The sequence below is a fragment of the Mirounga angustirostris genome, unplaced genomic scaffold (assembly GCF_029215605.1).
Source record: "Mirounga angustirostris isolate CCGP_5_RB_7025 unplaced genomic scaffold, mMirAng1.0.hap1 SCAF_6, whole genome shotgun sequence".
Lineage (NCBI taxonomy): Eukaryota > Metazoa > Chordata > Mammalia > Carnivora > Phocidae > Mirounga > Mirounga angustirostris.
The window spans coordinates 47,350,151-47,457,123 of record NW_026991714.1 but is presented as its reverse complement, the minus strand read 5'-3'; the positions used below and the strand labels follow the sequence as shown (position 1 = coordinate 47,457,123).

Here is a 106,973-nt window from a genome sequence, read left to right as displayed (position 1 = left end):
GTTTTTCTTCTATCTTATTTAAAAAACAAATGTATAAAGTAATAATTATAAATCTGTGTTGATGGATACAAAATGTATAAGGATGTAATTTATATGAAAAATGTAATACAAAGAGAGGGGGAATGGAAATATATAGGAGCAGAGTTTTTGTATACTGTTTGTATTAGGGTTCTCCAGAGAAACAGAATAAATAGGATATATATATATATATATATATATATATATATATATATATATATATGGATTTATTATATAGGATATATATATATATCCTATATAATATAGGATTTATTATAAGGAATTGACCTGTGTGATTATGGAGTCTGACAAATCCCCAAATCTGCAGGGTAAGTCAACAAGCTGGAGACCCAGGAGGAGAGCCAGTGGTCCAGTTTCTGTCTAAAGGCTAGTAGGCTCAAGACCCGGGAAGAACCAATGTTTTGGCTTGAGTCTGAAAGCAAGAAAGAGCTGATGTCTCACTTTGAAGGCAGTCAGGCAGAAGGAATTCTCTATTATTTGGGGAAGGGTCACTTCTTTTTTTCTAATCATGCCTTCAGCTGATTGAATGAGGCTGGGGAGTGTGGGGAGGATGGTGGACAATCTTTATTCAGTCTATCAACGTAAATGTTAATCTCATCAAAAAAATCCTTGCAGAATCATCCAGAATAATGTTTGACCAAATATCTGGGCACACGTGCCCTAGTCAAGTTGATACATAAAATTAACCATCACATATTGAAATCAACTTGAAAGTTGGTATTAGTCTGAAGTAAATTGTTGTAAGTTAAGATGCTAATTGTAATCCCTATGGCAACCGCTAAGATAATAACTCAATAATATATAAAGAAACCACATGATCATCTCAGTAGATTCAGAAAAACATTTGATGAAATGCAACACACTTTTATTATGGAAACACTTAATAAACTAGCAATAGAAGAGAACTTTCTCAACTGATACAGGGCTCTGATGAAAAACCCACTGGTAACATTGTACTTAATGGTGAAGGACTGAAAGCTTTTTCCATAAGATCAGGAACAAGACATGGATGTGCACTCATGCAAATTCTATTCAACATTATACCTGAGGTTCAAGTCAAGACATCCAACAACTAAAAGAAATAAAAGGCGGGATGCCTGGGTGGCTCAGTTGGTTAAGCCTCTGCCTTCAGCTCAGGTCATGATCCCAGGGTCCTGGGATTGAGTCCCACATCAGGCTCCTTGCTCAGCAAGGAGCCTGCTTCTCCCTCTGCCTGCCTCTGTCTCTCTCTCTGATAAATAAAATCTTTAAAAAATTAAAAAAAAAAGAAATAAAAGGCATTTAGTTTGGAAAAGAGGAAGAAAATCTATCTCTATTGGTAAATAACAATCTTGTGTAAATGAAAATCCTAATACATGCACACATAATCCATTAAAGCTAAGAAATTCAGAAGGTTTCATGTTATAAGACCCATATAGAAAAATCAATTGTAATTCTAAATACTAGCAATGAATAATCTGAAAATGAAATTAAGAAGATAATTCCAGGAAATAAACTGAGGGTTACAGAAGGGAGGGGGATGGGGGGATGGAGTAGCCAGGTGATGGGTATTAAGGAGGGCACGTGTTGTGAATGAGCACTGGGTGTTATATGCAACTAATGAACCCGTGAACACTACATCAAAAACTAATGATGTACTCTATGTTAGCTAACTGAACATAATAAAAAAAAAGATAATTCCATTTATAATAGCATCAAAAAGAGTAAAATACTTAGGAACAAATTTAACAGAAAAAGTCCAGGACCTGTACACTAAAAACTACAAAATATTGCTGAAAAAATTAAAGACCTAAATAAATAGGTTGATGGATTGGAGGACTTAATATTATTAAGATGTCAATATTCCTGAATTGATCAATGCAATTCTTATCAAAGGATAAAGTTTTTTTTTTTATAGAAATTGATAAGCTGATTCTAAAATTCATATGTAAATACAAGGGATTTAGAATGGCCAAAACAACCTCGGGGGAAAAAAAGTTGGAGGAATCACACTTTCAGATTTCAAAACTTACTATAAAGCTACAGTAATAAAAACTGTGTGGTACTTACACAAGGATAGCCATATAAATCAATAGAATAGAGAATAGAATTGATAGTCAAGACATAAATCCATACACTTGTGGTCAATTGATTTTTGACAAGGGTACCAAGATGGTACATCGAGAAAGGATCATCTTTTCAACAAATAGTGCCAAGACAAATGGATAGCCACATGAAAAAGAATGAAGTTAGACCCTACCTTGCCTCATATAAAAAATTAAGTCAAGATGGATCAAAAACCTAATTTAAGAGCTGAAACTATAAAACTGTTAAGAGAAAATATAGGCATAAATCTTAATGATCTTGGATTTAGCAATGATTTCTAGGATATAACACCAAAAACATAAGCAACAACAAAAAAATAAATTTAATTTCATCAAAATTATTAATTTTTGTGCCTCAGAAGATATACCAGCAAAGTGAAAAGACAGCCCAAAGAATGAGAAGGAATGTTTACAAATGTATATATGATAAGGGACTTGTACTTAAAATATATAAGGAACTCTCACAACTCCCAGTTGAAATGGGCAAGGATCTTAACAGATATTTCCCCAAGGAAGATAAACAAATGGCCAATAAGCACATTAAAAGGTGCTAAACATCATTAGCAATCAGGGAAATGCAAAGCAAGACCACAATATAATACTTCACTCTTACTACCATGGCTATAATAAAAAGGACAGATGATAACAAGTTTTGGTAAAGGTGTGGAGAAATTGGAACCCTCATATATTTCTGGTGAGAATATAAAATGATGCAACTGCTTTGAAAAACAGTCTGGCTAAATACATAATTACCTTATGACCTAGAAATTTACCTCTTAGCTATTTACTCAAGAGAAATAAAAAGTTATGGATATGACTTGACATGAATGTTCATAGAAGCATTATTCATAGTAGCCAATAAAAGTGGAAACAACTCAATGACTCATGACAATTGATGAGTGAATAAACAAAATGTGGTCTATCTGTAAAATGCAATATTACTCAGTCACAAAAGGGAATGGAGTAGTGATGCATGCTACAACATAGATGAACCTCGAAAACATGCTAAGTGAAAGAAGCCAGACCCAAAAGGCTACATATTGTGTGATTCCATTTATATGAAATTTCTAGAATAGATAAATTCGTGGAGATAGAAAGTAGATTACTGACTGCCAGTGGTTAGGGGGGAGGGGGAACCAGGAGTAAATGCTAATGGGTATGGAGTTTCTTTTTGGGGTGATGGAAATATTCTGGACTAAATAATGACAATGGTTTCACAGTTTTATGAATAAACTAAAAACCATTGAATGGTACATTTTAAATGGGTGAATTTTATAGCATATGAATTAAATCTCAGTAAAGAAACAATGCTAATAAAAAACAGCCTTTTCATAGGAGCAAAAGCCTGTATCTGTTCAAGCAAGGAGATGTTGGCTTCACAGACTCCAGAGGAGGCTTATGACAAAGTGCTGTATGGTGATGGGTCTTAAGTAGACATGAGTAAGAATCACCTGTGGAACTTTCAGAATATACTGACAGCTGGCCCACTTTGAAGTTTTCTGATTTAGCGGGTCTCTAGTAAATCTTGTGTTTCCATGCCCATCCCACCCTGTCCCTAAAGCGTGGGTAAGGTCAAAACTAGGATTTTAGATATTCCTGGTTTAGATGTTGAGGACTTCCCAATTATTAGAGGACAACATTAGAACTCAGAATTAGGAAATCCAGATGCTTCTAATTAGAACTCAGAATCAAGAAATCCAGATGCTTCTCACTGGAAGTCATTTGGGTTCTATACCAAGGTTTCTGTTCTATAGTCTAAGAGCAATTGCTATCTACCACTCATGTTTCATGAGGAATGTCTACACAGTATCTCAGTCACTGACACTTCTTTTCTCGAATTCATGCCAACATCTCAACTATGTCAGGCATGTAGGAGGTGCTCAATAAATGTAATTTATATTTTCTCCTTTATATCAACTTATGTCTGAGACCCCCAAATCTTTAGGAATGAATAGCTTTCCCTAATAAGTAGCTTTGGAATTTCGAATACTAGCTTTTGTAATAATACTTGGGGGGTATTTTTGGAATAAAAAGCATTTAGATAAGGATTAGTATTGGTTAATCTACAAGTAAATATATATTCTCTTGGAAGTGGGAAATCTCCTTCATTACCAAATGGCATTATGTATGTAATTCTGTTGCTCACAATCTGTCTTGGCAGGTATTAGAACACGAACTCTCTAGGGTTGTCCCAAACGCAGTGGGCCCCTGAAAAAGAAGAATGATTTGTGACACGAACCCCGCGGAGTCCCTCAATCTGTTTCTGTGATTTACGATTCCCTTACTTCAGTGTTGACTCCCACCATTTGGTCCAGACCTACAGAGGCCATGTCTGACATTTTGGCAAAGAGAGGGGCAAATACCACCTTGAATCTATCTTGGGCTCACGAATCACCTTTCTTCCCTGCAAAGTTATCAGCTGCTTAATTCTGGATGAGAAGTTGGCATCTGTGGCCAGAAACCAGGGCCAGGTTTAATAAAACCTGAGCTGGCTCCCAGTTTCCAAGGACAGTCAACATCAAGGAATCCTACTGCATGCTTTCCCAGGACGAGGGTGGATGAAAAATGCCAGTCTTCCCAAGGATAATGTTTTCTCAGAGCCATACATGGCTACTGACAGCGTTAGCAAAGCAAGTGCTAATACATCTGGATTTGAATGAGATGGCAAGAAAACCAATATGGACTATCAAGGTGACCTACAAAAATTACTTGTCGTCTGTCTCCACTCCTCTTCCTCTAAAACAATATCTAGGGCAGTTTGGTGGGGCCCTGTAAAAGGTAGGGGAGAGGATGAATGACTTCTCCAGATTAACTTCCTCTACTGTAAATTCCAGTGCTTGGGAAATTTTGTGCAATTATTATTTTTATAGCCAATAACATATGCATTGTACAAAACTTAAAAGGATTAAAAGGCCCTATAGAAAAATCTTCCCCCCCATCCGCTTACCTTAATCCATTTTGTATCCCAGGGCCAATGGCACCAGGCACTGTTCTAGATCCTGGGGATAGAGCAGTGAATGAAACAGAGCCCTTGTCCCTATTGAGCTATATTCTAGTGGGGAGAGACACAAAGCAGCTTTGGGTACTGATAAATCCCATAAGAAAAATAAAATAACCGGTGGGAAAAAACCCCCAGCCTTTGAGGCTCTCAAGGAAAGTCTGGTCAGCTCTGTCCAATGTTGCCAAAAGGTAAAGTATGGAGTAGGATGTAGTGATGTGTCTATTCCTCGTCTTCCCAACAGGAAGATGGCTAGTGACCTTGACAGTGGACAAAAGGAAGAGTGGGAAGTGAGACAGTGGGGACAATGTGAGCTCACTCTGGAGGCTTGCTGTGAGGACACAGAAAATGGGACAGTGGCTGGAATGTTGTCACACAGTTTAAATCAAGCCGCGCGTGTGCCGCGCCGAGCCCAGTGTTTGGCACAGAATGAGCGTGTAGCTATTCTTAGTGTTATATTTCCTACTCCCAGTCTTTCCCATGTCTGTTCAAAGTTCACTTTCTCCTAAAAATGTTTGCAACCTGTGATTGTCTTATATGAGTCCTGAGAATGCACAGTCACTCAGAGTATTATCCACAGTTGTGAATGATTATATCTCTGGCCTCTCTGGATAAAAGTTACGTTTCCAGGAATTGTAAATGGAGAGACTTTGTGTTTTAAGTGGCCTGTCAGGGTGCATTTGGTGCCGGCAGGATGAGGCTGCATGACTGCTCATTTCAGCCTGAAAGAGGGCTTTGGAGGGGCTGCGAAGCACCAGATTTCAGCCAGTAAGTGATCTTTCTCCTTCTCTCTGTGGCTCTGTCCCACCTTTATCGGAATCAGCACAGATGCAAGAGCACCCAGGGAATTCTATGGTCTCTAGACAGGTTTTCTGGTATTTCCATATTTTCCTGGGACAATTTGGGAGAAGTGGCGTTGGCGTGTTTGTGGTTGGTTTGCTTTTGGTCTTTTGTTTGCTAACTGTCTGCCAAACAGACGCATGTCCCCAGTTGTCACTATTTATGAGCACTCATATGGCCAAAGATTAGCCACAGGGATAAAAAGACAAAGCAATTTGGATAGCCTACAATCAACACAAACTACCCTAGCAGAAGGGAGAGAGGGCTGATGATGTTCCTCCCTAAGTCACTGGGATCCTGTCCCTCAAGGCACCGGCTCCTGTTCTAAGCACTTGGTCCATACTGGTTCCCATGCACATGTCAGTCCTGTTAAAGAATTAGTTAATCCCGAGGCGCCTGGGTGGCTCAGTCGTTGGGTGTCTGCCTTCGGCTCAAGTCATGATCCCAGGGTCCTGGGATCGAGCCCCACATTGGGCTCCCCACTCTGTGGGAAGTCTGCTTCTCCCTCTCCACTCCCCCGGCTTGTGTTCCCTCTCTCGCTGTGTCTCTCTCTGTCAAGTAAATAAATAAAATCTTAAAAAAAAAAGAATTAGTTAATCCCAGATTTTCAGTAAATGCATCTATTTTGTACCCAGCTGGGTAGCTCTCGTTCTTGGAGGAGAAGAACATTCCTTCTCATCTTCAAGGTGACAGAGTCAGACTGGACCCTTCTGTTTCTCCTCCTGCCAGGTGAAAGGCAGCATCCTGAAGCTACTCTTCTTGGAGCTGTTCCTTCTTCATGCCCTCCCCTGTCATCTCCCTAGCACAATCTCCTTTCCCGAGGAAATCTGGCATACATTCATCGTATAACACCACGTATTTATGACCTCACTCAATTGCTGCCTTGCATTGACATATAGTTGCTTTGTGTGTGTCTTATTTTTGTGAGCTCCTCAAATGTCTTCGAATTCCCTTCAGCTGAGTATAAAGTATAGACAATCTGTAAATATATATATATTTTTAAAGATTTTATTTATTTATTTGAGACAGAGAGAATGAGAGAGAGAGAGCACATGAGAGGGGGGAGGGTCAGAGGGAGAAGCAGACTCCCTGCTGAGCAGGGAGCCCGATGCGGGACTCGATCCAGGGACTCCAGGATCATGACCTGAGCCGAAGGCAGTCGCTTAACCAACTGAGCCACCCAGGCGCCCAATCTGTAAATATTTTTGAATTAATTTCAATGCACTGCTTGACCCTCAAGGATCTTAGAGTTTCACCAACTGAGTGAGGCAACAATTCAGTGCCGAAGTGGAAATGTAACCCCAGGAGGTCGTGTGCTGAGAAGTGGAGGTGCGGGGGGGGCAGAGTTGAGGCTGGGGAGGCTCTTGCTTGCTCGTAACAGTTGTCACCTGCACTGAGAAAGTAAGTCAGTAGTTGCTTTCCAAGTTGGCCTGGTTTTACAAACGAGCCTAGCTAGCAGAACAGTATTACCATGACCGACATGATGTCCTTTGCTTACTGATCTCTGCTTCCTCAAAGGAATTTGTTCTGCAGACAAACCTAGCTCCTGGCCCCTAGAAATCTCACAACAAAGGTTACGTCTGCCCTCTTTTCCCACTCACCAAAGCCCTTTTATCAGCGTGCTTTTATTCTTAAGCCTCTGTTTCTCTCTTATGGTTCAGCTCTCTAAAAAAAATAAGGAGCCGAGAGCAGGAGAAACGGACAGGGAGAGGATGCAGATGCTGTCCTGCACTGCTTTCTGGATGCTGCATTTGGGCTTTTAATCCAGCTGCTGTCAAGCTCCATTAGGAGATTTGAACATCAGCCTCCTACCTTTGGGGCCTGGCCTCCTGTCAGCCCTGGCTGGAAGGAAGACGGTGTTTGAGGCCGGTAGCCAAGACGAAGGACAGGTTGGGTGTTGCAAAGAGCCCTCACTCACCATCCATACAGCCCAGTCGCCTTTCATTCCATGGGGAGTGGGGGAGCATTGACCTCCCCACGTGCAAGTGCTGACTGCCACCAGGGTCACGTGCTGGCGTCCGTAAGCCCTTTGCAAACAGTACAATAGGAAACAAGGCTAAGCCTCCATAACCTTTGTATACTTTGAAAAGAGACGGATTTCCTCTTTCTGGGAACGTGCTGGAGAAGGATAGAACCTCCACTCCCACCAAAGTAGTAGAAGTCATTCAAAACGCTCCTGGGATCACAGGGCGACAGATGTGGTAGACAGACAGCCTTCACATCTGGCCTCCGATGTGGCTCTGGGGGGTCAGAGCACCATATGGACTCTTGTCTCAGGGGCTGGGCAGCAAGTTTCTGGGAAGGAAAAGCCCCCTGGTGACATTCTCTTTCTTTGCCTTTGGTAGAAAGTAGAAACCAGTACCCCAGGAAGAATCTATGGGGGTGTATTTCTTTTCTTTTTTTTAAAAGATTTTATTTATTTATTTGACAGACAGATAGAGAGCACAAGTAGGCAGAGAGGCAGGCAGAGGGAGAGGGAGAAGCAGGCTCTCTGCCGAGCAAGGAGCCTGACACGGGGCTCGATCCCAGGACCCTGGGATCATGAACCGAGCCGAAGACAGCCCTTTAACTGACTGAGCCACCCAGGCGCCCTGGGGGTGTTTGTTTTTCAAGCTGAAATGAACACGTTTGTGGTCATCAGCAGAAAATATTAAGCGCCCAACTCTGCAAGTTATTATGCTGGATCTAAAACCAGAGTCTGTGTGTGTGTGTGTGTGTCTTTAGTGTAAAAGAGTACTGATTTGCATTCAGCAACTCTTGAAAATTATATGATTAAAAAAATAGATGGAATATAAAGCTCAAATCATTGTTGGTAGGGAGAACAAACGGAAAGATTATGTGTTTATCCCTGTGTTGTCCCCACAGTTATTTATTACAGTAAATGCTTCTTCTCTGAGGAAAGTTCCAAGTTTACAAAGAAGTTTATTTGCCGAATCGGGCATTTAAATTGGAATTTTAATTTTTTTTGGTTTAATTGGAAATTTTGATTTATTTTTTATGGAATTTGGCATTACAATGAATTTGCCAAAGAATGTGTGTCTTAATGCCCACGATTCATTTTAGTGAGACAAACCCAACACACTCATTTTTTGAAATGGGTAGTTGTGCTTCCTTCATTAAGTTGAAGCAAAACTTCTCCCAGTACCGTGTGTAGAGTCAGTGGACAAATCCATGGAGTGTTGAAAGAAGAGCAGACAGAATGGCCTGGGAAGAGAGAGGGGATGTAGTCTTAGGGGGTCATCTGCCATGAAAAGCTACACATGTAAGCTTGGATGTGGAATAGCGAAGGAGGGACTGAAGCAGCAGTCAATGTCCAGATGACAACGAGCAAACCACTGGTGATGTGAGAGCCTCAGAGAGCGAGACTGAGCCAAGTGCAGAGATCGAGGGCTCCTCCCCACACAGCAATGATACCAGTGGGAGAGCAATCTCAGATTTCCGGAGGAACGAAGGCAGTTTGCTCTACAAGACAAGAAATAGGAGATGGCAGTAAATTTATATGGTAGATTTTAGACTATAACTTCAGGTATAAGAAGAAAACATTGACTAGTGGTGCCCACCTTGGGCCAGATAAACAAAGCTCTGGACTTGGGCTGCTGCAGAAGGACCGAGCATTGACCCCCACGGCGGCATTTAGCACAGCCATCATGATTCCCTGTGTCTTCCTGCAGTTTGCCGGTTCTAGAACACGATCTCTTCCCTTGTGCCCATCTACCTGCTTACAGATATGCTGTCGAAAGTCTCTTTAGGGGGCAAATACCACATCCTGTTTTTGTTGTTGTGAAGTTGCTGTCTTTTATTTCTTCTTTTTTTCCAGCTTCACTGAGGTATAAAAGACAAATACACATGTATATATTTTTATATGTACAAGGTGATGGTTTAATATACTTTGTGAAATGATTACCACGATCAGGTTAATGAACATATCAACTATCTCAGAGTTACCTGTGTGCCCGTTGTGTGGGCGTGTGCGTGTGTGCGTGTAGTGAGAATGTTGACGGTCTACTTTCTTAGCAAATTCCAAGTATACAATACAGTATTATTCACCAAAGTGATCATGCTGTACCTTAGATTCCTCCAAACTTATTCTTCTTATAACTGAAGACTTGTACTCTTTGACCAGCATCTCCCCATTTCCCCTGCCCCTCAGCCACTGGTAACCACCATTCCACCATCCTATTCTGTTTATGAGTTTAGCTTTTTTAGATTTCACTATAAGTGATATCATGCAGTATTTGTCTTTCTTTGTCTGGCTTATTTCACCTAGCATAATGTCCTCAAGGCCCATCTATGTTTTTACAAATGGCAGGATTTCCTTCTTTCTCATGGCTGAATAATATTCATATATATGTATATATATGTATATATCACATTTTTTTCAAGATTTTATTTTATTTACTTGACAGAGAGAGAGAGAGAGAACACAGGCAGGGGGAGCGGAAGAGGGAGAATCAGCCTCCCTGCTGAGCAGGGAGGCCAGTGCGGGACTCGATCCTAGAACCCTGGGGTCACGCCCTGAGCCAGAGGCAGACACTCAACCAACTGAGCCACCCAGGCACCCCTATATCACATCTTTTTTATCCACTCATCTGTTGACAGACACTTGGTTGTTTCCATATCTTGGATATTGTGGATAGTACCGCTGTGAACATGGGAGTGTAGAAACTTCTGAGACAATGATTTTGTTTCCTTTGGATACATACTCAGAAGTGGGATTGCTCACTGTATGGTAGTCCTATCTTTAGTTTTTTGCAGAACCTCCATACTCCTTTGCATTGGTGGCTGCACCAGTTTACATGCACAAGGGTTCCCTTTTTTCCACACCAACACTTGTTATCTCCTGTCTTTTTGATAAAAGCCATCCTAACAGGTACGAGATGATACCTCAATGTGGTTTTGATTTCTGTTTCCTTGATGACTAGTGATGTTGAGCACCTTTTCATGTACCTGCTGTCCATTTCTATGTCTTCTTTGAAAAAGCATTTATTCAAGTCTTTTACCCATTTTTAATGGAATTTTGTTTTATTTTGTTCGTTCGTTTTTTGCTATTGAGTTGTAGAAGTTCCTTATGTATTTTGGATATTAACCCCTTATCAGATATAAGGTTTGTAAATATATTCTGCCATTCTGTAGGCTGCCTTTTCATTTTGTTCACGGTTTCCCTGGCAGTGCAGAAGTTTTAATTCCATGTAGTTCCACTTATTTTTTGCTTTTGTTGCTTGTGCTTTTGGTGACATATCCAATAAACCACTGCCAAGACCAATGTCAGGAAGATTTTTCCTTAAGTGTTTCTTCTAGAAGTTTCACAATTTCAGGTCCTACCTTTTAGTTTTTAATCCACTTCTGGTTAATTTTTGTGAGTAAGATAGGGTTCAGTGTCATTCTTTTGCATGTGGATTTACAGTTTTCCCAATACCAGTTATTAAAGAGACTGTCTTTTCCCCCTATTGCATTCTTGGTTCTTGGAGACCTTTCAAAGATTATATATGCATGGGTTTATCTCTGGGCTCTAAAATTTGTTATTTTGGTCTAGGTCTTTGTTTTTATGCCAGTACCATACTGTTTTGATTATTATAGTTTGTGTGATACATCCAGGTTTGTTCTTTTCCAGATTGCTTTAGCTTTATTGGGGTTTCTTGTGGTTCCATATGAATTTTGGAATTTAATATTTTTTTCTATTTCTGTAGAAAATGCCATTGGAATTTTTATAGAGATTGCATTGAATCTGTAGATCACTTTGGGTGGTATAGACATTTTAATAATATTAATTCTTCCAATCAGTAAACATGGGATATCTTTCCATTTGTTTGCATCCTCTTCAATTTCTTTCTTTAGTGTCTTGTTGATTTCATTGTACAGATCTTTTGCCTCCTTGTTAAATTTAGTTCTAAGTATTTTTTGTTTGTTTTTGATGCTGTTGTAACTGGGACTGTTTTCTTGACTTCTCTTTCTGATGGTTTGTTGTTGATATATAGAAATGCAACTGATTTTTGCATGTTGATTTTGTATCTTGCGACTTTACTAAATTTATTAGTTCTATCAATTTTCTGATGGAGCCTTTATGTCTTTCTAATACAATATCATGTCATCTGCAAATGGAAACAGTTTTACTTCTTCCTTCCCAATTTGGATGCCTTTATCTCTTTTTGTAGTCTAATTACTCTGGCTAGGACTTCCAGGACTGTGCTGAATAGGAAGGGGGAGAGTGGGCATCCTTTTCTTGTTCCTGAGACCAGCATTATTCTGATATCAAAGCCAGATAAGGACACTACAAGAAAAGAAAACTACAGGCCAATATCCCTGATGAACATACTTGCAGAAATCTTCAAGAAAATACTAGAAGCAGAATTCAACAGCACATTAAAGGCATCATATACCATGATTAATTTGGACAGGTCCGTGGGATGTAAGGATGGTTCAACATACACAAGGCAATAAATGCGAACATCACATTAACAAATGCAAGACAAAAATCATGTGATCATTGTAATAGAAATCATTTGACAAAATCAACATCCTTTCATGATCGAAACTCTCAACAAATTAGTTATAGAAGAAATGTACCTCATCATAATAAAGCAATATATGACAAGCTCATAGCTAACATCATACTCAATGTGAAAAACTCTTAAGTTCCTCTAAGATCAGGAACAAGACCAATATCACATCTTTGATGGCAAAGAGAGACTTAGTGCCAACGATCAGTTCCTAGGTCTGTTGAGATCTTTTGTATAACTTGAGTAAGTCACTTATATACTCTCTCCCCATGTGTAAAATGGACTAAAAAATCCCAGTTCTCATGGGCCATGGAGAAGCTCCCAGAGATGTGAATTAATTGCTAAATGTATAATTGTGTTGGGAAAGATAAACAAGCTAGTATCTTGTCTTTGTTTTAGGTGGCTAAAAATAGACCAAAGGCCAACTAATTCCATTTCTTTAAATGATTCTCCTATAGTTTAATATTTTACAGAAGTTGCAGGAAACAATTATAGAGGTTATAAATCTGAATAAGAAATTGCCCCTTGTTCATTTACTGAATTATCTCATAGCTCTTTTGTGAATTTCTTTTTTTTTTTTTAAGATTTTATTTATTCACTTGAGACACAGAGATACAGAGAGAGAGAGAGAGCACGAGCAGGGGAGAGGCATAGGGAGAGGGAGAAGCAGGCTCCCCGCTGAGCCAGGAGCCTGATGTGGGGCTTGATCCCAGGACCCCGGGATCATGACCTGAGACGAAGGCAGCCATTTAACCACCTGAACCACCCAGGTACCCCTCTTTTGTGAATTTCTAGTAAAGAACTGATTCACCCTTAAATATCTTCTGGTGGCCCATGCCAACATGGAAATTAGATGTCAACTTTGCTTTCTATGGAAACACAGATGCCCCACAGCTCTCTGGGGCTGGTGGAACTTTTAGGGTGTGCGTACTGGAACTCTGTCCCCATACAGCCAAACACACTTTTTTAATTCCCATTTTTCTGTAACCAATTATTTTAATTCAATCATGAGAAAGTACCTCGCTATGCTTATAGTGCTCTTCAGCACGTTGTTTTAATGAGTAATATTTGTATCCTCCTAAAAGGAGAGGTTGACCGCGGTCAACCTTGAAAGCAGCTGTAAAGTGGTTATGGAATCTCATGCATCAGCCAGGTCGCCGGAACAGGTGAGAGGAATTCAGTAATTCCCAATTCCCATGAAACAACTAGAAAATAAAAGACTTTGTCTCAAGAGAGGATAGATGTTTCACTTGTATAAGGGAGACCAGGAACCAGAGACAGGAGAAAATGCGATTTTGAGTAAATTTAAATGCAAGATGAAATTCAGACCTTCACAGGGGTAGCAGGCCCCCCTTTTTTCCCCCTTAGATAATTAATTATACCTTTACCACAATCCCAATTCCAAGGCCTTGTGAGAGAAGACCCCTGCCCCACCCTCACCATTTCTGGGAGTCCTCAGAACTTCCTCACATTCCTCTCGTGTCTGTGCTCATATGTCCACATGTGCGGCCTCTTTTCTGACCTACATTGAAACAGGCACAAAGCCAACCACCTTCACCTCTTTCCCCACACCTACAAATTCACTCATGGAAAAATGTATTGTTAGTGTAGAAATTTTGCTGAGGATTAGGGGGAAGAAGGTCACAGAAAGGGGTGCCGTGGTAAAACTCAGTCTTCGGCTATACACACGTGTCCAATTTCCTCTTCTCTTCTTCCTTGTTCCTTACATCCCAGGAGCAACAAAATCTTCCTCTTGCCTCATGGATAACAGTTTTTTTGAAAATCAGTCCCTCCGGCGCCCAAAATTTAGAAAGGTAATTTGGTGCATTACCTGTCTATTAGCATAACACACCCCAAATAGAGACTGGAGCAACAAACATCAATGTTTTTGCAGCAAAATGAATAACTATTGGCATGAAAATGAGATAAAGACTTTAAATAACCTCACTGGAGTTTAAGTTTTGCCCCCAAATCAGATCAGGTCAGATCTGGTTTTGTTCTCAAATGAGATCTTTTCTAAACTGACTTTCAGAGATTTGTGAATTTCAAATTGTTGGTAAGGGATTGTAGATCTATACAAGAGAAAACTACTGAGCTGGGCTTTATAATGCTGCCCTCTTTAGAGAAAACTGTGATCTTAATTACTGATTAAACAATAGTTGACATCTCTAAAAAGAAAAACTTGAATCCTAGCTCTGATTTACTACGTGGTTTGAAGGTCAGATGGCAGAGTTGGTCATAAAGAAAAAATTAAGGTAATATCCCTTTTTGATATCTCAGGAAGCTTCCACCAGAAGAACCTGGGTTTAGATAAAAAGCAGTTTTTTTCCCAGTTACACTGACAACACTAAAACTGCTTAGGAAAGAGAGGCATAAGGCAGGAGGAGATGTTTCCAGTGGCCTGGGAGACTAGGAGGAGGACAGGGTTTTATCTCACTCCAATTAAGTGATGTGGCCCCTGTTTGAGTGGTCCTTTGATTTTATAATGAAAGTCAGTAGAAAAATATTACTTTACTAGAATGCATCTAAGAGTGCAAAAGGTATGGGTAATTACTTTTTTCTTTGATATAGTCCTATTGATGTTTAGCAAAAAGGCAGTATTTTTTTACCCAAAATAAGTCCTTCCAGATTAAAACAACAACACATTCACATAGGCAACTGGAGCACTTCAAATTCTGACAAAGGCAGGGTAAGCTGAGGATAACTAAAGGTTTTGAGAAAATGTTTAAAATCATATTAAAAGCATCAAAGATCCAACAAGTTCATAAGGAAAATTACTAGCTTTAAGTCTCAAGAGAGGATAGAAATTCAAACTGATGAGCCTTACATTTAGAGCAACTGGGGGGCATTTGGTAATCAAATGTTGGAGCCCATGGTTCACCCGAAGTATGGATGCTGGGAAACCACCTCCTGCCTCAGGTTGGGAGCCTAAAGGACTTACACTCCAGGGTCGAGTGAATAGCAAGTGGAGGAGCACTTGTACTTGAATGTGGGTTGGATTTGGTAACTCACTTCCAATGTGTAGTGTGTGGCCAAAGTGATGCTCTTTTGCTACACGATCTTTCATCCTGGGTTTCATTACACCATGATGATCTCAAAGACTCCATACCATACTTAGTGGTGAAAATTCAAAAGTTTTGCTTACACATTCATATGTGAAAAATGTCACTATAGCTCAAAAATACATGAAGCAAAAAGTGATAGAATTGAAGGGAAAATAGACAATTTAACAACAAAAGTTGGAGACTTTAATTTCTTTTAAAAATTTTTTAAGTAAGCTCTACGCCCAACGTGGGGCTTGAACTCACAACCCTGAGATCAAGAGTCACATGCTTTACCGACTGAGCCAGCCAGGCACCCCAAAAGGTGGAGACTTCAATATACCACTTCTGATAATGAGTAGAACAACTAGACAGAAGATCTACAAGGATATAGCAGACTTGAAAAGCACTATAAAACAACTAGATATAACACACGTCTATAGAGACTCCACCAGCAACAGCATTTTTCTCTAGTGCACATGAAATATTCTCTAGGATAGACCATATATTAGGCCATAAAGTAAGCCTCAACAACAGGTTTGATATCATAGAGAACATGTTCTCTTATCAGAATGGAATAAAATTAGATAATAATAGAAATTTGAGAAATTTATTCACAAATATGAAGAAATTAAACATCAAATAGCCACTCCCACATAACCAGTGGTTCCAGGAAGAAATCGCATGGAAAACTAGAAAATGTGAGACGAGTGAAAATGAAAACAGAATGCACCCCAAATTCATGGAATGCAGTGAAAGCAATGATTAGGGAGAAATTGATACCTGGAAACATCTATATTAAAAAAGAAAAAGGTTCTCAAATCAATTGCCTGAACTTCCACCTTAGGAAACTAGAGAAAAACATGCTAAACCCAAAGCAAGAGGAAAAAAGAACTAATAAAGATTAGGGTGGAAATAAATACAATAGAAAACAGACAATAGGGTGCCAATGGAACTAAAACTGCATCTTGGAAAAGGGCAACAAAATTAACAGCCCTGTAAGGAGACTGATCAAGAAAAAGGGACAGAAGAAAGCTCAAGAATGACAGGTAGTCACTACCAACCTTACAGAAGTAACAGGGTGATAAAGGAATACCATGAACAGTTGTACGCCAACAAATTAGATGACCTAAATGAAATGGAGACATTTCCAGAAAGACATAAACTACTGAAACTAATTCAAGGAGAAATAGAAAAATCTGAATACACCGATAGCAAGTAAAGAGATTGAATTAGTAATTAAAACACTACTCACAAAGTAAGGCCCAGATCCAGAGAGCTGATGAATTATACCATTGGAAGATGAATTCATACCAACCTCCACAAACTCCTCCAAACAACAGTAGGAGGAATACTTCCCAATTTATTCTCTGAGGCTAGTATTACCCTGACACCAAAACCCGATAGACATACGAGAAGAAAAAACTATAAACAAATATCCCTTATGAATATAGATGCCAAACTTCTCAATAAAATATTAACTAATCAGCAACATTTAGAAAGGATTATACACCAGGACCATGTGAGATTTAACTTAGGAATTCAAGGTTGTTTTAACAACCAAAAATCATTGAATATAATACACTATTTGAACAGAATAAAGGCCAAAACCACTTGATGACAGTAACAGATGCAGAAAGCATTTGGCAAAATCCTACACCCTGTTATTATGAAACACTCAACAAAGTAGGAACAGAAGGGATCTTCCTCAACCTAATACAGGACATCTATGGAAAACCTCACAGCTAAGCTTATACTTAATGGTGAAAGACTGAATGCTTTCCCCCTAAGATCAAGAACAAGATAAGATGTCTGCTCTTTCCACTGCAATTCAGAATTTCACTTGAAGTTCTAGACAGGACAGGAAAAGTGGAGAGAAGGAGGCCAACCACAATGGAATCAGAGTAGAAATCAATAACAGAAAGATAACAGGAAATCTCCAAACACTTGGAAATCAAACAACACACTTGTAAATGACCCATTGATCAAAAAGGAGGTTTTAAGGGAAATAAAAAATACATTGAGCTGAATGAAAATGAAAATACAAATGTCAGAACTTGTGGGACTCTGCTAAAGCAGTCCCGAGAGGGAAATTTATAGCACTAAATGCATATATTAGAAAAGAAGAAAGTCTTTAATCAATAATCTAAGCTTCCACCTCAAGAATCTAAGGAAAAAGGAGCAAAATAAACTTAAAACAAGAAGAAGAAAGGATGTAATTAAGACAAGAAGAAATCGATAAAATTGACAATAGATTGTTTCTTTTAAAAGATTGATAAAATTAATGAGCCTTTGGCAAGACTGGCAAAGGACAAAAAGGAGGGGGACAACACAAATGACCAATGTTTCAGGAACGAAATGGGATCATTACACACTCTGCAGATATCAAAGAGAAAGAAAGGGAATCCAATAAATAACTCTACACACACAAATCTGACAACTTAGGGGAAATGTCAGTTTTTTGAAAAATACAAAGTACCACCTCTCATCCAGTCTGAAATAGACAATTTTAATCACCCCGTAACTGTTAAGAAAATTAAACTTACAATTTCAAATCTTCTAAAAGGCCCAGGCCCAGACAGATTTACCAGAGAAGTCTACCAAACATTTAAACAAGACTTAACATCAAATCTACATAATCTCTTCCAGAAAGTAGTAGAGGAGGGAACACGTTCAAGTTTATTTTATGAAGCTAGTATTATCCCGATACCAAAACCAGGCAAAGATAGTACAAATAACCAAAACCACTGACCAATATCTCTCATGAATATAGATGCAAGAAATGCTCAACAAAATATTACCAGATAGAATTTAGCAATACATAAAAAGAATTATGTAACATGACCAAGTAGGCTTTATTCCAGGGATGCAAGGCTGGTTTAATTTTCAAAAAGCAATGGACATAATCCACCATATTAACAAGCTAAAAAAGAAAAATCACATGCTTATATAACCCAATGTAAAAACATTCAACAAAATTCAACACCCATTTATCACAAAAATTTTCACAAAAATAAAAATAGAAGGAAATTTTGTTAGCTTGATACTTACAGATAGAAGGAAAATTTGTTAGCTTGATACCTACTATTTATGCTTAATTTATACTCAGTGATGAAAGGCTGAATATTTCTCCCTAATATCAAAATGCCAGCAAGGGGCGCCTGGGTGGCTCAGTCGTTAAGCGTCTGCCTTCGGCTCAGGTCATGGTCCCAGGGTCCTGGGCTTGAGCCCTGAATCGGGCTCCCTGCTCAGAGGGAAGCCTGCTCCTCACTCTCCTGCTCCCCCTGCTTTTGTTCCCTCTCTCACTGTCTCTCTGTCAAAAAAATAAAATAAAATCTTTAAAAAACAAACAAAACAAAACAAAACAAAACAAAAAACCAAAATGCCAGCAAGGTTCTTGGTAGATATAGAGAAGATTATTCTAAAGCATAAATGGAAAGGCAGAGGAACTAGAAGACCTAAAACAATTTTGGATAAGAAGAATATCATGGGCAGAATCAGCCTGCTCAATTTCAACCTGTGTGGTATTGGTGGAGGAAGAGATCAACGGAACAGAATAGAGAATCCAGAAATAGACCCACACAAATATGCTCAGTAAGTTCCTGACAAAGGTGCAAAAGCAATTCAATGAAGGATAGATAGCTTTTCAACAAACGGTGCTAAAACAATTGGACATGCTTGGGCAAGGAAAAAAAACTCAACCAGAATCTCACATCTTATATAAAAAATTAACGCATAATGGGTCACAGACTTAAAGGTAAAACATGAAAGAGGAAAAAAAATTGGAGAAAATCTTTGGGATGTAAGGCTAGGCAAAGAGTTCTTACACTTGACAGAAACTCCATGACCCATAATAGGAAAAACTGAAAAAATTGGACCTTATCAAAATTTAAAAATTCCTCTGCAAAATCCATGTAAAGAGGATGAAAGATAATCTATAGACTGGGAGAAAATAGTTACAAGCCACGTATCTACAAAAAGACTAGGATCTAGGGGCGCCTGGGTGGCTCAGTTGGTTAAGCATCTGACACTTGATTTTGGGTCAGGTTATGATCTCAGGGTCTTGAGCTCAAGCCCCTCATCAAGCCCTGCCTCCCTGCCTGGGGCTGTGGGCTGAGTGTGGAGCCTGCTTAGGAGTCTCTCTCCCTCTGTCCCTCCTCCTGCTGGGTGCATTTTCTTTCTAAAACAAACAAACAAACAAACGAACAAACAAACAAAAACAAAAAAACCCCTAGGATCTAGAATATGCAAATTATCATAACTCAAAAGAACAATCTGATTAGAAAGTGTCCAAAAGGCATAAACAGATATTTCACCAACAGAGCATATAGATGGAAATACTGATGCTAAATTAGTACATGAAAAGATGTTCAACATTATTTGCCATTAGGGGAATGGAAATTACAAGCACAAGGAGATGGCACTATGCATTTATCAAGATGGGTAAAATTTAAAAAATAGTGACACCAAATGCTGGCAAGGATGTGGAGAAACTGAGTAACTCATACACTGCCAGTGTGAATGTAAAAAAGCACAGCAACTCTGGAAAACAGGTTGGCAATCTCTTTTATAAAGGATGTGTGCAAATACCACACGATCCAGGAATTGCACTTCTGGGCATTTATCCCAGAGATATGAAAACTTATGTTCATACCAAAACCCGCACATGAATGTTTATAGCAGCTTGATTCATAACAGCTCAAAACTGGAAAAACAAAACAAAACCCAGATGTCTTTCAATGAGTGAATGAATGGTTAAACAGGCCATGGTACATCCATATCATCCAATTAATAAACCCAGGTGAATCCCCAAAGAATTATGCTGAGTGGGAAAAAAAGTTTATATATCATAGTATTTCATTTATTTAATATTCTTGATGTCACACAGTTTTAGAAATGGTAAACAGACAAGTGGTTTCTAGGGGTTAGGGATGAGGAGGGGAAGGGGGTGTGGCTATTAAAAGGAAATCTGAGGGATTCTTGTGCTGATAGAAATGTTCTGACTCTGGCAATGTCAATCTACTGGTTGTGATATAGTTTTGCAAGATGGTAGCAATGGGGGGAACTGGGTTAAGGGTACCTGGGACCCCCGCATTATTTCTTGAAACTGTATATGAATTTACAATATCACAAAATGAAAATTCTGCTTTAAAAAGTTATTCCCGATCAAAAGATGAAGATTAATGAGGGGGAGAAGATACTTGCAATCTCTAAGTGACAAAGGCAGATAGCTAGAATATACAAAGAACCTTTATGGATCAACAGAAAAAAAAAATCTGATAACTCAGTAGAAAAATGGGTAAAGATTTAAATAGGCACTTCACAAAACAGAAAATTCAAATAGGCTCTAAACACATGTAAGTGTGCACCATCTTATTGGTAATTAGGAATATGAAATGAAGATCACAATTTTGATATCATTACATATCCACCAGATTGACAAAAATTAAGAAGTCTAACAATATGTCTTGGCAAGGATGTGGAGCAACTGAAACTACTATACATATTTGGTGGGAGTGTAAATTTTATGACCACTTTGGTAAACAACTTGGTATTATCTAATAAAGTTAAATATCGGCATAACCTATGGCCCAGCAATTCCACGGCAAGGTATATACTCTAAAGAAAAGTTTGCATTTGGACGCCAGGAGATATATATAAGAATGTGGTTAGCCGTATTATTTGTAATAGCCCCAACTACAACAATATACAACAAAAATGGATGACCTCACAAACATAACCAAGTGAAAGAGGAGGCCAGATACACACAAAAAATTCGTGATCTATCATTTCATTTACAGAAAGTACAAAACCAAGCAAACCAAACAACAGGGTTTAGGCATGCATACATGAGGAAGTAATTACTGTAAAGTCAGGATGGCTTTTGCTTTAGGGGGTAGGGAAGGGCTTAGGAAAAGGAATGGGTGCAGTTGTAGGGTGATGTCAGTGACCTGGCTGGTTTGGTTTAGGATGATTGGTCAGGCTGCACCAGGCTTCACTTCTCTCTCTGTGTAATTGTGCATAACAAAACAACACAGCTCTTCCTATTGCAGTTTTGCCTTTGAGAAGAAGTGAGACTGAGGAAGGAATGTAGGTGTGAGGTCTGACTGTGTGAGAAAAGGCGGCACATGATGCTCTGAGATCAAAATTTGAGGGGCAACTGGGTGGCTCAGTCGTTAAGCATCTGCCTTTGGTTTTGGGTCATGATCCCAGCGTCCTGGGATGAAGCCCTGGGTCGGGCTCCCTGCTCAGCAGAAAGCCTGCTTCTCCCTCACCCTCTCCCCCTGCTGTGTTCCCTCTCTCGCTGTGTCTTTCTCTGTCAAATAAATTAAATCCTTAAAAAAAAATTGAAACCTGTGAAAAGAAAGGAAAAACGTGGAGTGTTGGAAGCAAGAGTAAACCTGCTGGACCCATTGGGTGGGTAGCTGGCCTTTGGATATATGCATATTTTTTTAAAGAGTGCTTTAGGAATAATAAAGGTTGCTAAATTTCCTACTCCTTTCCTTTCCAAGTTGGACTTGGGCTGAGGGACCCATGTTTTTCTCTCTCTCTCCTCTAGAAATAGATACAATGTTCACGTTTGCTTTGAATCCCCCAGACTGTCCAGAGTATGAAGGAAAACATATTTGATGTAGAGAACACCCCCCCTCCTTGAGCATTAATTTGGGTGACCCTCTCCCCCCCTCCTCCCCTGTCTTCAGTCCAAGCCTGAGAGCAGGGTCAGGACAAAAATGAGCAGACCGGAACAAGCAAAAGTTCCATATTGAGATGCTTTGGAGATGCGAAAAAGTGACGGTTTCCTTCCATCTCGCCCCACCACGTTCTCCAAGCACATTGATGTCACAATTTATTGTTTGGGGGTACAGCACATAAGCAACTTGTAGAGTTTGAAAACACTTTATTTTATTTTTAAGATTTTATTTATTTGACAGAGAGGGAACACAGGCGGAGGAGTGGGAGAGGGAGCAGGAAGCCCGATGTGGGGCTCGATCCTAGGACCCTGAGATCATGACCTGAGCCGAAGGCAGAAGCTTAACGACTGAGCCACCCAGGCACCCCGAGTTTGAAAACATTTTAAAGGAGGGTAATTTCAGGGAAGAAATCGAGGGCACCGTTAACGTTTTCTTCTCGTGTTGGCGGGGTGGGGGGTGGGGGCGGTGGTGGTGGAGAAGACAGCGCGTCTCCTTTGCTGCCTTTTCCTGCTAGATCTCTCCGTCCCAATTCTAATTACACATTTATTTACTCCCTCCCTGCCCCGCTGCAAGGACGCGGTGCCCCTCCACGGCGGGGACATCCAGATGTGACTGGTCTTCCAGGGACCAGTGCTGGCCAGAAATAGGGAAACAGATGAGCCTTTGGGGAGGCTCTCCAGGCAAAGTCCAGGGGACAGCGACCCACCCTGGTCCTTAAAACTATCATTCTCTCAGGACTTTCCGTGCTGGGCTTGAGCTGTGGCTCGCGAAGTTCCTAGGGCGCCCACTCCGAAGCTCACATTTCTTAGGCGAAGGGGCACTGGGGCTAAGGGAAGGCTCTTTGGAAGGCACCAGCCTGCGCCGTTTTGTCCCTTCCCTTCGCTTTCGTGCAAGCAGCCTCTCTGGTGGGGGATTCTCCCAGGACTGGGGCCAGCGCCAATCAGGTGGCTCGGTACCTGCCCCCAGCCCCGGCCACCTGGAGGGGCGATGAGGTTCTCCGCTCGGTGCGGGGCCAGTGCTCGGAGCGCGGGGGAACGCAGAGGAGCCTCACGCGGGCAGCCCCAGGCCCGGGCGCTCGGAAGGACGCGCGCAGACCCGGTGCCAGCCGAACGCGGGAGCGGCCGCCGGAGCGAAGCTGCTCAGCCGCGGTAACGGGTTAGGGCGCTCCTCGAGCCGGCGCTCCCCCAAGCAAGAAAAGGAGAGAGGGAGGGAGCGGAGCAGGGGCGGCCCGGGGACTCCTCGGGCCGCCGGCCTCCGCGCGGGGAAGTGCCGGGCCCGGGCGTACTTCCGAGGGCGCCTTAGCACCGCGGGCGGCGAGCCCCGGGGCCGCCTTCCCCTCACGCCCCTATCTTGACTGTGGCCGAGCCGGGCCGGGTCTGGGTCAGCGCTCGGCTCTCCGGCTCCGTACCAGGAGCCGCGCGCTCCGAGCGGGTGGGGGTGGGCGTCTGCGGCCTCGTGGCCAGGCCGCGGGTCGCGCTGTCCCCGCCTCGGGGCCGGACTTGCAGGGCCCCTGTCCCCGCCTGCGCCGCTGCCGCCCGCTCCTGCTCCGCGAGCGCCTTCCCCTGGCCGGAGCGCACACGGACGCGGCTGCTGCGCCCCGGCGCCCACGACCGCCCGGGAGCATGCGGCGGCCCGGCCCACGACGCTGCACACTCGGCGGGACCGCCCGGCGCGCGTGAGTGAGCGGGGCCCGGGGCTGAGCGCGCGGCGGGTGGGTGCGGGGCGGGCGGGCCGCGCCACCGCCGTCGGTCTGTGCGTCCAGGGGCCTCCGAGCGCGCGGGCGCCTCTGCGCCAGCCTTGCAACCTGGGCGCGGTTTGCTGGGCATTTTGCTGAAGTTTGGCCACAGAAGGAGGGCGGAGGTGCGTTCGCGGCGCGGGTCGCCATCTCCGCCAGGACGTCCGGGTTCGAGGCAGCCGGGGCCGACGTCTGCCTGAGGGACCGAGACACCGGACTCACCCGGGCCGCTGTCCGCTTGCTCCTGAGGCCGGAGCCGGCGTCGCGCACCCCTATCCCCAGGGCCGTGCGCCGCGGGCTTGGCTGGGGGCGCCGGGCCACGTCGAAGCTTCGCTCAGCGGCCCGGAGGAGGGTTTGGCCCCAGTAGAGCAGGGCTGAGCGGAAGGCAGTGTCGGGCTAAGGGCCGCGTGCTGCTGCTCCCGTCCCCTTCACCCCGGCTGGCAGGGGTGGCCCGGGGAGGGTGCCCAGAGCGGCGCCCCGGAGACCTCCTGCCTGGGTGGCTTGCTCCGGTCTCTGCGCTGCCTAAGGCAGCCAGGGAGGGCAGGGGTGGAGATCTGTCTTCTCTGTCGGTGCCCTTGGGCTACATAGACCACCGTGCTTTTCTGGCACACTTGGCCATTCCTTTTCTCTGGGTGGAATTGTGGGGTCCTGGAAGTTTGCTTTTTCTAGCAAGTTTGACGCGGCAAGAGGGGGGTGGGGGGCAGGCAGCCCCCTCCCCCGCAGTCAGTGGAGGCACTTTCTCCCGTTCTTTCCAGTCTGCGCAGCCCCGGACCCTCTTCCAGCCCGGGGCCACACTCGTGGCCTGGCTGGAGGACCCGGGTTGGAGCTGGGGGTTCTCACCCGCAAGGCTGGGGGTCCAGCGTAACTGGCAGGGGTTGACGTCTACGCGGTCGGATCTCTGTGCCCTGTCAGGTCTCCGGTGGCTGAGCCAGACCCACGTTTTATACCGCGTGAGAAACAAACAATGGGCGGGGGGGGGGGGGGGGGGGGCTTCAGGTTTGGCAAGTGCGCTTTGCCGGAGATTCGCTGGGATTTGGAGTCTTTCTGGGGCGGGGTGGGGGGCGGGAGGGTGGAAGGCAGCTTCCTTTCTGTACTTCTGAAGTACTTGGCAGTACATGCAGTTTATACCTCTTTCCTTTAGGCTGACAGAGGTGGATCAAGGGGAAGAAAGAGCAAAGGTATATTCTCCGAGAGCAACGATAATTTCTCAGACCTCTCTCCAGAGGTTCCAGTTGTAGTGCCCGCGAGGATCTAAACCAGCATATAGAGATAGGGGGTCCAGTCAGCACCCAGGGTGGATCACTTGGGGTGTTAGGCAAATCAGCAGCACTCTCCTCAAAGTCCCCCGCCCCGTGAGGAGCATGGCCATAATTTCTGCCACCTGGGGCATGAAATGAGCGAGGACCATGTATGAATGAGAAAAACCTCTGAAGTCCTGTGGGGTGGGGGGCAGGGTGTCTGTGTCACGTGCATAGATAGAAACCCTAGTGGGGGGCATCCCTGGCATTCTTGTCAGAACTAGAAATTTGCATTTAGTGACCTTATCAAAAATTGCTCGGGAAAAGCTGAATGGGCTCCAGTGCTGATGAGAGCAAGTCCCTCATACTTTGCTCAAGGATCTCTGTTTTGTCTCCAGCTGGCCCATCTGTAATTGGAAATGAGCTCTGCTTAGTCCAGAGAGGCTTCGGGCTGAGTGCAGACATCCTCTGGCAAAAAGGGAGCCCATCCTGGCCCAGGAACCGCCCACCCTCACCCAGAGGCCCAGGGTGGGATTGTAGTGATGTCTCCTGATGACTTTGGAAGGAGGCTGGAGTGGATCAGAGCCGAACTTGGGAACCGTCTGGGTGGCCTCTTAACAGAATGGCCCTGGCTGGGCCAGTCCAGGTCTTGTCAATTGTGAAAAGTGCCCCGAGGTTTAGAATCCGGCCTGATGATCATTAACACTAATGAAAACTGCTGCTACTTATTAAATGTCCCTTCTCTGTGCCAGACAAGGCTTTGCAAAATCAATATGATTATCCCTGTATTTCACGTGAGGAGACTGAGTTGGGGAGAGGTTAAATAACTTGCTAAGAGCATCAAGCTAGTCAGTGGCAGAGTTGCTGTGTGAAGCCGGGTCTCCCAGTTCCAAAGGCCGTGCTCCTTCCGCAGTGCTAGTCTCCTCCTGTTAAGAACAGATGCACGTGTGGAAGCTGGACATCCAGAGCCATCGTGAATAAACCCTGGTATTTGTAGGTCCAAGAGATGTTGTGATCCCGTTAGACTTTAGGGAAAGTGCTGGCCTGGTAAAAAACTGCATGCTCTTCATTCCCTCCAGGACTCAGGGGTTTAATTATACACAAAGGATTGATTCTTTAATATGTAAAGTGTAAACTGCAACTTACCTTTCAATGAGCATCCAAAAGATTGCTAAGCTGCTGATGAAGTCCTGGAAAAACAGTCGCTTTCGTATGTTGCTCTTGGAAGAGTAAATGGGTACAACTTCTTTGGAAGATGTTTTAGAAACATCTCCTAAAATTAGAAGTGTCCACACCATCAGACCCAGTGATTCCATTTTTAGGAATTGAGCTTGCCGGTATATTGGCCCATGGACACAAAGACACATGCACAGTATGGCATCATTTGAGCTACGAAAGAATAATTTATGTGCTCATCCAAGACGGACTTGTTAAATATCTTGTGGTACCTCCCAGGTAGTTGAATACGGTCCTATTCATTCATAAAACAAAACAAAACAAAAACCGGAAAAAAAAACCTTAGGAAATTTCTCTATAACTGATAGGGAATGATTTCTAAGATACATGGCTAGGTTGAAAAAATGCATAGAGGATTTATAATATGCTAATGTCTATGTTATGAAAGAGGAGTCAGAGAATTCCAAGATATTTGCTTGAATGTACATAATTATATATAAAAACCCTAGTAAGATCTGTTGCCTTCAGGGAGAGTGGACCAAGAAACCCTTCTGTACCTTTCAATTTTGAACCCTGTGAATACATTAACTATTACAAAAATCCTCTTTCCTTGCCCTGTGCCTGGGGGGTTCCCTTGAGCTCTTCTCTAGCTGAACAGTGGGGTGACAGCCCCGCCCTCAGGTTGCTTGAGGGGTTCCACTGGGCTCTGGGCCGTCCACAATTCTTCTAAGTTTGCAGGTCGTGCTTGGACAGCTGGAGGGGGAGGTGCCTTTAGACACCCTTCTGAGCGGGGTGGGCAAGATATGACCCTCTAGCCTTGAAAACAATATGAAGAAATAGAAACCATCCTTCTCTTTGTTGCCCTAATACTCCCTGGTCCCGGAGACACTGCGGGCACCTGGGCGGCCTTAGGGGAGGGAACAGGAGGAACAGTGTGGCTGCACGTCAGTGAGGGCAGTAGGTCTGTTTCTGGTGTTTCACTTGGGCTTCAGAAAGGAGAGAAGAGAGATACACTTGAAAGAAAAGTTTTGAAAATTATTCTGGGGTCTAGGGCCGGATTGTCCCAGAAGAGGAAGGAAGGTTATTGATTCAGCTGTGGTGGTATCAGTGTGCCCTGGAACACCCCCTTGGGTGCCTCCCATCAACACAGATGGCCAGCTCAGCGCCCCCCCCCCCAAGAATTCCCTCCTGCTGATCATCACCCACCCTGGAAGCTTCTAGATGCATGAAGGGCATGGGAGCAAGGCTTCCAGCACTGTTATGTGGGAAGCCTTCCTTAGGAGCTAAGTTCCAGCTACTCTGCTAAGCACTCTGCCTACATCATCTCATTTAACCTCCCGATCAGGTATGTGTGAGAGCGCAGGATCTTTGCCATCAAGCAGCACCTTTCTGCTCTTCCTCCGATGACCTTCCTCCCGGGCACAGGGACCTGCAGCAGCGGCTTGGGAGCATCACAGGTGCTCAGAGACAGGAGCTTGGGTCTCACAGCGTGTGGCTGAGCGTTACACACTTTGATGGATGAGCTGGACTCTTTGCAGCCTGGGGAGGTTTGTACAAGGCACAGTTCAGGGACAAAGCTGTCAGCGTTCATGGGATGGATTTCCGGCTTTCCTGCTTCTCTCTCTGCAGCGTGTGCATTAGGGCTGGGCCCCCTGGCCCGTGAGTGTGATCTTCTGCGGGGATGGAGCGGGGAAAGGGAGGGATTGTCTCTGCTCGGGTGCAGATGCTAGTGGCATCGAGATGCTCGGGAGACCCTGTGTCTGTACCCAAGGAAGAAGCTGGGCAGGGTGGCCCCCGAGGCCCAGGTCTGTGCTGGGAGGCTGTCTGCTGTTTGTGGCAAAACCAGTCTGAGAGCCAGGGGCCTGGCTCACGGCAAACCTTTCTCCTCCCACGCAACTCACCGGCTAGGGCTCACCTCTGACTCCCATTCCACTTCAAAAGGTAACAGCTTGAATTTTTCCCCAAATGAATTCTAGAGCAAGGGCAGCTGCTTCTTCTGTATCCTGCTATGGCTCACGGGGGTGAGAGCGAGAAGCTGGACGGGGCTCTCAGCTAAGGCTGCTAGAACCTCACCACGAGGGGGAAAGCCAGATGCCCCAACTATTTAGGAAAAAAAATCACCTTATGACACACAAAAGTGGTGTTTACATAGCATAGCGAAATAGTAGTGGATGATCAGTCTAACACACTTCGGTTTGGAAAATGAGTATCATTCAAGGCACCGGGAAGACAGAAAGATGAGCAAGGTGTGGTCCCTGGGCTTGAGTTGCCCACAGGCAGTGTGGGAGGACCATTCACATCAGCAGCTGGGCCCTGCAGAATAAAGAAATAAGTGCTAAGTAGAGCTACAAATGACATGCGGTTGGTCACATGCAGTGGGGCTAAAGTGAACCTGGGCCTGGCCCCCGTAATTCCGGCCGACTGTTAAGGTCTTTCTGGAGGAGGTGATTTTTGAGCTGGGCCTTGAAGGTTAAGTACAATTTTGATAGACAAGCTCAGGAGAAAGGGCAGAAGAGGCCAAGAGAATGGGTTTCGATAGACTATGGACCGCTTAAAGATACATTAATATCAGTAATGCCACTATTTACTCAAATTCTGCCACAGACATAATACATGGCATTTTCAGGTGCTTGCAGAGTAAAACTGTTTAGATCCCCATAAGATAGACAATTACTATGATTTTTTTTTTTTGGTGGTAAAATCAACAGGGCTTGGTGATGGATAGATAGTAGAAGTGATTCCCACAAGCACAAGACTATAAAACTATATTACGTTTACATCAGATTCATTTTACTTATTAAAATAACAACGGATGGTAGCTTACCTATGTGAAATTGACATTTCTGTTGTATCCAACCACTGCATGACCATGAGCTTCCCAGTGGAGAGTCAGCAGAGCACTAGGAATGGGGATTCAAGTTCTGCCCCACCATTTTGTTCGTCTGCTTATTCACTCATGGATTCACTCATTCACTTATTCCTACATGCAAAAAAGATGATCCATGTGCCTGAGCCAAGTGCTGGCCTAGGTGGGGAGAGAGAGAAAAGAGAGAGCCATGGTCCCTGTAGCCTCCAGGAGCTGGCAGGACATGGGAGAGATCACAGGAGAAGGTGATGAATGCCATAGTAAAAATAGCAACGAAGGACTGTGGGAAACCATAATATGTGCTCAGTAAATGCTGGTTGCTAAAATGAATAAGCAATCTGATAAACAGTACCAGATACCATCAAGAGAACAAATTAGAGGGCTAAAAATATTTCTTTGGATTCGGCCAGTGGGTCTCAAACACTTGCTCATGTTGTGAAACCCATGGAAATCGTGGTGTTTTCTGGAGAATACCATAACATTTTGAAATGGCTGAATATATAATTTTGGACTAAATCAGAGAGCATCTTCCGCTAGATTCTACCACAGACATAAAATAGCGGACACCAAGTTTTGAGAAAGAAAACTTTATGAAACAAAAGCTTTAAATTGAGGATAAGTCTGTCAGCTAATTTTTTTTTTCTATGAATCAGGGAAAAACTGCCAAGATTCTATTTTAGTGCAGGAAACCCTCAGTCCAGCTGGTAGAACACCAGGGATCCACAGGCGCACAGTTTTGGCAGTTTGAAGGTTGTTGATGACTTTAGCAAGGGCAATTTCAGGAGAATAATGAGGCCAGAAGCTAGATAGAATTGGGTCGCGTTTTCATGATGTCAAGCAAGTATTTATTGAGTGTCACGGGGGCTACAGTGTGGAGGGGAAACCAGAACTGTCAAAATCCCAGGCTTCATGGAGTTTGAAGTCATTTGGGGGGACAAATTTGTCAGAGTAAGTGTAAAGTGACACTTATAAGAGCAATAAGGTAGAAGCCCATGGCATGATAAGGGCATTTAATAGGAGGTCTGGGCCACTCAGGGAGGACCTGGGAAGTCCTCAGAAATGTCCTTTTTCTCAGAAAATGATGGTTCATCCATCCTTTCATCCTCAGAAAATGATGGTTCAGCTGGGACCTGGAGACTGAGTAGGAGCGGAGGAGGTGAGGAGGGTTTGGGAGCTGAGAAAGGATATTCCAGGAATGGGGGAGGGTCATGGCTAGAGCAGGCATGGCATTTTGAGATTCCCAAGGCCAGTGGACTGGGGTGCAGAGAGGGAGAGGGAGAAACACGTGAGATGAGCAGGAGAAGCAGGAGGGAGTTTTATCAGCTGCAGTAGGGACTCTGATGTTGATTGTAAAGCAACAGGTAATCACTGAAGTACTTAAGCAGGAGGGTGACACAGCCAGATCTCTCATTTCAGAAGGATCACGGTGACCATAGAGTGTGGACAGTAGATTTGAGGTGGCCAAGGGAAGATCCAGGGAGACCTATCGGGAGATGGTTGTTTATGCTGGGACATTTATTGTGGGGTAGAAAGAAGTAGATAGATTGGAGAGGTTTAGAAGGTAAATGGACAGGATGTGACGGTTTGGATGTGAGAGGTGAGAGGGAAGTACTGGGGATGAGCCCTAGGCTGCCAGCTTTGTAGCAGTGGATGGAGGTACCATTCCCCGAGACAGGAAATAGTCAAACGTCGTAAGTGCAATCTCAGCATGTTGTACTTGAGGAGACTTTGAACCATCTGAGTGCAGAGGTCAAGAAGCCAGGGGGATATAGGGACAGGAATTTGGAGGAGAGGTCTGGGCAGGAGATGTGTCCCCGTAATTCATCAACATCCAGGGGTAAATGAAACCATGGCATGGATGAGGCTGCCTAGGGAGGAAGGATAGGTGTAGAAGAGAAGGCCTGGGGTTGACTTTGAGTTAGGATGAGCCTGGAAGGTAAGCAGAGAAGGATGATCTAGAGAGATAGGGAGAAAAGCCAGGAGGGGGAAATGTCATGAAAGCGAAGGGCAGAGTGTTTCCTGAATAAGAGAAGAGGAAGCATAGGGGCTGCTGAAAAGTCCATGAGAATGAGGACCAGTAAATGTGCATTGGCTTCAGAAACGCAGAGATCACAGGTGATTTAAACAAGAGCATCAGGGATGTTATGGGCAAAAGTCAGACTGTAGCTGGTGGAGGACCAAGTGGACACTGAATGTATAACTGAACATTCCAGAGGTTTGGCTGTGATAGTTGAAGAGATGGGTGGTTTTGTTCTGTTTTAATGGGAGGCAGTTGAGCACCTTTAAATGTCAATGGGAAAGACCCATTCAAATGGAAAAGTAATAGGTTCAAGGAAGAATAATCCATAATGTGAGGTTCCTAAGAACATGGGTGGACCCCCTCAAACGTGCAGGTGGAGGGATAGCCCTTAGGATGGAGAGGGGCCATTCTTTGGGACAACTGGACAGAAGGAGGGTAGAATGAGAGCAGATGTGAGTTTGTATGAGGTGGTAGAGGATGAGAATGTTGCTGTCTGATGCAGAGAAGGAAGGGTGGCTAGTGGGGAGAGAGGATGGGGGAAGAAGTTTATTTTAGAAGGGAGTGATGAGGACAGTGAAGAGACAGAGTGAAGAAAATAGTGAGAGATGACACTATTGGGGCATTTATTAGCTGTGTGACTCGAGCCCATTTTCTTACCTGTAAAATGGGAATAACCACCATGATGCAGATTCCATGGAGTTGTGCCTGGCATGTAGAAAGTGATCAACAAATGTATGCTGCTGTTTGAACTTTTATTCTCACCATCAGTGGCTAGTACAGTGCTGAACACATAATTGGTTTTAGTATGAAATTGTCATCAATACTCCCAGGTGTTCAATACCTAAAAATCAGATAGACGTCTCTCCATATGCCACACGTCTCCCTTCCCGTCTGTGGAGCACCAGTCTCTTTCTTCTCTAAGCCGTTGGAAGCTTTTTTGCTACTTAATGCTGAGGGATTTATCTGTATGTGGTGCTTAGCCACGGCAGATTCTATTAGGAGGGTTAAGCATATGGGCAGGGCACTGGGCCAGGGTGAAGAGAGAAGAGGTTCAATTAATTCAAGAGCCCAGTCTCCTCTGACCTCAAGAGGACAGGGCATCTATGGAAGTCACTCTTTCATTTCTTTTATAACATCCAGTGAAGCCAACTTTGAACTAAGCCTGCACCCTGGGCGGAGATACAGACATGAATAGGAATGGTTCCTGCCCTTGTGATATTAATTTGACCAGATAAATGTTGTAATGACAGCATCGCGTGCTGGGGAGCTCAGAAGAAAGAGTCCCTAGATGTGCCCAGACTAGGCAGGGAAGGCTTCCCGGAGGAGGTAGTGTTTGAGCTGGAACGTGAAGGTTAACATCTTTGTAGACCAGAAGGGAAATAGACAGAGAGGGAATATCTTTGCCGACAAGAAGGGAAGTCTTCTGGGCCTTCGAGTCACAGTTAGGCCCAGGAGCCTCTGGAGATGGTGGGGGGAATGGAACCTGCATTTGGTCCAGTAATGTCAGAACAGGAAGTGCCAGGTGACGGGGATGAGGTGAGACCTCCTGGTCTAAGGACCTGGAATTGAACCTGTAGGAGATGTAGAACCACTGTAGATTTTTGGACAGAGGCAGAGTCATTGGTCAAGAGGCGGTGGTCATAGTCTAGGCAAGGCTTGACTCAAGGACAATTTCAGTGATATGGGTCCAAGGTAGAGTCATGCTCGCGGATGAGTGAAATGAAACTAAAAGCCACTGGCATTATGGAAGTTGTGGAAATACGAGGCTGGGGTGTTAGAGAGCCCACCTGTGTATATTGAAACTTTCTAGGATGATGGCAGAACCTCAGATGAAAGGGAAACAATTGCTAGAGTCCTCAATGAGTGAAGGAGAGGCAGTGGTGGAGTAAAGGATAGAGTAAAGAGTAATCAGATATCATGGACCTCAAAGGAATAAGGATATTTGCAAAGTAACAGAAATGAAACACTCTAGACTCTAATTCTGGAAAACAGAGACTCCTGAAAAGATTGAACTGTTGCTTATTTCCAAGGGGAGGTGGCCACCACAAAACAGGTGGGATGTAATTCCAAGCTCTTGGGCCACTGAGTACCATTGGAGGACACCATACAGCATTACAGATGGGTGTCCACAGGTTCAAGATCTCAGAAATCGGCTGAGTCCTCATGATGACTCCACGATCCATGATGTTGTCCTTGGTGGAGTCTTTTTCCCAGACCTCTCAGAGAATCATTTCCAACCTCTTCGCTGAGGTCTCGCTGATCCCAGGCATGTCTCTCACTGAGGCAAAGCAGTTAAGCCAATAGCACCATTCATTTTAGGGGGCTGATAGTTCAGCACCAGGCTTCTCCTGGCAGATGGGTTTCATTGCCAACTCTCTCTCTGTTGGGCAAACTCTGTACCTAGTGATGTGCTGGGCACGTTGGAGGAATCAGAAAAAATACCAGACATGGTCCATGCCCTCAAAGATCTCATAGTCTAAATAGAAAAGCCAGATTGGCACACCGGGAACAGTAAGAGGCAGTAAATGCCTTGTCTGCTTTATTAAGGGGTAGGTGGCTGGGTACAGACAGGCGTATTACACCTGTCTGGTCAAGAGTTGAGAGTGATAGAAAAGAGAGAGTAAGGAATCCAAAATGACCTTCAGATTTTTGACTGAGGGGAGGAGGCCTGGGGAGCGGTGGCGCCATTCTGAGAGACAGGAAGTACAACAGGGGAGAGACTTGGAGGGGTGGTAAAGAGCCCTGACTTGAGAGTGGAGAGTTTGCAGCCTTATTTAGGTGGAGGTAGATGCAGAATTCGGCTGCCCTTGTTGATGTGAGTGTACTGAGTATCAGTGTTTTAACAAAGGGGAAAAAGTTAATGAGGAGGCAAATGAAGACAATGGTAATAGAAAGATGGAGAAGGGATAGATCCTCAAAACATTTAAGGGATGAAGTGGATAAGATTTGGTGGTTGAGTGGATTTGAGGGGAGAGCTGGAGAGAGGAGACTGGAATGACTCACAAGTTACTGGGCTCAGGGACTAGGTGGATGGTGGTACCACTAATCAGGAGGAGGAATGCAGGAGGAAAAGCACTTTGGTGGGGGAAAGAGCATGTAAAATGATGAGGTCTTTGAATTAAAGATTCCTGTGGGAGAGCTAAGGATGCAGTGGCTAGGAGCCACTTGGTGGTGCAAGTCAGAAACCCAGGAGAGTTCAACCTAGTAACATAGCTCTGGGAATCGTCCATGGACAGGTGAGGGCCTAAGGCAGGCATGGTGGGGCAAGGATGGAACCTCGGGAAAGACTCATGTTTATGAAGGGAGTGGTCTAGAGGGGACAGTCTATGAGGGAATAGGGTGGCATGAATTGAATCAGAGAGGCAGTATTACGAGTGGTTGATGATGGTTCTTGTAGCTTCTTGTTCCCTTTCTGTCTCAGAGAACATGCCGATCTGCTCTGGGAGAGAATTCTTATTTGAATTTCAGAGCTTTCCTCAATCAGATCATCTCTCCAAATGCTTCCCTACCGGCAGACACATGCTAACTCCATCTTCTGGATTCTTTAGAATCTAAATCAAGATATTTTACTACAATATTTGAGGAGAAAAAGCTGCAGTTTTTTGGAAACAAGCTTTTAGTGGTTTAAGAGAAGAACAACAGAAAGAGGAAACAAGCTAATGCTCCCCTCCCACCCCGTCAGCCTTTCTTTCTGCACCATCTGCATGTCTGCTCAGGCTCTCCCCCACCTCACACTTTCCCTCGCTTGGTGAGTTTGAGTAAGTGTGAAGGGCATAGAGATTTGGGGTCTCCATAGACACTAGAAATAGTTCCTTCTTGCCTCTTTCCTCTCTTCACCTCATAAGCCACCGCCTTGGAGTTCCTGGCCTTCTGGACATCCATCCCATCCATCCCTCCGCCCAGGACTGACGTTAAGGAGGTATGACTTGCTAGGGCCATGCAGGTTGTCACGGTGTTTATATGCTTTCTTCTCCGATGGCAAATGGCCACTTCATGGGGTTCCTTGAGTCCCCCACCTCTGGGGCTGCTCTAGACCCTCCCTTAGGACACCCAGACTCCCCCAGAGTCCAGCCACCAAAGGGATAATGCCCGGCACGGCAGGGACCGCCTCTTGCCGGCTCCCGGGCTGTGGTGGGCATCAGTTCTGACTAGTCCCCATGTGCCCTGCCAGTTGTTCCAGAGTTTTCGCGACCCCCCTTCACCACGTGTCTGTTTTTCCATCCAGCTCTATCTGGAGGCTCACTGTGTGTCAGACACCGAGCCGGGTGCTGGAGATAAAATGGTGGACAAGGCAGACGAGGTCCCTCCCTGGCTTCGTGGGACCTGCAGTCTTGAGCAGGATCTCTTAGTCGAATCCCTATGGACAGTCCTTTGCTGTGGGAGGCTGTTCTGTGTCTTGTTTGGCCTTCAGTGGCATCCCTGGCTTCTACGCACTAGATGCTAGCGAGCAGCACCCTCCCCCAGCTGCGACAGCCAAAGATATGTGCAGACATTGCCCAGTGTCCCCCTCTGGGGGACAAAACACCCCCACCCCCATGGAGAGAATAAAAAGTATTCTCAAACAACTGATCACAAAAATAAAAATACGATTACTAAATATAAAGATGCTCTTAAAAAAAAAAAAAAGTGAGCATGTACCATCCAGAGAATGAAAGGAGACTTATTTTAGGTTCAGTTCTGAAGCAAGGCTTCCTGGGTGAAGTAGCCCTAAAGCAGAAGCCTGTGGGACGAGAAGGAGCCAGTCACATGAGGAATGATGAACTGAACATTCCTGGCAAGAGAAGATCCCAACACCAGAAAGGGCCTTGGCTATTTGAAGATCAGAAAGAAGTCTCGTTGGCCGGGGCCGAGGGACCAAAGGGAGAAGCGGTACAAGCTGAGACTGGAAAAGTAGGTAGGGGCTAGGTTTATGTAGGGCCTCATGCTGTTTTAAGAGTAATCCAAATATTTGTGCCATGTTGTAAGAAGGAAAGAGATATGCACAGATTGATGTGTGAGGCAGGTCGTCTGTCTGCTAAGTGGCTGCCAGTTGGGAAAGAACTAAATGGGCCAGGAGACTGAGGGTAGCCTAGGGCTTGGCGGTGGGGACAGGGAGATGCAGATGGATTTGAGGTTTGCCCCCCTCATTCATGATGTCTCACATACTACGGTCATCCCAAGGGTTGGCAGTACGGGTACTGGGACTACCTTTACCTTCTTCAGTAACATTTATTGGGTGCCCACTGTCTGCCCAACCTGTAAGACACTGACCCAGGCAGCTCCAAGTCTAGTAGGGACACAGACACAGTGTGCTCAGACTCGAGAAGTGCTGTGGACGGGAGCTAGTCCGGCCTGGGAGAGGGGGAGGGTCAGGGAAAACTGGAGGAAGTGACACCTCAACCGAGTGATCAAAAAATCAGTCCCTCAAGTGACGTGGAGGAGAATGGGCATGCCGGACCTAGCACAACCGAGCAGAGACCCAGAGCGTGCACACAGCACGGCAGGGCAGAGACAGGTGGGAGAGGAGGCTGGAGGGACTGGCAAGGGCTAGACCATGACAGCAAATGCAACCTTTGGGTCTCAAGGGACAACTGACAGTAAGGTGAACACAGGAGCGGATGGAGGTGTGGTCTCGTCTCCTGCAGGGCATCCCCTCCCCTCTTGCTACCAGAGGGTCCTTTCAAAGCCTAGAAGTGCTGAAGACCTCTGTGTGTTCCCCTCCTCTTGTGTGTCCCCCGAGGTTCCACACAATGCTCCCGGGTGTCCTCATCCCACTCCACCTCTGGGCACCAAGGGACGAGCACTTTCCCGGACTGCCACCCTCCACCCTGCCTTACACATGCTGCTCCCTAAATCCTGAACGGAAATCCGAAACAGAGAGAGAACACTGGATGGTTCTCACGGTGAAAGCAATTCATATCAACTGAACTGTTTCATATAAGAAGGATTTCTCCAGCAAACCAGGAGTCACATAAAATGATGTAGAAACATTTTACATGACAAGATAGTCACGATCTATTGCTAAATTATAAAATGGCATGAATCTGAGACCCCAGTGAGCACGTGTGTGTGTGTGTGGGGGGGATGACAAAGTGTTACCAGCGCTTATCTCCCAGTGGATGGAGTCACAGGATTTTAACTTACCTATTTTTAAAAATTTTCTAATACGCATTTAGGACTTTCATGATGAGACACAACGTACAAAGCTGCTCTAGGGGTCTGGTTGGCAGTGTTCCCAAGAGTCATTGACCTCTAGCTGGTGACCCTGACTGCTCTTTGGAGACACTCAGTATCTTTCTCCAGGAGGACTGCAAGCAAGACAAATTCATTAAGTGCTTTCAGTCCCAAAGATGACAGGAGCCAGGAAGGCATAAAGTCTTGTTACTACACAGCCAGCCGACAGCCCAGCCGGTAGCCTTGATGTCTGTGTGTTTATTTATTAACAGGACTTTATGTATCCATCCTCTGCAAGCTCCAGGAGCTTCCCAGCTGACTTTGATACAGATCATATTCTCAAAATGGTGCAGCCCATCAGACAGAATAAAGACAGGACTGGCTCACGAGAGGATTAAAACCAAAAGCACACCGTCCTAGGAAGCAAAATAAACCTGAAAGGATATTGACGGGTGTCGGTGAGGTGTTAGGAGAACAGAGTATGGGAGGAACATGCTCGATTCTTGGGTCACTTTCTTTAACGTAACAGTTATCAAACACATTTTCCCATGCCAAGCACGGAGTCTGTTACTATATACATTCCCCGCCCCCCCCCTTTAAACTTCAGGACAATTCTTCCAACAGTCCCTGTTTGGAACTGTTGAAATAGGCTCAGAGGGAATAAATAACTAGTTAACGACAGCTTAGGTTTTAACATAGCTGTTTTTTTTTTTCCACTGAACCCCACCCCAGCCTACACCTCCCTGCTCGACGGATACTGCTTAAAGGCAGGGAATTTTAAAGCTTGGAAAATGTCCCATTGACTTTGGCTTAGAAGTTACTCAGCATTGAGTAGATGCCAAATGCTCTTGTTGAATGGATGGATGGATGGATGGATGAACAAAAGAGAATGATTTTTGAAAGGCCATATAATCACATAAAGACAGACATAATCACATTAGAAACCTATGGCGTAGATAGTTGCTACAAATGAATGTGGCCAGGATTCAGTAGTACTTTCTGTTGCTTCCTTAAGAGTTACGAGATATGGCTATAATGGGAGTAAACCTCAGGAGAGTCATTTCTCGAGTGCTGGAGAGAACGGGGATCATGCTGGGTATGTGGGACAGGCAGGGCTGTCACGGTTGGGGTGAAGGAGAGGTGCTAGCCTGGTCGAGTTCCCTTGCACGAAGCTAGATGTTTGCACATTGGTTACCAAGGTCCTCCTGTGACCTAGCACTTTGCCGGTGCCTGATCTATTCTCATGGACCGAGGAACAAGGAGGCCCAAACAGTGAGCCTTCCTGGGCCACTTGTGAGAGAAATGCTTTATTTATTTATTTTTTTCAAGGTTGTAGCAAACGGACAGCCTTCCCTGGGCTCACATGAAGAGCTGTTCTTCTCCACGTGTGCTGCTCAGGGATTGGTTATTGGCTCAGCAAGGAGAGATTGAGGAGGAAAGCTGTGATTCACCTCTCTCCTCTCCTTATTCATTTTCATTGCTGTGCAGAGAAAAAGCTCACATATTCCTTGTTCCGGCTCTGCATTCGGCAGCCAGCAAAGGAGTGAAGGCCACGGCGTCCACACTTCTGTCGGGGCCGAGAAGAGAAATGCTTTGGGCAACATGTTGGTCTTTATCTTCCAGGAGCTCAGTTTCCTTGAAAAGAGAATACACAGCGCCTGTGAGATTCCAGAGCAATGCCACTGAATTACGAAAATCTGAGAGCAAAGGGGCTGCAGGACACAGGGCTGGCTAGTTTCTACTTCTGAGAAATGAGGCCATTGGGATGGATTCTTTTTTCCTCTTCTTCTGCTCTAAGAACGTGCGATTCTCCAGTCCAAGACTGATAAGGTTAATCAACGAAGACCCGTAGGCACTGTCTTCTTAGGGAGAGCAGAGAACTTAGAGACCTGCATCTCAGCCCCAGTGGAGATCTCTGGTGGTAGGCTGGGGCAAGTCCCATTTTACAGATGTGGAAACTGAAAGCCAGACCAACCCCTTCCCCCACCCTCCCCCAAAAGGCAGGGGGTCCCAATGCATGGACCTCTGCAAAGGCCGCAAGACAGCTGCCTTCCCTTGACGGAGAAGAGGTGCTTTCCCAGAGGCCTCAGGCAGGTGTGTGGAGTCTGCATTCCTCTCTCTCAGAGCCTCACTCAGACTTTGCCCCTGGTGCTTCCTCGCCAGCCCCACCCACTTTGGGTTGGGGAACCACTTTGAAAAATTATTTCTAAAAGATCACACACACACACACACACACATACACACACGCTGAGTGAGCTCTTTGTATTTTATAATGGAAATCATAAACGGCTCTCAGGCTAAATGAAACCTGAACCAATCAAACAACTTTCCCAGGCGCTCAAAAGAAACAAGATTCACAGAACTGGCTGGCAGTATGGCAGAAAATAGAGCTGATGGAGAGACGCCCATGTGGGTGTGGGGTGACCTTGACAAGGGAGACACAAGGCAGTATTTTTATCTGCCTTTCTTTCCTCAGGACACTGATGCTGTCCCACGCGCCAGCACCAGGCTCTGTTTCATCTCCTGACACCTGGGCAGAAGGGATGGGGAAGGCCGCAAGGCAGATAAGAGTATACCCATTGGAGGAGTAGGGAGACCAAGCGGTAGATGCAGACTGTGCCCTGTGTAGAGTCGTATGGACAGGCTTTGGGGTTCCCCATATAGAAACAGTTTGCCCAGACTCTGATTCAGAGTTTCAGCGCTTGAATTCTAGAATCTCGAGGATTTCCTCAGAGAGAGAGAGCACGCACAAGCAGGGGGAACGGCAGGCAGAGGGAGAAGCAGTCTTCCTGCTGAGCAGGGAGCCTGATGCAGGACTCCAACCCAGGACCCCAGGATCATGAACTGAGCCGAAGGCAGACGCTTAAGCGACTGAATCACTCAGGCGTCCCTCAGTATCCCCAAATTTAAATGCACTTTGCCCGCCGTAGCAACTCCTTCTGTGTCCCCCGTCCCCTCCCTCCTTTCCCCCCCACCATGGGGACGGCTGCAGCTGGTGGAGGCTGTTTCGCTCGGGCCTCGGAGTGGATGCTGCTCTACTTCTCTGCCTGGTGGCAGGGGAGGTGGGGTGTGATGTCTCGTTGCGGTCACCCTCAGACCTGACCGTGCACACCCATCACCAGGGGATCTTGTTAAATCTTGTTCAGTGTGGATTCTGAGTCATCAGGCCCGAGATCCTGCATCTGTCACAAGCTCTGGGGTGAAGCTGCTGGCCCGGGCCCGCGCCGTGAGAGCAAGGCCACGCTGCGTGTCAGCCTAGGTGAACCCGAGCAAAAGCCCGTGGGATTCATGCGCATGAGAAGTTCCTAAGATTAGAGCATTAGGACGCTGCGGGGGGGAGGGGGGGCGGGGGGCGCTTAGATGAGCTCGGTGCATGCACGAGGAGAGCCGCTCACGAGTCGGGGAAGCCAGCAGGGGTGTGCACATCTGTAGGGAGGAGTAGTCGCCGATAGTTAAAGCACTGGTTAAGGAAACGCGCGTTGGGAATCATTTTTTGCTTATTTTAAATACCAGAGCTGGTTCAACACTTAGAGCTTTAATCCTGTTGTTCTCCCTTGTGTCCTGGATTTGCTGTCTGGAACGGTAGACAAAGGGGTGTGGTGCCCCACCCGTGCCCAGAAGTCCCACGTGGAGAGTGTGGCGGGCCGGAGGGTGACTGCGGAAAGTGACTTCAGAACTGCCGGAAGAGCCCCAAGGCCCCGGACGAAGCCAGGCCTCCAGTTCCCCAGCCGACACTTACCCGCAGTGACATTGCTGGGGGGAGGGGGGGGCGGGGGCGCTAATACTTCCTCAGCCACCTAGACCCTGACCTGTACGAGCCACCTGGCCCTTAGGCCTTCCCGTTGCGATGGATGGACCCTACTCTCCCAAATAATCCGAGTACCCCCGAGAGCATGACCGGTGCGCCCTCTCATCCGAGACACGGTTATTCCTTTTTCACAGCCTTGCACGGAGTCCTCTGTGCCGTCCGCTCTCCCGGCAGTCTTCCCTCAGACACTCGGACAACCCGTGGCGGGCACCAAGATGATGTTACGGTCCAGTGCGGGGAATCTGGTCTCTGCTTTCCGGCCTGCACTGATTCCCGGGGAGCCTTCCCAGGAGATGGAGCAGACATGCTGTTGGCCCTCCAGTTCTGCCTCCTGCCGCCTGGATTCCCTTAGGCCAGGCTTGCGCGAATCTGAAAAATAGCTTTATGCTAATGTGCACTAAAAGCACTCTGCAGACCCGGGTGCCCTGGGAAGAGATTTGGGGTCTCGGTATTGCCAGCTCCCTGCCCCCCTCCCGCACCCCCCTCCCCGCGCCTGCTGTCAGCATCCCCGCACTTCTAATCTCCCCCATGCCTGCCCAGTGTACTACACATTTGTATCTGTCACTTCGGATCCCCCCGCATGGCTGCTCCCAGCCAACTGGGCTTTCTCCTTTCTTCCCAGAATGTTCCCGGAGGACAGCCCAGGCCTGGATAAAGGCTTTCGCTTTCCTTTGTTTCTCTGACTTGGCAACCCCCCACCCACCGCTTGCCTGGAACAAGTACCTTACAGAGCCTGCCCAGTCCCCCTCCCCGCCCCCGCCCCCGTCGCCCCTGCCTGCAGCTGTTGGGGTGCAGCCTCCTGTTTCCAGGGTGGGGGGGTGTTAGGCAAAAGTAGGGGAGGTTCCAAACATGGCTTCCCTCCCACCTCACTCTCTGAAGGAGCGTATGGTGTTCTGAGGCGCCTCCCAGCACAGAGCAGAGTGAGGTCTCAGAATTTATGATGTCCCCCCAATTCCTACAGCTACGATGGACCCCAGAATTTTTTTGTGTGTTTTTAATTGTGGTGAAAGACATAACATAACCTTCACTCTCCTAACCATTGTTGAGTACGCAGTTCAGTAGGGTTCAGTGTATTCACATTGGTGTGCAACAGATCTCTAGACTTTTCTCAGCCGGCAGCACTTATATTCTATACCCACTCAACACTAAGTCGTCTCCTCCCTTCCCCCAGCCCTTGGCAACCACCTTTCTACTTTTTATGATTTTTGACTACGTTAGATCCTTACATGAGTGGAATCATGCAGTATCTGCCCTTTTGCAACCGGCTTATTTCACTTCGCATAATGTCCTCGAGGTTCATCCATGTTGTGGTATGTGAAAGATAAAGATAAAAAAAGGATTTTTTAAGGCTGCATAATATTCCAGTGCGTGTGCGTGCGTGCGTGCACACACTGTTCTTTATTCATTCATCTACCCACAGACATTTGGGCTGCTTCCTCCCTTTTTTAAATCCCTTAATTTGCAACTAGTCACCCACATAGAGTGACTTGCCTGAGACCACACAGCTGATCAGATGTGCGTTTGCTCAGGATTTTGCGTTGTCTCCTGGGTCCTGGCATCAGCATGTGGGGGGCTCTGGTCCAACCTGGGTGTACTAGGGCAGGCCCTCTGAGAATCTGACAGGCCACAGAGGCACGTGATGACATGCAGCCAGGTCCTGATGTCTGCATACCTGTGAGAACACCCAGCTTTGGCTTTGGTGTGGTCAGATGCTCTATGTGTATGGACGCTGGATTTTTTTAAACCAAATGATGCAACTATTACTAATTTGTTTAGGTATGCAAATGATACTGTTACACGTTTTAAAAAGAGCTACTCTTAAAAATACATACCACAATGTTTATGAAATTAAACGTATGGGATCTAGGATACGCTTCAAAATAATCAGTGGGAGATTTGGATGAAACAAGGCTGAGGCTCATTATACCACCCTGTCTACTTTTGTAGGTTTCCAGTTTTCTATAATAAAAAGTTTTTCATCTTCAAAATTAAAAAAAAATCTTACATTTGGATAGGGCCACACTTGTCCACTCCCCAGGAACTTAGCAGATTATTCCTGAAGTAGGAGCAGCTGGGGCCATGATAAATGGTATGTGATAGAGAATAAAATACCACCGCCTCTGGGCTGGGTGAAAACAAGCACACAGAAAGCCTCGCAGGCTGTGGGGCAGCATCCACGTGGAGCCCATGGTGGGGCGGCCAGAGGCACGAAGGGCTCAGCTTTCTCTACTGCAGCAGTGCAGGCCCTGGGCTCAGGCCTTCCTGCTTGGACCCGGGGAGCTTCTCGGCCAGACCGTCCTGTGCCCCGTCCCCGGCTTCCTAACTGATATCTGTTTGGCCGCAGTAGGAAGTAAATATGTTTTTTCACTTATGTATGTGTTCAGTCTTCCATCCCTCATTCCTTCCCATAGATCCTGTCACCCAGCCCTGCTCCATAAAAACGCAGAATAGTCTCCCCTCTGCCCACGTCATCAGCTCTCCATTCACCCCCCTCTGCCTAGAGCCTCAGCACCATCCCCACAGCCACCCATGTATACCACCGAGTCCCAGATCCTCAGGAGTCTCCTTGACCTCTGTGCCTCCTGGAGGCTGATCACATCCTCTTCTCTCAGATGCTCTCTTCAGGCTCCCTGGCTCCGCGTCAGCCTTGCCTTCCGTCCTTGTCCACCCTTTCTGACTCATATGCTGGCACGGCCCCACCTTCCCAGCCTCCGAAAGCAAGTTTGCTTGAGACTCTGTCCTCTGCCCACACCATCTATGCAGCTGCTCCCGAAGACCCCTCTCAGTGGCGGAAGGCTCCCGGATCTCCACGCCAACCATCTCTCTTGCTCTTAGTTAGCATTTCAACTTTGCCAAGTGAGGCCAAACTCCACTACTCCCCTCTGAATGGCAACTCCTCCAGAGTTTCTCTTTCTGGTCCCATTACTGCCATTCTCTGCGCCCTCCCACATGCGGCACCTTCCGTGGCTCACCTCTGTCCGTTCGTAAGTCCTATCACTTCCCCTGTCCCTGAGGTTCCCCCATCCCTCTCCTCTGAGTTCCTCTCACCTGTCCTTCGCTTAGCAGAAGCCATTTGTTCTCCTCTCTCCTGCCCTAGATCCTATTTCCAGTCTTTATGCTTCCAGTCCACTGTTCACGCTCGAGGTTCTCAAGGTGCGGTCTGGACTAAACAGCTTCAGTGTCACCTGGGAATGCATACTCTCAAGCTTCATTCTAGACCTGCTGGTTCGGAAACTCTGGCTAGAGCCCAGCAGTCTGTGCGGGGAGGTTCTGATATATGCTAAAGTTGGAAAAGCGCTGCCCTAAAACCCACCAATAAACAAGTTTCTCCTCTGCTTAAAAACCTAAAACACTTCATTTACTTAGGATTGGTTTCAGCTGGAGGTAACAACTGATAAAGTGGCTTGAACAAGATAGAAATCAATTTCTCGTCCAAAAGAAGTCTGGCCATGGGCCGTGCAGAGCTGCTGTAGCAACTCCATGGTGTCATCAAGAACACCCAGCTTCCTAGCTTTCTGTTTCGCTCCTGGAACATGACCCTCTCGTCATCAAGTTTCCTCATGATTCAAGATGGCTGCTAGTGCTCCAGCTATCACATCTTCCCACAGATAGCATCAGATCCCACAGGTTAAGTGCTTAGTCCTACAAGACTGTCCTCCCCACAACTTCAGATGCCAGTTGCAAGTCCATGTTCTCACCTGTGCTTTTGTAGATTGGAGGTTCTGTCAACCTCCTCCTTTTGTTCAATTTGCTAGAGCAGCTCACAGATTTCAGAAAAATATTTTACTCACTAGATGACTAGTTTATTATAAAGGATATTAAAGGATATGAATCGCCAGCCAGATGAAGAGATACAGAGGCAAGATGTGGGGGAAGGGCTCAGAGCTTCCATGGCCCCTCTGCACCCACCACTCTCCCCAACCTCCACAGGCTCATCAGTCTGAAAGCCCTCAGAACCCCTCTCCCAGGAAATTGGAATGAAAGTTCCAGTCCTCTAATCCCAGGGTTAGTTCCCCTGGCAGCCAGCCCCCATCCTTTGGTTACCTAGGGGCTTTCCAGAAGTTACCCTATGAACATAACAAAAGATACCTTTATTGCTTTCAAGATTTAAGAAATCTCAAGAGTTTAGGAGCTCTGTGCCAGGAATTGGATGAAGACCAAATTTACATTTCTTGTCATAAATCACAATATCACACATCCTAATACAGACCAGGAGGAACAGCAGAAGAGCCGAAAGGACTCTTACAGCCCAGTCGGCTTCCAAGCTTTAAGCAACCTTCCCGCGAGACCCAAATAACTCTTCCACTTAAGTCCGGCTGGTCAGAATATGGTCATATAGCCACATGAGATTCGAGGGAAGCTGGGAAATGCAGGTTTTGTTCTGGGTGGCAGAATGTCCAGCTGAACACTGAGGTTCCCTCAAAAGATTATATCCCATATGATTCCATTTTTGTAACATCCTCGAAACGGCAAACTTACAGAAATGGATAACAGATTCACGGTGGCCAGGAGTTGGAGCATGGGGAGAGAGGGAGATGCTGTGGGCTGTCAGAGGGTAGCTCCAGGGATCCTTGTCACGGAACCGTTCTGTATCCTGACTGTGGTGGTGGTCACGCGTATCTGTACACATGATAACATTGCAGAGAAGGAAATATACATAGGCAAACATGCATGGATTCAAATAAAACTGGTGAAATCTGCACATCACTGGATTGTGTGAATGTCAGTTTCCTGGTGTGATGATGCTGTATAGTTTTGCCAGATGTTACCATTGGGGGAACTGGGTAAAGGGTATATGTGATCTGTTATTTCCTTACAAACTAATGGCATGTAAATCTACATCTTTATTTTATTTTTTTTTTTTTAAAGATTTTTAAATTTTTATTTATTTGACAGAGAGAGAGACGGCGAGAGAGGGAACACAAGCAGGGGGAGAGGGAGAGGGAGAAGCAGGCTTCCCGCCGAGCAGGGAGCCCGATGTGGGGCTCGATCCCGGGACTCCAGGATCAGGACCCGAGCCGAAGGCAGACGCTTAACCAACTGAGCCACCCAGGCGCCCCTACATTTTTTTTTAATTAAAGAAACAAAAACAGTACCAGTTTATTAGCAAAATTAAAACCTTTAAGATCCCGCGGTAAGGTACCTCCTGATCAGCCCATACCTTGCCAGTGTAGAGGAAGAAACACTCCTTTTTTTGGTTCGTTTGTTTGTTAGGTCTTTTATTTATTTATTTCTCCAAATTTTTATTCAAATTCTAGTTAACATATAGTGTAATATTGGTTTCAGGTGTAGAATTTAGTGATTCATCACTTACATACAACACCCAGTGCTCATCATAACATGTGCCCTCCTTAATGCTCATCACCCATTTAACCCATCTCCCGCCCACCCCCCTCCATCAATCCTTGGTTTGTTCTCATTACGAGTCTCTTATGGTTTGCTTCCCTCTTTCCTTTTCTTTCTTCCCATATGTTCATCTGTCTTGTTTCCTAAATTCCATGTAAGTGAAATCATATGGTATTTGTCTTTCTCTGACTGACTTATTTCACTTAGCATAAATGTATGCCTCTGGCTCCGTCCATGTCTTTGCAAATGGCAAGATTTCATTCTTTTTGGTGGCCGAATAGTATTCCATTGTGTATATATAGCACATCTTCTTTATCCATTCATCACCTGATGGACGCTTGGGCTCTTTTGATAGTTTGGCTATTGTGGACATTGCTGCTATAAACATCGAGATGTATATACCAGTTCCAATCAGTATTTTTGTATCCCTCAGGTAAATACCTAGTAGTGCAATTGCTGGGTCATAGGGTAGCTCTATTTTTAACTTTTTGAGGACCCTCCATACTGTTTTCTAGAGTGGCCGCACCAGTTTGCATCCACCAACAGTGTAGGAGGGTTCCCTTTCTACAAAACCTCACCAACACCTGTTGTTTCCTGACTTGTTAATTTTGGCTATTTGGACAGGTGTGATGTGGTATCTCATGGATTTGATTTGTGTTTCCCTGATGATGAGTGATGTTGAGCATCAGAAAGACTCTTCTGTAGTCCTTGGTTCAATAACTGGGTCTATGAAGGAAATTGACAACAAGCAGATTAACAAGAGAAAAGGCATACAAATTTATTAATTTTTAATATTATGTGCATGGGGGCATCACAGGGAAAAACAAGTGAATACTCCAAAAGGCAGTGAGATTTAAGAGCTTATATATGGTCTTAATGGGAAAGGGGAAGAGGAATGGGGAACTTAGGGGAGAGTAAATGATTTTGAGGAAAGACGAATGGGCCCTTAGAAGAATAGAAGGTGTGGGAGTTTGTGACAGAGTTCGTCTGCATGTGGTGTGGACTTTTAGTTTTCTGTCCTGTGATGAGTCTGTCTTTCCTGGTTGAGGAAACTCTCTGGAAGAGGATTTACGATCGTTGAGTTCCTGTTGGATGGTCTGTCTTGAGGCAGGTAAGGGGAGTTCAGGGAAATCTCCTCTGTGCGCTTGCTGTTTTCCAAGTGCCTTTGGCTCAAAATAATCAATATACCAGAGTGGCATATTTTGAGATGGTTTATCCTGAACGCCTTCAGCAGGTCAGTGTTTGCCTCTAGAGGGCAGGCCCCACAGGTGTAAACAGTATTCGGGAAGCATTTCCCTCTTCACCTATAGGGTCCTGCATAGAGCCAATGAAACAGATTTTTCTACCCTCCAGAAGTTTCCATTCTGGGAAAGCACCAAGATTCTTAGGTGTGGTGCCACATGAAAATGCAATGAATGTGAAGAAAGAGAGTGAGAATGGCCTTTTCTAAAGGAAAGGGGCCGTGAGCCCGTGAGCAGAGAGGGGCGGTTTCCATCCGTATGTTGCTGTAGGGACCGCAGTGAGGGGAGACGCACTGGGCACATTCTAATGTAACTTTAAAGAATTCTGTCTTGTCATCGTCCTCCATCTTCCGGGGCTCCTTCCTTAAGGCACTGACCAGCACCAGCTGCTTCCTCACCCCTGGGCGTCTCTGCTGAACTTGACTGTGGCCCCATAGGAAGGAATTAAAGTGCCTGCCAGGAGCGTCTGCTCAACCAGAATCTGCCCAGAGGCATTTCCTAGCAGCTTTCTGAGCTGCTCCACAAGGAGCCAAGGGAGGTGCTGAGGTGGGCTGGGGAAGGAGGGTCCAGGGCCCGGAGGGCCGCCCCCCAGGGAGGGGTGCCTCGGTGGCAGAAAGATGGTGAAGAGAGAGAGGGGCGGGCATCTGGAGAAAGAATAAAGGGGTGCAGGCACAGACCTGGGGGAGTGAGGGGGAGAGTCAGGCAGAGCCAGCATAGATGGAGAAGAGGGCAGCCCGCCTGGCACAGCAACAGCCCTGAGGGACAAGCGCGTTGTGGGACAGGGGCTGCCCACTGGGGGCGCTGCTGGCTGCCAGGCCTCCTGGGCCTCTTGAACCCATGGACTCACGGTGGCGGGGCGGGGGGGGGGGGGGGCGCGCGGTTCAGCGGTGGGCCTTGGGGGTTCCATGAATTCCCTGAACTTGTAGGCAGAATTCTGTATGTGCTTTTTTTCTTCAAGGAGAGTGTCCTTGGCTTATGTCAGATTCTCAAAGGGATCCATACACCCCTAAAAGCTGAGACTGATACCCAGTGACATAAAGAAAGGGAGATTTGAAGGAGGCGTGGTAAGGGAGGTGTAGGTAAGGGCCAGGTAGAGCGGAGAAGTAGCCGGACTGGAAAAGCCTGTGAGAAAGCACTTCGCTGTGGCCTGTAGGCTGAGCTGGTAGAAGCAACACTGATTCCCTGCTCCCCACCCCACCCCCCGCCCCCACCAACCAGTACTCCGTGCAGTGAGATGGCCTGACCTGCTCTCAGTCCGGGCAGAAGTCACCGCCAGGGCAGCCTCTTTCCACTCCCAGGTCCTGGAGGAGCCCTTCTCCTTAATGACGCCTGCCCTCAAGCTCAGGGAGATCTTCCCTGAGCCCCTAGACCTGCGTGTTCCTGTGGCCCCCTGTGCTCCCCCATCAGAGCCCCACCACACTTGTAATTGTGCTGATGCCTCTGTTTCCCTGTGCAGGGAGCCCTGCCTGTCCTGTCCACACTGCAGCCCACTGCTCTCCTGGCCCAGTGCCTGGCACCGGAGACATGCTCAATAGCCAATAAATACTAATTCAGTGGATGGACGGATACACATATAAAAGAGTGCGCTGTCTTCTGGGTGAGGGCAGGACGCCCGGGGAATAGTTTGAGGGCCCTCAGAAAAATAGCTGAAGCGGACCTATAATCCAGTGGGAAAGAATAGGATAAAGATGCACCTGACTTTGTGAAGGAACCCTCTGGAGATTAATCCTAATTCTACCCACAACATATACCCCGTGGGGTCCTGGACAGGCAAGATTTATTCTCATAATTCTTTGCTATAAATTCAGAAGCAGATGAGGCTGAATGACTTGATGGGGGTCGAGGGTGGGGGACACTAGGGAAATAGTCACGTACGAGGTTCAGTGAGTGATGGATTCAAAATACAGAGCCGACACTTCACTTGTGGTCTAGTCAACCAGTCCACCTGTTAGGAGCCCTAAGTGTGGGCTGAAGAGATAAAGGCAGTGTAAACCCCAGGTAGGAATCACAGGAAAGAGAAATGACCTACAATGACCCTAATGTTCTTTTATGGCTGCACGCCCCTCAGCTCTGCTATGGGAGGGAGTATATGCGTGTGGGCCCCGACCAAGCTTTCTGCTGCCCCGAGGATGTCAGCCCTACCCTCTGTTCCCTCGATTGCCACATGGTAAAATGGCCTTTCATGGGCACCATTGGTGATCTAACCTCCAAGGGTTTCTGTTTTTTTTATTGAAGTGAAATTCACATAACATAAAATAGCCACTTTAAAGTGTGAAATTCAGTGGCATTTTGTACATTCAGTGTTGTGCAATCACTTCTGGTTAGTTTCCATCACTCCCAAGTAAAGCCACAGGGGCGCCTGGGTGGCTCAGTCAGTTAAGCGTCTGCCTTTGGCTCAGGTCATGGTCCCGGGTTCCTGGGGTCAAACCCCACGTTGGGCTCCCTGCTCAGTGGGGAGTCTGCTTCTCTCTCTCCCTCTCTCTTACTCTGCCCCTCTCCACTGCTCATTCTCCCTCTCTCTCTCTCTCAAATAAATAAATAAAATCTTAAAAAAAAAAAAGTAAAGCCCCAGACCTGTTAAAGAAACTTAAGCAGTTTCTTCCCAATCTGCGTCCTGTGTCTATGGATTTGCCTATTCTGGAAATTTCGTATCAGTGGAGTCATGCAGTATGTGAACTTTTGTGTCTGGCTTTTTTTTCCACTTAATGTAATGTTTTTGAGGTTTATCCCTATTGTAGCATGTATCAGAATGTCATTTCTTTTTATGGCTGAATAGTATTCCATTACATGTATATACCAGAATTTTTTATCCAGTCATCCATTGATGAACATTTGGGCTGCCTTCACCTTTTGGCTACTGTGAATAGTGATGCTGAGAACATGCATGCACATGTATTTGTGTGACTACCTGCTTTTCATTCTTCTGGGTATACACCTAGTAATGGAAACCTCCAAGTTTTTGCCCCAAAATTTAACCATAAATTTAAATTCTGCTGGCAAAAGCCCATCAGAAGCTCAGCAAGGAGAAATATTACTCATGACAGGTTCTTAAACTTCAGGTTTTTTGATGCAAAACCCTTTTGTCAAACAGCTGACCCCAAACTCTAAGACAGTAAACAGAGAAGCAGAAGTGCTTTGGGTGAGGCGGAGGAGGAGGCCAGAAGTGCCGCGAGGTCAGCCTCCACACACCGCACCCCACCCCCATCCGCCCCCGAAGATGTGAGGCGGCTCCCCAGATCTCCCAAGCTCTGGGCAGCAGCTATCAGAACCCCTGTTCTCAACATGCCCTAAGCTCCAGGTCAGGCTCGCCTGGCAGGGCTGAAGATGTGAACGCTACCAACTTCGGGTACGCTTTCTTTCAGAGATTGGTCTTGGGTCTTAGGCCCTCAGACTATCCTGGGAGATTCAGTAAGAAGCTGCTTTTTAAAATATATGTGACGGGGGCGCCTGGGTGGCTCAGTCTTTAAGCGTCTGCCTTCGGCTCAGGTCATGATCCCTGGGGCCTGGGTTCAAGCCCCGCATCGGGCTCCCTGCTTGGCGGAGTGTCTGCTTCTCCCTCCCCCACTCTCCCTGCTTGTGTTTCCTCTCTCACTCTCTCTCTCTCTGTCAAATAAATAAATAAAAATCTTTAAAAAATAAAATAAAATATATGTGACGATGTAGTGACAACTTTCTCCTGTAGCTCTCAGCCTCCCCCTTTAAGAGGATTCCTCTCAAGGCTTAGTGGAATGAAAAACTAAGCTCCTCTTAAACTGGGATTTGTTGTAACTGACCCTATTTCCCTTTTTGCTTTGGTGGCTAAGAAGCTCAGAGTTAACTTTGCAGCCCACATCCCGCAGCTCGGAATACCAGCTTACAACTGGCCACATGTTGCTAAGAGACCCTCCTTGCTGTCCTTATCTGCTTAATTTTTACCCTACTGAATGATCTGCATTTCTGAAGCACCTAAAATTCTTTTTGGGTGGGGGTAAGATATAAAGAACCGTTTTCTCATCTTGGCAGTCTTGAGTATACACGGCCTTCCACTGTGAACTCTGAGTACAGAATCCCAGTCGGCCCAGTTAAGATCACGAGTCGGTCAGAGCAGCCTCCTCACATACTGCTGGCCCGGGTTCCAGAAGGGAGACAGTGCCCAGGACAGATCAGGTGAAGGTGGGTGGTCCCAAGGCCTTATATATTCATTATCAGCTTCACTTCAACCGACCGTCTGCACCTGTGAACAGCATTTATGGAATAAAAGACAACCTGAGGATGATCTCAGGCCACGAGGAATTCCAGAGGGCGAGACACTATGTGCATAAAAGACAGTGGTTAAGGGGAAGAAGAGATTTTTCCGACCATGGAATCTGAAAAAAATGAAGATATGATCTGGGTTTTCTGACAAGTGGTGGGAAGGATAGTAGCATTCCAGGCAGGGGAAATGGCTTGCGCAAAGGCTTATAGACAGATGTAGGGGAAGGTACACAGATCAGTGTAGCTAGACTCACAAGCTGTAAACTCAAAGACCTGCAGGGGTATGCAGTTAACACATGTGTATAAGGCTGCATATGTGTGCCTGTGTGTGTGTAAGGTGCTCGGGGCCAGGCACCACCAACCCCCCCAGCAACACTTTCCTTTCAAACACCGTGGGGCACAACAGACAGGCTAGCCAGGTGCACGCTTGATGGCTGTGCGTCTCAGGCTCTGCGCTAGAGTCCCCGGGCCTGGGAATGAGGTTCAAAAGGAGATGTAAGACTGACCCAGGAGGGCAGCGAATGTTTAGCAGAGGTGGGAAGAGCCTTTAGAAGTTTTAGGCAGGAGAGCAACGTAGTTGTATTTTAGAAAGTAGCTTTCAAAACTGAATGCTATCAACAGCTACTCACATATTGAAGAATGATATAAAATATTAACAGGAATTATCCTAGGTATTAGGAATCTAGGTGTTTTTCATATTTCCTTATACTTTTAAAAAATCTTTACTAATGTTTATATTATTAGAAAAGGAATTAATAAAAGTTATATCAAAATAAACATTTAAAATATTTTGTACTGGCAATAGTCTGCAAGGGGTCACAAAGCTCTGAACCAGGGTATTGTAGCAGGAGTAGAAAAAAGGGGTTGGATTTAAACATTTTGAAGAGGGAAGTAGCCTAGGGACAGAGGGAGATGGGGGGAGAAGGGAGTGAGAGAGAGAGAACGGATGGATGGACGGACAGATGGATGGGTGGGTGGGTGGATGGATGGATGGATGGATGGATGGATGGATGGATGGATGGATAGATGGGCTGGAGCAGTCAGAGTCAGGGTCACACTTTACTTTGTAGTAAAGCAGCCCCTGAAGAGCCCAAGTGCCTCCTCAGCCCATCATTGTTCCTGATCCTCTGGTACTTTAATGGGAACTAATGAGATTGGGGACTGTGAGTGGCTTTTAGCTAAGACAGAGAGTTGCTTCCTCCCAAAGGCCTTAAAAGCCCCAGTGGGACTTGGTTAGTGGGTCTCAGAGATGGAGCCCAGGCAGTGACAAGATGATGTTTCAGCTAAATGAATAGACTGAGATGTTCCAGAGAACATGGTCTTGCATTTGGCTCATTTGAGACTAAAAACTGAATGCTAATATGCAGTCACGTTTTCTGCTTATCTGCACCCATTGGTTTTTGCCATTCTACTATAAATACACATAGATTTATGTTGTTTTCAAGTGGAAGTCCCAAGACCTCCATCTCGACAGATGGGGTTTTAACTCTGGGAATCCACGTGAATGATAACGTGCTGATATGGGGCCATGGCCTTGGTTAGAGGCCTGGCTTCCCCACTGACTGGGGGGATCTTGGGAAAATCACCTCAGTAAACCGAATCTCAGTTTACTTATGGGTTAAATAGAATAATAATGCCATCCCATCTCATGTCATAGGATCTCTTTGAGCTTTATATTAGATGATGTAAAAATACTATATAAACTATATAGAACCATATATAAGTGTGGGTGTGTTTACTGTTATGAGAATTACTATTTCTTTATGGAAGAAGTATGGTTGTTTTTGCAAAGAGTGCATGCCCTGAAGAATGCCTGGCCATAACCCAAAGTCAGGAGCAAAGCACATGGCGAGCTAGGGCCAAGCAGGTTCACGTGGATATTATGATACAAGCCATGACACACATGTTCAAAGGAGAGCCCTAAAAATGATGGGCCCAAAGAGCCCAGAACTATGCAAATGTGTGTTGATGTAATGGGTAAATTATTTATTATTTGCCGATGCCCTTTGCAAGCACATTAAGGATTTCTGATCTGGGCTCCCTAGTGTGTAATGGAAAATTGTGAACATAAAACATACTTATGGTGGGGCGCCTGGGTGGCTCAGTGGGTTAAGCATCTGCCTTCGGCTCGGGTCATGATCCCAGGGTCCTGGGATCGAGCCCCGGGTTGGGCTCCCTGCTCAGCGGGGAGCCTGCTTCTCCCTCTGCCTCAGCCTGCCGTTTCGCTTGCTTGTGCGCTCTCCCTCTTCAAATAAATAAACAAAATCTTAAGAAAAAAAAACCCCACATACTTACGAAAGTACAATGGCTGTGATCAAGACAAGACTTCAGCTTAATCAGTTAGCTTGAAGAAGTGATGTATAGACAAAGCCAAATGGGTGAGATTGTTAAGTCCCTCGGTACCCAGTCATGACAAAATGCAGAGATAGAAAGCAGGGAAAGCAGGTATGCGTGATGAGTCTTAAGCCCAGTGATTTAATCGAGATAGAAAGTAGATTAGTGGTTTTCCAGGGCCCTGGGGGGAGGGGAGGATGGGCAGTGACTGCCTAATGGGTCTAGGGTTTCTTTTGGGGACGATGAAAATGTTCTGGAATCAGGAGTGATGGGTGCACACACTGTGGATATTCTCGAACACCACCGAACTGCGCACTTTACGATGGGTAAATTTTGAATTTTATGTTATATGACTTTTATCTCAAAAAATGTTTTTAAAGGCCAGTGATTTCATGGGGAGAAGTGATTACACTGCTCTTTATTTCCCCTCCTCCCACATGGAGCTGCAGCCCAGCGTGGGGCATGTAATGGATGCTCAAAATCGGTTGCTGGGTGGTTGACAGTTCTGACCCCTGAGGAGGGGGTTCCGTTGAGAAGTCCCCTGGGAACTCTGGAGGCTGGACTGTGGTCCCTCAGGAGGGCTCCCTGAGGCAAGTGTAGCTTTTCTTGGCGTAAATCCTCACCTCCAGTCCGGAGATCCCACTGGGATTGTGGAGGGGCAAAGTGAAGGCGGGCTAGAGAAAATGACTTTTTGCTTTGAGAGCGCCTTGTCTCCAGTTTGCTGTGATGAGCACACAGTTGTTTATGCTGGCAGAGGCGAAGCTGCAGAGGCCCGCTGCTCTCCTCCAAGCAGAGGGGGCTCCTCTCGGGGCTGACTCCTGCCGGCCGCAGACAGCCCCAGGGAACCAGGCGGGATGAGCTCACGGCCTGGGTGGGGCGAGCATCCCAGACAGGGACCAGGCCCCTCTGCTCGCAGATGTAATCAGCTTTGATGGGCAGAGGCTGGGGCTGTTTTTCCAATTAGGGCTGTTAGAAGCTCTGGCAAGGGCAGCAGTGGGCTTAATTCGACAGACCCGGACTCATTGAATTAGCAACCGTGGAAGGGAGAAGGAGGGCCCTAACGTGGGGGATGCAGGGACAGAGGGGTGGTGGGGGTGGTGAAGGGGCCCAGGAGGGGTCCTTGGTCAGCAGGGACACAGTGAGGCCTGTCTCTTCCCCTTTCTAGAACAGGTGGTTCTAGGCCCACCTCGTGGCTGGAGAGTGAAGAACACTAGTGTGGAGCCATCTTGAAGGGTCCCGAGTCTACACCATCCTTTTGCAGGGGAGCCAAATGTTCTCTAGAGAAATTTAGGAACTTGTCAGAGACCAGCCGGCACTTTAGAGGAGGTGACAGAATGGCAATCCACGCCTCCCTCTATCTTTCCTAGCCCCAAACATTCCATTGAAATAGTAGAAGACATAGGAAAAGATAATCCAATTTTAAATATGAGAAAAGCAGGGCATGGAAAGGTTTCAAAATTTGCCTAAGGTCCCGTAGATATTAAGTAGCAAATCTAGAATCTGATCCTAAGTCTCAGCCGCTATGTGGGATCATCACGTGCTTAGCATGTTTTTATACTTTCCATTTCTTCCCCCCTACAATTGAGTATATAAAAAACCTCATTGTACTTCCTGCTGGGCTAGGCTGAGTGGCTGTAAAGACCATTTCCCTGATTATACCTCCTGGCTCCAGAGTTCGCTCAAACACTGGCCATCTTCACTCTTGGAGACATATTTGGTTGGAATCGAAGTCCCAACTTTGCCCAATGGGCAAGTGAGCTTCCTACCTCCTCTGGCCCATCTGCGTCGGAGCCAGAGGCTGGCTCTGGTCTGCGCTGACCAGGCTGGAGGATTGCTGGGAGGGCAGTTCAGTGGTTGGTTCTGTTTGAAGACAAGCCTTCGCTATACCCACCAGAACTGCGGGCCTTCCAGAACCTTCTGTGCTCTCCAAGAATGACCTGGCCACAGCTACACATGTCCCTGTCCCTGCCTTGGGCCAGGAAATCCACCCTGCTTACATTCATATCCCATTTCTGTCACTTCCTGGGGCGGGGGGGGGGGGTGCTGCTGCAGGCAAGTTATCTTCAATCTCTCAGAAACTCTTATTTCATCTGAAAATCAAGACAATTCTGCATTATAGAATTTGTTGTGAGGATGAACTAAATTTGCAGTTAACTCAGTGCCTGGCACATCAAAGATGTCCCTCTGGTGTAACCTTCTAGAATTCCCTTTCTACTCTGTGTCCGGCATTGCTCTAAGTCCCTGGATCCCCAGACCCAGAGAAAACACGACCTGGTATCAGCCTTTGAGGGGCTTATCATCTTGTGAAGGCAAAAAAGCCTGCATATAGAAGCACAAAATTAGAAAAAAAAAATACACTAACATTTGCTGAATTCCTGTTTTGTGGTAGAGAAAGAAAAAAAATCCTGCATCTCATTTCTTGCATGTAGAAGATAGCCCAGAACTGAGACCCATCACGGTGCATAAAAGCTCGATGCTGGGGCTTTAGGGCATTCCTTCCGGGCCCCTGCCTTGTGATGATTTTATGTACTGACTTAACGAGTGATTTGAATCCTCCCCATCCTGTCCCTTCAATTCTGTGAGGTAAGCTGGATTCTTCTGTTGCTTGGCTACCAGGCAGGTGGTCCCAAATGTGGAAAAAAAAAAGCTGCCCATCCTTAGAAACTGGCCACGGACGTCACTGCGGGAGGACAAATAAATATAGAACATCAAGAGATTATTCACTTAGAGCCCAGCTTCTCCAACATCTCCTTGCTGTGATGCACCAGATCAATTAAAGGCACTGTAATTCAGTGTGTCAGGGAGGTTGGGAAGAGAACAGGTCCGACCTCTCCCCCTCACCCCCCCCCCCGCCCCCTCCATACCCCCTCCTCCACCCCCCAACCCCCCCCAGTCCTCACCGTCCTGGCCTCTGATGGGATTTGTTCCTCCCTTGCCAGGGATATAACTTACCGCTGCTTGTTTCAAGAAAACCAATTAAGAAACCATAAATTGTGGTCCACGAGAAAGGTCACTGCACAGGCTATAAATACAGGCGTTCCTAAACTGTGAGTGCAAGTCTGCAGCGCATTCTCTCCACCACACCCACATCTTCCAAGCAGAGGTTTTCCTGGGATAAAATGAGAGAACAGCCAGCCAGGGCTCAAAAAGGAATTCCCTGGGTTTTCATTCTGCAGCCTGCCATATGGAACGGACTAGGGAATTCTAAGCCTCTGGTGGGACTTACGTGCCTTACACATACCCCAACCCGGGCTCTGGGTGGGACTGTGTGCCTTATGTACCCCAACCCAGACTCCGGGTTTTGTTTTGTTTTTCCTCATAACACTGATTGCTTCGCAGTGTCTAAAAGGTGTATGACCTCAAGGTAAAAAACTTGGAAAACACTGAAAAGCACACGGGGGAAATAATAATCTCCAATCCCAAGCCTTAAAAAAAAAAAATCTATTAATATTATAGTAGAGATTATTCCAGGCTTTTCTCTCCTCCCACCCAGGCTGTATGCATACATATTTGTTTTTCTTTACAAAACCATATTTAAAGGGTGTCATTCAGTAATACTGGTTTGTAGCCTGCTAGCTCAGCAGTATTTATGTGAATTTTTTTATAGTATTCTGTGTGTACCATAATGTATGTAACTTTCCCCTGCTGTTCAGCATTCCAATTGCTTCCAGACTGACTCTCATATATAATGCTGCAGTGAACATTATTGACTTAAAGTTTGCACAGAGCCATAATTACTTCTCTGGGGTAAATATGTGAAGCGGAATTTCTGGACCCTTAATTTTTACAAGCAATATGTGTAGCCAGATTGCCTTCTGGAAAGGTTAAACCTACGTACACTTCACTGGTGTCTGCTTGTGGACTTTCCCCACACCCTGGTCAAAAATGGACTCATCGATACACAGTTTTAAATATTGACTGGTTTGTTGGATTAAAAAAAGGACGTCATGTTGTTTTAGTCTAAACGGTCATGTAACACCTCCTAACATGTCACAGAAGGCTCCCAGAACCACCAGGAGCCTACCCTGAAGTGGGCTCACCCCTGCCCGCTTCCGATAGGCCCTTCTCAGATCCTTCCCCTCAGGAAGGTGGCAGTGACAGCTCTGGGGTCCCAGTTTCCCCCAGGGTGGATCCAGAGCCAGGTGCAAGTTGGATGAAGGGTCCCTGTCCTGATTAGCCATGCTCAGCCTCAAGCCCCAGAGGTCATGGGCTCAGGGAAATGCGAATGTGAACAGGAGGCTAAGCTAGAATGTGGGCTCAGGTGCAGGGTTGGGCTCTTCTGCTTCCTCACCAAAGCCTTCGGCTGAGCAGCAAAGCAGGATCTCCGGGGCCCTGTCTCCCCGGCCACCTGCGTGCAGCTCCTCACTGCCTGCTAAGCCCTTTGACATAATTGGGTCATTTAATCCTCAAGACAACCCAGTAAGGAAGATAAGTATTGTTCCCATTTGCAAAGGAAAATATCCAAGTTCAGAGATTGAGTAACATTCTCAAGGTCCCAAGGAGAACCAGGATTTAAATTCAGACTTCACACCTCAAATACGGAGCATTTCCAGTGTGACCTACGACATATCTGGCCCCTGGCATTTCTAAGCCCACCATCTCTGTCCTTGTCCTTATGCATTTGTGTGAGTTTCAGGACCCAGGCGCAGGGCCCTTTCTCAAGGGTCCCGTGGTGGGACGGGCTGGCTGGGACAACAGGGTGCCTAGGCCCTGCCTGCATCCTGCCCACATCAGGCTTGCTGCCAGCGAAAGGGAGCAAGACCTCCCCAAGCATCAGGGATGTGGGACTGTGAATTAGATAAAGTCCATTAGGCGAACCCTGACATCCTTTGACTTACAAAGCAGTATTATTAATAGTGTTTGAAATGAGAGTATTTAAAAAACATTAAGTGGTCAGGAACCAGTGATATCAAACCCAAAGCTGTCTTCTAGCTCCTAAACAATCTCTTTTGCCCAAGGCCCCTCTTAATTTAGAGTAAATACAGTAAGCTGTTTAGCTATGCTGTTAACCCTTTGAGCAAGGAGAGCTCACCCTAAACATGTCTAACACGTCTATTCTTGGGACTTGCTTGATCGAAAGTAAACAATGGGCAGCTCAAGGTACCTGTGTGTGTGCGTGCGTTCACTCACTCACTCGTTCCGTTGTTATTTATAGAGTCCGTACCTTGTGCTGGCCCTTGACCAGGCAGGAGGGATACAGGAATCAACAAGACACAGAGCCTGCCCCGAAGCTCCCTCCCACACAATCTTGTGTGGTTAAATGGGTCTGTAATAAAAAACCCCACATAACCCTGAGAGTGGTGCTAATAGAAGATACACAGCACCTGCTACAGGCTTGGGATGAAACTGGGAACCACTCACCCCACAGAGGAGTTTTGCACAAGGAGTGAGGTGGGGGATGAGAGCAGGGTCTAGACACGCCGTTCCCAGCTACCCCAGAGTGCCAGGCGGCAGCCGGAGGGAGTTAAGGAGGGACCTGGTCAGGTGCGTTTCAGGGAACTGAGTCTGGTGGCAGAGTGGAGAAGGGACCCAGTGGGGAAGGACTGAGGATGGGGGCCCAACAAGGAGCCCCTGGCAGGGCTGAGTCACAGACCGTGGGAGGCAGTGCCCAAATCCAGTGCCCCATGGGGAGCCCTGGGGGAGGGGCATTTAACCATCCGGCTCCCCACCTGCGGAGATTGTGATTCGTTGGTCGGGGTGGGATCTGGGGCCCTGCCTGGGACGAAGCTCCCCAGATGAGTGGCTGCTGGCTTGGGCCCGTGTATCTTCTGGCTCAGAGATTCTGGGAGACGATGAGTTAATAGATAGGCTTTGTAAGCTGTAAAACGCGCTACGGAGGTATGAGTGATGATGTTTCTCAGGACTTTCTCTGCAAAGGTAATTTTGCCAAACACCACGTGACCACTCCTCTCAGTGTGTAGTCAGCAGCAGGTCTGACCTTCAGGCTCCAGCGCTTCTGCCTCTGTTTCCTTGCTCCTCCAGCCTCCGACCAGTCAAAGCAAAAAAGGATTCTTCTCCAGTCAAGGGAAACAAAAAGGGCACCATTTTGAAGGTGAATAATCCTCCTTCTTTCCCACTGCCCACTCACCTGTTCCTGTGTTTGGTAAATCCAAACGATATTCCTCTGGTTTTAAATAAGACCGTGACTGCCAGACTGCACTGGTTCACCATTCAGAGCCCATTTTCCTTCTCCTACAGAGGCTTCCTTGTCACAAGCCTCATAGAGAAAGCCTACACTGGCCCAGACCCACTCATCAAAAACTGGCCCTTTTGCCGTCTTGCACATGCCAAAGCCTGTGAGGAACCTTCCAGAACTCTAATGGGTTGAGCCCAGACGAAATCGATATAGGGTGTGTGGGGCTTTGGTGCCTACAGACTTGGGTGGATATGCTGGCCCTACCCCTGATGGGTTGTATGGGTTTGGACAAGTAATTTAAATTTCTGAGCCTCAGTTTCACCATCCCTGGAAAGGGAAAAATAAGACCTACATCCCAGAGATCTTGCGAGATTGAAAGGAATTGACTCATGCCATGTATTGGGTATGACGCTGTGCAAGAATCCTGAATTGCGGAGTTGCAAGGTTTTGGGAGGAGCAATGTCACCAAAAGTGAAAAGGCTCGGAAAGTCTGCAAACAAGCACTTTTGGAGTCTATGACTATTCTCAAGCAAGGCTTGACCCTCTAGCTCGCTTCACTTATCAGGTGGTTATACACATGGTGCAAGGAACTGCTGCTCTCTGGGCACTATGGTAGGGCACAGCCCTTGCTACCGTCGTCCCCTGTTCCCAAAAACAGCCTCCTCAGTTAGCACACGTCAGCCTCCAGCCTTCAGCCCCACGCTGACACAGAGAGCATGGTCTCCTTGTGGACGTGACTGTCCTAGACCCCCTTCTGTGAGCCCCAAGATGGCTCTGGTTGGTCATCACATCAATTTGAAATAATTGAAAATTTCTGGTTACTTCATCTCAAAATCTTCAAATGCGTTCCCAGGAGAGGAGATCAGGCTCTTCTCTCTTCTCTTCTACGATCCTCTTGTGTCTTTCTCTTCCTTTTTCTCATTTTAGCACATTGTTAAGTCCTGAATCTGATCATCCAACCAGGAGTAAGTTTGCCTTGAGGTGTCCCTTAAAAGAGAATGACAATGACAAAGAGCATCCCGGACGAGACTGTCAGTGACTAAAAACTCAGTATTTGCAGGGTGATTTAAGTTTGTAGAGTGCTGTCACATTATTTTAGTTGGGCCACACAACCACCCTAGGAGAAAGGTAAAGTCATTCAATAATAAAGTCGTGTCGCCAAGCCCATTTTGCAGGATGCAAACACAGACTCAAATGTGGTTAAGGGCCCTGTCCAGGATCATACACCAATAAATGGCACATACTGGATTTGAATCCAGCACATCTGACTGCCAGGGTCCACAAATAGACCAGTCTGCCTTGAAATGAAGACTCATGTTTTGGATGGTAGGGAATAATGGTGGAAAGGTAGGACAGGGACCACATTCTGGAGGGCTGAGCTGACAAGACTGTGTTTTATGTGGTGGGTGATGGTGAACCCCAGGGTGTTTTAGAGGGGAGGAACATGTCCTAAGAATGATGTAGGAAGGTAAATACAGCAGCAGACAGGAAATATGGAAAGGAGAAGAGATTGGCAGGAAAGAGACAAACCATTTGAAATATGACCCTTAACTCAAATGGGAGCAGTAGGCATAGAAAGGAAGAGACAGATGATTAAGAAAATGCAGGAGACAAGGAAAGGGTGTCAGAGAGAGTACCAAGGTTCCAACCCTTCAAGTGGAAGGAATACCATCAATAGGAGTAGGCAGTGTGAAGCATAACAGCTGACAGTTTTCTGAGGAGCTGGTACGTGCTAGCTACTGCAAAATTAAGAGCATTCTGTGAATTTTCTCATTAACTTCTCCCTAATGGCCCTGTAACATAGTTGCTATTATTATCCCCATTTTGGAGATTTTAGAAATGGAAAACTGAGGCCCAAAGTGATATACATGATTTATCCAAGATTATAAAGGTAAGAAGCAGTGGAGCCAGTATTTCAACTGAAGTCTGGCTCTCAGACTCAACCCAGCTCTGAGAGCCCTTCCAACCCACCTGCAGAAGCAACCTGGGATAAAGGAAGAGTTGCTTGGATGAGCAAGGCAGACCTGGCCTCTGCAGCTCCTGCAACCCTTAAGAGACCAAATTCACCCTTCCAGTGATCTGGGTAGGTAGCAGTCAGTCCTCAGTGAGATTGGGATTTCTGGTTTAAGATATTTGCTAGAGAAAAGGCTTACTGTAGGGGTGGGAGAAGGCAACTCCAGTTCAGAATCTGGGCAGACCTGGGAAGATGGTGGCCTTTGGAACACCAGAGAATGAGGAGAGAGATGAGGGGAAGAAAGTTGTGGGATAAAGGACAAAAATTCCCCAAATCCCAGAACATTCTTAAGTAAATGATGTTGTGTGGGCAGCTGGCCAGGAAGATGAGCAGAAAACACAAGGAAATGAGTTAGAGTCCCCATCAGTCATTTTGTTTGGGTTTCTGCAGCAATATTCCTTTTTAGGCCCCTGCACCCAAAGCTAACAGCCCAGCAAAGCTGCCCTGAGCCCAGCTCAGAATCATCCAGCCTAGATGTTTTTGTCCCACATAGAGGATTTTGTTCTTAAACTCAGATAATGTAAACATTCCAAAGAAAGGAAAGACCCAAGGAATTTAACATCATGGGCCTTCCATGTTGGAAGTAGCTCTTAGACCCAGGCAAGAGAGGCCCCTGCCCTGCTCTCCTCGGGCCATGCCGCTCACATGTGAGGACAGGTCTGTGGGGTTAAGAGGATGCATCTGTGCCCACCTTTTTAGACCATACAGCCCCGAGCTGCTCCCAGGGCCTGTATAGGCCTCTTCCTGATCTATTCTTCCAGAGGTATGCATACTCCTGTGTAGCGTGGCCAAGAGGCAGCTCTTTGGAGACAGTGGGTGGAGCCTGGACATTCAGACTGGAGGGTCCACACACACTCATGGGTACAGGACCAATCTGTGGCGGAAAGAGGAGGGGGTGGGCAGCTGGGCCAGCCATCACCATACTGTCACATTTCAACATGGAGTTCCAAGGAGTCTTGGAATTCTAAAATGGAACCTAGTCATCCATCCAGATGTTATAAAGGGTATATTTATCAAGGTAGGAAGATAGAACATTTTTATTTCACAGGTGCTAGCTTGAGTTTTAACTTTTAAATATTTAGACATATGGCCTGCAGCCTCCATTTGTCATCTTGCCCTGGGCCCAACAAATGTTAGGAACAAGACCTTGGATAAATGGAAGTCATCGTCTCCATCCATCCCACCAAATGGTTAAAAACCTCCAATTGTGATTGACGCTGGCCTCACTGTCTCCTCCTGAATCCTCCTCCCCTTTGTCTCTGCAGTTTCTCACAGTTAAAAAATGCCCCTTTATTTTGAGTCAAAGTTGGTCTTCCTGTTCCCAAAACAGTACTTAGTAGTAATAATTGAATATTGAATTGAGCAATAGAATGAAGAGGTTAATGCGCTTTGGCTCCTGAGGACCAGGGTCCAAGTCCTGACTCTCCCACATACTAGATGTGTGACCTTGGGCAAGTTTCTTAATCTCTTTGACCTTCAGTTTCCTCACCTGTAAAATGGAAATAATAAGTTCCACTTCTTTTTTTTTTTAAATTTATTTTATTTAAAAAAAAATTTTTTTTAAAGATTTTATTTATTTATTTGAGAGAGAGAATGAGAGACAGCACGAGAGGGAAGAGGGTCAGAGGGAGAAGCAGACTCCCCGCTGAGCAGGGAGCCTGATGCGGGACTCGATCCTGGGACTCCAGGATCATGACCTGAGCCGAAGGCAGTCGCTTAACCAACTGAGCCACCCAGGCGCCCAATAAGTTCCACTTCTAAGCATTTTTTTTGTGAGTAATAAATAGCTATGGTAGACATTATTCATTCTTTTTTAAATTGAGGCATAATTAACATGCAACATTATATTAGTTTCAGGTGTACAACATAATGATTTGATATTTGTAAATATGAAATGGATATATATACAATCACCACAATAAATCTGGTTAACACCTGTCACTATACATCATTAGAAATTTTTTAAAAATAAATAACAATGGCTTTAATGTTATTGTTTAGGGTTTTTATTCATTTTTTTTAGAGAGAGTGAGAGCATGGTGGAGGGGTTGTGGAGGGAGAAGCAGAGAATCTTAAGCAGGCTCAACGCCCAGCACTGAGCTCAACATGGGGCTCCATCTCACATCCCTGAGCCAAATCAAGAGTTGGATGCTTAACTGACTGAGCCACCCAGGTGCCCCTATGTGGGGTTTTACAAATAGAACTCCATCAAAGCTTGGCCATGATTCCCCTGAAAACATGACTGCATAAAAAGTTCTTTCTTGTGATGAGAACTTAAAATCTATTTTCTTAGCAATTTTCAAATATGCAATACATTTTTAACTACAGTCACCATGCTGTATGTTACACCCCTGGGACTTATTTATTTTATAACTAGAAGTTTGTAGCTTTTGATTCCCTTCACCCATTTCACCCACTTCCTATCACCCTATCAGCCTGCTGGCAACCACCAATCTTTGTATCTCTGAGAAGAAATTGTTCATTACTGATGTCATATATAGAAGGCCCAGTCCCAGTGAGGAGGGACATAATTAGGGCCAATAAATAGTGGCCTGCTTATTGTTTCTTGGGTGTTTTCATACTTTTTCCTCTATGGCAGAAAGACGTTAGCATTTGACACAGCAAAACTTGAGAACCAGTCTGCAACGCCACTTTCAAGTTGTGTGATCTTAGACAAGTCACCTGTTTTCTTGGAGCCTCAGTTACTTCCTCAGTAAAATGGAGGTGATGATCCTCATCACCTCACAGAGCTCTTATATGAAAAAGCTCCTACGGAGACATCATTTGCTCATTTATTCTTGTAATTTATTCATGTAAACATGCATGAAAGGTCTACTCTGTATTAGGTGCTGAAATACAAAAATGTGTTCAGACTCCAGTGGATGAGACAAAGAGATAATATTTTTAAAAAAGACTACAGTGGGATAGGTGCTGGCAGCTTGAAGGATGACTGACTTTGCCTCAGGAAGGTTTTATAGAGGAAGTGGAACTTGAGGGAAGTGGAGGCCCTGGGGAAGGGAATAGCGTGAAAAAGAAAGCATGGAGTCACACACTTTTAAGGACAAGAAATACGAATATAACAAATCCTTCTTTCAAGGTGTGACGGGTCTTCAGATACCAGACAGAAGTGATCATAGCCTCCCCTCCCATTCTTTATTCAACATCTTTAGATAGACTCAACAAAATTGATTGCTCTCCTGATTGGCTGTGAGTCTCCCCAGCCCCTCTCTGGGCAGGGTCCATTCTCTATATGCCCCAATGACAGGAGATAGTCAAAGGTCTACATATATCATGTACTCTACCATAGCCACTTTGTTAGTGATGGCATAATTAAAACCTTTTTTAAAAGCTGTTTATGCTTTATTTGTAAAATTCCAAGAGTCTATAAACTACACTACAAATTGGAAGGCTCATTGTGCATTCACATAGTGATGTATGGGCTTGTCTCATCACACAGAAAAAGTATGTGTGTGAAGAAAGTGTGGGGTATAGAAAAGAGAAAAAGAACGTGTAAATGCTCACACAGAGATTCTGTGGGCTCCTGGCTTAGTTCTATTAGGGGACAATGAAAACGTCGGCTCTAGATGGTGTCCTATTAAATCTTAAGGGATTCTGGTGAGCTAGGTCAGAGACTAGTATTTCAGGTATAATTTCACAGCTCTCTTAGGCTCAAAGTTCTCAGAACTGGCTTTGATGGAACTGGGTACTTTTCCATGATCGTAAATTAAAAGGAAAGGTAAAATGAACATAAGGAAAGCTCCCCTAGAAGGAAACAGCAGCCCAGCCACAGGAGCTGGAGGCCACAATGCCATACTAGACATTTGGCAAATGGCAGAGCCCCACCACACACTAGGTGGCTATTGTTGGCCCTGGGCTTTCTGTCTTAGCACAGGTGTCCTTTCTCACTGTTTTATATGGGGCATAATTTGTGTGACTGCAGTCACCTTAAAGTCCCATCTTTGGATGAAAAGGAGCCTGGTCCCTCAAGGGGACACCAGGACCAGTCCTGACAGCTTTATCTGTGGCGGCCACAGTCAGCATTTCTCAAGGGAGCAGGAGGCCATTGTGGGCCAGGTCATACCTAGGACATCAGCTGTCCTTGCTCTCACACTCATGGCCACCTTCTGCTTCTGCTCAGCCCAATGGCAGCACTGTAGCTGCTGATCCATCCCATCAGCTCAGGGTCTTTTCCTTGTTGTGATCTGTGAGAGAATTAAAGGAGGGAAGACACCTGGTTCCCACCATGAAAGGATTAGAACCCTTGGTCAGGGGTTCTCACACTTCACGGTAAAATAAAATACTTGAAATGAGGATGACTGTCCTGTTTTATGACAACAATTCCAACATAATTATTAATAGTGCCCTCTTTTACTCAAAAATGTCACAGTTTGGGCAATAAATTGTATATTACCCTACTTAAAATTCATATTGCCAGGCCCCATCCACAGAATGTGGTTTACTAGGTTTAGGGGTTCTTAGGAATCTGGATTTTAAACGAGCATAGTAGGCATTTCTGTTGCAGGTGGTGGATGGGCATGCTTTAAGAAGTTCTAACAGTGAGGTAAAACCTAGTAGACCAAAAATCATTAATAATAATTCTAATTAAAAAAAAATAGAGAGAAACTACTAAAACAGCAGAAGGCAATTAACAATATGTCAATAAAAACATACCTATCAATAATTACTTTAAACGTAAATGGACTAAATTCTCCAATCAAAAGACATAGAGAGGCTGAATGTATTTAAAAAATCAAGACCCATCCATATGCTGCCTATAAAAGACTTAGTTTACTTTAAAATAAGGACACACACAATGAAACTGAAGGGATGGAAAAAGACATTCCATGTTACTGGAACCAAAAGAAAGCTGGAGTAGCTATACTTATATCAAACAAACTAGACTTTAAAAGGAAGACTGTAGTAAGAGACAAAGAAGGGCATGACATAATGATAAAGGGTCAATCCAGCAAGAGGATATAACATTTGCAAATGTTTATGCATCCAACATAGGAGCACCTAAATGTGTAAAGCAAATATTAACAGATCTAAAGAGAATTAGGCAGCAATACAATATTAGTAGGGGACTTTAATATTCCACTTACATCAATGGATAGATCACCCAGACAGAAAATCAATAAGGAAACATTGGCCTTAAATAATACATTAAAGTAGATGGACTTAGTACATAAATACAGAACTTTCCATCTAAAAGCAATAGAATACACACTTTTCTCTAGTGCAAATGGAACATCTTCTCAGATTATACATTAGGCCAAAAAACAAGTCTTAATAAATTTAGGAGGATTGAAATATCAAGTATCTTTTCCAATCACAATGGTATGACACTAGAAATTAATTACACAAATAAAACTGGAAAATTCACAAACATTTAGAGATTAAACAACATGTTACTGAACAACCAACAGGTCAAAATAGAAATCAAAGAAAAAGAAAAAATACCTTGATACAAATGAAAATTGAAGTGTAACATGCCAAAATCTTTGGGATGCAGCAAAAGCAGTTGTAAGGGAAAAGTTCATAGTGATAAATGCCTACCTCAAGAAACAAGAAAAGTCTCAAATAAACAACCTAACTTTATACCTCAAGGAATAAGAAAAAGAAGAACAAACGAAGCCCAAAGTTAGGAGAAGGAATAAAGATTACAGCAGAAATAAATGAAACAGAGACTAAAAAGACAATAGAAAAGATCAATGAAACTATAGCTGATTCTTTGAGAAAATAAATGAAACTGACAAACTTTTAGCTAGATTCACCAAGAAAAAAGGGGACTCAAAAAAATCAGAAATGAAAGAGATAATTACAACTGATATCACAGAAATACAAAGGATCATAAGAGACTACTATGAACAATTATATACCAACAAATTGGACAACCAACAAGAAATGGATAAATTCCTAGAAAACTATAATCTGCTAAGACTGAATCATGATGGAATTGAAAATCTAAACAGACTGATTACTAGTAAGGAGATTGAATCAATAAAATTTCCCCAAAAAACAAAAGTCTAGGGCCAGATAACTTCACTGGTAAATTCTACCAAACATTCAAAGAAGACTTAAGACCAATTCCTTTCAAATTTCAAAAAAATAGAAGAGGAGGGAGCTCTTCCCAACTCATTTAATGGGACAGATTACCCTGATACCAAAACTGGACAAGGATGCCTGCAGAAAAAAATTATAGGCTGATATCCCTGGAGAACATAGTTGTAAAAATTCCCAACAAAATATTAGCAACCCAAATTCAATAAAACGTTAAAAGGATCATGGTATATGGTATGAAACTAGAAATTAATTAGAGATTGTGTTCTTGGTATCATATTCAAAAAATCAAGATATGCTCGATATCATTAATTATCAGGGAAATGTGAATCAAAACCACAATGAGATATCACCTCACACCTATTAGAATGGCTATTATAAAAAAGACAAGAAATAACAAGTGCTGGTGAGGATGTGGAGAAGAGAGAACCCTTGTGCACTGTTGGTGGGAATGTAAATTGGTGCAGTCACTGTGGAAAAGTGTAGTGGATCCTCAAAACGTTAAATATAGAAATACCATATGATCCAGCAATTCCACTTCTGGGTGTTTATCTGATGAAAATGAAAACACTAACTTGAAAAGATACCAGCACTCCCATGTTCACTGCAGCATATTTACAATAGCCAAGATATGGAAACAACCTCATTGTCCATTGATGGATGAATGCATGAAAAAATTGTGGTATACATATTTAAGGAAATATTATTTAGATATGTAAATATATAAAGATATTAAAAAAGTGAAATCTTATCATTTGCAACAACATGGACCTTGAAGGTATGATGTTAAGTGAAATAAGACAGAAAGACAAATACTGTATGATCTGTCTTATATGTGATATCTTAACAAACAAATAAACCCTTCAAAACAAGCATGTAGATATGGAAAACAGATTATTAGTTGCCAGAGGTGGGTGATGGGGGGTGGTGGTGGCAGAAATGGGTGAAAAAAAATTTTAATTTAAATAAATTGAATAATTTGTAACAAAAAGCATATTTTGCAAAGAATTTAACTAATTAAAAAACAGTAATTCCTTGCTTTTGTGAAGGGCTTATATGGCTCACAAAGTCTCTATGTGAGACTTTGATTTAACAAATACGAGTACCCATGATGTACAGAGCCCTTTGCTAGATGCTGTGGGAGATACAAGATAAATAAGACAGGTCCCTGCATCAGAGGAGTTTATGTCTGGAAAGGAGTTCAGACAGATATTACATGAAGTTGAACTCAGGATAACAAAGAAATGCCAAAGGGGGACATTTGCAGAACAGTGTAATCATGTAAGTAAGAAAAGCATTGCCATAAGGAAATGGAAAGTGGGAATTCAGAGGGGCTAAGTGACTTGTCTAAAGTTCCACTGACCAGGAACCCGAACCTGGGCCCTCTAGCACCAAGGCCTGGGCTTCTTCCCCACAAACGGAAACATGTAACCATAGACATCATCCTGCAACCTCCAAGAGAAGCATGCACATGAAGTGGTAGGAAAGGGGCATGGAGGAGGGACATCAGAGTAACTAGAATTACTGAAAAGCAAATAAGAATTCATCTAAAGAGGATTTATAGAACAACAAAAAGAATTTATAAGACTTTATTATAAAACAGCATTAGAGAAAGTGATAAAAATAAAGGAAAAATCATGTACAATCCTTATACATCATTTCTACCCCCAGCTCAATGCCATATAGTCTATTCTTTTCTTCATTTATATTCTATGTTTTGCCTGATTGTGATCATATTTTACATGAATTTATGTCCAAGTTTATCCTCTTAAATGCTTTTCCATGTTAGGATAAAGTGTTCAAATTATAACTCAATAACTACACAATGTTTCATTGGCTGTTACGCATAAACAAATAACTTCTTTATCACTAGATACTTAGCTTGTTTCCAGTTTTTTTCTCAATTATAAATAACACTACAAGTTAAATTTTTCTCTGATTCTAGCTTTTTCCTTATTTTGGGTCATTTCCTTCTGGATATATTTCCAGAAACGGGAATATTGGGTCAAACAATATGAACACTTTTAGGTGTTAATCTCATACACCAACTTTTTAAAAGAAGATTTTATTTATTTATTTGAGAGAGAGGGAGTGAGTGAAAGAGAGAGAGAGAGAGTGCACAAGCAGGGAGAGGGGCAGAGGGAGAAGAAGACTCCCTACTGAGCAGGGAGCCTGACTTGGGGCTTGATCCCAGGATGCTGGGATCATGACCTGAGTGGAAGGCAGACGCTTAACCAACTGAGCCACCCAGGTGCCCTCATACACCAACTTTTAATGCAAATAGAATCTTACTCTATCTCATTTTCTTTAACAACTCCATGGGAGAACTTTAATTCATTTAACTTTTGCTCTACTGATGGCTATTTATCAAGTTTTTGCAGTTACAAATAATACTATAAGGAATGTACTTGTACCTGTATTCCGTGCACATGTGTATTTCTATGGATGGGCTCTTTAGAAGTAGAATTGGCTGGGGCAAAGTGTATGTGCCTTTCAAATTTTGGCACATATTATCAAATTGCCCTCAAATTGGCTCTGCTAGTTTATACCCCACCAACCAGTGCATGTAAGGGCCGGTACCCCCCTACCTTCAACAACACTGCATATTATCAAGCCTTTCACATTTTAGTCAATCAGATGGGCAAATAATGCTACTTCATTATTGTTTCAATTTACATTTCCTGATTACTAGGAAGATGAACAATAAGTCATTGACTTTTGGGTTTAGTGGCTGTCCATCTCTCCTGATCACTGGGGTACTCCTTTGTTTATCTAACTTTAGTGTCTGTTCTGGGAGTTTCCTGAGGTGAAATTCCTCCTTTGGAGAGCCTTAAACTTAAGCTTTATCCCACAGGCAAATGCCCAAGTCATCAGCCCAGGCAGTAGGGGGAGAGGTCGGCTCAGCTAGTTTGTCTGAAGGCCCAAGTTTGAGGGCTAAAGCTATCTTCTTTCCCAAGGTCCAATGCCTCTGATATTGGGATTACGCCAGAGCTCTGGTAGGAAAACCACTTGGTTTGGATGTCCTCTTTGCCATCTGTTAGGGGGTCATGGGTTGTTGGGGTTCACCATCAATCTGCTCCCATCAGCTTCATCTCATCCAGAAATTCGCAATTGGAGGCACACCATTCTGGTTTCCCAGTGCTGCTATTAAGGTTAATTTTTCATATGTCTTCTATTATTTCAATGAGACGTTGGGAGGTAGGAACGATACAGACTTTTGCTCAGCCGTTTAGAGCTAGAAGCCTTTGTTATGTACATTTCTAAAAGAAATATTGCCGCATATTTTCCTATGGAGTTTTACAAATTTTCATCCAGCAATATAGAATATTAAATCCCAATCTAATCAGCACTAGGTATTATAATTTCCCCTAATTTAGTAGAAGAAGAAGTATGTCTCACTTTGCATTTCTTTGACTAGTAGTGAAATTGGATATTTCTACATATGGTTATTAATTTACTTTATCCTTTGTAAACTTCCATTTCTGTGCTTTGGTCATTTACCTATTTGATCTTAATATATTCCTTTATCATCAAAATATGCTCTCATATTTACTGTAGTTACTTTCCCAATTTATTATTTATCTTTTCATCAATTTTTATTCTGAGTTCTTTCATACGTAAGTGTGAATTTTGAATGTAGTCAAGTTTTTCTTCTTGCCTATAACTTGGATGACCCACTCTTCACCAGTTTGGGGTACAAGTGAGTTCATAACTCTTATTTCTCTGATTAACTGCTCAACCCTCAAATGTTCTTATTGGCTGAAAGTTCCATATCTCCTTCTTGAGACCTCTCTTGCCTTCCTCCCTCAAGCCTTAAGGGTCTTACTCAACCCAGAGGAGGCTACTCCTGTTTCTAGGTATAAGATCAAGAAAGAAACAAGAAATCCTGGTGAGTCTTCTTGCATTGATTGATGCTACATGATGTAATACTGAATGCTAGCTCTGCGTTGTCCATTGGACATGTATGTCCACGGCTGTGGCAAAGTCCTCCCTGCTGATGTGGTGAACAGGCCATGGTCCCAATTTAAATATCTCTTGGTTCCCATCCAGCCATTGTCTCCCAAAGCCCCATACTATGCTAAGGCAGCTGGATAAGGAGAGGCTTCTGACCTGAGCCAGGTGACATTTCAGGACAAGCAATTTCCCCACAACTGTTAAGCTGTTGTGTTAAGCCTGAATCCTTCACAGATACCCACTGCCCTGCCCCCCTGCCCCCACCCCTGCAGTTCTTTACTTCCAGCAGACCTTGGTCAGGGCCACTCCACAGGATTCCTTAACTTCAAATCTTGGGGAGAAGGAGATAAAGTCTTGGTTTCTTCCCTCTCAGAAGAATCTTGGGATCCTTATGCAAATTCATATCTTAAGTTTTCAGCTGTGGCCTCATGAAAAGAGGTACAGTTTTCATCAAACTGCAAAAGGTTTGGGTTACCTTTCCTGGAGGTCAGTGGATGCCTATTCATTTGGTTGGGTTGCAAAAAACAGAAATCACTCTACCTATTTTATTGAAGATTTTATTTTTATTTTATTTGAGAGAGAGAGTACAGAGGGACAGTGAGAGGGAGAAGCAGATTCCCCGCTAAGTAGAGAGCCTGACATGGAGCTCAATCCCAGAACCCCGGGATCAGGACCTGAGCTGAAGGCAGACACTTAACCGTCTGAGCCACCCAGGCGTCCCACTCTATCTTTTAAAATTATTTTTCTTTTTCTAATTGTCTTTATTTTGGTTTATTTCATTTCAGCTGTCTCCAGAGAGGTGTATTTAATACAGGGGATTAGGTGCTTACAAATCACTGGAAGATCTAAGGGGCAGGATCACCTGTAGGGGACTCCTGGGATGACAGCACCATGTCAGGAAGCTGAGGGATCATGAAGCTGAGACGGTAGCTGCTGGCCATAGCTGTACATGGCCTTAGCTGTAATCCAGAGGTCAGGAAGCTGCCACCACAGCTGTTGGCTTCCGGGCCACACAGATCCTGCTGGATCCACCACTGCAAAAAATAGACACCACTAGCCCTGCCCCTTGAGAGACACTGAGACCTCTGATAACCCTGCTCCAGAAAACTATCTCTAATAAGCCCACTTGCCAGCAAGAGCAGCAGAAAAGCAGCTTCTGCTTTACTTCCACTTCCCAAATCTCATGCGAGTGCATCTGATTGGCTACACTTACATTATGTCCAGAACCCTAGATACGAGAGAGTCTGGAAAATGTCACTTTTAGCATTCCGGCCTTGGCCTTGCAATAGAATGGGCAAGAAGGAGGATAGGATAGATGTTGCACCCCATCTACCACACCAGTCATTTGTATTTATGTGACAAAAAGAGGCTATTTAAGTGATTTCCCCACTAGGAAAGAATATCTGCTGCCAAGTGACCATCCCCATCTATGGACAGATAAGCATCAGGCATAACTTTCAGAGTCTCACATAACCCAGCAATACCTTACACATCTAAACTTAACATCCCTCCTCCAAAATCTTTAAAATATTCTATTAGAATGGATGATTACTGGGTGAAATAGTAGATGTGCGTGGTTAGGGGCAAGTATTCCAAGAGGAAAGAAGGGTCTATGACCATAGCTGAGGCCCGGTCCCCCAGCTGCTGTGGATTTACTGTCAAGCAAAGGGGCAAAGTCAGCCCAGTGAATCAGCACCAATCAGTTCAAACCCAGAGTGCCCTGTTCAGATCCTTGGCTCTGCATCTCCTGAAGGATGTAGACAAATTGGAGCTCATTCTGAAGATGGAGACAAGGATGGTGAAAAACTGGTAGCCATGCCACTTGGGGAAAAGTAGAAGGAAATGAGAACATTTAGCCTGAAGAAAAAAGAAAACAGGGAGAGAGATTCTTTCGTTCATTCAATCAGTGAGTGTTTACTGAATCCTCTTTGTTCTAGGCACTCTGTGAAGCAGATACCGAGGTAAAAACAACATTCCTGCTTGCACTTGGGCTGGCAGTTTAGCAAAGGAGGCAGATTTTTTGACAACTAATAACAATGATAAATTATGAATTATAAATCATGCCAGTGCTGCAAAGGAGGTTTCCATAAGGTAGAGAATAAGAAGGGCTTACAATCTGCCTAGAGGAGTCAAGGAGGGGGTTCTTGAGCCGATTCCTAAAGGAGTAATAGAAATTTGCCAAATAAATCAGGGTGGAGAAGGTGGCCTAGGAGGATGGAACAGTATGTATAAGGATGGAGAGATAGGAGAGAGAATGGCTTACCTAGGGAACGACATACATTTTCGGTATTCTTGGAGCAAAAGTGCAAAGAGGTAATGGTAAGGAAAAAAGATACACCAGAAGTTAGGGACTGGGCTCCTCCTTCCTCTGGGCACGTAGCCCCTTTGTGCCTCCCAGCCTCCCATGTGGTTGGGCATGGCCTGTCAATGGCATGTGAGTGGGAGTGACATGCCCCCCTGCCTTCCCGGTCTGGCCCACCAAACCCTTCCTGCAGTGATCGCCCACTCTTCCTCTGTCTGGATGGCTACAGGCAGTCACTACATGGGAGGACCCTGAGATCCTACATTACCATGTGCAAGGCCCAGATCCCAGATTTGGAGATTTCTCTGTCCCAGCAGCTAGCAGAGCATGAAGGGCCTTGTACACCAAGCTGTCTGTCTTGAGATGTTGAAAAAGCTGCCTTTTGAAGAGAGAGAAATCTGTCATAAATGACCCTTGGGGGTAAACCAGCTGGAACAAGTGACAGTTACAGACAGGCAACTTTCAGCTCATCTTCTTTTATCTGTTACCCAAATGTTGTCTTTCTCCCTCTCCCCTCTCCATCCATCTCCTCCAGAAAATTTAATAAATACAGAAGCTGGCCACATCTGATCACAAGGCCACCACTAGCATCAGCATCTCCTCATGGTACGCTACTGCTCTTCCTCTCCCTGCTATTCTCAGCTGCTCCATTTCAGTGGCTCTTCCCCCCGGACTCTGGGGTCGCTGGCCTTCTCATGCTATGCTGCCTCTGCTACATTAGCCTCCATGCAATAGTGGGGTGGAGAACGAATGCACCCTTCCCGTTCGTGGCTCATCCCTCTGACCACCCCGCCCCCAAGGCTCGAGTGTGTAACACATTTGATAGGCAGGTTGGAAATAATTAGAGGGGAGGCTTCTGCCTGGAGGAGGAAATTTAAATGGATATTGAGCCTGGCCGGTTCAATACTGTAATCTCAAGGGACAGAAAGCAAGTTATTTCTCCATTCTTCCTCTTCTGTCTCTCTTTCTCAGAGGGGACCATTCTTCAGTCTGTGACTCAGAGAGTGTGGTCGTTCCTTCCGGTCTGTTCCCCTTTCCCTCTGTGGCAATGCAAGGACACAGTATGCCAGCAGTTTATTTCACAGAGTCTGAGCGAGTCGGTGTTGAATTCCATCGGGCATTTGGGACAGAGCAATCATAATTGGGCTTTGGCATTCCATATCTCTCTGGCTCTCTCTCTGGCTCTCTCAGGCAACACCATGTGCATAGATGCCTACTGCAGTTCTCCAGAGGGTTAGTGTTGGTTCAAACGTGTGCATGCACACACACACTCTCATACCATATACCTTCCAAGGTCACATCATTCTCAGAGACAGTTCAGTCTATACTCAAATTAAGAAAGAAAAATATTTTCTTAAACACAGCATCACCCATAAAAATTCCCCTGTCTACAAAACAAACCTGTTTTACAATATTACCCAGAGCAGCTCTGATTTGGGGCTGGGTGTCCTCCCCTGGTGGCTTTCTGTAAGGGGGAAGCAAGCAGCCCCCCCGGCCCTCACCCACGGCCCCTCGTTCTCTCAAGGGGACTGTGTCCCACATCCTCCCCATCGCACAGGCCTGGATGGTGGAGTTTGAAAGCGGACTGGACCAGTTCTTCCTGCTGTTGATAAGAAACAGTGAGGGTACAGGCTTCAGGAGCTTTTCCCTTTTGCTCATTTACAGATGACACAGTTCGGTGCTCCTCTGGTGGAAAAGCCCTAGAACAGAGCCCCCATCTCTTTTCTCATCATAGTCCCTCCACGACAATCTTCCCTACCTTGACTTCCTGTTCCGAGGCCCTGAGCCATCATGTAAGAAGCTGTAGCCCAAGAGCCAGCAGCAAAGGAGCTAGTGGCCTTGGGAAAGTCTGAACTCACATGCCATCTGGCAGAGTTCTGCTGGGGTTCAAGCAGACCTATAAGCTTGAGCTCCAGGGGAGGCCTTGAGGGTGCAGCTTACATGGTGTGTTTAATGTGGGAAGATTCATCAAGGTGCTTATTTATGACTTGTGCACTTTCTGTATGTTGCATTTCAATAAAAAGTTAAATTATAGTCTTACCAGCTATTAAAATTTATTATGAGGCAACTTAATAAAGACAGTAGGGTTTATTAATAATTGTAGGTAGATAGGTAAGTAGAACTAAATAGCAGATTCACGTATAGATCTGTATATAAATAAATCTAAAATTAATATGTACGTAATATGTGCGTAAAGATGAACCTAAGAAAATTAGGTTCAACTGGCAGAATTGATTCTCTGTCTAAAAAAAATACTAGAACTGAAACCTTTAGAGTATAAAACCAGACCCAGGCTGGATGAACAATTACATTTAAAAAATGAGAAATCCCTGACATAAACTTGTGTGCAAGAAAACTTCCTAAGCAAAGTAGGAAAGAAAAAGTGATAAAAGATTTAACTCCCTAAAAATTTTAAACTTTTGTATGGAAAAGGAGTCCATAGTAGGACATATCTTTATAGTATTTATGACACCATAAGTATTATGGTTTGCTTAATTGGTAATTTTCAAAGAAATTGATTTTAAAAAGCACAAAATAACAAGTAGGAAAATGTATGAAATTACGAAGTGATCACTCACATAGGAGGAGGTCTTTTTAAAATATCCCCTTTGGGGGTTAAAAAATGTCAGTGACCCGGATATGTGCTGTTGTCTTGGCCACAGGTCAATGGGGACGGTCAGCTCATCCCAGAGGGGTCACCTGCTGGGAACATTTTGAGGAGCTGTTTATCATTCCTGTTTCCTACCAAATCCCTGACTTCTTTGTGTCTTTTTACTTTCTTCCCTCTGTTTGGCTTATTTTTTCTTGTGGAAATGACATCTTGTCTTGACCACGCATAGCTGATTTAAATTTAATGATTCTTCCTTCCTCTAGGCTGGTCTAGGTCCCAAGACAGGAGTCTCCCTCCCTCCCTCCTCCCCTCCCTTCTTCCTTTCCTTCTTTCCTTTCTATTTTTATTTTTATTTTTAGAGAGCTGCCGTCTTCTTAGCCATCCCGTTCCTCTTTTATAGTCTTTCTATACATCATCTCACTCGGTGGTCCTTAACCTCTCTGGTCACAGAGCTCTCTGATATCTGAGGAAAGCTCCATCCTGCTGCTCCAGAAGCAAGCACATACACACGCACGTACACACACACACACACACACACCCATGCTTAACATTTTGGAAGTTTGTAAATGCTTTTCGACTTTACCAAAGTGGCACTGATTTAACTAAATTGCTACTGATCATTTCTCTTTAGACAAATCATCTTCCTTTATGACTATAACCCACAAAAGAAAAGAAAAATTTACCCCATAGTCTCAGTCCCTTCAAGGAGTCTCATCCCAGGAAATTCCAATCCAATATGCAAAAAAAAAAAAAACATATTTGGAAAGCAATTTAAATCTTGATTGCTCATTTTGGGAAGATCCCCATGGGAGAAAGTATATTCATAATATATAAAAAACTTTAAAATATCCTCTATCCCCATCTCCATCTCTCCCAGTATCTCATGCACATGGTGGCCACCTTGAGCCTCCTCTTCTCTCCGTCTTTCCAGAATGCTTTTCAAATGCCTTTCATGCTGGCTCTTGGATTTTCTCCTCCTCTCCTCTCATTGTCCAAGTGTATTCAGGTCGGCACTCTGACCTTTCTAGCTCACATAAATTCAAACAGCATGGGACCTCCCAGCCTCTCTTTTACCCCAAATCTGCCCACTCCAGGAGATGAGCTGGTAGACACAGTTTAGCAGAAAGCAAAGGAGAGAACCTATGAACATTCTACCTTAACATGTTTTCCTATTACACAAAAGAAGTGTAAAGGTGCTCTTCTTAATCTTCCTAACCTGTTTTCCGGCTGATCTGGATCAGCCTGTTATGGAAGCTCCCCCGATGGGTAAGGTGGCCACGTGCAGTCCCCATCCCACCCCTGCCTCAGCCCTTGGGTGCCAGTGGATGAAATTGGGCTCCTGTCCTTAATCTCTATTTCTGGGGGAAGAGTTAAAAGCTGCAGTGTAGAATCTATGAAAGCCTCCTCGACCCCATCTGCAAGGTGCAAAGGGATAAAGATTCAGCTGAAAGAAGCATCACAAGACCACCACTACCAGAGAAATCTGAGTATGTCATTCAGACAGAAATACGATTCATTGAGATACAGATGCTGTTTCCTTAGTTTTACTCCCTCTACAATATTGACTCTGATAGTTAAGCAGGTCGGTTTCTAGAGGAGTTTAACCTGGCCCTTCACAAAGACACCCAAAGAATTAGTTGAGAAGTACTAGACCCAAAACGTGGAGGAGGAACCATATATATTGTGGTGTGCCATGGACTTGAGGATGAGACACGTCTGGACGTGAACTCCCCATTCCTGCTCACTGAGTCGGGGTTAGAGGGGGAAGCTCCAGTCCGTGTGGCCGAGGGGATGGTTTTGTTCTGATCCAGTCGCGTGCCTTCCTTGCAGATTCTGCTGGCCCTCTGGGCTGGGCTTGCCCATGGGGTCCTGCCCGGGGTCCTTGCTGAAGTCCTTGGTTTGGGCTCCCGTGGGTTCCCATGGAATGCCGCATGCCCAGCATACCAGAGAAGGCCTGCTGCCTCCCTCACCTGCTCGCCTTGCTCCTGGACTTCTGAGAATCCTCCTTGGGCCCCTCTTGCCCATTTTAGAATGTTTTCTCTGAAATGATGAAAGATTCTGAATACATTCTGCTGCCTTTTTTAAAGGTCCCTAAACCCAGAAGCCGCCTCGTTCCTCCCCAGATGTCCCACCCTCTTCCTGCCCTCAGTCTGGCCCCGTCAGACTCAGCTGGTATAGGAAGAGGCCCGGTCCCCTGAACCGGAGGGCAGGATAGGCCACCTGCTCTGTAATGCTCCCAAGCCTCCCTGTGGGACAGGAGTCAACAATTCCCCATTTCTGTTACACTTGCTTGTGTCCTGTGAGATTTGTCTTGGATTTGGTCTGAATTTCCCTTGGTATAATCTTATACCTACTTCAACTCCTGGCCCCCTTGGAAAGCCTTGAGCAAGCCTCCCACTTCCTCCTGCCCTGCTTTGATGCCTTGGTCTGTGACCAGCCCTGTATAGGGTAGCTCCCTCCAGCTGCCTTTCCAGTCCCAGTGCCATGCCCTCCTGATCACCGTCTGGCCTCGAAAACCAAGCTCCCCCTCCCTTGCGTGGCCTGTGCTCTTATGGGGATCTCTTCCAGCCCGCTGACATCTTGCTAGAGAGGAGAAACAAACCCTACAGATGCATCTGCCTTCCCTAACAAGCCGGCTTAGCCGGCATCGGGCGGGAGGCCTGCTGCCTGGGGGCCTCAGAACACCTTACCAACAGCAGTAGACGTCGAACACAGAAGGAGAGAAATCCAAGCCCGTGGTGCCGAACAACGCACCTCATGGAAAGGAAAAGCCAGTCCCTTCCCACGACACAGGCCATGGTGCCGCCTTTCCTCCTGCAAGTGGTGAGGCTGGGCAAGAGCATGGAATGTGGGGGGGGGCAGAAGAGGAGGGCACAGCGATGGGCCACTGTGCGTGTTCAGGAGCCACATCGTTCGTGGAAGAACGATGCAGGCAGGGCGCTCCCACTCTCCCTGAATTAGCTGTGTGGATGGCTTTCCTGAACTTCATGTTTTCTAGAAAAGAAATCAAAAAAGGCCATGCCTGGAGATCAGACAAGATGAAACCCGGGAAAATTCTGGAAGCGGTAATGAACGTTGTTTTGAAAGGCAGCAAGGGAAACAAAGCCAAGTCCAGGGTGAACCGCATCCTTAAGAAGTGTACCAGCCTCTGCTCCTGTCTTTCTGAAGCAGGGAGGGGAGATCTATATGGTCAGGGATCCTGATTCCAAAACTGCAGAGAGAAGGATCAGCTGTACAAAATAGCCTCTGCCCATCGAAAATGACTCATAATTAAGTCCCATTGTGTCTATAGACTATGAGTGCAACTGGGGTTTGCAGGAGGCGAGCTCAGGGAATGCTGTGAGCTGGGACAGGTGGGACCCCTTCTGTGCCCACTGCTCTTCCAGGACCAGCGCAGTTTTAACCGAGGGACCATGCAGAGGGGTCCATCTTTGTGCCTCCCTAGACAGGGAAGAGGTGGGCTCAGCCTCACCTCTGAGAGAGGCATCGAGGATGCAGGTGACACCGTTGGGTCGGCCCTGGGCTGAGAGGAGCAGGGCCCCCCACCTTGGCTATTTATCTGTGGCAAATGTTTACTGATAACCCCAAATGCTGAACAAGCAGCTCTGCCTGCTCCAGGGAGTTTTGCAGGCTCTGATAAGGACTGCAGTATGACCGCAAGCCCTCCATCTGAGGGTCCTGGGACCATGTTCCCTACTGTTTACTATTCACCCACTCCCTGTAAGCTTCTTGAGGGTGCTCAGCCTCATCATCTTTGTGCTCCCGAGGTGGAGCTCAATGCCAGGCTCTGTGCTCAATAGTAGGTAAAGAATAAGCAAGGGGAATGACATAGGTTTTCCATGAGTATCATGTTGAGACACAAAGATCCCAGCAGGAATGCTAGTCAAGGTCATGATCAGGGATCTTAGGGATCGTGTGTTCTAAGGATCTAGATAGGACCTGCTCAAACCCCTATCTGCTGAATTAGTCCTTATTGTGTCATCTGCATTCCACCGATGTGCACCCAGGTCTGAGCTCAGCCCCTTCATCTGATTGCCACAAATGAGAAAAAGATCATTCACATTTAGGAGTTACCAACAATTTGAGAGGACAACACAAAAAACATAGAGACCGCCCAGATCTTAAAAGCCGTTTGCACTAACTAACTGCTGGGATTTTTAACTGGCCAAGAGACTCAACAGAGCCTCCCCCACCCCAGTCTCAGCCAATTTTTCTGGATCCCTTTTCTTCCTTATCCCACCCTCTTTGGTCCACCTGCTACCATACACCTCAATAAACTCTTCTCATTCTGTTGTGTTGAGTGGTCCAGCTCTTACCAGATCTACTCCCAAACATTGGCATGGTGAAGTCATCAAGGGACAAGTGAGAATGAAGGGCTATCCCTTCTGTTGGTGGCACAGAGGACCACAGGGACCCTGAGTCCTTGGAACAACACCCATTCTCTCTAGAAGACGGCATAATTTAAAACAACATCCCCCTTCCCATCATCCTCCCCATGCAAGGAAAGGTGTGTCGTTTACCTTCCTTTTGCAGGTGAACCTCAAGGAGGTCATTATTTGTCCAAAGGCACCCAAGGTAGTATAGAAGATAGAACTTAAGCCCAAATCTTGGTACTCCTAGCCTAGTGCTCCTCCCACTATCCACAGCAGATGAGCCCAGAATGCAAGGCTGTGTTGGGATAGCACCCTGCATACAAAATGACTTCCCAATTAGAGCTGGTCATTCCTGTGTCTAGAACGTGCAGAACACCAGGCAGCTGGAGTGGAGCTTTACGAAGACACAGGATTCCAAGTCTGTGCCCTCAGATGGCCTGTAATCGAATGAAGGAGGCAGAGTACACCCAAAGGACAGCAGTGTATGAACAAATACAGTTACCTGGGGACAGAGAGGGAGGCTCAACAAAAATGTGTGGCATTAAGTACATCATGGAAGGCTTCCTAGAGGTGGTAACAGCCCCTTGCTTTCTTTTCTCTTTGTTCAAGTTGGACCTCAGGTGCAGAAGGTGAAGTTAATCATATTCCACACATTATCGCTTATCATGGGTCTGTGCCAGGCCCCTCTCTTGCTTTATATGCTTTTCTCTTTGCTCCTCTCCATGCCATTCTTCTCCTTCCATAGGCACCTATTCTAACATTTAATGTGACCCATTTTTTAGTATGTGTTCTTGAAAATGTGAATTATTGATCTGTACGCTTGCATTTTAAATTTATGTAGGCAGTATGAGGCAGCTCACTCTGTTTTTGGCTTTTTGTTTGTTTGTTTTTTACTTAGCGCTGTGCTAAGATTTACCGCTGTTTCTCTGGTCCAGTGCTTTCGACAGTCGCATTATCTTGTGAGGTGGCATCTACCTGACTTTGCTTCTCCACTCCCCCATGATGATCACTGAGCTTGCTTCCAGTTCCCTGCACCATAAACAACACAGCAATGCACATCTTTCACACATGACCCCTTATGGATGCGTTGAGAAGTTTTGGGGACCTAGATTCGGGAGCAGAATTGCTTCTTGTGGGGGTATGTGTGGACTCAACATGACTATGGACACGGATCTCTCCCTCAGGGCCTGCTCTGGCTTCGCCCACCCCCAGCACTGCCCCTAAATTCCTACGGTGGCTCCGACCCTGGGCATGAGCCAGCTTTCTAATTTTTGCCAGTCCTACCAGCATAAAGTAAGAGCCGACTGTGGTGTCAGTTCATATTCCTCAGATTAGCCGTGAGTTTGGGCGTCTCTTCACTTTCCTGGTAGCCCCATGGCCCCTTACGACATCAAGTGTCCCTTTTTTCCCTTGCCGATTTGCAAGGATTCCTTGAACATCCCCGAAGAGCCCGCTTTTCAACCAGCGTGAGCGTCTCTGCTCCGTAGCGGCCCACAGGGGACAGAGGAACCCATCTGGCTGCCATTCTTCACACCCTCCTCCCAGGGATATGGGCTTGGGGAGGGCCACGGGCACAATCAAAGTCCAAGGCACCCCTTCCTCCCCTCCCCTCTGCCGACCTGGACTGAGGATTGCAGGCTAGGAAGACTGGTAACAGACAAGAAGACCTGTCCCGGGTCTCCCCAGCTGCTAACCGGCTATGTCAATTTCATGAGTTCATAAATGGTTGGAGGAGGCTTACCTGCCTGGGAAGAAATTGAGATCAGTGGTGCTTAGGCCCCACTCAATTAACCTGTGCTCCTCAGGGGGCTGCTCGGGGAGCAAGGGGCCAGCCGGTCGTTAATTCCTCGTTCTGCTGCTGGCCGTGGCTGTCTTGCCTGCCAGCGACCTGCAGGCAGGGAGAAGGTGGCCCCGCCTTAGTGAGCTGAAGTCACAGACCCCTGGCCTCGGGGGCAATGGGACCCTTGCTTCCCAATACATCCTATCTGGGTGGCCTTTAATACCCCCCAGCCTCTTGGGGAAGAATGGCCTTTAAGATTCCCCATCCCTGACCTCTTGGGGCCTCCCTGTGCGGGGTTGCCACGTCCCTGTGGTTCTCCTGCACTCCCCTCTTCCTCCTCCCTTCTGGCCCACTTGCCCCAAGGACACAGAATTCAGAGCCAGCATTCTTGGCAGCAGATGATGCCCCAGGCTCTGAGAGGTCACCTACGTCCCCTGCTGCCTACAGCCTGAGATCCTCTCAAAGACTTTCATTCCTACGTCATTTCCTAAAAGGGGCCAGATGGTGAGACTCAGATTCTCGGGGCCCTCCTCTGGAGATGCTGCCTTGGTCGGTCTGGAATCTCTGTTTTTTAACACCTGACTCGGGTGATCGTTACTGTCAAGATAATTTGGAAGACCCTGCTTCAGGGGACACCTTAGCACCTGGTGAAGTAAGTGTGGGAGAGACCACAGCCTAATGGCAGGGCTGGGACTGGGGCCGGGGGGCCCCACTCCCAGTGCTCTGCTGCTCTGTCTCTATCTTGCTGTGTGTGGTTAAGCCAGTCACATGTCCTCTCTGAACTTGGTTTCTTCATCTAGAAAAGAGATACTGGGCCAGATCTCTCAGAGTCCTTCCATTTCCATGGATCATTTTTCTCGAAGTAACTGGTAGGTTAAACAAACATATTGCATGATTTGTGCTTAACAAACAACTTTGATTCTTTTTTTCTCTCTTTGAGCATCCCTTTACTTTAGAATGTATTCGGTGGAAGAAATCTTCCCCTGCCCCTAGATAAAAACTTGCGCCAGTCCCACTGCGTGTCACCCACTCTGAGGTGACAGTCTGTGGTACCTCTCAGCTATGGCTACAGTCTCAACTGAGAAGTTGGAATCATTGAATAATTGACAGTGTGTGATTCTTCTCCTTTGTGCCGGCTTGGATCTGCTTCGGGCTGGAAGCCGCTGGGGCGGTGAGCCGTGTCCCTCTGCTGTCTATACTCCCCAACTCCTCCCTTCCTCCCACCACCCCCAAGAGCTCTGTTTCACGAGCTGCCAGATTGAAATGGGGAATTCTTACAGGTTAGAGAGCAGGGGAAGCTTCAAAGGGGCTCTTGCTTTTGTGGATTTTTTTTGTGGGCTCTTTTGAGGTTCCCAGCTGGGCCTCTCTCTCCTGCAACTCCCTTACCCCAGGCAAACACATCGACCCTGTCCCAGACAGCTCCTGCAACTCCTTGCTCAGCCCCTGGGCATCTGGATGTCCAGCTCCAGCCTAGTGGACTAGGCTCTTCTCGCGCCTCCGGGTGGCCCTCCTGGACAGACTCAGGACAGCCAGCCATTTTCTGCCAGACCCGCGGCCTTCCTCCCTTTGGGGGTGGGGAGATTCATGGCTCAGCAACAACTTGCTGAGGGAAATCTTCCGCACCAGATCTTCACCAAATTTGTGACCCATCTGTATTTTACAAAGTGGGAGAAAGGTTCCTGGATCCTGAAACAGACTTTTTGACATTCCCATGCATATTCCTCTGCACATGGCTGGGGAAGAGGGACCTGTCCCAAACTCACATGTTAGTCTTCTCGTTTCTTTGGCATCTGAATCAAAACTTAGATAGGAAGAGTCCCCTCGGACATCCAGCTATCTATGACTTCCATTTTAACGAGAGTAAGAACATCTTTGAGAAAAGAAAGCCCAAGTACCCAGAACATTCCAGTCCGATCTCAGGCATTAAGGCATAGATCTAGAGGGGAGGTAAAGGCGGGGATGGGCCAGCTCTGTAGGTGAACATCTGCTTTCTCAGCTTCTCCAAGAGTTCTGCTCCTGGGACCTGCTGAACACCGACAAGTGCCAGGCCTTGAGACAAAGTGTGCCCTTTGACCTCCAGCTTCTGGCTGTGGCAGAGAACCCATCCCTGTGGAAGGTGGCTCTGTGGATCCAGTTATCAGTTGGGTTCCCTCCCCACTACAAAGACACCTAGCAGGGCCTTCTCCCCTCAGGACAATGAGCAGAGCAAAACCTCACCAGAGAGCGTCCTTCCTCTCCTCACTCTTCTACTCCCAGTATAAGGCCCAGACTCTCCTGTAGATCAGGTTGAGTGGATATTTAAAGAATTTTCATTTGAAGGGACTCCTAGGAATTAGCCTCCACTGGATTCCTAAATGTCCTGGTAGGACCCTGCGGCCCCCTCCTCCATCAGCACACCAGCGTGAACATGCTCATCCGACTGTCCTGTTGGCATGTTGTCCTGAGGGAGGTCGGAACTTTGGAGTGAGGGACAGGAATATGCGGCTGTGGGCGCTGGAATATGGACGGGCCCAGGGAAGGATGCAGAAGGGAATGGGAAAGAGGTACGTGGGGCCAGAGAAAAAAGAGAGAAAAAGCCACACAGGCAACAAGGACACATTCGCCAGGGGATAGGCCAGAATTCTCCAGGGGCATGTGAAAGAGGTAGCTCGACCCTCCTTCCCCCATTGAGCCTCACTTCCCAGAATAGGCAGAGGCTCATGCCCAGCGTCCTGCTACCATGTTGGGCTGTGGTTTCCGGACAATGGAGGGAAGGAAACAAGGACGGGATGGGATGTGGCCTTATAAGCCTGTCCTCGGGTTCCTAGGCTGGGGGCTCAGAGACTGAGGCAGCCACGGAAGCCAACAAACAAGGCCCTTTGGGGGACATCCACTCAGTCTCCGGGTCTGTCCATCCTCTCGGCCTCCCCCTCCAGCTCTCACTGATCTTCCCCTCTCTTTTCTGGCAGGAACTGGTGCCCTTGGCCATGACGCACCCCCAACCTCTGTCTGCTCAGGCGCAGCCTGCGTGACCAAGCCATCGCTGTCCCAGCTGTTTCACGTACGTGTGAAGTGCAGGCTGACCCTCTCCCCCCAGGAGAAGGTGTCTGGGCCCTGGGTGGGGAGGGGTGTTGGTGGGGAGTGAGGTCCAGAAAGTTCTGGTCACAGAGGGCAGGCCCCAGGAGTCTTGAGTTGGCAATGGGTTTGTCCTCTCTGGCTGCCTTTGGTCCCTGACTTGGCCACCGCGGAGCCCATCTGCCAGGCCCTGGGAGGGAACCTTTTGCTCCTGTCCTTAGGAAGCTCAGCAGAAGGCAGCTTTGTGGGATAGAAACTCCATGGCACTGGCCCTTGGGTCTGACTCAGACATTTGCTATCGTATGACTTGAGGCAAAGCACTTAAAGGTCCGAATTTCTCTCCTACATGTGGGGTTTTTGTGTGGTTCAGAGGCGTATCCATTATCTTTTGCTGCATGATAAACTCCCACAAACTTAGCAGCTTGACACAACACACACTGACCATCTCACAGTGTCTGTGGGTCAAGAATCCAGGCACAGTCCGCTGGGTCCACTGTCTCAGGGTCTGTCAGTTTCATCTCGAAGCTCGACTGGGGAAGGACCTGCTTCCGCTCTCACTTCTGTGATTGTCCAGTTCCATGTAGGTCACTGGACTGAGGGCCAGAGGCCACCCCCTGTCCCTGGGCACATGGGCCTCCCAACGCGGCAACTTGCTGCATCCAAATCAGCAAGGGAAGGAGTTGGCTAGCAAGAAGGTGCTCAGAATGTTATATAATCTATTCACAGAGGTGACATCCCCTCACCTTTGCTGTGTTCTGTTGGTTAGAAGTAAGTTGCAGATGGCACCCCCCCAAGGGAAGGGGAGCACACGAGGCATGACTTCCAAGAGGCAGGGCTCATTTGGGGCCGTCTTAGAGCCTGCCCATCCCAGGAGGGGATGGAAATGGAAGCACGTTGTAGACTGTAGAGTGCTCTTTAGATTCAGGCAGCTATTGTGATCATTTGTGTTTAGTTGCAAAGAGAAAATGAACCCACTGGCAATAATAGGAACCCTTGGATATGGTAATTTAAATGCTAGATTGTACCATGAGTACGGGGTCTGTAGGGAAAGTGGCTGGGACCTGAGCATTGCCCGCATGCCCTTTACGAGTGCTTTCTGGGTTTCTGACTGTAAGGCCAGATTGAAGCCGACATCTAAAATGTCTGGGCCGTCCTTTTCCCTGCAAATAACTGTGTTTGAAGGATCTCGTAGAGTTCCCAAGGGGCTCTTGCATACGCGAATCTCACTTTTCCCTCACAATCATACTGGAAAGCTGAGTTTTTTGTTAAGTTTTCTTTTACAAGTGAGAAAGGAGGTCAGTCTCCAAGATGGGGTGGCTGCTAAATGGCACAGCTGGGCCTCAGCTGGGCCTTCAGATGTGCGCCTCTGCCATGCCTCCCCCCTATTTTCCAGGCCACTTCTGTGGAACCGCTGCATGGTACCCAAAGAGCGGAGGCCAGGCATGGAGGTCAGAAGGAGGGAGGGCTCTGTTCTTATATAGCTTCCTCATTCCCTGTATCCTAAAACAGGCTAGCCTCTCAGGGGGCGAGGCCAAGACTTGCAGGTAGAGTGAGTCACTGCTGCCTTCAACTCCAGGTCACTCCACGGGCCTCTGTCTCTCACACGGCCGTCCGTCGTGAGCGTGCAGGGCAAGCAGGGGAGAGTGACGGCATGTCGTAATGAGGGCACACACATTCTCCCAAGGCTGAGGTTCGTCTTCCCCCCACCCCATCCCCTCACAAATGCCGGGCGAATCCCTGAAGCGTGGCCCACCATGCATCTGGGCAAAGTCAGTCAAATTGGATTTGAACAGCGATGCTCAGCTCTGCAAGAGGGGATGCGAGCTGAGCGGTGCAACCTTCTGCCCCCTGGTGGTGGGTCAGAGTCATCGCTGTCAGGCCGGTGGACGTGCTGTGCGGCCAGGCCTGAGGATGAGCAAACACTTCCGTGCAGCCCGCGCTGGGTACAATGCTGCGGGGGTAGGAAGCCCTATCGGACACAGCTCCTGATCGCATGGGACTTCTCATGTACTGGAGGAGTAACGATGTTCCCACGTGAAAGCAGACAAGCATCCTACCAAGAGGGGCTTTGGAAAGTGGTCCATGGAAAGGCTTTGCTGTGGGAATCCAGAGAGAGCGCGCCACGATGGGGGAGCCGCGGGGGTCTCTCAGAGTGCTGGAGGGTGGGCAGGATCTGAACAGCTGGAGAAAGCGGGCTCATGCAGCCCTTCAGGAACCCCTGTGGCCTCCGAGAGAGTTGAATGCCAATCCTTGCCTGGCTTACAGCCTCTCCCACTTGGTGCCTACCCTACCTGGCCTTTCCAGATTCCTTACAGTTCCTGCAGGCCCTCGTGGTATCTCACACACCTGGGCTGTTCAGCCTGCCCTCTCCCCTTGTCTGCTGGGCAAGCTCCCACTCAGCTTCTAGCACCCAGCTCAAGCATAACCTCTTCCCGGGAACCTTCCCCAAGTAGTTAGTCGCTCCCTCCTCTGTGTCCCCACAGCCGCTGTTCTGTGTGTCTTAGGCCATATCGTAAGGTATGTTAAGTGCCTTTTCATCACTAGGCTCTGAGCTTCTTAAGAACTGGGTCTGCCTGGTGGACAGAGGCTTCATGTAGGGGGAGAGCGGGAGGTGAGGAGGGGAGTTAAGGTGGTGGTGAGCATGCAGGCAGTGGGGCAAGGCAAAGGTACATGGTGACGGTGAGGGGCAGATGTATCTGGCTGAAGAACAAGGTGCCCCTTCCACCAGGTGAATGCAGCAGGGCCTACGGCTTCCTGAGTGGACTGCCGCTTGCGTTCCAGCCCCGCTTGCCCTTTGAGTAATGAACAGCCTACTCTGGTGGAAGCGCTAATGGTGGCGCGGGATGCCCACTTGGAAAGAAGGTGATAACTTAGGCTGTCACACCAGACGCCAGTTTGACATCCCGGAGGGACACCCGAGTGACACGTCCGTCAAGCAGCAGTGGGAGGCACAGCCGGAGGCTGACTTGGGAGGTGTGGGCTTGTCGGTGACAGAGCTCCCAGTGAAGAGGGCAGAGCGGGGGTGGGAGGAGGGGGCTTAGCGACTAATTTAACCCTTGGGGCCTTTTTCAGGGGTAACATTCTTCTTCCAATAGCTCTGTCCCTTTTATTGTCTTGCAGGTCACTGTTCCCTTTATTGAACGTAAGTGCTCACGGTCATTCTTCCTTCAAGATGCCCAGGCTCCTCCCACCCTCCTGCTCCATGGGCACGGCCAATCTTCGTCCCCATGTGCCTGGGGAGGGGGGCTGGGAAGTCCCCATTCAGTGCCCAAGAGGGAGTGTGCCCCAGGCCAGAGCTTTACCCCCATTAGCAGGACCATTCTCTAGCCTCGCCACCACCTTCCAGGAGCCAGAATGCTGCCTGTTGCCTGCACCTTCTGGGCTCACCTTGCCCTCATCTTCCACAAGAGTTGGAAAGAGAACAGAGATGCTCCCAAAAGGAGTGTGGGTTTGAGCCAGGGCAGAACCAGGTGGAACTTTGGAGGTTCGGACCCTGTCCCCTCCACCTGAGTCCAGGGCTCAGGGGCCATTGCTGTGCGTGCCCTAGAGGACAGTGATTAAGAGCATGGCCTGTGGGGTGAGCCAGGCTGGGTAGAATCTCAGCCAAACCAACCGAAGCCGCAGTTCCTCATGTGTGACACAGGGATAACTAATAACCATCCTGAAAGGCACTTTGAGGATTACCTGAGACAAGCAGGGAGAGCTTAGGGCAGTGCTAAAGACTAAGCCCCCAGGCAAGGAAGCTGTTGTCTTTGTGTCTCTGATGAGCCAAGGGGTGAGGGGGGGGGGGGGCTGAGCAGGATGTGAGGAGAAGGAGAAGGAGAGAAAGGCACAGCAAGAACCTTTGAAACTGAGCAGAAGCCGAGAGCAGAATTACGCTCTCCCCGTTAGCGCTCTGCTTCCCCTCTTCCCTCCCTCGGCGGTGCCCCCCCCCCGCCCCCCCCCGGCTTATGCTGGCCCAGGCCACAGCCTCTCCCTGTCTTCAGGAAGCCCCTGGTTTCTCAGTGCCCGTGGTCCTCCTATTCCAGCTGCCCTCAGGTTCCCCCCTGCCTCCAACTGTGTAGAAAGTTCCAGGAGGCTCCCCACCCCACGCCTGGTGTGGCTGCCCCTCACCTCTCCGCACACGTCTTTGCAGAGTTTGATGGGGCGTCGGGCGGATGACAGCGGGAACAGTTGTGATCACTGGCGGAATCCTAGCTACAGTCATCCTCCTCTGCATCATTGCGGTCCTGTGTTACTGTAGGCTCCAGGTCAGTCCCCAGAGGCCACCAGCAAACCACGTCCCCAATCTCGGGGCAGAAACTGGAGGCCCACTTCGAGGGTGACAAAGCTCAAAGCCATGAAGCGTGGGGGGCTGGGAATCGGGGCTGGCCAAAAGGGAGCCATGCGTCTCTCACACTCTGTACGCTTTGGGGTCCTCCGAAGAGGCCATGCCGGGAAGATATCGGGTCATTGTGTTGTGTCTCTGGCATAGCTGAGATTTCAGAAGTGCTGGGAAGGGGCACCCCTCTGGGGAGACTAGGAGAAAGCTGCTCCCAGCGACCCCAGCCCTGTCCTCAATATGACACGGAGGTCCTGCCTCTCTCAACCACAGCCTGGAGTTAATGCCTTCCGAAGTAGGGGAAGGAGAAGGGAAGGTATTGGTCTGGCAAAGCTGGGAATATAGATACTGGTGGAACGTGGGTGTCTGGTGTTGAGTTTCAGTCCCAACACCAAAGAGCTCTCTGCGCAGGGTCCTCGGTGCGTGAGGGGCATGGGTGCCTTTGTCCGCCCGAAGGGGAGCGTCCGGCCCTCAGGCATCCCTCCCCCCTCTCCCCTCAGTATTATTGCTGCAAGAAGAGCAGAGCCGAAGATGCAGACGACGAGGAGGAGGAGGAGGAGTATGACCTGCCCCCACACCCCAGAGGCCCCAGCTGTAATGCCTGCAGCTCCCAAGGCCCGGACGGCCGGGGTGGCCTGGCGCCTCTCACCAGCGAGCCCTGCGGCCAGCCGTGTGGGGTGGCAGCCGGCCACTGCACCACCTGCTCCCCATACAGCTCCCCCTTTTACATACGGACGGCTGACATGGTGCCCAATGGGGGCGGAGGCGAGAGGCTCTCCTTTGCTCCTACATACTACAAGGAAGGGGGACCCCCACCCCTCAAGTTGGCAGTGCCCCAGAGTTACCCGGTGACGTGGCCAGGCTCTGGGCGCCAGGCCTTCACCAATCCAAGGGCTATTAGTACAGACGTGTAACCCCCCTGCACCCCTGACCCCTCCACATACCGACGCTGCTGTCCCGGCAGGAACAACGGGGGGCAGCAGGGGACCCCTCCAACAGCCCACAAGGACAATCTCAGTGGTTTTCTTTTGTTTTGTTTGTTTTTGGGTGGGTTTTTTTTTTTTTTTTTTTTTTTGGCTTTTCTTGCCCCACAGTGGAATTCAAGCTGCGGGGTCACTGAGAACCAGGGCAGGCCCAGAGGTGGGGGCTGGCTGGATGAGTGGGCAGCCGTGCCTCTCTCTGTGCTGGAACATTCCTCCCCCAGCTCCAGCCCTGCCGCCACCCCTCTTGCTTCCCCTCGCTCCCCCCAGCTTTGCTGGACTCTGAGCGGAAGAACAGCAGGGAAAGCTAAGCGAAGGCCTTCTTGGGGGGCCTCCTTGGGGGATGGAAGGAGAAAGGGGACTGAGGGCGCGGGGAGAGCTGAGAAGTAAGGCACTGCGAATCTGAGAAGGGAGAGGAAGGTGTTCAGGGGACCTCTTCAGGACCTGCTTGCTAAAACAAATCTAAGACCCAGTTCACAAGCTAGTTTTTTTGTATGTGATGATCATGGGAACTGCAGTCCCTGTCGCTGCTCCAATATGGATATTGATTTTGGAACCTGCTACGTTCCCCTTCCTCGTGGGACACACTGAGTGGACTCGGAAGGCCGTGGCCTAAGGTTATTTATGGGGAATGCACCAAAAAGGGAAGCCTAACCTTGTCTCCCCCCAGATCCTCTTTCTCTGCCTCCGGAACCAGCTGCCCCTGCTGGAGAACCTTGTTGAAGTTTTGTTACTGAGTCTGAGCAGCTCGGCAAATGAGACCTTGCTGATGGTCTCTGGGGTCCCGGTCTGCCACCCTGAGCGCTGCGTGGGGGAGCAGTGCTGCGAGGGTGCGTGTGTTCTCAGGTGGGCACACACCTGTCACCACCCACACACGTCACACACCAGGGGCTTTGCGGCCGCGGGAGCTGCAGGGTGGAAGGGGCTCTGATGTACAGACTAGAAAGGGAAATCTGACCCTCAGACAGCGTGAGTGGAAGGTGATTAAGGTGGCTAGTCGCCTAGCAAGCAGCTGGCTGGTGCAGGGGGAGCCTGCCGTCTCCTGGGGGACAGTGCTGCGGCATTGAAGCCATGTACCCCCCTTAGAGGCCCAGCCTTCTCCTCGGGCATCCAGCCGCGTCATCGTAGAGCGGGACGACTTCATTGTACCCGCTCCTGGATTCCACGCTTGCCGCCTGCCCTCTGCTGCACCCCCCGGCCCCCCAGTCTCCAGTGAGGGCCTGTTACTTGCCTGAGCCCAGCCCTCCCTTCCCACTTAGAACTCCACTGTGGCCCAATGCTGTTTGAGAGCGTGCACCTGATGAGTTTTCCAGTTGCTTCTACGCTAAGGGGGTGGCCGCTCCCCCCTCTAAGGACATACCTAACCCCCAGCACTTCTGAGTCACCATGTGCTGCAGAGGGTGGGGCAGGCAAAGTGCTAGCCCCTTTGCGGAAAGCGTGATTTTGCATTTGAGAAAGGACCAGGTGCAGCTGGGAGAGAGGGGAGGAGAGGATTCACCACACCTCCTGTTTCACTCTGTCTGGGCACTTGTCACCTTGCATCTCAGCTGTAATTAGGGCACACGCGGTGAAGAATCAGGGGACCTGGGTTCTGGTCACACTGAGGTCACTCGTTAGCTCTAGGATCAGTCATTTATCTTCTCTGAGACCCCATATTCTCCAGGAAAAGGAGACCTGCCCAGACGGTTCCTAAGAAACAGCCAGGACTTCCTGAAAAGATCTGCTGGCCACACTGCTTTTCCTTGCCCGAGTCCCGGCAGGGGCTAGATGCACTTGCCAATGGCCTGATCCAGTGCACGGGGATGTGTGTTGAGGACTGAGCCACCACCGTGAAATACAGGTTTAGCAGGCAAAACGATTTTAATTGTTCGGTGAAAAGCAACATGTTTGTCTGATTCTCCTCCTGGGGCATCTCAGCCGGTAACAGGTCCTTATAGCAGGAGGCGGCTCTAAGCAGGGTGTCATGAGATCTGCTCCCAGTCCAGAGGCACCAGTGTGGGACAGCAACTTTAACATGCGCCATCCCATCGCCCGTCCTTCCTGGGCCAAGCGCACCCCCCTTGCCATGAGCGGCTGGGTCTGACAGCCGTTGCGGCCTCCTGACGACCAGCCCCTGTGTCTTGCTGCCCGGGAATTCCACAGCTGACCAGCCACGGCAAGGGTGGTTGCTCCTCACCAAAACATAATGTCATTGTTCCTCCTGCCTTTGGGGAAATCAAGACAGCCCCGCCGGCTGTCACCTGCTTCTGGCTCTGATCTGTTGGGGTCCCTGAATGAAAAGCATCTTATACAGTCCCCTGTCCTCCTGTAGTTTTCCCAGCCTAGATCTTGTCAACACATCGAAATCTGGGCTTGGGGACTCTGGAGAGATGATGGGCCACGGCTCTCCCCTACACACCCCCACAGCGTGCAGGGCACAGTCTCCGATTGCCTGTCCGCCCCCTGTCGCAGGGAGGGCCTTACCTACCGAAGAGGAAGCTCACCCATTCAACTGCGCTGCACACATCTTCTCTGCGGAGTCTGTCCCATGGGACACTGTCTGGACACTTCTCAAATCGTACCCTAACAGGAAGAGAAGGAGAAGCTGGGAACACTCTCCTGTCTGCCATCTTGTCTCCACCTCCATGTCACCGCTCCTGCTACAGATTTCCCGTCCTGCATCCTTGATAACTTGGAGTCACAACCAAGTGAATGTCCAAATAAATGAGGAATTTGAAATAGAAATCCAACAGAATCCTCTGTTATTCACCCAAGGAGGGGGGCAGCCAGGCACGGATTTAAGAGAGAATGGTCCTTTTTATTTCCCAGAATGTCCATTGTCAACACCAAAATCTACCAGCTTCTTCTCCCCTCCTGCTTCCACACTAACAGGTGCCGTCCACCATGTTGCCTCCATCGGAGCTCATGCCCAGGGAGGATGTGTTGTTTGTTGGGAAAGGGGATGTGAAGTGTAGTTGCTGCCACCCCTGAGGTGAAGTGGCCCAGCTCACTACAGGGAGCGTCACTGGGGAGCAGCCCGGGCTTCAGCCCTGCTCCCTGCCCCCTCACCATCCAGGCCTGTGGTGGCCCCACCTGTGGGTTAAATCACCAACCCTCTGAAGCCCGAGGAGACCTGAGCAGAGCGTTACACAGCCAGCCCTTACATGTTGGGAGGGGACAGTAGAGGAGTTTGGGGACCAGATCCTCTCTGCCAGGCCAGGAGAGGAAGGGAATGTAGGTGTGAAAGGGAGCATCCAGGGAGGATGAGGATGAGGGTGGATCTGTGTGTGGGCCCGTGCGTGGGTCTGAGAGAGATACCCTCTGCCCATCTCAGGGCCACTGTGAGCCCTGATTACAGCTGGGTGGGCAGTGGGCAGCTCTGCCCCTGTAGGCCTCCTGGGAGTCCCACGGGGCACAACTTCACCCTCAGCCCTGGTGGCCCTTGGCCACAGCTCTGTCACCGGTTGCCTGCTGGGAACAGAAACCCTGAAGCTGATCTCTGTCATCACCACACCCACCCCAACCTCAAGCCATCCCCTCCCCTGCGAAGTGGCTCAGGCCCACTCCACTCCCAACCTCTCACCCGGCGCCTCTGTGAGGTGGGGCTGCCCCCGTATCTTCCTGCAGCCCCATGTGATGGAGTGGGGGTCACAGCCCTGGCCCCATTCTTCTCCCTGGTAACACCTGAGCGCCTTCAGCTCAGCCCCAGGCCTCAGGTCTTACTGCACCTTCCATGCCCAAATGGGTAGGGAGGGGAGGACAGGAGCAGTGATCAAGATCACAGGCCCATCACCCCAAATCCCATGGGCTTCTCTGACCAACACAGCCCTCGGTTCCCCTGACACCATCAGCCCCATGAGCTGCATCATGCCAATCCAGATCTTCAAAACCTTACCCTGTCCCTGAGGTTTCTCCAGGGATTTCAGAGAAAAGCTGCTTCCATCCCATTTTCTAGAATCAGGTTTACAAGTGCTGCTCAGAGGTCACTGATCATTTTCAGAAAAAGAGGGCCAAACCATCAGTATCTAAGGCTGGGGGCTCCTGACGGCACAGCAGCAAGAAAAAGCATAACCAGGAGCTCCCCCCAGCCCTATACTCACAATGGAAATGGTCCACACTCCTTGAACTTCAGGCACTGACTGAGGCATGTCCCAGACAACAGTGACAAGGACAGCTAGCACCCCTTCTTCCCTCATTAGTCTGGTCCATGCTCCTCCTCTCTCCTCCCTGTTTGGCTACCTTCTCTACCTGAGCCCCCTGGCCCCAGTAGCCATCCCCCCTCCACTGCCTAGCATCTCCCTCTGTGGAGAACCCAGTAGCACACAAGCTCTTAATACACACTCCTGCACCCCAGGCTTCTGGGCATCCCTTCACAGTGTGTCTCAGGGTGCCCAGCACACAGCACCCTCCAGACCACCCCCCAGCTCAGAGTCAGGAGCTAGTGACAATAAATGAGGAGGAACTCAAAAGAGAAAAATCAAGAATTGAGAATTTTAAATAAGGGCAAAAAATGGTAATATAATATGTGCCTGAGCTAGACATTGGAAGATACATTAAAAAAAAAAAAAAACTAATAAAAATGCTTTCCTTTTGGGAGGGAGTGGGGAATCAACGAGACAAGGGCAGAAATAAAACCTCAGTGTGTGCCTGGTTATATTATTGTGAGTTTTGTGACTCTACATCTTGAAAAGATTTTTTTTTTTTCTGAGTCAGAGCATACTAACACTGTACCTGAGAATAGTGCATGCTGGGTAGTCACATGCAGCAGCGCGGGACCCCTAGGGACCCTCCCCTGGCAAAGGGCCTTCTCCATTACAGGTGTGGAACAAGTCTCTCTCCATCAGGTCAATGGTTGGAAGACCAGAGGGAAAACAATGTCAGCCAGAAGAGGTTCATATCGTATAATTTTTTTTTGCAATTTTTTTTGTTGTGGTAAAATATATACATAACAGAACATTTATAATTTTCACCATTTTGAGGTGTACGACTCAGTGGCATTAATTACATTCACAAGCTTGTGCCTCCATCACCACTGTGTCCAAAGCCCCAAACAGAACCTCTGGACCATTCATGTTTGAATTATTTTTAACAGCTATGTTTTATCTTTGAATGAAAACCAAGCTTTCAGGGAGGGCCTGGCTGCCTGTCCAGCCAGAAGCTGGGGGCTTAGCAAACCAGTAGGAAGGTAGGGTGTTGAGGGATCCTCACTGTCCTTCTGGCACGATGGACTTTCCTAAACAAAAGCTGTCTTCAAGGAAACTCCAAAGATAAGTGTGTTGGAGTGTAACTTTGCAGCCTATCTTGGGGGAAATGTCGGGGGAGGCCTGGGCGGGCAGCATATTTTAAGATGGAAAGGAAGAAGATTTGGACAGTGGAGAGAATGAACCAGCTGGGAGGTGCAAGGCTAGGTGAGTGGAGCCCCGCAGAGGCAGTGGGAGATTGGAGGCCTGGCCCCCTTCCTCCCGGCTGCAGGCACGCCCAGGTCCTGGGTGGTGCCCGCCAACTGGATGGATGGCAGAGGCCTCAGGCAGAGCACTGTTGGGTCACCAGACGGAAGCCGGGCACGAGGGCAGTCCCCGTAGCCTTCTGGGCAGCTGACCTTGCTGCATGGGGCCTGCTCCGCTGAGCAGCCAACTGTCCCTTGGTGGTTCTCACCCTGCCACAGCAGGTGGAGCACTGGCCACAGAGAGGGGAGGGAGAGGGGGTGGGGAAGGTGAGCAAACCAGGCCCACCCTAAGGACTCAACCAAACGGATCTGTTTGAATGCACATGGGGTTTATGAGCCCCCTGGGATTCAATGTAAATGTGTGTGCATCAGATGTCCAAAAAGGGTTCCCACAAGGGCGCCTGGGTGGCTCAGTCGGTTAAGCATCGAACTCTGGATTTTGGCTCAGGTCGTGATCTCAGGGTCGTGAGATCGAGTCCCTCAGCTGGCTCATGCTCAGCTGGAAGCCTGCTTGGGATTCTCTCTTTCCTTTTTCCTTCTCCCTCTGCGTGCACCGCCCCCCCCCCCACAGGAGTGCTCTCTCTCTCTCCACACAAAAAAGGGGGATCCCTGCCGCCCCCACCAAAAAAAGGTAAAACAACAACAAAAACACCAGGAATTTTCTAGATCCTGCTCATCTTCATCCCACCTGGAATGACTTTTCAGTTACAACTCCTACCCCACACACCCATCTCCACCAGTGCAAATTTCGCCTGTCCTTCAAACCTTTTCCACAATTCAACGTTTTACTCCTCTGCCAACCCTTGCAGTAAACTCTCCCTTTTTTTCTGGATAACCCAAACAGCCTATCTCTACCTCCCTGTGGCATTCTAGGTTGGAGTGCTGATACTTGGTGGGCCCTTTATCTCCTCGGTAGACAGAATGTTCGTGGAGGGCTGGATTCACCACTGCATGAGCCCAGCACCCAGCACAGTGCTCAGTACATGGTTTGCAGTCGGCCAAAATCTGCTAAAGGAAGGACAGTGCATTTTTCCCTTTCATTAGGCCATTCTTAATATTTAAAAAAAGACAGGTGTATTCAGAAGGGGAGAGAAAGAACTAGAACAATACCATAAATGTAAGTGGACTAGAAAAATTTGAGTGCAGGGAGAAAAGAATGCCCCTTTGTTCCCTTTATGCATGTCTTTGAAGCGGCCTTAGGTTATAACGTTTGAGAAGATGAAATACCGGGCTTTATTTATACTGAAGCACATGACTATGGCAGAGATGTAATGAGGTTGTAGTCGGAGCCCCTGGAGAAAATGGTTCCGTGGCCAGTTGCAACGGAGAGGGTAACGGGCATCTGAGCAAGGTCCTAGGCTGCCCGATGGGGAGCATACCTGGGACAGCTCTCAGAGCTGATCCAGAGCACGAAGCTCAGACCATTCAAAGCCACGCTCCTTCCGTAACATCTGAGTTTTCCGGTTTCTCTATCACCTCCTCACTAAGCTCCATCTCTTTTGGGATTTGCTCAGCAACCAGTACCAACCCTAACAAAATTAGCTGGTCATTTATTGGTTCTTCCAGTGTGAAGCTCCCCCAAATCAACTCATGCAAAACCACCCCGCCACGCCCCTTGCTTCCAGACCCACCTGGGAGACGGTGGGAATCTAACGGCACCGATCTGCCACTCAAGGCTCGGCCTCTCTCGGATGCGCATTTTTCAGGAGTCCCAGACTGACCGGGTGGAGTGGTGTCTACTCACTGTGGTGCCTCTCAAAGGTCTTGGCTTTGAAACAGGAGCACTGTTGCTGCTCAAAGCTCTCTGAGCTGGCTGGGCAAGGCTGCAAACACACAAAGCCATGGCTATTCCCCAGGACTTGGCATGGTGAGGACAGTCTCCTCCTGGTACAGTAGTAGCAAGAGTGGCTCTGTCCTTTAAGTGGGAGCACGGGAAACAAGCACGCATGTGTGCAAACTGGGACCCATGTCTAGACACTGTTCCCAGCCCACCTCCCAGAGATTGCAGGGTGCACCTCTCCTTCTCTAGCTCCACATCAGCTCTGCTCCTAGACCTTCCCTGCCTGGAAGCTCTGCCTAGCCTGCCTCATCTGCTCCTCACCCCATAGAGGCCCTCAGGCCTGTCTGGTAGCACCAAAGCCGCCCTACTTGCTGCCCACACCCTTGGCGGTGCCCGGATTGGCCGTCGCCTGGAGGGCTGGTTTGGCTCTTGGGACGTGGGCAGCAGAAGACTGAGCTGGTGAGGGAGGGGGACAGGACCTGTGAATCACATGGGTAGAAGGACCAAGTGAACACCGGAGTGAGGCTTCCCTTCCAGGGTCTCCTTTAGCCCCTCCTCCAAGCCCCCCGCTGGGCTGCTGGTCCCATGGTCTCAGGGCTTTAAAGAGTAAGCTTGACAAATCTGAGGGGTGTGCATGGGGGTGGACTCTATGAAACAAGTCCAGAGTGCTGATAAAGCCACCAGTTGGGGCAAACAGCAATCTTTCATATCATAGGATAGTTCAACAGTAGTTTCTTTTACTTATTTATTTAACTTCTAAAACATTGAGATATAAGTGACCTAGAGTGTTGTATTAGTTTTAGGTGTACAACATAGCGATTTGATATCTGTATATTTGCAAAATGATCACCACAATAAGTTTAGTTAATATCCACCACCACATACAGGTATAAATTTGTTGTTGCTGTATTGTGATGAGCCTTTTGAGATCTACTCTCTTAGTGACTTTCTACAGTATTGTTATCATGGTGTACATCAGATCCCCGTGACTTCTTCATCTTATAACTTGAAGTTTTACCTTTTTAAAGTTGATGGCAATTTAAGTTTGGATGCAAAGCTCTACATTTTTACCCTCCTCCTGCCCCCCTACCCCCTGTCTATGTTTTGATATCACAGTAGGTTCTTTTAAATACTGTGTTTCTCTAGTTCACTTGCTTCTCTAGTTCAACAGCAGCCTAGGGCTCGGGATCTCGGGTCTGGTCTCAGTTTTGCAGTGACAACCACATGGCCTTAGATGGTCACTGAGTTCCTCAGTTTCTCCGTCTGTAAAATGAGGGGTTTTGACTATATGATCACGGGGACCATTTTATTTTAGTATTTCATGCCTTCCTTTCCCCACAGCTTCTTGACTTAGAGGCTTCTAGGCAAAAAAACTTGAAGCCAAAGTGTAAAGAGCCTATTGGTTGGGGGCGCCTGGGTGGCTCAGTCATTAAGCGTCTGCCTTTGGCTCAGGTCATGATCCCAGGGTCCTGGGATCGAGCCCCGCATCGGGCTCCCTGCTCCTTGGGAAGCCTGCTTCTCCCTCTCCCACTCCCCCTGCTTGTGTTCCCTCTCTCACTGTGTCTCTGTCAAATAAATAAATAAAATCTTAAAAAAAAAAAAAAGAGCCTATTGGTTGTTCAAGTGTTGGGGAGGTCATTGAGAGGATATGACTGCCTGTTGACCCATGAGCTGGACCCTGGCACTCGGAGGCTCCTCACCCTCTCCCCTGTCCTTGGAATGTGGGTTTGGCTTGTCTTTCCAGCTCCCAGAGGCTGTTCCCCAAGGACAGAGCCTTGAGATGGTGATGTTGTGTTGAGACCCTCTGGATGGTATACGTGACTGAACTCAGTTAAGGGCTCTGTATACACTTTTAAAGTATGCGGGATTCTACCAGTCTTGCTGCCATCCTCCCTCCCCCCACCCCAAAACAAGCCTCATTTTTAAATTCTCTGCTTATTACACCTGCCGCCTGCCAATCTACACGGCTGCCTCTTTCTTTGGTCTCTACCTGCCCTCTGCGTACAGGGGCAGGTTTCAGATTACAGCCGGGAATCTCCCCAAATGCTTGGGAATTGACACCAAGTCCATTCCAATGAAGTCAGAACATTCCAGTAAAGACAAAATAACTCGATTGCCAGAAATCTGACTTGGGTGTAACTTTCAGGGATCCGGGTGTTGCATAAAGTTACATAGTCAGTTAAGTGGCCTGGAACCATCACTCCCTCGGCTCCCTCTGTGGCTGAGTCCACAGCTTCAACCATTCAATCCAACTCCTACTCCAAGGGTGAACCAAGTGGTGTGAGCTGAGATACGCAGGAAGGCCAAAAGTGCACAGATTTTGAAAACACAAATTAGAGAATGGGGCTAACATAGGCAGAACTGTTCAGTCAACTAGCATTTGCTGGGAACTCTACACCAGGTGCTAAGCATTGTTCTAGGTGTTAGAGAACTATAAATGAAAAGCGCACACCTGCCCGCAAGGGGTTTATACTCTGGGACAGAAAATGAACACACATTTCCAAAAGTGGAATCCTTCCAGGTATCTGCTTGCCCTGGACTAAAATATGAGAGTCTGGTGTCCTCAGAGCAGCAGGAGCAGAGACAATGGGTCCCTCAGCCTGCCAGGTGTGGCATAATTACCTTCGGAAGTTGAGCCTAGCCTCAGCATTTCTTTCCTGTCAGATTCGGTCCTCAGCTTAGAGAGAGAGACAGAGGGATTGCCAAGAAGGGCGTCTAAGTCCGTTCAGACACTATAACAAATAACCATAGGCCTCGTGGCTTCAATAACAACATTTATTTTTCACAGTTCTAGAGACTGGGAAGTCCAAGGTCAAGAAACCAGCAGATTTGTTGTCTGGTGCGAGCCTGATTTCCCGTTCACAGGCAGCCGTCTCCTTGCTGTGTCCTCACATGGTGGAAGGGACAAGAGAGCTCTCCAGAGTCTCTTTATAAAGAAACTATCCCATTCACAAAGGCTCCACACTCATGACCTAATTGCCCCCCAAAGGCCCCACCCTCTAAAACCATCACATTGGGGGTGAGAATATCAACACATGAGTTTCAGGGGGATACGGGCATTCAGTCCATAGCAGATGAGTTCTGGGTCACTAGGGGCAGGAAACCATGAATAAAGGTGATTTATAGGCAGTGAAGAGAGAATGAAATTCAACCAGAGATGGGGGTAGATATGCAGAGGATGTGGGGCTCGATCCCATGAGCCCGAAACCATGACCCAAGCAGAAACCAAGAGTCAGACTTTCAACTGACTGTGCCACCCAGGTGCCCCTGGGGTCAATCGTTTCTAACACAGGGCTAGTTACTCAGTTACTCATTCTGGGTAACGTCTTGAAAGCATGCTGTCATTCAGTGCCAAAATGTCGATCTCCTGCTCTCAGGCTCTGGCCAGCACATTGTTTATGGGTATCTGTCAGCAAAAAGGCCATTCTGCCAAACATACATATTCTTAGTTGTATTTCCTACAGATAGAAGAGGAAAGGTTTTATTCAAGATTACAAACTTTGCGATGGAAGGAAATGTTCTCCCAACCCACGTGAGGGTTTTTATTTTTCTATTGTCCTTCAGCTTCCAGGGTTCAGTTCAGTTGTTGGCACATGGTGGGCATCCAGGAAATAGTCATAGGGTTGAGTGTGTTGCCTCATGCCTAAGATTACAGAAAACAGAGTCAGGAGCCAGGATTGGGGATACTTGGCTTTGGTGAGAGGGTGTTCATACTCCTTGCCTAGGAATACAGATTTTCATAGAGCTTCTACTACTCATCGTTATTTGCAAAATAACGACTCAGAATTTCAAGAGAGAGGAGCTTCCTGTCACAGAGAACCAGGGCAGTTAGATAGCATTGCAGGCAATATTTTTCCCTGTGAGGATCCTTAATGAACTGAGTGATTCCAAAGATGAGTAAAGATTCCTCCCTTCCAGGTAATGGAAGGAACTTTCCCACTGTTGGAGACAGGGAGGGAGAATAGAGAGGGAGGGAGAGAGAGAGACAGAGAACCCACTATTATCTTTGATATTTCGGTACAAAAATTAGGTGTTTTTATAGTACAAAAAGTAGAACTTCACCAGGTGTGGGTTTTGGGATTTGAGAAACAAAACACTTTCTAGTATCTTCTAGCTACAGTATAATCACAAAAACAAGGCTACCCAAACTAAGCAGTTTGTTTGGTTCTTGGATATGCAGTAATTATCATAAAGATTCCAATTTCCCATGAGATCATTAAAAATTTTAATGCGGGGCACCTGGGTGGCTCAGTCAGTTAAGCGTCCAGCTCTTGATTTCGGCTCAGGTCATGATCTCAGAGTCGTGGGACTGAAGCCCGCGTCAGGCTCTGCACTCAGTGGGGAATCTGCTTGAGATTCTCTCTCTCCCTCTCCTTCTGCTCCTCCCTCCACTTGTGCTCTCACTCTTTCTCTTTCTAAAATAAATAAATAGTGTGCCTGGGTGGCTCAGTTGGTTAAGCGACTGCCTTCGGCTCAGGTCATGATCCTGGAGTCCCTGGATCGAGTCCCGCATCGGGCTTCCTGCTCAGCAGGGAGTCTGCTTCGTCCTCTGACCCTATCCCCTCTCAGGTGTTCTCTCTCTCTCAAATAAATAAAATCTTTAAAAATAAATAAATAAATAAAAATAAATAAATCTTTTAAGAAATTTTAATGCAACCCATATGAAAAATACTAATCTTTTTTAGACAAGGTGATTTTAAAGTTCGTTTGAAGAAATAATAGTGCTATGAAAATTATGAAAATTAACTGAGCCACCACCATATGTTAAAGCTACAATGATTTAAACTGTATGGTACTTATGCCTGATGGCCAGATCCATGGATCAAAGAGAAAATTCAGAAATAGGCACAAATACATATTTGGGAACGGAGTATGTCACAAAGTGACATTTAAAACCAGCGGTGAAGAGATAGACTTTCAGTAAATGACGTTTGAACAGTGACAGAAATTCAAATGAAGCTTGAAATTCAGACTTTTTGTTAAAGCTGAATATTCACTTTCAAATAATAAACTAAATCTATAGTGTACCTTGGAATGAAAGTCACTTTATGTGATAGATTTGAAAATCTATCATTTAATCTAATAAATAATTAGTATCACAAGAGTAAAATGTTATAAGTTGTGATGATGAAAGTTGCTAATTCAATGTACAAAAAATTACTGTGTACTTGAAAATACTTAATAGGGAAACAAATTGACAGTCAATATGGATCTTAAGAGAGATTTTTTTGAAAATATCATTATATTCTTTTTGAGACAAGCACCACTTATTAAAATAAATAATAATGAGGAGATGTAGGTCAAAGGGCACACACTTTCAGTTATAAGATGAGTAAGTTCTGGGGATTTAATGTATGGCATTGATTAGAGTTAATAACATTGTATTGCATACTTGAAATTTGCTGAGAGTAGATCTTAAGTGTTCTCACCACAAAAAGAAGGTAACTAGGGAAGGTGATGAATGTGTTAATTAGCTTGATTGTGGTAATCATTTCACAATATACGTATATCAAATTATCACCTCATACACCTAAAATATATACAATTTTGTGAATTATATCTCGACAAAGCTGAAAGAAGGGTAAATAAAACAAAGCAGATAAGAGATTAGGTATCCTAATCCTAATCTTCCTATGATTATTTGGGGTACTATTATTTAAAACCACATTTAATTTTTAGATATTTATTTTCATTTAGGCCATGCATTTTTTGAAAAAGAGTCCTATTAGAAATTCTTCACAGCTTGTAAGGATGCATTAAAAATAGGATGTCAAAATTTCATGGGAAGAAAATAATTCCAAAATTATGTATAAGCGCATCTATGAATCAGATATAATAAAGAACCCAGTCTGAAGAAAAGAAGTGCAATATAAATGCTAACTTCCATGATTAAATAATATTCAGTATCATGTACAAAGGGACATTTGAAAACCACCATTAATAGTTTTGACAGCATGATAGATACATGAATTCATCTATGCTTCTATTTTTCTTGCTTTCTGAGAAATTTCTGGCTCTCAGTCAGGAAGCAATATGGTGAAAATGTGAGCGAAGAAATATAGAGAATGGAAAATTGACAAAGTGGCATGCAGTTATCCCCGACAATAGAGCCAACATGGGGATGTAGTAACCAGAAGCATATGATGTGTGTTCACACTGCTTAGTAATGTGTCTGGTGAGTAATTATAGCCCCACATCATGTAACAAAATTATGTCTATAAGCAGAAAGATAGTGGCTCAGGTTCATGATCACCTTGTTCAGCCAAAGACAAACTATATGACGTATAAGAAATTATGAAACTTATGAAACTGGCTTGTAGCGTACTTACTGGAGGCTTTCAAACCAGATGTTTTTTAAAAGGCTGCTGGAAACAATGTAATTACTGAGTGTTTGCAGGTAACAATACCAAGTCGGCAGGGCTTGCCAACAAGCCATCATGCTTATGTAACCAAACTCCATGCCTCACCCGGGGCAGTCTTGTTCCAAGCGTCCAGGAGCCCCTGCCTGACTGGATGCAGCGTCCATGTGGCTTTGCCACTTTGTTTTTATTCTGTTTCTGATCCTCAAAGATGCTTCTTTTTTTTTTTAAAGATTTTATTTATTTATTTGACAGAGAGAGAGCCAGAGAGCACAAGCAGGGGGAGGGGCAGAGAGAGAGGGAGAAGCAGGCTCCCCCCTGAGCAGGGAGCCCAATGCGGGGCTCAATTCCAGGACCCTGAGATAGTGACCTGAGCCAAAGGCAGATGCTTAACTGACTGAGCCACCTAGGCAACCCTTCTTCTGTTTTTTTGTTTTGTTTTTTTTTTTTAAAGATTTATTTGTTTACTTGAGAGAGAGAAAGAGTGCGTGTGTGTGGACTCGCAGGAGCGAGGGAGGGGGCAGAGGGGGAGGGAGAGAATTTCATGCAGACTCCCTGCTGAGCACAGAGCCCCACCTCATGACCCTGAGATCATGACCTGAGCTGAAACCAAGAGTAGGATGCTTAACCGACTGAGCCACCCAGGGGCCCCAAAGATGCTTCTTTTGTTTTTGAGCCTGGTTCTGTGTTTTTAAAATCCCCTTGAAATATTTTATCTATTATTGTTATGTGTTTGGAATGACAGAGGGATGTTAACGTGAGAACTTAATGATGGCATCTCAGGGAACATGGTAATAACAGACATTACTGAATGGATGGCTCATCTCAAATATTGATTTGTACTAATATTAGAAAATTAGGGATCCTAGAAAGTGTCAGGCTACAAGTCAAAAAAAGACCATCTAAGTGTCTCATTTTTAGTGTGTGTGGGTATGGGGGCCTCTGCAGGCCCCAAAAATCATGTACGGTGTGGGAGGATTTCTCAGTAAGGAGTGCCCTGCACCACTACAAAACCGGATCTGCCCACTCTGTTTCCTCTTCACAAAGTAGCTAAGGGTCACTCAGTAGCTAATATCCTTTCTTCGCGTAGCTTGATGAAGCTACGTCGTTAAAGAATAAAACGTCAGTGATACTTGTTAAGGATGGTAAGGTGGACCTTATTGGGGACCCTCCTGCTAGGCAAAGGGACCACTGCTGTGGGATTTTACAGTGGGGGAGGGAGGTTGGGCTTGGGCAAGGACAGGGACACACTGGGGATGAGGGGGGTTCTGGATAAACCCACCCAACGGGATTCTTGCTGGAGACAGGCTGTGGGGATTAGACATCCCCTGGGGGGACACTGGAGGATGAGGAGCCAGACCAGATATTGGGGGGGTTGTGTGGGGTTAGGGTTAAACTGACTTAGCAGGGTTCTTGGTCAAGCTGTATTTTACAAGCAAGTGCATAGATGGACCTACGAGAAGGTTGCGGAACCTGACTAAAG

General features: G+C 46.6%; 1 protein-coding gene across 3 annotated transcripts; it reads left to right on the top strand.

The window, feature by feature from the left end:
• Positions 1–5,808: 5,808 nt before the first annotated feature.
• LOC123846191 (protein FAM163A) lies at positions 5,809–94,644 on the top strand. Of its 3 annotated transcripts, none has more exons than XM_064594244.1 (5): positions 5,809–5,889; positions 86,520–86,611; positions 89,746–89,767; positions 90,761–90,875; positions 91,447–94,644. In XM_064594244.1, exons 4-5 carry the CDS (start codon positions 90,783–90,785, stop codon positions 91,858–91,860), a joined length of 507 nt encoding a protein of 168 aa, XP_064450314.1. In that variant the 5' UTR covers positions 5,809–5,889; positions 86,520–86,611; positions 89,746–89,767; positions 90,761–90,782; the 3' UTR covers positions 91,861–94,644. The 3 variants fall into 3 exon arrangements, with proteins under 3 accessions (XP_064450314.1, XP_064450315.1, XP_045733313.1); XM_064594245.1 differs by lacking the exon at positions 5,809–5,889 and adding an exon at positions 22,665–23,339; XM_045877357.3 differs by lacking the exon at positions 5,809–5,889 and adding an exon at positions 23,352–23,866.
• Positions 94,645–106,973: the final 12,329 nt, after the last annotated feature.

Excerpts from the sequence above, each read along its gene's own strand:
- LOC123846191 (XM_064594244.1), top strand. The coding sequence starts at position 90,783 with ATGACAGCGGGAACAGTTGTGATCACTGGCGGAATCCTAGCTACAGTC. Across the intron at positions 90,876-91,446 it reads TGTGTTACTGTAGGCTCCAG|TATTATTGCTGCAAGAAGAG; the intron begins GTCAGTCCCCAG and ends CTCTCCCCTCAG.